We start from the raw sequence: 121,896 nt of genomic DNA on the forward strand, positions 1-121,896 counted from the left end.
TGACGTCATTTATGGACTTTTTAAGGTATTTTATGGATTTTTAGCGCTCTTTTTTGGATTAATTGAAGAAATTTATGAATTTTCACCGATTTTTAATGTAGTTTATGACGATTTTTAAAGATTTTTCACGAATTTTATGGATTTTTACCACTTTTTAATGTAGTTAATGACGATTTTTAATGATTTTTCACGAATTTTATGGATTTTTACCACTTTTTAATGCAGTTAATGACAATTTTTAATGATTTTTGAGTGTATTTTATGGATTTTTACCACTTTTTAATGTACTAATTGAGTATTTTTAATGATTTTTGAGGGTATTTTATGAAGGTAGTGATGTCATTTATGGACTTTTTAAGGAATTTTATGGATTTTTAGCGCTCTTTTGTGGATAAATTGAAGAAATTTATGAATTTTCACCGATTTTTTATGTAGTTAATGACGATTTTTAAAGATTTTTCACGAATTTTATTGATTTTTACCTCTTTTTAATGTAGTTAATGACGAGTTTTAATGATTTTTCACGAATTTTATGGATTTTTACCACTTTTTAATGTACTAATTGAGTATCTTTAATGATTTTTGAGGGTATTTTATGGAGGTAGTGACGTCATTTATGGTCTTTTTAAGGAATTTTATGGATTTTTAGCGCTCTTTTGTGGATTAATTGATGAAATTTATGAATTTTCACCGATTTTTAATGTAGTTAATGACGATTTTTAAAGATTTTTCACGAATTTTATGGATTTTTACCACTTTTTAATGTAGTTAATGACGATTTTTAATGATTTTTCACGAATTTTATGGATTTTTACCACTTTTAAATGTAGTTAATGACGATTTTTAATGATTTTTCACGAATTTTATGGATTTTTACCACTTTTTAATGTACTAATTGAGTATTTTTAATGATTTTTGAGGGTATTTTATGAAGGTAGTGACGTCATTTATGGACTTTTTAAGGTATTTTATGGATTTTTAGCGCTCTTTTGTGGATTAATTGAAGTAATTTATGAATTTTCACCGATTTTTAATGTAGTTTATGACGATTTTTAAAGATTTTTCACGAATTTTATGGATTTTTACCACTTTTTAATGTAGTTAATGACGATTTTTAATGATTTTTCACGAATATTATGGATTTTTACCACTTTTTAATGTACTAATTGAGTATTTTTAATGATTTTTGAGGGTATTTTATGAAGGTAGTGACGTCATTTATGGACTTTTTAAGGTATTTTATGGATTTTTAGCGCTCTTTTGTGGATTAATTGAAGTAATTTATGAATTTTCACCGATTTTTAATGTAGTTTATGACGATTTTTAAAGATTTTTCACGAATTTTATGGATTTTTACCACTTTTTAATGTAGTTAATGACGATTTTTAAAGATTTTTCACGAATTTTATGGATTTTTACCACTTTTTAATGTAGTTAATGACGATTTTTAATGATTTTTCACGAATTTTATGGATTTTTACCACTTTTTAATGCAGTTAATGACGATTTTTAATGATTTTTGAGGGTATTTTATGAAGGTAGTGACGTCATTTATGGACTTTTTAAGGTATTTTATGGATTTTTAGCGCTCTTTTGTAAATTAATTGAAGAAATTTATGAATTTTCACCGATTTTTAATGTAGTTAATGACGATTTTTAAAGATTTTTCACGAATTTTATGGATTTTTACCACTTTTTAATGTACTAATTGAGTATCTTTAATGATTTTTGAGGGTATTTTATGGAGGTAGTGACGTCATTTATGGACTTTTTAAGGAATTTTATGGATTTTTAACGCTCTTTTGTGGATTAATTGAAGAAATTTATGAATTTTCACCGATTTTTAATGTAGTTAATGACGATTTTTAATGATTTTTGAGTGAATTATATGGAGGTATCTAGGATATTTATGGATTTGTAACGAATTTTATGGTTTTTTAGCGCTTTTTCGTGGATTAATTGATGAAATTATGAATTTTCACCGATTTTGAATGTAGTTAATGACGATTTTTTAAGATTTTTGAGGGAATTTTATGGATTTTTAGTGGTTTATTGTGGATTAATTGATGAAATTTATGAATTTTCACTAATTTTAAATGTACTTATAATGACGATTTTTTAAGATTTATCACGAATTTTATGGATTTTTAACATTTTTTTCAGCACTTTTATGAATTTATGGAAGAATTATTAAGAATTTTAAAGATATGAACTGCTATTTAATGTAACAATTTGTCAAAAAGTTGTTATGCGTAAAAATTCCCGTTTTTCCGTTATTTTTTCATGGTTTTTCCCGAGGTTTTTGAAAACTATTGGAAATTTTTCACTTTTGACTTCCAAAAGTACCAACTAGATGAATTTTCCTTTTCAAAGAGGGGCTGAAGTCAAAAATTGAAGCATTATTTCTACTCTAAAAAGTGATGACAGGTACAAAAAAAAAAAAAAATTCACATCATTGTAAAATTAATACATTCATCACTCCGTTCAGAATCTAAAAATGACTTTTATAATAACATGTAATTATTACAAATATAATTAATTCATTTGTAAAGTATTAACACTAGTAACTATAGTATTGTGTATTGTATATATTTTAACGTCAATTCTAATGAATCAAAAATACTTACTATAATCGGTAAAGCACAACAGAAATATATTTAATTAAATGTATTACTTGTAATCATGTGCTATGAATTATGATTATAGTTTAATATTATTATTTCATTAAAATAATAGTCATTCCATAAATTTAAATTACAAATAGTTAATATTTTCTATCTAAAATTATTTTTTATTATTATTGTTTTATTTATTATGTGCAATAACGCCAATAACTAATATGACTTTAATATACCCATTATTGCTAACACACATATCCCTTAATGACGATGGAGCATAAGTAAATCCAATCAAAGTAAATATAAAATAAATTGCTAAAATATTAATATTTTTGGCCATATTTGTGAGTAGGAAGATACAATAATCGAGAATAACTTTAATTGAGTTGAATAATAAGTATTAAGTAATGTTTAGTAACAGTTTTTAAAAAGTGTAATTTTGTATACAGGAGCAACCGAATAAACGGTTTTGATCGATAGTAGTGAATAATTTTGTTTTGTTTAAGTTTGTACAGTACACTGCAGGTGTCAAATATTTTTTAAACTATAGGTATATTCCATAACTGTATCATTTACAGCAGCTGGCAGCTACTAACATTGACTATAAAGCAATTTATTCATTACTCTAAGCTATAAAGTGAACATATTTTGCGAAAATAGATACATATATGATACATTACGATTTAATTTATAACTACGATAATATAATTTTTTCTAGGCATAATAATAATTTTAGATTCTGAACGGAGTGATGAATGTATTGATTTTACAATGATGTGTTAGGAAATATCCTAAAAAAGTATAACGGAAAAACGGAAATTTTTAATCATATAATCAGTTTTTGACAAAATCGATTTTTTTATTTTACTGTAAATCAAAAACAAATCAATGTAAATACTTGAAATTTTCACCAAATGTTTATATTAGTGTTATCTATTTACTATTAAATTTTTAAAATATTTTGAACTTTTTTTAAGCTATTTGCAGACAATCGAAATTTTCAATTTTTCTAAATTTTTTTTTATCGAAATACCGATAAAAAAAATTTGACTATCTAAAAAATCTTTAAAATTTAATACAAAATGTATTATAAGTTGTACTTATCGTAGTAAAAAAAAAAATCAAAAATCGTTAATCACAATTTTTGTTTATAAGCATTTAAAGTTCATATGTTTACGAAATATGTCAAAATCACAAAATTAGCAATGAATTTTAAAGTTGAAAATTTATAAAGTTTTCGTGATTTTTTTGTAAGGTTACAAAACCTAATGTTTATTTGGCGAAATATATTTTCATATATTCAATAATTTTATTTTTTAACAACATAAAGTACTGGAACCTAATTAATTATCCTAGTACTGTTTAGATCTTATAAAACCAACACACACTGTACTCTAATCTGCTATGTATGCGTTTTTGTTCATTTATTTATTTATTAGCATAAATGCCCATGAGAGCTCAAATACAAACAGTAGTCCATAACGTCTGACATAAATTAAATAATGATAATTTAAATTGAAATATTTTTGTTTTTCTTCGATTTTGTACTTTAATAAATGGTAAAAATACAATTTCTTAAAAAAAAGCGTGATTGTTTGATAATAAATAACTTTAACGAATAAACAGTATTACACGTTGTAAAGAAAAATGAAAATTTCTACGTACGTAGAACGTGGCAGCACGTTTAAAATCTAGACATGTCAGACACGATTTTATCATCTCTTATAAGATCACATATTAAATGAAAATTGATTCCGTTCTGTTTATTCTGTGCTGATACTATCATTTTTATCAAACATATATGTAAATTTGAAAATAAAATACACGAATAAATAAAAGAAAAATCTTACGGTTTGTAAAAATTATATTCTAATATTAAATTGTTTGCCCCAATTATGCATTGTACGTCTAAGGTGGTAGAAAACATTAATAAAATTATTTGAGTTTACTCAAATATATGCACTGCATTAACAGTGTCTGAGAACTACCGAATACGTTCAGTGGTGTGTTTCCCGGTGGGGGGGGGGGGGTATATAGGACTTACATCCCATCTTGGTCTTTTTTTATTCATAGGTATAATAATTTCGTATCTATATTACAGGAATACACAACAAAGTTTATTATTGAAAATGCTACAATTATAAATAATGTTGAATATTGATATATTGAACATTTTGGAAATATTATGGTTGATGCCCGAAGTCCATACACTTAGTAGGTACTTACTCCTACATATGATTGAAAACAATTGGTATCGCAAATCATAAAATGTCGTTAATCTTCATTATTGTCAATAACCATTCGTCTATTTTACGCTTCTAATAAGAATCGTTTGATTGCTATCTCAAAACATTTCAAATTGTGTTCACTAATACAACTATGTTATTTTAATTATATTAAAGGCCCCTAAAATCATATTGCCCGAGCCCATATTTCCCAAGTTGGGCTCTGATCTATTCATTCTTCAGCCTTTGAGTACTTAATATTTTGAAAAAGTCTCCTAGTCGGAAGCTTTTGGTACTTAGACGTATCTTTTAGGGGAAGTTTCACTGTATTCGTTATATTATTCATTTGATAATTGATGAAAAAGATATCAACCATAATTAAAATTATATATTATTTATAATATTATAAAAAATAATTATATTATATAATGTACTAAGAATAAACTAAATATTTTATATAAGGTTTATTTATAATAATATCTTCAATAGCTTTTTATCTACCTATAAATTTAAAAAAATACAGCATATTATATTATTGTTACATTTTAACATTTCACAATTTTTAATATAGTATAAACAATAGGTATTATTCAGTTAAAACGAAAAATGAACATCCAAAACCAGCTGAGTAAACCATTTTAACAGTTAGTGCTTAGTAGTGAATAATGTTGTAAGGTTTCTGTAAGTACATTACACACCGGTGTCCCAAGGTTTGGTATAGACCACAACAATTTATGTAACGAACCAAACACTATATCTATAACACCGTGAATCACATATTGATTAAAGTATAATATACATATTATGAGTAAAAATTTGGCAAGAATGTATATATATATATATATATATATATAAATTATAATGTAATATATTTATGTTATCATGATCATAGATTTTTGTGGTCGTGTTTGCATACTATAATCTTTATTATATGTAACCCAATTTTTCGGACAAAAATCTAGTCTTGCTTAAACATGAACTTATTATTTCATAATTTTTTTTTAAGCATTTAAAGTTGAATTTAATTTAAAATGGAATTTATTAAACTCAGACGGAGAACAAATAAAAACGTCTAGATCATGCTATCATAATCAATCAATAAATAATGAACAATTAAATACCCTCCGAAAATTTGGATAGACATTATAGTGAATGAAATAAAATACATATTTATTTTTAAAACAATTTTAGGAGATATTGAGTAATTATATTATCTTAAATTATCATTTCACATCTTTTGAGATAATCAGACTAAACTTATTTCAAAAATTGAAAATATTCTTATATGATTTAAAATGCACTTAGTTTGGCATTCACTGAAAACGTAGGTATACACATTTATAATATACGTATATTATAATATTAATTGTATATTACACACGAGGAATAATGTATTAAATATTTATATCTCTGCAATTCAAATTGAAGATTTTATAACATATTTACTACAATTAACTTGTAATTTATAATTTTCGTGCTTTTGAAGAATTTTGTAAAAACTTAAAATTCATATAAAAAATAAAGTATGAATATAAATTGTGTACAGTTATAAGTTCAACTTATATGGAAATATCTTCTATTAAACCTCCAAGATTTTTTACCCATCAAATAATTTTTAATCGTTATTTATAATTAATTTTTTTTTAATAAAAGATTTCTCATGTTAATAATAGCTCAATAAATTGGGGCGAACATTTAATATATTAATCTATGAATGATATTGTTATAATAAGGTCAATGAGAATATATAATTGTTTTTCTTAATAACTTTTCTAATGAAGTTAAAATACGCGACTGTCACAATTTCGTTTGATTTAAAAACTGAATAAATATAAAAAAAGGAGTAGGTAACCATACAAACAAAAGAAAACAAAGTGGTTTTTATCGTAGATTGAAAACCAATATTGATAATATATTATATTTCTTGACATACATTTTGATATTGTTATATTGCTATTATATAGTAATTTATTTTACTATTAGTATCACAGTAGGTTGATTTTATTTTCACAAAAAACGCTGTATAAATTTTAATATTGATATTTAATAATTAATAAAATATAATTCAATATCCAATTCATATTTTTCTTATTGACTTTTGATTTACAACCACTTTATCATAAAACAATATAAATAGGCTCATAGTATAAATTAGTTAATAGCCTAAAACTAAAAAAATATTTTGAAAATGTCATTGTTTATATAAAATATAATACATTTTGTTAAATTTTCAAATCTCTACAAAAACTATATTTGAATTACAACAAATAACTAAAATAATTATTGTTATTTCTAATAATTAATTTACTACTATTAAAGAACATTATATTTAATTTTTAAATTTTAGCTGTAACAATTTCATTGGGCATGGACTAATTGCACTTAACACATAATTTTCGTTTAGTGTCAGTATATCAATTTCGCCCTTTAACCTAGGATGAGTATACCAATTGCGCTTGTATAACATATTAACATATTATACTAGAATGCTTGCAAATTAAAACTTATTTATTGGTCAATTTACTGGTTAGTGACTGGTTATTTACTATTTCATAACAGTATTGGGAAATTTATGAAACGAATTATAATGTATTGTAACTGGTATTTAATTTTGAATAATTGACGATCAATAATTAACTTGTCAAATGTGAAAAAAAAAATTATTTATTTATATTATTTTATGTATTAATACGAAAAAAATTGGGTTAGTGTTTTCATTTATTATATAATAATTCTTACTAATTAATACATTTTCTTTAGATATTGTAAAATTGTTTGATTGCAATTGGTATATAAGAAAGTAATTTTAGACGCAATTCATAAACTGTCATTTAATCATACAATTTTTTTTTTATTATTCTCCATCGTATTTTTTTTAATACATTTTTATTTTTTATATTTCAAGAATAATTATTAATAATTAAAACAACACCACTGTGAACATTATTTGAAATTTTATTGTTCAAAAGCTAATTATTTTCAGCAATACAATTAATTTGTTACTTTCTGGACTTTATTATGTACCCACGCTATACATCATAACGTATTTTAGATAAATTATTTTCATTGTCGATTTTGATATCATAACTAATATGTTTGTACGTTGTTTATTACTTATTACTACTAACTAAATAATAACCATGTTATAAACTTATAAATACAAATGAAAAATTAGTTCTCTATTTGATTTATCGAATCACGTTCTATGCCCAATTAGATTATTAGTTTTGTTTTCAAATCCTGAGAAATAATTGTTCGAATAGATAATTTTCAGATAACAGCATGACTGTTTGAAGACATTACCGTATAATAAGAATCCGAAAACTACAAATATATACAATATACATTTTATGACTATATGTTGCCTCAGGGGGCAAGAAAGCGTGTGATGCTTACATGATGATCTACATAACTAAAAAAAACGCTAGACTACTAAAATCTAGAAAAACATATGATCCAATTCGGTTTGTTTGTTGTGCATGAAAAAACACCATTGAAAATGAATTTAAATACAATACCGGCAAGTTGGAATTGATTTGTGTGGTATGGGTAATGCATAAATTGTATCAATTCCTTTTGGGAATATTTAGATTACCAAGCCCTTGCGTATCTGAACTCGTTGTAAAAGTCGAACCTACAAGTAGCCTGTTGGCATAATGTAGGTACCACAAGACTACGACTTTAAGGTTAAGTATCACACTCAATGTGTCACGTTAACATCTTATTCAGCGCCCTATTAGGTTTCGCTGGAATCTAACTTGTTGATACGAAGTTAAACGATTCGGGCGTCTGCGTGCTGCTAACTATTGAAGATAAAGGACAGTTGTGCTAAATTGTAGACTAAGCGGTGTAAATATTCGATATTAAAATAATGGAGAATGAATTGATCTACTCCAATGGAACTGAAAATAAATTTATATTGAAAAATAGACTAATTTATAGAAAAATTAATACAAATATCTTGTTTGAAATCCCTAGAACAATGCTAAAAGGGTTGGTGGTTGTGCGCATGTTTTGAAAGGGTATTCTACGGCAAACCACACCGTTGATAATTTAATGTATGGCTTCTAGTTGGTCAAGAGACGGACATATGTTGAACTTCACATCAAAATGTACATAGAGTGTTCTATGGTAAAAGGACCAAGAAGAAAGCGGATATTTCATATGATCCATGTTGAAAAGTGACCATTTTACTAGGTCCGTTGATAACCATTTCAAACGGTTTCAAGTACGGGTTGCCTTTTGTTGACAATTTTACTAAATATGTATATTTTTACTCTGTAACTAGTACAAGTACTAGTGAAACGCTGCATTGAGTCAAACATTTTACGAGTGCGTATGGATTATCTCTAAAACAGATTTCCGATAGAGAGACGTGTTTCGACGGTCATAGGTTTAAAGAATAATATAACAATCAAGGGTTAAGCATATTTTAACTTCCACATGCAACTTTCAAGCGAATGGACAGGTTAAATATACGCAACTGGCTGTTTGGGTGGATAGTCATTATTGCACTTGACTGTATTTTCTTTATCAGTTATTTAGCTTTGATGAGCGGAAAATTGCGATTTTATATAATATAATATAATTGAATATATATAATTCCATGTATGTGCGAATTACTGTTAGGTAACAAAAATTAAGTAAATAGCGAACGATTGGTTTTGCGTTATATTATTGTTAGTTCTGACATTGATTATCTTCTGACTTGTAAAAGTTAACACTGTCGAAAATTCTGATATAGTGCATAAAAAATCGACAGTCACAGAAAAAAATATCGACAATTTATCATGTCTAAAAATAGCTCAAACATTTCAAAATATTGTGAAAAATATACAATATGTAGAAAATATTAATACCGATTAACATTTTGTAAAGTATCTATGAATAATTGTTTTTAAGCCATTTAATATTCAGTACTATTGTGCCTGTCGCAATTTTTGTTTATCTATTCTCAAATATAGAAATAACATCCACACACAATAATATTAATAATATATAATATTCTAACACAGAATGCAGGCTGGTGCATTTTAGATTTAATATTCTTCGTAACAATAAAAAATAAATAATTTTTATTTCACACTCAACAATTTTCGTGATATTGGAATGTTTATAGTGACAACTTACATTTACTGATAAATATTTGTTTTTATAACTATAATAGCCTATGTGAAAAATCCGTTTTTATGTTTGAACAGGGGGAATGATCATTGTTGGCAACATAGCACTAAAAATTAACATAATATAAAAAATAAGTTGATAGAACCTAGAAAAATTTTTTTTTCATTGTAGTTATAATAACATTGTAATATATGTAATTTCGCAAAAAGTGTACACTTGTATAATCAATGTTTGGTTGATGACAGCTGTTGTAAAAAAACCTATAATATGGTTTTGGAACATAATTCTTAAGAAACTTTGACATAAGTGTTACAATATACACCTAAACAAAACAACAATATTTACTTCTGTCCGTCAAAATAGTTTACTTGGTTGTCCTGTAAACACAATTCCGCCCTTTAAAAATCATTGTCAAACATAATTTTGTACTATTCTTACATTATCTTATTCAACTCAGTTAAAGTTATTTACATTTATTATACTTACCTACTTACAAAAATGGTAAAAAATATTAATATTTTAACTTTTTTTTTTATATTTTATTTGATTGATGGTATGAATGCTGTCGGCTCCAGCGATGGTGAATATATTTTTGTCTTTTTAAATATGATAAATCACATCACAATATTTAATTTTTATCATATAAAATAAATTATGTATCAATCCATATTAAATTACCTAATAATCAAAAGTTAATAATATAATATTGTCGTATTAATTATTAAGATGATACCACATGCATATGTAACATGCTTGTCTTACAAACACAGACGCAATAGCCAATTTTAATTCTTATTTATAGATTTACAACTAAAAGAATTGTATATTTGTATTGACATCAGTAGATATTAGCTACAGCTATTAAAAATTATTTAAGTTATAAGAGATATAATAGGTAAAATACACGTGCGCGAATAAATGTATTTATTATTTAAAATATTAGTGAAACTGCTTGACATTATAAAATTTAATTAAACTAAAATATAGTCTTAAATGTAAATTGTGTATACCAAATTGTCTAACGAATAAACAATAACTTAAGTCAATTACATAATATAGTACTTCAAATTATAGTGTTGAAATACCCACTGGGGCAGACTTTCACCGCCCGGATAAAAAGGTCTTTACTTCGTTTGTGACAACTGACAAACTTGTAGTTGAATGTTGATAGAACATAGAAACAAAGTATATTAATACAATTATAATAACATTGTGATATATGTTATATATAATATCGCGAACTTGTGACCACTTTTTTAATTAATGATTGGTAGCCAATAGCTGTTGTAAAAGAATATAAAGAATATATTCGATTTCTGAACATATATATACAATTTCACTCTTTAAAAATCGTTGTTAAACATAATTTTGTATTATTCTTACTTTATCTTATATAACTCAGTTAAAAGTTATTCACCTGCCTACATTCAAACATGATCAAAAATATAAATATGTTAACTATGTTTTTTTATATTTTATTTTATTGTTATAAGATAAAACAGATATAGACAAAGGAAAAGGAGGTGAGTATATTATTTTCTTTTTAAACATAATAAACTACACCATAATATTTATTTTTAATCATGTACAATATTTTTTTTTTATTTTATTTAATTGAAGTTGATATTACTCAGGAGCACAGTGAGTATATTTTCGTCTTCCTATACATAATAAACGTTTCAATCCATATAAACAATTCGTAAGTATAAAGTTAAATTTAATATGTATTATATATTTCACAGGTACGGGTGAGTATTTTTGAATTTACGTATACATTTGCATTGATATTTTTTTTTTATTATTATTATCTAAGATTTTACTTAAATATAATGTTTATAGTTGCGATTATACGGAACAACATGCTACATCTATAACTTCCGGACCTTGTCATTTGCATATAGATGAAAGATCAATACACTGATTATCATTATTTACAATGAATTTAAAAAAATTAAAACACTCATCTATAACTATTTTCAATATGAATATATAGGTTTATGCCAGTTATAAAACTGTGTTCTTAGTTAGTATTTTCATAATAACACAATTCAAATAATAGTGATCAATATTGGAAATTCTCACATATATATAAATCAATTTTTTTTTATTATGTAAAATAAATTACATATCAATCCTTATAACAGATCACAAAATAATATAAAATTAAATATAATATTTTTTTTTTGTATTTTACAGCAGTTCAAGGTAAGTTATTTTGAATATATGTATACTTTGTATTGATGTATTTTTTTATTATTATTATTATCTAAGATTTTACTTAATATAATGTTTACACTGTTTAAAATTGAGATTACTTATATAGAACAATATGCTACATCTATAACTTCCGGGCTTTGTCATTTGCATACAGACGAAAAATCAATACCCGGATTAACATTATTTACAATGCGTTTAAAAAAAAATTAGAACACTCATCTATAACTATTCTCAATATGAATATTATAAATATTTATGACAGTTATAAAACTGTGTTCTTAGTTAGTACTTTAGTAGTTTCATAATAGCACAATTCAAATAATAGTGATCAATATTAGGAATTCTCACATTTAAATAAATCAAACTTTTTTTTTTATTATGTAAAATAAATTACATATCAATCCTTATAACAGATCACAAAATAATATAAAATTAAATATAATATTTTTTTTTTATTTTACAGTAGAGTATCGTGAGTATTTTCAAATATATTATGTATACATTTTGTATTGATGTATTTTTTTATTATTATTGTTATCTAAGATTTTACTTATTATAATGTTTACATTGTTTACAATTGAGATTATATAGAACAATATGTTACATCTATAACTTCCGGGCTTTGTCAGTTGCATACAGACGAAGAATCAATACCCGGATTAAAATTATTTACAATGCATTTAAAAAAAAAATTAAAACACTCATCTATAACTATTCTCAATATGAATATTATAAATATTTATGACAGTTATAAAACTGTGTTCTTAGTTAGTACTTTAGTAGTTTCATAATAACACAATTCAAATAATATTGATCAATATTGGGAATTCTCACATTTATATAAATTAAACTTTTTTTTTATTATGTAAAATAAACTACATAGGTATCAATCCTTATAACAGATCACAAAATAATATAAAATTAAATAGAATATTTTTTTTTATTTTACAGTAGAGTATCGTGAGTATTTTCAAATATAATTCAAGGCTAGGCAAGTTAATGATTTTTTTTAACTCAGTTAAGTTAATATGTATCAATAAGAAAAAGTTAAAAGTTAAAAAAATGTTTGGTTAACTCAGTTAAGTTAAAAGTTAATACACATCTTTTTAAACATTTTATGAAGTTAAAAATATTTATTTTTTTTTATTCGTTAGCGTACTTTATTTCTTATCAACACACAACTAAATTATAGACTATAATACTTATACTTCATACAACATACAGTATTTCTATATTTTCTAATATACAGGGTGTTCCTTTAGTGTACAGAGTGATTAGAAAAATAACATTTTTAACTAATAAATTCACAATAAAAATATTTTTTGACATGAAAACGACTGAAATAGTGAATGTAAAAAAAAAAATTAACTTAACTTAATTCTTAAAATGAAAAATAAATTCGTTAATTTTACGTTAATTAAAAAATAAATTTAGTAGGTTAATAGTTAAGTTAATGAAAATCCAAACGTAACTAGTTAAGTTAATAAGTTAAAATTAACCTAACTTTTAACTTATTAACTTGTTAATACCTAGCCTTGAATATATGTATACATTTTGTATTTTGTATTTTTTTAGTATTATTTTTATTTAAAATTTGACTTAATATAATTTTAAGAATAAAATTTAAATATTTAATGCACCTTCTTTATGAGAGTAATAAAATATTTGAAAGAATAAAACGTTAATAATGTTTTTGCATTAATTATGGTACTTTATCCACGTGTGAAATACTAATCTTACAAACATACACACGACGCAATAACTAATTCTAGACCAGTAGTAAAACTAATTTCTTCGTTACTCGCCCAATAGGCAATATTATTATTGATAAATAAATGTACGAAAAAGTTAATTGTTTACTATTGTATTTTAGATATTTTTGTAATATATACAGAAATTCTGTATGTCCATTGTTATTAAGGTTTTGATTACGCTTGTATATTTAATTTTTTTTCTTAATTATAGTACTAAACATTTTTGAAATAATTACACTTTAATAACGCCTTATTATTTATATTATAAGGATATCACATCCGAATGTGAAATGCTTGTTTGCAGTAACATAGATATAATAGCTAATTTGAATTCAACAGAACCAATTTTATTATTGTTAACCCTAAATTCTAATATTTGAATGTATGAAGAGCCTGTCAATTACGATATTATTATCTTGAAATTGTATAATCAATCAATTCTCTATAAAATTAAAAATACAAAAAGCTAGGCAAGTGGTTATAATTGTATTGTATATTTCATCTCGATTGGGTCAGTATTATGGATATTGTGTTATATTTTAACTCAGTGACATATTATGACATATATGACATAAGAAAAATGATTCTAAGCGCAAACAATCTATTAGCCTTAATCACTAAATATATTATTTTGTCGTATGATTTCTTGATATAGTTATTGAAAGTCTTTATTTTATTTTTAATATAAAATTGTTTCCAAAAATATTTCTCTCATTATATAATTTGTAATTAATTATTATAATAATATAAATTTATACCATTTTTATAATCTTAAATATCTCACTATTTAATTTCATCTACCTATCTATAAATATTTAAAAACAATACAAAATAAAATAATAATAAAAAATAGATAATATCTTGAAACAAATCAAAAATAATGTCATTGCGTTAATAAAATTAATAATAATATAATATAAATACAATTTTTAAGATCCAACGAATAATATTATTAAATTATATTTAAATAAATAATATATCGTATCTATAAATAATTTTGTCTAAATTTGTAGTTAAATACTTAAAAGAAATTATGGTTATTATATATTATTTATTAGATTATGGTTTAAATGGTATATTATATTATGGTAATAAACAACATTTTTGGACTTTTTGGACATTTCATTCATTCAATTTTAAAGAATTTTTACAAATAATTTGTTATTGACTTTTATAGAAAAAAAAACTAAAACCGAATTGAAAATTTGTCATGTATATATGTAAATAAGTAAATAAGTCGATATATTTTAAAAATTAAATTTAAACAATAGGTAAAAGTTTCGAGTATCTACGATTAATTGTTCAAAAGTTACAAAAAGCACAAAAGCACAAAAAAAACCAAATCGATTTTTTCAAAAGTTAGATTGAAGTAACATTTCTTGTTATCCATTTGATTCTATTCGTTTTTTCCAAATAAAAAAAAAATCGTTCAATTTTAATTTAGATTTTCTTAAAGTAAAATTTAGATCAAATATATATGCATTAAAAACTACCACCATTTTTGTAAATTAAAGCATTTTAATGACTACTTATTAGGTACACATACAATTAAAAAAGTAAAATACACATCATTGTAAAATCAACATATCCATCACTCTGCTCAGAATCTAATACGAAATTAGTTCTACTAAAGCCAAATTAAAATAATTTATATGTTTGTTATCGGATTTGATGTTCTCTAAAAGTTAACTATCTTACACTAATAATGTTTCTAAAATAACATAATTTTTACTAATTATTTGCTTTATTAGATTTACTTGAATATGATAGTTGTATTGGTAAGTTAATAAACTATATTTACAATTTATAAATTACTCGTGTAAACACAATGGTTCCGCTTAATGTTCAAACTTTTCAACTATATAATTATTATTCTTATAAAAATAAGTTAACGTTATTTTGGGCTATTTTTTATATTCCCATTGAGTTGTGAGTTTTATATTTTATTATCGGTATAAATAAAATATTCTCGTAGGCTGGTATATCATGGTCTTAATTATTTTTTTATTTTTTTTTATTTATTCTTCAAAAAGATAATAGGCCCCACTGAACATGTTCGTGTGGGAGCCCATGAGTTTACAATTTAAATAATTTCAGTATAAGAGTTGGCAATCATTAAATATTGCTCAACACAACAAGATTGAGACATAAAAATGTGAGAATTCACAAGCTTGCTATTTGCCGACAATTGTAATTGTAAATTCATATCATACAATGTGAAATGTTGTCATAGAATCTGTTTGTTCAAATGCCTATAATCGACGCAATTTTTGTATTTACTCGTGCCTTGCTTAAAAAATAGAACCCGATTGAGACATAGCGATTTAATTTTGAATACTAACTCACAGCGCCTCAAATAAATGTTAATCTTTTCTATTTCTATCCTATCAGTCACCATAGTTTTATGCAGCTTATACATCACGGGTTTGCTACTTGGCATTTCCGAAATATCCGTCATTGTTAATAAGGTATGCCTAAACCAGTAATGAAAAATGCTGATAGCCGATAGGTACTCGTTAATCAATTCACACAACTTCGCTTTTTCGACATCATTTGCGTCTTCTTTCACATACTTAAATTAAATTTGATCATGCAAAAAGTCTCCGCACTCACTACGTGCAAACAGTCGAATTCGCCATTCAATGTTATAACCCTGTTATACCATTTCTTATTCACAACGTTTGCTTCAGTGAGTACTAAATGCCTTCCAGGATATGCCATTTCAGGCGAGTTCAACCTATTCCACTATATGGTGGCATATGGTCTTTTGCATATTTTCAGTCATGCTTAGAGTTACTACTATTCATGTGTTGAAGTCATTAACAAAAATTTCGATGAGTGTATTATTATTTATATCGAGAACTTTAACGACTGTTATATCAACACTATATTAGGGTTTCAAAAATGGTCGAACATTCAGTTAAAATAAAATTACAACCATTGATTTTATGAAATGAATATTCATCGTGTTTAACGATCCAACAAATTTGCACCCACTAACGACCATAGCATTATAGTATGAATTATGCCCTGTTACGCATCTTCCGCTTATCAATAGCGTTGAATTGTTGTAAGTTCAAGTTATAGATCTTCACATGATCTGCAAAACCACAATTAAAAATAATATTTAAAAAAAATTGAGGAATAAGAAGGATCTTTCAAGTTTTCACTGGAACTGTTCCAAATAATATTAACAATACTTTAATATTTGGTTAAATTTTTTTTATGTTTAAAAATATTATATTCTTCGGAAATATATTATATAACTGCAAACTATAATAACTATATGTTAATTGAATATTAACTGTCAATACTCACTACTTATTATATAACCGACAAGCATAAAGCCGCAATTTATATTTCGCAAATTCTTTAATTAAAATTAATATTATTTTCTAATCTCAAATAATATTGTTTTGGTGTTATCAAGTTAATAATATCAACAATGGCGGGCGAAATGTTTCATTTTATTCCAAAACACATTTATATCAACAACTTTTGTGTCTAACATTTTTATCATTACATCTTGTTATTTTATCACTTATACTATAAGATCAATTATAATTATACAATAATTGAACAATAATATGTATACTATATATTTATATTATAAGGATTGTTGACTCCAAAAACCGTACACTTTTGATAAAATACAGGACAAAACCACACACTTATGATTTCGACCCCAAAAAGCTCGATAAACAAAAGTCGCATAATATGAAGTATACATATATTATGTATATCGTATATGTATAATTTATTGTTTAAAAGAAAATAGTTTATTCATTCAACAATTTACGATATTAATTTTAAAAAGTTAATTATACTTTTAGATCACGTATAATTATACAATGATTGAATGATAATATGTATATTGTTTATTATGTAGGGATATACTCATTTGTAATAAATAGTTACTATGTAAATTATTAAAATATATATATATAGATATAGATATGGTCATTGGGAGGGCATAGGCACTTGTTCTCCCCTTCCTAAATACGCTAATGCATACAAGATACAACTTTGAAACGATATTTCGTACGCACGGCAATAGGGACGGTCACAATTAAAATGCACTATATTCTTCAGTCGATACCTCACTTATTATATGTTAATTTTTGAATACGGTTGTATTAATCGTACAACTAATTAGCTGCAATTATTAACACTTAGGTAACGGTAAAGTGTGGTGTAATGACACGTGCGGTTGCATTTCATTTTTGGGTGAATTGTAACTCGTTCCACAAACGTTGTTCGTGACTAAAATGACTCAATTCTCCCCGATGCCACATAAACATTATATACTTTTACATATAATATAAATATTTGTTGTTAATTAAAGGCTAATCTTTTACAGAGAAGATGGTTGAATATAGTTTAATGAAAATTGAGATGGGTATGTTTTTAACTTCTAAGGTTGACCAATTTATTATAATCTAAAACTAAGTTTGCATTTAAAGACTCACTAATAATTTATTTGGAATCCAAGTTGAAAATCCATGATCTGCTATTTTTTTGATATTTTACTTACATAGCTTGTCTTATAAATAATTTAATTATTTTTATTTAATTTTTATATGATAATTAAATAAGTACACAACAGAATATTCATATTTAGTTAATTATATTATATATAAAAAAGATTTATACTAAAAGCTACGCATAATATAATGTTTAATTATTTATTACATAATATATAAATAGAGCCATACAGTAGGGGAAAGGGAGCCTGGGAAAATTTAAAGGAGAGCCAAAAAGTGCATTGCCTGTTGGAATGATTTAATAATAATATACAGCAATATCTTAACAAATAATCGCTAACGAAATATGGATTTTACTTCAAACATTTTTAGGTACAATAATAACAATCACAATCATTCTATTATTAGTATAGTACTCATATTTCTTTATCTTCATTCACCACGGTTAGGTGGTACATTGGTTATCGGTACCGACGATAAGCAATAGGTACTCATGGGCTACGACTAAACACTTTTCAGTATATTCTCGACGTCCGTGTTATGTCGTAATCCGAATTCAATATGTACAAATACTTGCCCCTGTTGACTATTATTTACTAAAAAAAACAATATAAAACAACTGAGCAGCGGTGGGAAAATCTTCCACTCACTGTCTCTCACAATATTCTAACGTTAATAGTATAATAATAATGGAGCTCTATGTCCAGAACGTGCCCTTAGGGCAAATATATTACACTTAACTAAGTATTTGCTTTATTTTCGGCCTACATAGTTCTTTCATCTGCTTCCTTTCTCGTGCGCCCCGTCGTTACGAATTTCGCCACAGCATCCCACTTGGACTTAGATTGGACCATCAGCTACAATGTTATTGGGAGAGATGCCCATACCCTGCCATTCGCTTATTTGTTTAAATATACTAGGAGACGCAAAAGTCACGTCAATTTGCGAGGCCTCACCGCCACACTCAAAAGTAGGGGCGATGTCTTAATTGATGATAATTAGTCCAAGTGAGCTTGCCATGTCTGTCAATGCGTCACATTTTGCACGGTGCTCGGAGAACCCTATCAGGGGGGATATAACTATTAATCTAGCCCAAACTAATCTTAATTCAGGTTTGAAATAAAATTCTTAAATCATTTCTTAGCTGATATCTTCAATTTATAAGCTACCTACTTACCAAATTCCAGTTTCATAAGTATAGTTTTATACTTTTGTTATATTACTTTTATAATTTTCGTGTTTAGTAAGTGGTGACCTTTAGTGGTTTTTATTCATATATTACGAGTATATACAATTTATAACTAAAGCAAGACTCTTGCATATTTTTCCTGTTTAATTTTATCGTATGGTTAGAAAGTACACAATACATTTCAGAAAGTTTGTGATCAAATACTCAGTTTTTACTGAATAATTTTTTATAAAAAATTACATTTTCGGGTTTATAGGACATATTTTTGATTATAAGAGCATATTTTAAGTTTTTAGTGCATGTTTTGATAGTTAATCGAACATTAATCACCTCAGAAAATATTTTTCATGAATCAATGTAAATAATTATATTAAATTGTAAATTTACCATAAGGACGATAGCGACTAATTTAAATCTTAATGGTGAGGAGGTAGATTAAGATCTGTATTATGTGAAATATCGTTTTTGTATACATAAAGATTAAAGGTACATATATTTTTTTTAAGCCATATTTAACTAATTTATTACCTTGATGTCCTTAATTAAGAATAATAGTATTAATAATAAAGGTATTTAATATATTTAGAGAAAAAATTAATTATTTTAGTATAATAATATAAGAGTGTAATTTTTATTTTTTTCATATTTAGCCACATATTTTTAATTTTTTGATGCATAAGTGCATACTTTTAAATGCGTATTTAATGATTTTTAGTGTCCAATACTTCTACAAAAAATAATGGTGAACCGAAAGGTAAGTATTAATTTATTGTTATTCATATTTATATACCTTTTGAAATCTTTTATTATATACACTATAAAAATGGAATAATAGAATATATTATGAAATATTACGCTTTAATATAATATAATCATTTATTTATTTATTATTAATTAATACCCGAAAGGGCAATTTTACAAATGTAGATTTACAAAAGAAACATACTTAATATTATTATTATTACAATATAGTTAATATATAATTGTTTACAAAATAATACACATAATATAATTTAGATTAACAGTTTTGGTGCTTTGGGTTAGCCAGAACTATCCTACAAAAAGGGGATGGACAGTGGACACATTTGCCAAACACATTAGACGTTCGATGGAGCATTGCGACTATAATTGGAAGTACGTAAAGGGACGCAAATGGAGCAGTGAAGCGAATGGAATGTCGGGGAACTCGAAATTGAACACAGAATAGGAGAAACGGCATCATAATTGCCATAAATATTTCTCTGGAGGAATGTTATATTTATATTAGCTTTCCTATCAGCTAAGGTATCTAAACATAGTGCATGTAAAACAGAAGTGTAGTCGTGTACCAGGTGAGAGATTTTGAGAACACTGCCTGCAAAGTATTGGAAGCATCTCTGAACATACTCCATAATTAAGGAGTCAGATGCAGTGTAGAGATCCCATAACACGGAAGCGTACTCTTATAATGGATGAAATAACGAGCAGTAGAGAATTTTTAGCGAGGAGGACAGTTTAAATTCGGATGAAATACGTCTTATAAATCCTAATATCTTATAGGCTTTACAACTAATTGCTTGGATATGAGGATGGTAATTTAGATTGTTGGTGAGAAGGATCCCTAAATCCCATTTAATAGTGACCGATTCCAACACAATTTCATTGATCGTATAGTTGTGAACGATAAGATTACTGCTGTGAGAGAAGAACATTGACTGACATTTGTTGACATTTATGTGGTGGCCTATCGTGGTGATCCATGTAACCAGGTTATCGAATTCTACCTGAAGTGCCTAACAGTCATCAATAGATTTAATTTGACTGAAAACATTAAGGTCATCAGCAATGGCGAGGAAATTACAATTGGGGTTGATTTTTTTTATGCCATTGATGAATAATGCAAAAAGAAAGGGAGTACCACCAAAGTGGCAGGAAGGACCTCAGACTTTTATCCATAGAATTTTACAAATTTAAACCTACCAGACAGATATGATTTGAACTAAGAGAGAAGAGGTTCACCAAACCCTAATTTATATAGAAACTCTGAAAAGAATTTGTGGTCAACTCGATCAAATGCTTTGGTAAAATCAGTAAAGATAACGTCAACCTGAGATTTATTGTCGAATGCCTCTAATACAAAGTTATTAAAAATAGTTAGATTCATAGTAGCTGAACGCCCGGATCTAAATCCATATTACTCATCGATTAGGATTGCGTTAAGAGATGGCTATATATTAAGTAGAATTAGTGATTCAAATAGTTTCGCTACATGATTAAGTATGGAAATAGGCCTGTAAATTCTAACGTTAGATTTTTCACCGGATTTGAAAATCGGATTTGAACTAATTTTCCAGATCGACGGGAAAATACCAACATCCAAATATCGTCTAAATATCAGCCATAGTGGTCCACAGAGAACAGACCTAAGGTGTATAGGAAAGTATCAAGTAGACCATCTAGTCCAGCGGTGCAACACGATTGCGGACTTTTTACCTTTCTACCTGAAAAAAACATAACACGATTACGGACTTTTTACCTTTTAATATTTGAGAAAAAACAACGATTGCACACCTTAAATATTTTTTCTTTGAGCAAACACAAATATTTAAATAAATTTACCAACATTAATAATAACTTAATACGTATAGTAAAAAAAAATCTTATAATATATCACAGTAATTACGCGTCAAAAAAAGGAATTATATGCCAATATTTATTTATAAAAATAAAGAATTAAGAAGTACTCATAACGATGACAATAATAATAATTAATAATATAATTCGTATAGTAAAAAAAAAAGTATATGTATATACATCACAGTAACTTATTATTATGCGTCAGAAAAAAAAATATACATATATTATATATATAATAAAAATCAAGTTCTTATAACTTTTTAGCACAAAAACGTGGTCCTAATATCAGCAAATAATCATTTAAAGATATTTCATTATTTTTATATTTTTCCCAAGTGTTAATTATAAACGCAATATTCTCTTCTTGCTCTTTACGAGGCTTATTAATATTTTGTAGTTTTATACTATATATTTTTAAATAAGTTTCACTTTGAATATCCAATAAAATATGTATAACTTGGTGAATAGATGATGAAACGTGAGAATGTGACCGACGGGCGACGACTATAACACTATAGATCTCTTTGACGTACAGTATTAGTTAATTATCAATAAAATAAAATCTGGTACAATAAATATTATTGGATGTGAATACTCGTACGTTGGAAAAGCACAGCCACTAACACTTATCAGTTATTATCGGTTATTATAGTAATAAAATATTATTAGACACCATATAATAGTATCCACTGACCGTAACAATTGTGTATACGTAAACTATACTATAGGTGTGTTTCTTAAACTATAACCATTTATTTAAAATTATTTAAATATTTGTGTTTGCTCAAAGAAAATATATTTAAGGTGCGCAATCCTGTTATTTTTTTCTCAAATATTAAAAGGTAAAAAGTCCGCAATCGTGTTACGCCCCTAGTCCAGTGGTTTTCACATTTTTTTATTTTTCAAGACCAGCATCGACGTCAGGCAGTGGCGAACCCAGGGGGGTGGACCCCGGGTCCGGACCCCCCCCCCCATTGGCTCATGCCATAGTATTTATTTTTATTTTATATTTTTAAAGTTACCCAGAAGTTTTCATCAAAATGTATTGATTATAATTATTATTAGAGTTGGTACCTATATTGTTAATAACACAAAGAATCTGATGTACCTATAGATAAAATCAACGATTGTCAATAACCTATTATATCATAATATACGTATATAGTTGCAACCACAGTGTAAGATAAAATATATGTACATCATATACGTGATACGTATGTCATATATCTTAATCCGTGGTTTTTCTATGAGTTTTACCGACTGACCAATAATATATAAATATCAGCGATAAAACGGGCGGTGTTGAGTGTAGTGATGTATAGTCTGTACAGTCTGCGATATTTGCTACTACAATATACGTACATTATAAAAAAAAAAAATAATTATAATTTTTTTCCATAAATGTTGTGTGTATAGTGGATACTTGTGCTTCACACTCAATTCAATCAGTTATACTCTGTGGTCGTCAGGGAATTACCTTAAGAGGCCACCAGGATTGTGGTCCATTAAAATTAACTGAACCAAGTGAAAATGATGGCAATTTTCGTGCTTTACTTCGATTTTATTTAAATGCAACTCAAGTTTCGGGAGATAATACTCATGTTGTATTGCGGGAAAATTGTAAAAAAAACGCGCAGTACATAAGTTGGAAGATACAGAACCAGATAGTCGATGCTTATAAATATAAATATAATATCTGAAGAAAACCGGCGCTTAGATTTTACACTATAGATAATAATAATAAATAATGACTTTACCATAATTAAATTGGCATGATAATAATAATTAATTGAAATACTTTCGTTGTAAATATAAATTTAAAAATGTAAATAATATGTGTATTAAATAATATAATTGTATTTATCAAGCAATGAAATGTATTTATAATGTATATAGTATATACTCAGGAAGAGAACAGAAAAACAATATATGTATAATAAATAAAAAATTTTCCTGGACCCCCCCCCCTTGAATAAATCCTGGTTGCGCCGTCAGGTAAACTGAAATTACAGATACTGGAAAAATCGTAGTAAAGAAAAAGAAATTTATCAGGATTAACAGGAGAAGGGGTAGTAAAAACAGAATTAAAATAGGATGTGAATAGATTTGAAATGGAAAGAGAATTTGAACTAAGGCATTCATCGAGGTATACGTTTTCTGAAGTATCATTGTTAGATTTATTGTTGCAAACAAAGTCCCAGAAAGATTGCGGTTTGTTCTTGAAGGTATTTTAAATGCGTGTAAGGAATGCTTTATAGCAATGTTTGGATTCAAATTTAAATTGAGCACAGAGGTTAGAGAAGCAAGCATAGTCAAGTGACTTATTAGAGGACCTAAAGAGTGCGTGTGATTTTTGTTTGGTGAAGACAATGGAGTTTGGCTATTTAGAACCAAAGTAGGAATTTATACTTTACATATCTATTCTTAGGAACAAAGTGAAGGATAGAAAAGTGAAGGGCATCGTATACTCGTATAGTGCATTGGTGGCCAAGTCAACGTCAATATGGTTTATGGTTTCAGGCCAATTAAAGGTGCTAAGAAACTTAAGTATTTCTGAGTACGAGGTTTTCCGGAAATTAAAGTAGGTATGGGACTTATCGATAGAAGAAATATCGGCTATAATTGGAAGAAAAATATCAGGCACGCATTAGAGGAGGATTTTTCAATATATATATATATATGCTGTTATTGTTAGAAAAGACAAGATCGTTTACGTTGATCATTAGGCACGTTATTTAATTGGAAAGGGTTTAGGTATGAGAATGATTCGGGAAGACAGTGATTTAGTGCAGAGGAGTACGTTAATCCTTCATCATTGGACCATGATATAGCTGATATGTTATAATCCCCACAAAAAACGAATGTACAGTTAGTGTTAGCTAAGGCTATAGTTTGAACGGATGATATGACGTGTGATTCGTATATGGTAGAGGGGCTATTAGGAGGAATATATACAGAGGAGATAATACAAGCTGATTTTCTGAGTAGATAATTTCACGAATAATTGCTCGAAATTTGTTGGGAGTGGGGTGATATAAGGAAAGAGGCTATATCTTTACGAACGGCAATCAGAGTACCACCACCTCTCTAGAGACTAGTAGATAGATTTTTGTCACATCTATAAATAATATAGTTAATAAGGCCATGTCCATTGTCACCAATACTCTCACATAACCACGTCTCAGAGAGACAGATGAAGACATAGTTAAACACGGTGACATTACATTTAAAAATATTTAGCTTTGATCTAAGACCTCTACAGTTTTGAAAGATACCAAAGGGTACTTGGACTTGACGGGAATTTTTGGCATATCTACAGATGTATACCTATGTTGTAATAAATTGGAGGTATTGTTGGTTTGGATTTTAAATGAACAAATGTAATTTTTATTTTTTTCATATTTAGCTACATAATTTTAATTTTTTGATGCATAAGTGCATACTTTTAAATGCTTATTTGATAATTTCAGAGATTAAAACTGATACAACTATTTTTAATTGGGAGGGAAATGCCAGCTTATTGAGTAAGTAATCATTGATGGTTATTCATATTTATATCCCTATTGAAATATTTTATTATATACACTGTACAAATGGAATAATAGAATATATTATGAAATATTACGCTTTAATCGTAAGATAATCATATAATCTAAATTTTTTTTAATATGATAATGGAGCCACCAATAGGTTTTTAGTGATAATTACGATTACTGATAGAAAGGTTACGTGAGGATTTATATAATACAATAGTAATCTACGGGCAAAAGTTTCTTATACCAGCAAGATTATTTATGATAATGGTATTACTGGCTAACAATCGAGGAAGCCCTATTTCTACTGTCGAATCTAGACTGTTTAATGGTTTCTGCCACATCTAATTATAGTTATATTACATTTAATGAGTACATTTTATCAATTCACAAAAAACAAAATGTTAAGTGTACGGTATGCAACCATTTAGTTGGTAAATATTTAAACTTTTATTGCGCAGACTACCACTACTTGGATTTTTTTATTAATTTAGCAAATAATATAAAAGCAAGAATTATCGGTTTAAGCTGCCAAACCATAAAACAAAAAAAATATCATAAAAACCTCAAAGTATTTTTAGGTACTGGATTTATAAGGAAACCAGGAAATACAAATTAAAAAAAAAAGGTGAACAAGTCGCTCTACTGTATAGTAGAGATAGAGAGTAGATCACTATAATGGATGTGTTAAATTTGAATGCAATGCAGGTATCATTGTATACGAAAAACGATTTTGAACGGAGATGATTTTTCAATCTAGGATAATTATTAGAATATATTTTATCATAACTTATATTTAAGTGTAACTTGTGTTGGGTTTTTTAACCTTAGATATAAATTACAAAAATTTTAAGAATTTTCAACTTCAAAATTCCTTACAAATTTTCGCGATTTTGACATATTTTGTAAACATTTAAACTTTTAATGCTTATAAACAAAAATTGTGACTAATGATTTTTGACTTTTTTTTACTACGATAAATTCAACTTATAATAAACCTTGTATTAAATTTTAAAGATTTTTTGGATAGCCAAATTTTTTTTATCGGCATTTCAAGAAAAACAATTTTAGAAAAATCAAAAATGTCAATTGCCTATAAATAGTTTAAAAAATTACTCAATATTTTGAAAGTTTAATCGTAAATATATAACGCTAACATAAACATTTGGTGAAAATTTCAAGTATTTACAATGATTCGTTTTTGAGTTACAGCAAAATATAAAAAAATCCATTTTGTCAAAAACCTATTATGCATAAAAATTCCCGTTTTCTGTCACTTTTTTAGGATTTTTCCTAACGCTTTTAAAAACTACTAGACATTTTTTACTTTTGATCCCTCAAAGTACCAACTAGATTAATTTTTCTTTTCAAAGAGGGACTGAAGTCAAAAATCAAAGCATTATTTCTACTCCAAATCTTGATGACAGATACAAAAAATAATTTAAAAAAACATACATCATTGTAAAATCTATACATTCCTCACTTCGTTCAGAATTAAAAAAAATTGTGACATAGATACCACAATAACTTAATATGGTCTCCCTCTGTTGCCACATAATTTACTTTTACATATTATCATAATATACATTTTTACTGTTAATATATTATAACGGCTTTTCTATTAGCAGTCATAATTGAAGGAAAATTAATTAATGTTATTATAGTTCAAAAAGCTGAAAAAAATTATATCCCCACAACTGGTAAGTACTTATTGATATTGTTATTTATAGTTATGCATTGAAATCGTTATTATTAATGATAGAATATATTATAGAAAAAACATAAGTAAAGTAATAGGTACTTAATATAAACACATATTAATCATATAATTTACAATTTGTTAATATTATGATACTAGAGCCAATAGTAGATTGTTTTTAGTGAAAATCACGGTTATTTATAGATTAATTACCGGATATCAGAGATGGGGAACTTAATACTACAAGAGGCCTAATTTTTGAAAAATCTAAAAGGCCAGAGAACATAGAAACCAAAACAAAAAATATTCAATAAAATTTACAACTAACATTTATAGTTCAATACTATATAATAATTCATACATATGTTTTATGACAACCTTCTCATTCTAAACAATAATTAAGAATGAAATAGTTCTAAACGGTCTTGGGTGTAATATCATAGAATGAAAAGGTACTGTTGTAATACGGTGAAACCACTGATACAATATTTAATAATACAAATTATTATTGTGCCATAATAAAATATCATTCCGGCAAGTAGGCATTTTTAGTTTTACCGCCTATTTTTATTTTGTTGGCGTGATAGACAATAAACAATATAGTATTATTGACATAATACTGTAAATTATAAGTATTATGCTGTTTTCATATACCTACCGCATTATCACGTATCTGTCTGTTTTATACGTATATCATTCAATTTTGACTTTATTAAATTGCTAAATAATTATAATTTATTATAATTTATAATTTACAACAACGCTAACTGCGGGCTGCATTCATGTCGTTATCAGTTATCCGAGGAATTATTATTGTTAGCATAAAAATATATTTGAAAGAATATTATAAAATAAACTTTGGGGAAATCTCCATTAAATCACAAATACATAAGGAAAAAAAAACATTTTACATAATTTTAAAGTTATAACTATGTTGGCTTAATAATAAAAAAAAATTCCATGAAAATTTATCGCCCCCAAGTTCCACCAGAAGGGGCAATGGCCAACTCTGGCCCCCTAAATATGGTACCGGGTATATTGCATAGGCACAATTTTTGTAATATTATGTGACGTAAGTATCTAACATAATTTACATTTACAAAATGGTATCAGTGAATAAAACAAATTATTTTAATTAGTATCAAAAAGTTCCAACTAAATCAATAATTTTTATTCTCAGAATGAAAAGTTCTACACGTAAAATCTTTTAATTCTAAAAACAATATCTTAGTTTTTTATTATTTACTTGATTAATAATTGTGGTAAAAACAAATTTTAAGTTAAGTCGTGTTCTTTGGAACTTTACTGATACTCCATCAAATTTTCGTAATTTAGTATTTAAGGTGAAAAGACGACGACTGTTATAAAAGCAGATTGGCGTTAATTAATTCATAAAATAAATAAGGTAATAATAATAACTTTGTACTTATCTGAATCAACAGAAGAAGTGGTTTATTACTGTTTAGTGGTCTCTGTTATCACCATTTATACTGTATTCAACGAAAAAATTTCATCATTTCATAAAGACAAAATTCTTGAGTGTACACTATGCAACAATTTAGTTGGTACATATTTACACATTTACCTATTGAGCAGGCTACTCTAAGCAAATCTTTTTAAAAAAACGTTTAGTTTCTTTATTATACACTAGATTGTAAGAATGATTCACCTTTCAAATACGAAAAAACTAATTATTATAATAAAGTATTTAGACAAAGTGTTTTATTTAAAGTTTAAAGGTTTATGTCAATTATTAAATATTAATATGATTATTAACTTTCATAGTTTAAAATAAATTATTTAATTCATGGTCGTGAAATAAATGCAAATATTAAATTTAAAATCATCTTTATTGCTATTAAGTTGAGATTTAATTGTCAATGACTGCTACTGCAATAAAATATACCTATGTTAAAAATGTACAATCGATTATCATTATTTCAATAAAGTTACTATAGATTTTATCGTTAGTTAATTATAAAGTAACAATAAATACAAAAGCACTTGAACGAAATTGAACTTAATTCTATTTTATTTCAGATGCAGCACTTCTTTTTATATATATACACAAATTTTACGCTGATCAACATGAATTTTTTAGTAACTACTTAATTGATTATAATAAATATAATATCTGACATGCAATATAAAATCTATTCTATGCTTATGTATACACTTAATTTTGTAAATCAGACTTGTAGTTAATTCAAAAAATAAAAAATAAACTATTATTTTTAATTTTTAGAAAGTGTCACTTCAGATCCAAATTCATTTTGTGTAGCTTTTGGATTTGAATCTACCAGGGAATGTTTAATGGATCCAAGTAACTACAAAACAATAGCAGAAGAAGACGTCTGAGGCAGTGAATATTATCTGCAGTAGTTTTGTTATATGTAAGTTTTTCATATGGTATTTATTCTATTTTCATTATAATTATTGCAATGTATACGACAATTTTTTATAAATATATAGGTATTATATAGCTATTTGTATTTATGTATTTATTATTTTTGCTTACAAACTGCATCAAATCACGGACAATGTGAGCGCATAGGTGAAAGAGTATATTTATTGAATATACAATATTATAATATAAATCGTGACACTCGAATATTATTAAAAGCAAATTGTAAGTTATTCTATTAATTTACAGAAATATAAACTATGTGCACGAAAATAATTTTGAAATAAAAAATATTTCGTGAAAAAACCGAAAAAAAAATGGGCGGCGGGGCCTGCCGAACTTGCCTGCATTACGTATCAAGGGATCATATGCCTAACATCTATCGACTACAGTTTGAGTTGTTAACATAAACCGAATCTCGAGCAATTAAGCCGTTTCGAAGCCACCAAGAATTCCGCGTTAAACATCGTTTTACAGTTTTACACAAATAAATCGTATAGTTCACAAATAACAAAACCCATAAAATCTCATTTCGTGTGTTTTTAACAAATTTCGTCTACAATAATAATTTTTATTAATTTCACGTACTACGTGTATGCGCACACAATTTAAACATTTAAGATATCAATACTATTCGTTACTGCACGACACACATAAACGTACACACGTCGTAATAATAGTATACCGTACAAACATATGCATGCGCAAAGGGCGAGCCGAGCATGCCCAGGCACGCCCTATGATTTTTTCATGGGCCGACGAGTCATATGCCTCAATCTATCTAAACAATTAAATTCATTTCACTTTAGATAATTTTTTAAAGCGAATTTAAAAAAAATTGAATAATTCATTATGATTTATTTGCCATACATACATGTTAAATATGAATATAACTCAAAATACTACAAAAATGTTGTTAAAATGTTCCAAGGTTTCAGAGGAAGATTTATTTACTAAACTGAAACTTTTAAAAAATTATCAAAATGTTATGCAACTAAATGTCTTAACATTATATTTGTTAGATAATTATACTTTATTTTAATTTACCTACTAGTAGGTACCTGTTTAGTATAAAGTATTTAAAATAATATACTTAAAATTATATTACGCTATGTAAGAAAAGCGGGTTATGAAATGTTTGATCAGACATCAGAAGGCCGATAATAAATATGAACACTAGTCCATAAAAAATCTGCGCACGCCTATGCGTTCCGATACATGTATAATTTGTTCTCTGATCGAGTAACTATAAAAACGATTTAAGCGTAATTTAAATAAATCCAACGGCAAAATGCATCGCGAGGGTTCCCAAAGCAATTATCTGTCGAACGTCAGTTTTACACTTGTATCGGTCGTAGATCACACACGTCGCGCGACGAGTACTGCGAAGCCATCAACGACAGAAAAACGTTGGTGAAAAACGACCGTAAAGACCGAAATAGGGCTCGGGGATGAAGGTTTTCAAAAAAGACCGATTTACGCTGCAGACTGAGCGACATAGCCACGACGAAGGTTTTCGATTGATCGCGCGCAGCACATTTTCAATGTCAGATATTGAATCACGCCCCCGGTGGATATCGATATTTAAGTTTTGTATAATAGAGTGAAGAGCGCTCTATTATACAAGAGATACTAGTATATCTATATCCGTGGTGAACAGTGAAGTGAAGTGATAACACATTAACACATTGTTTATGGTTGTTACATGTATACATTGTTACATGTTTATCATACAGATTTAAAAACTCCCAGATTTTTAGAATCATATGTTAAGTAGTTTGAGTGGAAAAAATAATCATGATGATTAGACCTTATCATCAGTACGTTAATTTTTTTATTTTTTCAAGAAAATAGTTAAAATATTACAATTATACTGAAATATTGATGAATATCATAAATTTTTTATAAATGGGCATATATTGAGAATAATATTTTATATCATTTGGATTGCTGTGATGAAAAGTTTATTTACAACAATTTTTTCGAAAGATGCCTATACCTATACAAGTAGGTTAGGACCGAAATATCAGTCAACAAGTAGATACATTTTCAATTAAATGTGAAATATTTATATAATTACTTCTAATATTCAGGATTATCTAGATGTTGAATTATTAATAAAAGTACCTAGTGGAAAATATATCTGCGCCAGTTTTTATGATTAAAGTGATAAAACTTTCGTATTAATTAAGTTACATTTTATATAATTTAATTAAATTGTGTATTTTTTTTTTTTTATTGCACATGTATGATAAATAACGAAATAATATTTATAGTGCAAATAGATAGCTTTAATTAAAAAATATATTATTAGAATAAAATATAAAATAAAACTATCTAGCGTACATAAAAATTTCAATCTTTAATAAATACCATTTTAATGATATTCCAAATTGATAAACCACAAGTATAAAACTAAATTGTGTACTTTCGTTGATTATTAAAAAAATTAATAATTACCAAACAGGTTACAATACATAAATCTTATACATAGATAATAGAATGCCTTTTATATAATACATTCATACATACAAAATCATTTAAGTAGATTGTATTCAACCCAAAATTTAATTTAATCTATTTTTTATTTTTTTATTTTTTAGAAGATGAAAAATAAGAACCTATGACTTCAATTGCATGCTGTACTTTATAACTTATATAAATGCAATACAATTATTTTGAAATAATACATTCACATATATGTTTTTTTAGTACATTACAATACATTAATATATCATGCACTAGTATAACTAAGAAATTTTAATGTGAAAAAATATTCTTTAATAAATAAGACGATGTAATAAGTTTCTAGATAAACTTATAACAAGATTTTATTTGATAAAGTATTTCTATACTATATACTGTAATTTTTGTTTAACTATAGCCACACATATAATAAACATTATTTTGTTTTCAATATTTTTAGTTTTTATTTCACAATTTATTTAATATTTATGAATAGGTATAACCACATTTTTCCTATATTGATTTATTGTGTATATCAGGGATGGGCAACTCAAAGTTACTTTTGGGCAAATTGTTAGAACTTTATAATCTAATGTACAGAGAGAAAATTAAGAAAAATAAAAAGATTAATACAATTTAAAATGTTCAAAATATTATTATATTTGTTTATTTATATGATATGTGGCATTTATTTATTAATGTGACAATTGAAGATTTTTGTTGTAGATGATAATTCAGCATAATCGACTTTTATTTCTCTAATTGAAACACGTAATAGATATTCTAAGATTTCTTGCCTTAAATTCTATAAGCCTTTATAGTTGGAAAATGTATATTATTCATATATGTAAATACAGTAGGGTCTCGATAATCCGAACATAGGCTAATCCGAAAGATGCGGTAATCCGAACGGCTTCGAGTATACATCGCCACCGTTCCTTTATTGTACTTATATATAGACCAATAAAATAATAATCATAACGATAATTACGACTGCATATCACATATGTGCGTCGTCGGATTCCCTACGTTGGTAACGATTATTAGTCGCGTGTCATACTTTATACTGACTGTTAGTTTATAGTGATTTCATTTTTTTTCGAAAAAAGTACATGAAAACGGCCCCATGTAAGCAAAGTCATAGATAATCCGAACAAATCGGTAATCTGGAAAACCTCTTTCTCCAATCTCGTTCGGATTATCGAGACCCTACTATAGTTCAAAATCTTTCGGAATCTCAGCAATAGATATTTTTTGACTTGTGATGTTTTTCAAAACGACACATAATCAATCTCTTTTGAAGATAAAAATGGATTTTTTCAACTCATATAGTTCTAATTGAAAAAAAAGTATCTTGCTTTTCAATGGCCATAGAAATATTAAATAAATTTATTTTAGGATACAAAAGTTATTTTTGTTGTCGTAGTGATTGTTGCACCAGTTGTGAGAATTCAACTATAGTATTTGAGAATGTCGAGATAAAGCAGTATTTATTACGTAGCATTATATAAAAAGGTTCTGTGTATAACTATTGTTAATTCGCTTGGCCAGGAGCCTTTGAAATCTATTGATCTAGCGTTTTTTTAGTTTTTTAGATCATCGTTTGAGCCGAATAGGTCACACACTTACCCACCATCTGAGTCTGTATTATGACCATATATTAGACACGTACATTTGTGACTTATTTGACGGTAATGTCTTAAAATAGTCATGTTGACGACTGATAATTATTTGTTCGAACGGTTATTTGTTAAAAATTTAAAATTTGAAAACAAAACTAAGTAATTGAGCCTAAAACATAATCTGATAACCCATATAGAAAACGGGATTTAATTTATATAATATGTAGGTATTTAACTTGGTTATTGTTTGGTTAGTATCGATAAGATTCTTATTAATGTAGTTTACTTGCACATATGACCTATATTTTCCCTTCTGTTATATTTTTGGATACGAAATTTATCAATTTGAAACATAATAGAGAACTGCTTGTATAGATATCTGGCCGGTAGAGCTTTAAAAGCTTTATAATTAGTAGTGGTCGAACCATATAATTCCTTTTTATTTAAACATATGCTTATGGCAAGATTCTGTTGTATCACGAGAGGCCTAATTGCATTATCAGTACAGCCACCCCCAAACTAATAAACCATACTGGAATATTGATTTGTATAGTGCATTAAATACAATACGCAAAATTTTTGTGGGCTAAAGTCTGTTCAGTTTAAAGAGTGAAAATAATAGATCTTAACTTCATAACCAAATTTTTGACATGTAATTTACTTATATTGATTTCTGTCTAAGTCTCGCCAGAAAAATAAAATTGCAAATCGAAAAAAAAAAATAGCAATATTATACAGCTAATTGAAAAACATTCCATATAGTCCTAACCTAGTAAAATATTTATTTTCACTGTGTCAGACGTTGGTTAATATAGCAACGTAGCAGTTTTTCATGTAACGATGGTAATTATGGTATATAAATCATACATTTTTTATTACTTATTAGTTATTATGTCTATTATGATATTATACACAGTGCACGGCTATAAAGCTATAAAACAGTTGGTGTATAGACTTAAATAATTATACAGTTATTATTTTCTAATATATTAAGAATATTATATAATATAATGTATATATTATTTAGCAGTGTATATACTATATTTTATATAACACACGTGTTATTTAGAGTACCTATATTGTTTTATTATCATATAATATTTTGTTCACGATTTTATTTTATATAAATTGCATAGGATAAATACCTTTTTAAATATCGTGTATTATTGCCATTATTGGCAGTACTGGTTCCGATTGTAGAGTTGATGGAATCTGCACTATTTTGTTCAATTTCATATAAATTATCTCTTTTCCTGTAAAAAAAAATGATTGAGATAAAAATTATTTTATAGATGTAAAATTATTTATTACCAGAAAATATTAATCCTAGAATACACTGAAGATCACATCTTGCCCGATCCACATCACCGAATTTTTATTTTTACATTCGCCTTTTCTTGGTGTACGACACCCTGTAGTGGTGAATTTATTGTACATACGCAAAAAACTAGTTGAAAATATAATTGTTTTCAGTAATTTTATTTATAATGTCTTGCAATTATATAAATAAAAAATACTCTCAAAAGATGCCTTTAACCCCCCCCCCCCCCAGTATTGGTTATTAACCTACTAGACCAGGCTTCAAAGTAAATAATACAGAAGGCAGACACTCAGCGGTCACCGATGCTACAAATATGTATCTATACTCTAAAGTACATTCATAATATATAATTAATAGTAGTCGTTTCTATGGAATTTCACAAATTACATAATAATATATATTAAACCCCTTGATGTCTGGTTAAATAAACAATACAAATAAAAAAGTTTAGTATAGGTATCCCATTTTGATAGTTATAATATATTATAATGTTAAAAAATATGTATAATTCCATTTTAGTATGATCTTATTTCTAGTACAGTAAAGTATATTAGTGGTGTAGCAGCGGTATGTATTATATTTATAATAATTAGTTATTAATAAATTCTTAAAACCAATAAGTAAGTCAATCTATAATTTATTAATATATTTTAATCTAAAACTAGATTTCCACATTTTATGGAGATCTAGAATCTTAAAAAGTACATTCAGTGCTATACTGCTATACATTTTTTAAATTATTAATATTGGAATTAATCATTATGGACGATAAACGATAATTTATCCTCCTAATAATATTTATTATCTTTGTGGTGATTAGTTTTTTTCTACTTAGGTATAACGGTTAATTACAATTTTGATCGTTATTATTTTGTTAACAATGAGAGTCATTTTATATATTACAAATTGTTATGCTGGACGAACGCCCCTTCACCCCCCCCCCCCACCTTGGGGACACGCCTTAACAGAACTTTAATTTTACAATAAAGTAGAATCCGCTTAATTTGGACCCATTGGGCGGTGGCCTATTTGTCCCCAATATCCGACTTTTCCGATTAACCAAATAACTAATAAATTGAGACATTCGTTCGGGACTATGCCAATCTGTCCCTATTTAGAGACAGCAATACCCGCATGTGTTGTCTCCGTCTTACAAGTACGTAACATACCAAATTTATGCTCAGCAGATCACGTTTAGCTCCTTTAGTTTAAAAATTAGAGTAAATCGACTTATTATGAAACTTGATGGTAAGAACATTATCTGTGTTTGTATGTTGGTTTTTTACGACTATTATAACTTTTAAGTGAGTTATGAGCATTTTTAATTTACGCTATGTTATAAACGCATAACATGCTAAAAAATTGAATTATCGTAAAAAAACCAACATACAAACACAGATAATTTTCTTACCATCAAGTTTCATAATAGGTCGATTCACTTTAATTTTTAAACTGGCGGAGCTAAACGTGATCTGCTGAGCGTGAATTTGCTGTTACGTACGTGTAAGACAAAGATAACACATGCGGGTGTGACACCCTCTTAAGCGGTTGTCCTCTTTATGTGGAGTCCCAAATAAGCGGATTCTACTGTATTATTTTTTGTAAATTTACCTAATTTCGATATTTTACTTATTAATATTAATTCCTTTATTGCTTCGAACAAGCAATAATTTTTTTTTCATGTTATAAATATTAAAATTAGGTAACTTTAGTTATTTACATTGGTAGGCAACTTTTAACTTTAAATGATGGTACTTAAATAAATATTTTAAATATGAAATAACTTTATGTATACCTATACTTATGAAATGACGTAGGATTGAACAAGACTCGAAAATTTTCAATATAACAGTAGGTATAATAATATTATTTAAATATAAAAATGTATGCTTTTATTGTTGATTTTTTATTTTTATTTTTTTGTTCAGTTAGTTTAATTGGTTAGAATAATAAAGTTTCAACACTAATAATATGCTAAACCACAAAAATCGACATTTAGAAATCCAAGATTTGGATATAACCAATCTATTAAACATTTTCATGCTAAACTATTTATCTTTTTACTAAATATATTTTCATTTTTAAAGTATACGATATACGTAAGTGTGATAATCATAGGTATTTATTTTTTCTAAAAGTTTAAAATTAAATACCTATTCTAAAATATTAATAATTTATAATATAATATACTCTATAATAATATAAACATTTTCTGTTTTGTTAGTCCAATTATCTATTGTGACTTATATTGCTATGGTTACTAAATATAATACTACATTGTCTACATTTGGTTGTATATAAATATTTTTTAATGATATTATTTGTTGACTTAGGTAATACCCTAGATGTATACTTATAAATTATAATGTTTCCTTTAAATTTAAATATTCTACCATTATTCCGTAGGTTTATAATATACAAAGTGTATTACTAGTAGCAATGCATAAATAATACACTTATCACGGTATTTTCGTTTGTAACTTATGATTATAAACAATATTAGTGATTAAATATAAAAAGAAATAAGTGGTACCCATTGGGTATCTTATAAAATGTTTGGTCCATTACTTCGCTATTTAACTTTTAGATTTTAATAAAAAAAAAATATTTAATATTCGATATTTAATCTGTCAATATTTTTGGAAATAATATCCTACTTCAGAAATTGAAAATGTGACTATTAATAAGGGTGAAAGGGACAATGTTAGAATTGCATACACGAGTATGTAACATTTTTCACAATTCCAAAAAGTTTAGACTTCAAATTACTCGTATAAAGAATTTTTACTGTTAAAATAAAATACACTGTAAAATACGTGAATTATAAATTACAATGTACAAGAATAAATACATTAATACTTAATAAATCACTAAATTAAGGTATTTCACTTATAAATTGTGGTTTTTCGTTTATTAATATAAAGTTTAACATATTAAGTGAATTTAAGAGTACAATAACACACATATTGACATTTTATCACTCAAATGCTACTTATAATTTATTTTTTAGTTTTCTAGTTTTAATTAATATATTATATAACTATAATAATCTGTTTTATTCATTATACATAAACTGAGCATTACATTCATTACAATTAAGAATTAAAATTAGTTTTTAAATTAAATAATGCAAATCTTTGAATTTAGTATGCAATATACATTACCATAAAAATTAAGTATACGTTATAATAATAACAATTATATTAATCACTGGTAAAAAAAACTTTATAATTCATCAATTCAATAATACAAAATATTATATTATATTATTTAGTATTGTTAAGATTGTATTTTAAATGGTATCTAATTTTCCCATATATAATTAATAATATTATATAGAACTCATATAAAATATATAAATTAAAATTGAACAAGCTTTTTTATCTCTTTACAGTTTTGAAGTGAATTATTTCTTTCACAAAAACCAATCACCGATATAACATAAAGTAGTAAACGTCTACTAGGTAACTAAAATAGTATACCAAATAAAATAATAATTATTTATTTAACGTGAAATATCACAGTAAGCTATAAGCTATATATTGAGTTTCAGTATAAGCCTTAAAAGGTTATCATTTTATTATTATTTTTTAATTTCAAAAGTCACGCTAACGATATACATAAAGAAATGTATAGATTAATACAAATGCATACATGCATGCATGTCACATACCATGCACATTGCAATACAAAGGGACTAATTCTTTGTTTTATACGTTTTTAAAATTTAATTCCAAACAAAGTTTGTAAGTTCTATTTTTATGATTAATATTAAAACATAACTTTAAAAATAAATTATTAACATTGATACCTACTTTTACTCGCACAAGTTTTCTGAAAAATAGAAATAATAAATGACAAGGTGGATTTAAAATAAATTAAAATATATAAATGTATAGTTTTAAAACAATTTTTATCACGCTCACTATATTTTAACGATGGACTGCATTTGTTATCAATAAGTCTGTTAGTATTATTTGAGATATATCTATTTGATGTTGCAGGTATGTATTTATTTCAGATACTTTTTAAAAGATAATTTGTATTGAACTATTTTAATGTTAGATTTTATAAAACAGTTTACTAACAGAATTTTCGTAGTTTAAACAAAGTATAAAAGTTAATGTAAATATTTCGAACGCACACAAAAAATATAATATTTTGCGAGGGATATATCAGAATTATTCGAAGCAAATTAATCATTTTTTTTTTTTATATAAATAGTATTTTATATAAGATACACATTTATATGTACTAAAATATTCGTAAAACACTTGATATATATGTCGAGTACCGAGTAGTAATAATAATTTCCGATAATGCAGTTTATCATGATCTTCGCAGCTGTCGTGGATATTATTGATTATCTGTCAAAAGCAGTCTAGTTTCGAAGTGATCACGGACAATATAGTAACTACAGAATATGCGACTCGTCGTCTGTGATGTCTTCTAATATACTAAAATGTATATTATATTGTTAATAGTTAAAACAATTTTCGACAAAATGAAATTATTTTTTTTTTTTTTTATAGGTAATTCAAAAAAAAATAACGATAAGAACTTAAACTTTCCACCAAGTGTTTAATCATTTTCTATAAAACTAACCATCCTTTTTTTGACAATTATTATTTTTAAATTTCTTCAAAAATGACAAGAAAACCTCTGAATTTACATTAAAAGATATAATATACCGTTAAAATTGTAAACTGAGTTTAAAAAATATAAAAATATAAAAATATGCAAAGATATGTCATAAAAAAAGTTTCATCTCTTCAATTTTTAAATCGTGAAACAAATATTGAGCTTAATAATTAACATCATATTAAAATGATAGATTATAACTATAATCAAACAGAAAAATAAAATATGCAATAGAATACAAATCCTCTCTATATTTATTAGTATTTCTCTTAAATATTGAAAGAATTATTCTGTTTTAATTTTTTTTCAGTTAATTGTTATACATTTTTTATTTTATTAAATTTCAGAAACGTCTTCGACTTCAGCGAATCATGAATACCACAGAGAAAAATTATGCGTTTGATTTAACGTTGTTCAAAATAATTGGTTATTACCAAATGATTGATCCAAATAGTAAAAAAATATTTGGTTATAATATATATAACGTAATCAACATGGCGATAGTTATATTTACAAGCATCGTGACTGTTATTGGATTATCGGGTTTTTTTTACAAACCCGATAACATAACATACGAGAAAATCAGTTTTAAAGATATACAAATATTATTTTATCTTGCATGTATTATGATTGGAAATTTAAAAATAGCTATAACAATTTATAATGCTAAAGCAATTTGGAAGTCATTTAATGTAGCACACGAATCGTTTTTGTCCAATAAATATTGGAAACAAAACAAACATAAGATCAACAATTGTGGAAAAAAATTTGCTAGAATTTTCCCTTGGTATTTTTTTATGTTTTTAATGACAGCATTTGCATGGTCAATAGTACCTATTGTTGTTAATAACCATGTCGCAAGTAAAGAAACACAAATTAATGAAAATATTTACATAACCAATATTGCAAATATGAGGTACCCTATTACTGCTAAAACATATAACAAATTTTATAAGATTTTTTACGTATCGGAATTCATAGTGGTGTGCTACTCTGCATATGGATTAGCAGTATTTGATCTTTTAATATTGGGATTACTTCAATTAATGGCTACTCATTACGAGATAATAGCATCCGCGTATGAAAACTTCATATGCAAGATTGAAAACGAAAATGGTAAGTATATTATTTTTTCTTTTACATAAATCTATAATTTAACATTATTTTGTTTGTTTGTACATTTTTGGAAAGTTAAAATTAAAACAAGTTTAGAACTAAAAATTTTTAGTAAAATTGAATACAAGATCCCACATTAGTTGTTCTTATATCTGTATAAAAATATTATGTAAAATATATGGATACAATTTTATTTTATTTGCATTTAAAGTTAAAATTTTTGACAAATCGCAAAAAAATTTTTCAAAACTATTTCGTAATCGGAAACTCAAAAAATTTTTTTTTGGTGACATTTTTGAAAATTTAGCATAATATTTCTACAGAAGTGGTTCATACCTGAACCATAAAATCTAATAAATATAAAAAAGGCAATTATTTTTTATAGACATTTTAAGTTCAAATTCAGATGAAATTACTTATCTAAAGATAAATAATGATGACTGATCTTATTTATTTTGTTAAAATATAAAAACATTATTCATTTTAAATTAAAACTTTGACATATAATATACTTGTATAAATATGAATTTTATTACAACGATATAGATTATTGAATTCAAATTTAACATATTCAATAGTCAATATAGTGACCCACTCGGCATTTAAAATTCAGCAGAGCGGTGCCCACTTGCCTACATATTTAATATAGAAAGTTTAGTGCTCATTTTTCGACATTTTTCCGTGGAGAAAATGATTACTGGTTTGATTGTGAGCATACTCAATATTTTTAGATTATTTTCTTGTAGTAGTTTTGACTTTCGGCAATACTTGAAGTTTTATTTTTAAATCTATTGAGTAAAATATGCTCAAGAATTGTAGCTCTTTATTTTAATTTATCATAAGTTAAGTCAAGAGAAACAAAATAAATTGATAATTCAGGATATAGAACAGAACATTTACAGGTGAATCCCAAACTTATGTATTAATGTATTACGTTTATAGTTTTCTGGTTGTACATTTTCTAGCAAATAACTAAAATGTAATCGAGTTTTAATAGAATGAGATTATTTAAATTTGTGTAAGAACTTAGAACATACAATTTAGAACCCCGTGATACTTGTGATAGTATGTATATGCAATTAAGCTATTGATAAAATATGTTCTTCAAGTTTCTGATATGTTGTGATTAGGATAGTATGTAATAGAAGATTAGGCATAGACACGCTAAGAGAGTTTTTGATATTTTAAACAGATCGTAATTTATTTATTTTTATATATTTAAGTTTAGTGTTTTTTTGAATGAACTTAATTGAAACCAAAACCAAAAAAATCATAAAGATTTCAAGTCCTGAAAGCCCTCACACACATTACAATCAAATATAATATTTTTAATTAATTGTTCTTAAAATAATTTGTACTTCATATTTTTTATAAAATGATACTCGTAATTAATTTAATTATCATCGTATAACAAATCTTTTAATTTATATGGATGCACATCATTTTTAGGGGGTTTAAATTTTCAGTGACAACATTGCAAAAAAAGTTTAGAATTTATATACCCTATCATTTTTTTGTTGATGTGAGAAGTTACATGTGTATTATTTTCCGTATAGGAACTTAAATATGCATACCCATGGATAATTTTTACCGGTTACATCTCGTGTAGAAACTTAAATTTGTCCAATAAAATATGAATTTTATTAACTATATCTAATATCTATAGGTAAAAAGCGATCATTTTAATTTTATTTTTGCCATTAATGGCTGATAAAATTTTTACTCTACACTTCAATGGTGCGCTATATCTTTTTTGATCCACGACCCCTAAAATTATTTACTCTGATAATACAACCCCCCCTCTTCCTACCAACTTTATGTAAGTGTATAATATATATTTATTTAATAGTCAAATAGTCATAGTATACATAGTATATAACTTTTTCATTTGGTGTAAAATTATTGGCGACCCCCTAATAAATTTTCGAGACCTCCTTAAGGGTCGCGACTCCCAGGTAAAACGGTTTGACGTTAACTTGATATAAATATTTGATATAATTTAGAAAACAAACCATATCTATACAAATATAAATACTCATATACCATGAGATTATATGCTAATTAACAAAATAAACAATATCCATATATATATATACAGAACATTGAATAATATTTTATAGCAATAAATAAAAAGTATATTTATAAATTATAAATGTTAATAAAATAATAATATAATACACTTGATTTACATAATTCAATTTCGTGTGTGTGCTGAATAGTATAACACGAGTGTCATGAGTTTTAGGGGAGACCGGGGCTAATTGACATACTTAATACAATTTTTTTTGTCCACGATCAGAATTTCCATTTTAAATACTCGAATTTGTTTGTATCCTTTCCTTAACATGTAAGCTATGAAATCGTACCTATACAATTATTTTAATAAAGTTATTATTTTCAGGTAAATTAAGCAATGAAGAAATTCAGAAGGAATTTGTATTAATTATTTTGGATTGTCAAACTGTTTATGAGTAAATATACTTAAAGTTAATAATGTAATTTAAAATTTCGTTATATAGTGGCAATTGTCATTATTTTACGGAACTCAAATCTAAAATTAAAACCAATATTTCTACAATATCAACCACTTTGCTCATTAAGTAACGCAATTAACTCTAATAAAAATAATTATATCATGAAATTCAACATGCAAATGCATACAGCATACCCTAAATATAGTAATATCACATACACGTACCTACTCAAATTGTATTTTACATGTATATTAAGATATTTATCCTTCCATTCTATTTAAAATTGTGTTTGATATAATTTATATTGTATTTTAATATATTACATAACCACTAAAAAGTATTTACATTGATGACAAATTGCAGGCAATTAGAAACAATATATGGCATTGCGCGTCCAATTGTTTTAATTTATATGGTAGGAGATTCAATAGGAATGATAACTATGCCTTTTTTAATTGTGATGGTGAGATAATTTGTCATAATATTTCTTATATTATTAAGTTATAAAGTTTAATTGAATTTAATGTCCAAAATTTATTTACTATTAAAGTGTTAAATATAATTTATGAAAAATATTAATAATATGTACAACTTTAGTTTTATATGCAAGACAAATCAATTTTCAATTCTAATGTTATTGCTTTTTCATGGACGCTGTTTGTTGTTGGAATTCAATTGTACATGTACTGTAGTTTACTTCAATACGTAAACGAACAAGTAAAATATAAAAATATTATTACTATGAATCATACAATTTTAATTGACTGATTAGATTTTTTATTTGTAGAAAGAAGATATAAATTTTGGATTATACAGTTGTGACTGGACATGGCTGGATATTGAAATAAAAAAACTAATATTGTTGGCAATGCGAATGAACAGTTCAAATAATTTAAAAATGAATGTAACATTCACAAAATTTATTGATCTACCTATGTTTGCAAATGTATGTATAAAAAAACAACATTAATTTATGCATTAATAATAAATTAATTGTATTATTTTTCAGATTATAAGATCTTCTTATAGCGTAACATCTGTTTTAATCAATTCAAATATTCATAAAATAAATAAATAATAATAATAATATATTTTCTGAATATTTTAATAAGTACATTATAACATACCTACATATAGTTCTGATATAAATTTTTATAAAATAGGTTGATAGGTACTTAATATTATTTATACCTAATGTTTTAAACATAATTTAAGTAAGTTTATAAAGTATCAATTGGCTTATTTATTATGCATTTAATTTGACAATCGTTTTTTAAACAATTTATGCTTATAATAATAAAATAGATTTTTATAATCATAAATTTGTATTTGCTAAATTTTTAGATATTAGATTAAATTATTCGTGTGTGATTCATTATTCATTGTTTGTTGGTAATAAAGGTACATAATAAGTGGCGTCATATTTGTCATTATTATTTGTCTGTTATAACGAATAAACATTGAATGTTAAAAACAAAAAGTTTAATAATCATTAAGACTTTATTGTGGCAAAAATCAAGTATACTAGACAGTTGCGTAGCCAAAGGGGGGGGGGGGGGCTAAAGGGGCTATAGCCTCCCCCCACCGATCGTTTGTTTTATATTGTTTGAAATATTTAAATTCAAATATGGAAATTGTCTTACAAATTTTAATTATTTAAAATAAGTAAATAGTAAATACGTTAACTGCAAAACAACATTAATATGTTTAATGTTTTCAGTATTTTTATTTTGTTGTTGTTTTTGATTTTCAATAACTTAGGTTAAAAGTATTTAGCCCCCCTCCCCATAAAAAAATCATGGTTACGCCACTGATACCAGAATTGAAAATTCAAAATATGTGACTAAAAAAATAAATAATGTCTATTCCGAATGTCACGAAGGTAGGTAACACAAAAAATATAAAATGTAGCCATTTACAAGTTATACAGTAATAATCATGGAATATAATACTATACCTACTTATAAAGTATAAGTTTATAAAACTTATAACTTATAGCTTAGTCCACGGCTATAATCTATATTATATTAACATTTAACACTTAAACTGCTAAAAACCCGCTATTTGCATCTTTTGTTTTGGCACCACAATTCGCTGAAATATATGATCACTAAATTACTTATAAGATAAGTAAAAATTTCCTAGTGCGACTTATAACACATAATAATATTATCTTACGTTTACGTTTACGTACAGTTTAAATGTATCTTAAACCGTAATCTTACGTACTATATTATCTACAATACATTTTATTATTTGATAACTAGATAGCGTAGGTTTGAAGTAACTTAAAAATTGAAAATATTTATCTAAGAGATGTCGCTAGTAGTCGGATATTTCAAAATAATTGTTATTATCAGGGAACGGATTTGAATGCAAATTACATTTCTTTCAGAATGTCTGAGAACATTGCTTTCAAAACACAAAGTTCATTTCATACATCAAAGAATTAAAAAATTTAACTTTTATTTTGCATTTTTTTGACATTTTTAGTGCATTTTAATGTTTTTAAGTCATTTTTATATACCTATAAAAATAGATAAAATTTAGGTAATAAAAATGTAGTTGAAATTAATTCTAAAAGAATAAAATTAAATATTATTTATTTTACCTGGTTGTACTTCTATTTGTATTATTTGTTATGTTTTTACTGACCAAATAAATATCAGGGTATAATAATAATTTTCAGTGTATAAAAAGAAAATAAGAAAAGACGAATAATAATATGATACATTTAATCAATAAAAATAAGAATTTATAATAACAAAACAAATTTTTTGATATTAAAAATAATTTTAGAGCATTTTTAGTGATTTTTTTCTCTTAAATGTTGTTATGAGTGCATTAGATCATATTTTTTAAGGCATTTTTCTTGTTTTTTGAACATTTAAATCCGTTACATAGTTATTACAGGCGTGGATCCAAGGGGGCAAGAGGCGATAGCTCCCCCCGTAAATATATTCTGGATCCGCACCTGAGTTACCTAATATTGTTATTTGTTAATAACACTATGTTTTTTTTTTAAATTGATCAATAAATGTTCAACTACTTATACAGTAGTTATATTGTATTCAATATTCATACTATCTACATGTAATATATAAATCTGATACTATAATTATTTTTGAGTGATTCACTGTTAAAATTAGTAATAGGTACCTACCTCTATCATAAGAAATCTGAAAACGTAATTCAATTAATGGTGAAATTTATCATGGCATAAATCATCTCACTTTTTCAAATGTCAACTTTTATCTTCTACTGTTAAATTTGATTTACAATGTAATACTTGAGACGTTTTTAATAGTGACTCTTCATAGACATAGAGCTAAAAAACAAACGTTTAACAAACATATTATTTTTCAACGATAGATTAATAACATGGGCAATTTTTTTCATACATAGAGTGATAATGCGATACGCCAAAAACGATTTTATCTCAACAATTACAAATACACGGACACACAGTATATTTTATAATAGGTATAGAGTAACTATTATAGTAGCTATATAGGTATATCCATAGAGTAATTAATAATTATTATTACTATATTTGTGTACCCGTGTATAAGTAGATCACGAAACAAGAATAGTAAAATTAATGTAATAATGAATAATGATTATTTATAAGTTATTAACATAATGAAAAATGGTATCTACTATAGAGTCAATATAGGTAATCAAAATAATTGGAAAATTATATGTTTTAGAATTATATAATAGATTAGGATGTGATTTGCAATACATAATCATGAATCAAATTCTACAATTTGAACGTCAAGTTTTATGCATTGTATACTATAGTGACTAATGATATTTGATAATATATTCATTGACATTTATTTATATAATATAAAAACTTAATATCACCCACCACTTCACAAGGATATTAATGAAGTACATGTAGTTCTAATAAATATGAAAATTGTGACTAACAAGAATGAACATGTTTGCTAATTATTTACAGGAAAACAAATATAATTTTATTTACATGTTTTCCAAATTTAAAATACTTATTTTCTATGAAAACAATTTTATGGATAGAACATTCCAGTTCTGTACTAAATATTTTTTTATCAGTGTTTTGTACTGATGCGTAGATTTTAAAATGGTATATATACATAGTTGCCATTTGGTATATTCATTACTTCTTAATAAAGGTCATCGACTTATGGACGAATAGTAACAAATGGACGTAGCCGTTTGAACGAGGCCATTTGAACGCGGGGACAATTGGAAGTAAAATAAAAAATATAAATAAAATAAATAATAATATAATAGATCATCATCAAAATATATTAAACTAAAAATTGTTCAAAATTATGGCACTAGAACTAAAATATCATTTTTACGCAGAATTGCTCAAATTTTCTCTGAATTAACATAAAATGTTGATTATTTTTTAATATTATTACATAAGATAGGTATTATAATTAATATAAATAACTATGTTTGACATTCAAAAACTTTTTAGATATTTTAAACAATAAATATTTTTTTTATATATTTTATACATAATACATTTTTACGTTCTATAATAAATATAATTAGCATAAAATATAAATAACTTTTTTTTGTATTGTATTTTAATTATTGGCGTACTATTATAATAAACAATTTGTTTTATATATATATATTTTTAATTTTAATATATTATATAATGAATAATTTGTATATTTAAATATTTTAAATACAATTTTTGACTTATTATAACAAATATAAATAACTTATTAATTGTATTAACTAATTAATATAATGTTTTTTTTTATGCCAAATTGTCCCCACGTCCAAACGATTAAGTCCATTTGTCCTGGATTGATTTATAAACATATTTTAATAAATTATATGATGCATGTTTGACTGACGAATTTGTACTTGAAACAAATATGTTTGTAATTTATTTTTTAATTGGAATACACGAAAATAAGTGGTACGCAGTATATGGCCAATCAGTATTACTCGAGGTTATAATTTTCCTTTCAGCCAAGCGTGGTTTATAAAATTGTAAAATTTGGGTCTATTTAATCATTCTAAACTTTATATTGAAAGAGACACAGGTGAAGGAAAATGTTTAAATTATATTTTTGGTCTTCCATTCTTTAAACCTAATGAAGTCAACGATTCTTTTGTTTTTAATTTGATTGCAAATGATATGCCATTTAATGAAAAAATAGTACAATACAATTTTGAAATTATTTAACAGAAAGTTATATGCAAGAAATATTCATTCTTTCTTTGTGGGCATCGAAATAAGAAGTTATAACAAATAATATGTGTGAATCTTTCTATTCAAAATTTAACGTATATTTTTGTCATCATCATTCATCATTGTATACTTAAAAGTGAAGAAAAAGGTCTAATACAATAGAGAAGTAAAGCAACAATGCAAAAATACAAATTCATTAACGAACAACGACCAATAAAAGAAGATGGACGTATTTCAAGATATGAATTTTTAAAAAAAGTATGTTTTAAGAATAAACAACAAAATTTTAAATAAATTAGATTAAACAATATTATTGTATTTATTATATCAATTTTTAATTTTTTTTTTTATCATACAATCATCACGATATATTAATATTAACCACGCGTAGCGCATATAATATAGGAGCATGTACAAGATAGCGTAAAAATGGTATCAATTGTGAAGGTGATTTAGGTAAGACACTGATAAAAAGCGTATAGCTGTATCATAAATTCATGACACATATGCCTAATTAAACAATAAATATTTATGTTATAGTATCAGTATGTATATGGTAGCCATAACATAAATCGCTGCAGTTTGTATAATGTTTTGTCACAAACTGCAGTATAATGTTAAATTTTTATTTGTCACAGTTTATTTAGAAATAGGGTAATTTTACCGCAGTTTACCAGCTCCTACAAAAATGTGGTCCTACATTTCGAACAATATTATTAAAATCAATTAACATATTAAAGACAAATCGGTTTTATTATTTATGGACCATTAATGAATCCTATAAAAATTAATGTAAAATATTAAATGATTAAAAATAAAATCAAAACTGCTGATTTAACATCTCAAGATAATCCACACAACATTTATCAAGAGTAAATACTTTGAATTAATTTTGTTGCCCTTAGCAAATTAGTAAAAATGCATCAAAACAACTTATTAAAATTCAGAGAAAATGGAAATTAACCATACTTTCTTTTATTGAACATTTTAACTCTTCTCTTAAATTAAGAAATATTTCTTTTTAAAATTTTTTAACTAGAGAAATATATTATGAAGAAAAAATAGAATCATTATTTTTATAGTTCTGAATTATTGTATTTAAGAGAATCAGAATTTTGGTTTGCAGATGGAAAATTTAATTTTGCCCTAGTTTCTTCAAGCAATTGTATACAATTTACAATTCATGGATCAATCAAGAGAGGAAAAGATCAAATATCTTTACTTCTAGTGCAAGCATGTCAAACATGTGGCCCCAGCCAAATTGTAAAATCGAATCAAATGTGGTTCAAATCAAAAATTTTGTTAAGTTTGATACTTAAAAAATGTGTAAACTATTTACTATGATAGCCATGATTAGTTATTTTTTTTTTGTCATTGTGTTAAATTATATGGTTATTAATTAAATAACTATAAAATATAAATATAAATTATAAATCCTATACTAAATAATAGGTACATAATAATATAATATTATCAATATAAATATATATAATATAAATTTTCATATTTTATATATATATTCATATACATATAGGTAGGTATTTATTACTTTATCGCAAGTAAACATAAAAACATCTTTTAAATATATTTAGGAAATTCAGACAATTCACTTATGATATTTTGTGAAAATAAGCCTAACTTGTGTAGATACAATAGTTTAATCAACCAAAAATATTTCACTATGACTTACTTCGTGTATAAGATACTATATATATATATATATAGTATATCTAATTATAAAATCAACTGAATTTAAATTTTCATTCAAAAACCTCTAAAAATGAAATAATTTTTAAATCAATTTTTATAAATTATAATTGATATACTATTTTCAGATTATGTATATATGAATGCATTATATTTATTATTTTTATGATTTATACTAAAGTTGTAATAATGAAAGATAACCCGTGCCAATACAAAATATTATTGAACATATTAAAACTTTAAATAGTTTTACTTTAGTTATATTAAAAATAACTTAACTATAGTCATTCAATTGTTAATAGGTATCCTATACGAATACAAATTACAAATTATTCGTTATAATTTACTATTTAGTTTGTATTTATTTTGAGTTTCTATTAAGTTATCAGCTGATCAAATATCGCTCACTAGTATAAATTGCTCAAATAGCTGTGTTTCACTTTAAAACGACAACGCGCCAATAATGTATTTTGTTACAAATATTGTTACTTGTTTTTATGACACGTGTCTATTCACGACAACCGATTTGCAAACCATTTATTGACACGTGGCACAGCATTATTGTCATTGAAAATAATTTTAATTTAATATTGATGGTAGACGGTAGTATTACTATTTATTAACGTGAATATGGTTTTAATCATCACACAAGGGTATATAATAATGTATTGACTTTCACATATGACTGTATGAGCATGAGCATACGTATGTATAATGTATTATAATATGTTAGCATATGTATTATAATGTTATAATAGGTTATTATAGTTCGATTTCCAATTAATATATATATAAATATATAATTAATAACAAATTAGTACATTTTAATTAGAGGTTCTAAGTAATTGAAAAATAATAATTAATAATTATTAATATTAATAAAAAATAATAATAATTTTTTCATAAATATTTTCCTAAGTTATTGAATTCTGTAAATATTAACAATAACCAAAAACATTATACATAGGAAAACATTATTCTATTTATATTTATATAGGTATATAATAAACTATATAGATATCTACGTTTTATAAACTTGAAAGTCAAAATAATTTTTGATTTATCGTAGAACAACGATTGATACTCTTAGAACGAGAATAAACAAAAATAAATTATAATACGTAATAATAATCTGTAGTAATAAATTAGCACTAATTCGCATTTTTAATGATAGAAAAATAATTATAATATTTTGAATTATTACAATTATTATTATATTATAAGTAATCACTATGTAACAGTGTCCATTGCAGGGTGATGTTGAAAAAATTACATCATGTATGTAGATAATATTGAGGTATAACGATATGCACAAATAATAATATAAATATTAATGCTACTTAAATACTATGTACAATTGATATGGTAGGGAGATACGAAAGTTATATCTTGTCGAGTAGATGGGTTGAGTAGTCGACTATGAAATTAATTAAGACGGAGATGTTTGGGAATTATAGGGTCAATTGTTATTATTGCGATACAATATACATACTACGTTTTACCATAATCGTTGATTAAATAATTAGTATAAAATGTATTAATTGTCAATTCATGTATATACATTTTATAAGAAATAATTTGTACATTTAGATAGGTTATAGGTATTTTGATTTTTCTTCTTTTTACGGATAATTATACGTATACCAAAATCTGGAGCAAAATTTCTTTTAAACATGACAGAAACTGCTTTTATCACTTAAAACATAATATTATTGTTTATTTTTAATTATGATGAACACATTTAAAACGATCGGATGAAGCACTGAACTAAGAATAATCAATAACAAATATCTAATCAATTAGATTCAATTTTTATTTACACACATAAAATGAATAATAACCTCGTAAGGGTACCTAACTAACTTTTTAAATTAAAAGTATAACGAAATAATAGTTTGCAAATTGATTAGTCATTTCCGTGTGCCTTTTAAACGCTTAAACCCATCATCGACACGTATATAGTTCTTTCTATACATTATTGTTTTTTCCTATTTTCACAGTTTTAACGTTTCATTATTTCAGAGGGTACTCGCCCTTAACCGGTAATGATCTAGCAAAAGTGAAACCACCCTTTTACTAAACCTGACTTGTTTTGCATTTTGGTGAAAGGAAGATAGTAAGTAATAAAACCTAAAGTAACAATAGTGTTTCCTGCTTTTAAAAACATTGCACAGTATTAAATATTAATGAAGTGTGATTCATTAACTTCATTCATCAACGTCTTAAGTCATAAGACACCTAAATCAAAATAACCATAATAATACCAGTTTTAAAATTATTTTTTTATAAACACTTCTGAAGCCATCAACGCTTGATAACCTCTAAAATACAATATTTTTGAAGAAAAATTGATTCAAATTACTTCTACTATACCTATTTATAAACATAATAATATAAATTAAAAATCATAAAAAGATGCCATTGTTATAATCGCAATTTCGCTTGAATAATACCTAAAATAAATTTAAAAATATTCTATGATTATTAAATCGGAATTAACACACACACACACACTCGAGCACAAATATACACATTCACATAGCAAACATTACCTAACTTGGTCAGTATTTACCCGTCGACCCCGGCTGTTCGAGGTATTACACCACTACACATCTAATTATATACTTAAATAGTTATATAAATTGAACTCCTAGATGTTGTAGTGCGGGTGGCACTGAGTAGTTTCAGGTGTCCAGCCGTGCATATTATCGCTATATATATAATATATATATATGCTTTTGGCTCGTACATTTATACAATAATTATAACTTACAAGAGCAAATTACAAGCTTAATGATTTAGATTTTGTACTTATTTGTTCTCGTATCACCTATCTACAAACATGCTATCAAAATTTGATTGTAAATGATTAACAACCACTAATTTATATAATTGAGTTTCATTTGTTTTTATTATGATTGGTTTTAACCAAGCTTTCAACTATGACCATTGACCATATTGTTTTTTGAAATCGATTATTTACCATAAAACATGTCTTTCAGAACGAGAAGTGAAACGAGTGCCTTAATTTGATTAATGTAGGTATCTTATTTTGTTTTTTTAATGTGTGTACCGTGCTACCAAAATAAAAAAGTTGCTTTGTTTTAACTGCAATTTTAAACGTAAAATGATTATATTAGTAATGTTTAAGGTATACAATCTAACAATATTGAAATTTAAAAATTAAATACACGAAAGCATCATATTTATTTTAATTTATAATATGATGTAGGTACTAGGTAGGTACCTATAGGGTATAAGTTATTATTTTGTTAGTTAAACGTTTTTGTTAATAAATAGAACTATGAATATAGGTTTTGTACAACAATAAATTATTATAATAATTATTACTCATACTCTACTTCGTATTTTCAAATTCCAACTTCACTGTTCTGTAAACAATAATACAAAATATTATACTCCTCTTTTCCACTTATGCTGTAGTATTATTATTTATTAATACTTTTATATATACATAGGTACCTACGTCATATACGATATTGTTATGAGTGGTTTTTTTTTATTACTTCTATTATTAAAAATTCCATTCCCGGGCACCGACCGAATATGTGCAACGTACGCTACTCGAAAGTCAAGTGTCAGTATACCTGCAGAAACTGTAGCAATACTAATAAACGAGACTTTGAGCATCAAACGAAAACGTCATTTTAATGTTTCAGGAATTTTTCCAGGGACTGAGAGTGCTGGAAGGGAGGGGGGCGAGATCTTTCAGCAAAAGCGCAAAGGGTAGGGTGAATGTGTGTGTGTTTGTGTGTGAGTGTATATAGAGTCGTTTAGGCCACGTGCCAGTGGCAGGCACGTGTTTCAGGTATAGCGTGTAATTTGATTTGACGTTCCGTTAATTAATGAACACAAAGGAGTTCGTAGGGAAAATGGTGGAGGATGAGTCTGGGATTTATTGATCTACATGGCCTGTGAAAACTAATAAAAATGAAATATTGATGTAACAATAACAATATTTAAATGTTCACAATAACTAAAAAATTATAAAATAAAACGCATTATTGATAAAAACAATATTAGTTGGCGTGTAGGAAATTATTAAAATATACTTTACTCAGGTTATATCTAATTATTAATAACAACAGATACCAGATAATATACCATTAAGTAATATATTAAGTATAGTATCTATATACCATATATTGATATATCTGTGATTGACGATCGTTATATTATGTCTAAATAAATTCGTTTACTATATGTATTATAATTTAAAAATAGTATAAATGCTTGATGTTGGTATCTGTATTAATATAAACAATGAGATAAATATATATATGAAAAAACAGTAAAAAAAAATAGAGTTTTGTTATTTTTTTTTTTTTTTTTTTTTTGTCATTTTGATATGTACTTATTTAAAATGTATTTTTTAAGAGTTTAATTATACTTTATTTTAATTATATTCATGTACTTGAAAAAGTATTGTTGCAGTTTATTAAAATCAATTACGTTTTATTCCAATAAAAACTATATTATATATTATAAAAATTAAAAATAATTGTTCAGATATTCCGTTCTAAATTCCACACAGAAAGGATATATATTGAAACAAAACTTACCTTTTTATGATTTTGTTAGACGTGTACACACTATTATACTGAATATTATAATATACATAGGAGGATGTCAATAAATCATACTGTATTGGAAAACCTATGTGGAATATAAGGTAGTTTTACATAGGTGTATTACTGTATTACAAATTTTAAGCAATTATGTATTTTATTTTACCTATAATCTTAATATTAGCGCATCCACAATTATTTTTCCATATGCATAATATTATTATAATACTATTATGTGCTTGCGTGAACTTAGGAAAATAGTATAACTTGTTATTTTTAATATTAATTCGATTTTGAATACAATTACATTTAACAAATTTACATGTATCAATGCGTATATTACTTATTAGTTAAATATTAATAAAAGGAAAAATTAAACCATCAATTTATATAAAATATTTTGAATATTTCAATTAGGTGTCTTTATTGAACGTTTGAAAATTACTGTATATTATAAAACGTGCATTGTATTAAAGTAGGTACCTACCTAGTTTTATTAATTTCAATAGATGTTGTGCCCCACCTTCAAATTATTATTTAATGAATTACATACAAATGATTAAAAAATGAGGTAGATGACATTTATGATAATATAATATATTGATAGGTATATGCTTAATTAAATAGTGATTACTGGTTTGTAATACGAGCTAAACAAAATATAAATATAACACTTAAATGATTTTTCATATGATATAATAATTTTTATGAAACGTGTAGTTAGCACAAATTATATAATAATTAATTAGTTATAAATATTTAAAGTTTAGTTGAGCCGAGTGAAGTGGCACAGAGGTACTCTGAAAAATGTTGGTCCATTACAACTCTGCTCATCTAAACTTTAAATACTTTAAAAGTTATAACTAATTAATTATTCTTTCGAAATTTGATTTTTATATATTGAAATTGAAATTCTCAGAAAAATATTCTGCTTTTGAATTTAATAGCAAATAAATATAATATATTCTAATGTATACTGTAAAATAGTGCTTAATAGTTAATTCTGCTCAAATAAATTAGTGTTTATAAACATTTAAAATTATCACTACTTGTACCTTTATAATATATATTATATACCTATAGACTTTACTTAGGTGTATAATTAATAAGTAGGGAACGGATTGTATTATAATAATAAAAAAATCAATATATATATATGTATCAATTTTTCTTAAAATATGGAATAAAAAATCTTAAATATGTAAATATTAAAAAAATGTATTTGTATTGAAAATTACAAAAAAATAAATATTAAATAAAAATACCAAATACAAATGATATAGGTACTAGGTATATAAAATTATGAATATTATTCCGGAACAAAGCAATGAGAAACAACATATTGTTGTAGGTTTACAAATAAAAAATTACGACGGTTTGGCCAGAAAACCAAACCTACTTTTTTATTGTCTAAAAAACTGTTTTACATCAATAGATGTGATAGGGACATAATTCTTATTCACTATATCAGAAGGAGTGTATTCAATTCCCAGAGATCCTTGTTGAATTGTTCCTATTAAAATAATATCTCTGTCAAAAATGACATATCTTGTTGTTTTAGACGAAGCAGATGATGTTAAACGTCGGCGAAAATCAATAAAAAAAAAATAAAAAATTACTAAAAATATGTACTTATTTACCAAATATATAAGAATATGTAAAATAAATTTGGGTTTATTTCAATTAGAATGATCTAAATCGTACATAATTTTTAATAAGTATTTATAAACAAAGCACTAAAATATAATACAATGAAACCTCTAAATACCAGGCATTCTTCGCCGTATTTTGGTCCGTTATTTAGTGGTCTTCGCTATTTAGAGTGTTCGGTATTTAGGAGATTTCCTGTATAAAAGTGTTGAAAATATCCCCATACCCATAAAAACGTCCGCTATTCGGAGGTGTCCACTAGCTACTTAGATGTGTCCATTAAGGGAGGTTTCGTTGTATATTATTCAAAACTAATTTTGAATTATGAAAATGAATAAAAATAAATTTTATTACAAATAAAAATATGTACAGATAAAATATTTTACATACATTTATATATATATATATATATATTACATTTGAGACACTTAGGTATTATTTTAAACATTTATTCGGCGACCCACTAAGAGTAGAACTTTAAGATAAAGTAGAATAATTATCTGATCGGTCTCTAGGGGAATTCCTTTTTAGTGCGAATCCTTGTAACATCGTTATTCATCATCACCATCACTGTCATCATCATTTGCCAACCCCCCCTACTCAACAAAAATTTGTCATAATAAAATTGTCGATAAAATTATATACACACTATATATACATGGATATATATTAAAACATTTGTTTGTTTTAGATTTTAGACGAAGTATTTAATTAAGTATTGATTTTACAATGATGTGTGTGTGTGTGTGTGTGTGTGTGTGTGTGTGTGTGTGTGAGTGTGTTTTTTGTGCATGTATGCTTATAATATAGACACACGATTTATAGTAGAAAAAATTATTCGATTTTCAACTTCAATACCTTTTTTTAAAATAAAAACAAATCTATTTGTTACTCTGAGGAGGCACCTATACATTTAATACGATTTTATCATAAGAAAAAAATATATTGATAATAAGTATAACTTAATATAAAATAAATGTAGTACTACCCACGTGGGTACTTTTAAGACTATAAACAGTATATAAACACTTAAAAAATCACAAATATTCGGAAAATATTGGAGTTATGACACAAAATATACATATATGATACAAATTTCTATGAAAATATTTTATAATTTACCTATTCATATTACTACTCAATATGTTATATTAGATGTTGGTGTATTATTTGTGTATGTATATTATTTTATTAAATATTAATTTATATTTCTATAAAGACTTGAGAAGTACCTATATGAAACCCATTGAATATTTTTTTGCCTGAAACCTTTACACTTAAATATAATATTAAATATCATTTACCTATTGGCAATGTTCTTATATATAAGTGATAATAGTTAATAATATCACACATGCACCGTTTTATTACATGTGAGTACCTCTTAATACCTATATAATATATATATATATATATATTGTATAGTATTTTCAGTCAATACATAAATAAACAATTATAGTACAAATTATTTATTACAGTACAAATAATATACATATAAATATATAATATGTTTAACGTTCATGTAACAATAACTAAGTACATATTTAAATATTTTTGATAATTTTGCCAAAATGTAAGTTATATAAATATGTTACGGGAAAAGTAGGAAGTAAAATCAATTATTATTATTATTACTTATAGATAAAAATTATTATTTTACGCATTTATGTTCACTGCAATTGACATTTAGAAATAAGTAATATATACATATATTACTGTGCGTGTAAATATCGGACGAATATGTCGTCTGCAGAGAAAAACGGTCACATCGAAGTCGGCGCCGCAGAAGCTGCAGGTATACCAATATTATATGTATATGTATGTAATAATAATATATTAATATGTGTACATAATATATATATTAAAAGTAGAATTCGCAGAGAGAATGCTTATACAATATTATGTTATTATTATCTACATTCCACAGTATAATATTATCATGTCGTTTCTGATTCTATCAATCTACCCGCGTGCAATAAATTCATATTGCGAATGCAGCCGCGTGCATATATGTACTATTATATAATATGTGTGTGGGCATGCACTTAATTTAATCGTACATCATATATATATATATATATATATATATTATATATTATATTAAGAATATATATGGGCAAAATGAAAACAAATAAACCGTATGACGACGGTAAAAATAAAACAAATAAATAAAAGAAAAATCGGGATATACCTACATATATATATATATACGCAGGACGAAAGAAATAAAAACCTGCTCCCTCGGCATAAACGCGCGGCACTTGACGTTATACCCACTCTAATCAATATTTCATTAGCCCGTCTGTAGGTATAATATTATATACCTGGGAATTCGGTAGAAATGAAAAAAAAAATAAAATACGAAAAACAGCGAGCGCTTTCCACTCGCTCCCCGCACGCCCGCAGAGCAAAGTTATTCACTTCACTCCACTATTCTTGCCACGACGCCGGTTTTTTTACACGTTCTCCGTCCACCGAGTCTCACTCGCTCGCTCGCCCGGGGAGAGTGGGGGGGGGCACTCTCTCTCTCTACAGTCGCGTTTAGGATTCATTCATTTTCAATTCGCATAACTATCTCATCTACTCGAGTGCCGCGGGCCACTAAGCGACGGAGGTGGCGGTGCCCACCGGCGGTGCGGTGGCGTCGGTCGGCGGGTGGACGGCGAGTGAACGGCCGCGAACGTGCGGCGTGCAGTGTCGACGGGGCTCCCGGGTCCGACGTTGACCACGCCCACGTCGGCCGCCGATTGGTCCAATCAGAGCGGCGGCCGGATGCTGCTGTTGGCGATGCCAACGCCTCTCGGCACGACGCGCGTCGCTGACGAGCGGCGGCCGCCGCCGGGGGCCGCAGCCGCGATATAGGTATATGCCGGCGCGGGCCATACAAACAGCCGCCGCCGCTGTGTCGCTGACGCGTTTTTCGAATGCAACACCCGCGCCGACGTGGTTACATCACACGCGCTAGTACTACGTATCGCATCACACCGTCGTCGATATATATCGCTCGCAGCGCGCGTGCAGATATCATATTTTATCGAGTACCTACTTAAATATAATAATATATAAGTCTTCGGTTCGTACATACTGTCGTCTCCGCGGCGTACCATTCGCGCCAGTGCGTGTAAGACACAACGAAAATAATATCAATAATAGTGACAGTCAGTGTCCGTTCGCGAGTTGACGTTATCCTCCGCGTCACTGTTTGTGCACCGTCCACTGCCGATCGGACACAAAGATTTTCACGCGCGATCAACGCGGCGTCTATGACGACCTCGGCCAACCGTCGGCCGTGCCCTCCTCGAGGGACGTCTGCCGCCGGTGGTTCGTTCGGCCGTTGCGGGTCAGACGTCGCCGCCACGCGATCGAAAACCGATAGTGTTTAGCGATTTTTCGTCTTACCGAATCCGTCCTCGTCGTGGTTCTGATAAAATCGCCTTGATACATTTTTTTGCGAACGCCGAGAACTAAAAATCGATCACAATTCTGTCATCGATACCGTTTAGGCCGGGGTTAAGGCCGAACATGCTAAACAACATCAGTATAATCGGCCCGAACAATGTCGGCGGTAAGCATAATATTTATAATGTACAATTATATTACAATATGGAGAAAATAAACGTATATTTATGATTTATAGTGTTCGCGCCCATAATTTTTTAAATATATTATACAAATATTATGATTATTAGGTAATTATATCGTTGAAACGTCAACCGTGTATTATAAATTAAATCGTTGAGTTAAAAATAAATTATAACTAATTTTTATTTTGAATACATAACTGTGATGGAGTTCCAATAATATGGTTGTAAATAGGTACGTATATAAATCACATTTAATACCTACCGGTTTAAATGTTATTAATGATCTTTAAGTGCTCTTCAAAAACCATGTAGATATAGGTAATGCAATTGTAAACAATGTAAACGATTCTAAATTAATTTTTTGTTTATACATACATACTATATAGCTATACTATGCAAAATACATAATAATATAATTTACATGTTGAAAAATGACATTAATCGCAACTATTACAATAATTAAAAAATAATAATTTAAATTTAAAACACATATAATTAATACATAAGATATATTATTATAATTGTAATACCATTGCCAATACGTACTGCAAACTACTTTCCTTTACTTTGCTGCAAAGTCTCTGCGTCTGTAGAATCAAAAGATTAATAAACATTAAAACATTATATATTATCTAATGCATTGCCTAAAATCTAGTACCTAAGAATAAATAAAATGTTGAAACAATTTTAAGTGCCATTATATTAACCCATTAAATTCATCAATAAACCATAATTATAATTGAATTTTGTAATATACTTTTAAGGCAATATATAAGTACGATTTCCCTGATATTTCATGATGTTTAAAATTAATAAATTATTTAATTGGCTTCGTTTAGAGTACAAACTTAATAAATAATAGACAAATTGCATTATCATTAAACATTTTTACTTGTTTGAACTATCATATTATATGTATTATTATCTATAGTAATATAGTTATATTATATCATCATCTATAATCAATATTATATAGATAATAAAAATAACCATTTATTATACGGAAATAGGTATTAATACAATATAATTATTAAATGTTATATCTATATAAACTATGTGTATTCATCACATAATATATTATCTTTACACTTTACACATAACTTAAATCCAACAATAAAATAAATATCCTAAAAGTTGATTATGGGTAATGATCACGTTATTATTTTGGCCTATAAGTTATATTCGTTGATATACAGTATTTGTTTAACATTCAACTGTTATTTGGTTGAATGCCGACTTAAAAAGAAACGACAAAATTAGTAAAATATACGATAGTGGCCATATGATGAAATGTGCCATGTTTTGTCAGTAGGTATTGTATTGACTGACATGGACATTGCATGAACTATGAACAGTAATAAATGTTCACTTAAATTTTTACGACCATATAATATAATATAACTATATGCATTACAACATTTCTATACTTTATATAGCTTATGATATACCCACCTTTGATTATATATATATATATATATAGGTACCTATATATTATAATGTATAGAAAACGAAATGGTATTTTAAATTACTTAAAATCAGTAAATGTGCTCTTATAATAAATATAAAGTTGAGCAGACGCGGGAAAGCTTAAAGATTTAAAAAATAAATAAAACAAAATGGTAATTTTTTCACACAAACATAATACTATATATTATTATAGGTATACTAGAACAATAAAAAAAAAACTGGTAGAATATAAAATAATACACGGATACTCTCCAGGTAATATAATATAGGTACCTATTTATTATTACGCATGCGTAGTATAATATGTACCAATATTTTAGTAGGTACCTATAGGTATATATATTTTACAGTTATTATATTACCTATATGTGTATATGTGTAAGCAGTGGCGTAAGGGGGAGGGACGATGGTGATGAGTTCTTCCCCCTCGTAAGGTGGACTGACTTACATAGTAATTGGTCGATTTTATAATTTATATTAAATTATTACTTGACATTTTTCAATAGTATTCTTTTTTTTTTTGTTTAATTGTGTATTTCAGACGTTTAGATTCGAAAAATGGTTCTAGTACATTCTGTATCTGAATTCCATGTAAATTAATATTAATTTTTTTATTATTTAACCCCCCTTTTCCCACACATCGCCAAGTCTCAAGACACCCCTATGTGTAAGTGTAATTTACTAATATATTAATTATATTATAATAATATAATATAGAAACCATATATATAAATTAAATTACAAATAATATTACTACATTTTTTTTAAGTTCCACGGGGAGCATGAAAATCGTTTTTGTTACAACCTCTTTATGTACCTATCTAATTGTTTTCTATATTCAAATGATTGCAAAATCATTAAAAAATGCATTTTTTAGTATCTATTTTCTATCTATATAAGTAACGCAAAGTGCAAACATAACTTTCCATAATTCACGTTTATATATATTTATATTATAAGAACCGGAAAATTTCAATATGTTGTCGTTTCAGATTGGTAATATTATGTCAATTATACACCTATAATCTATATATTATATTATATAATTATAATAATTAAAACAGTTGTCGATTTAGTTGTATCGCAGACCGAAATTATAATATGATATAAATTATATAATTGTATTTCATCTGAGGGCATAACGGTAACCGATTGAGAAAAATAGTAAGAGCTATAGTGAACTGAAATGATATATATAACCATTATTATAGAGCACGGGCGACGCGATGAATCCGCGTGGATAACGATGAGTACGCATGTCCATCATATCTCGCCTTCTGGACTATGCATACCCATGTACTTACATGTACGTACAGCCTAAACAGGGTAATTCCCCAAGCACGATTACTCTCTCTCTTACTTTTACTAATGAATTTGTTCGAATGACAAAAAATCACAAATTTTTGAATAAAAAATGGTAATTATTATAGGTACCTACCTATAGGTTATAGGTAAATCAGGCTTTTGAATAGCTACGCGTTATTGGAAAAAAAAGGGGGTGAGCACGATTGGTAAATCATCCTGTGTATGCGTGTGTGTGGGCGTATTTTACACATTATACACCTATATAGGTACATTATATTATTTAAATTATATATATGTGCAATATACCTGGTGCATAATACACACTACTACACTAGTAAAAGTTTATCGTTGTTATCGAGTGCACCTCGTCCCGTCACTCGCATACGTATTCCGTACAACGGCGTCAGTTGATTATATTGGAAAACTCGGGTTTTGATTGGACCGTCGGTGGGTTAAATTTAATTTGCGACGCCAAATTAGCCCCGTGACAATCGCATCATTACCGTGCGTGCTACCGCAACGTACGCGCGCTCGCTCGCATAACATCATCGCGCGTTGCCTTGCACTGGCGGCGGCGTCGTCATCATTCCTTTTAACATCCATTCAGTCTTCAGAGTTTAGTCCAGCCAAAAATAATATCGACGTCCTAACACACACACGCACTCACACATGCGTATTTATTATAGGTGACTGTTATATGTATATTTTCCTCGGCCGTTAATATATTAAGTCCTGTTGGTACATACGAACATTTTTATACGGTAAAATATATTATATTAATTTTGGTATTCAATACATTTTTATGGTATTAATATATTCATATTATGCATTGTAATTTTTTACATTTAATATACTCTCTCATCGTGTAAAATATATTGACGTGTTTTTTTTTTCTTTATCGTTGATGTCGTTTGCGCATCACAGGCCATAAGGACTTCGATGGTCTCAAACACCGATCGCTACACCAGTTACAGACCGGTGGTGGCGGAGGAGGCGTACACGACGTCGGCGGTGGTCACGGACTCGGCGGCGGCACAGGTAACGGTCATCTGCAGCAAGGCAACGGCCCATCACCGCCGCATCAGCTGTCCACCGGCGCCGGAAGTGGTGGTGGTGGCGGTGGCGGACCGTTCCGGTTATCGTGCGGCGGTTTCGACCTGTCAACCGCCGCCGGTCACGGGCTGGCTGCTGCCGCCGCTGTGGCCGCCGCCGGCGGTGGCGGCGGCGGCGGGCTCAACGGCGACGACGCCGGAAAGCCAAACAAGCAAAAGAGACATAGGACCCGGTTCACGCCGGCGCAACTCAACGAGCTGGAGCGGTGCTTCAGCAAGACCCACTATCCGGACATTTTCATGCGCGAGGAGATCGCCATGCGGATCGGTCTCACCGAGTCCCGAGTACAGGTAATATATTATAATAATATTTACTTTTTATTCAGCGCAAAGAATATAATATATTGTATGCGATATTCATCGGGTGGTCAACAGACCCAAAGCTGCATTCGGCTGGAATACTATTAGACCCATTTGGATTAGAGCCGGTTGGAGCTCCGTGTTTGACCGTATAACTAAAGAAAATAACAACTTTTCTAGATAAATGAATTGAGGGAAGGGGGCTAGTTTAGATCAAACAATATTACTGCGACTAATGCGACTTGTCCTTTGTTATATGTAATCGAACTCGAGCCTATATAAATTATAATTCTTCTAACTGTATTGACGGCGGTAATATTTCACTGTTAGGACATATTATCATGTATAATATATTGTTTTGAAAATTTTTATTTTGACTGCAGTACGATTTATTGTCATGAACCATATACATATGTACTGTGTTTTATATTTAATTAATATATAATTATATTAATAACATGTTATGTATTATGTTTATAATATGATAATCGGTATAAGTATATACCGTGTAGTTTTTGTATATTTAAAAAAATATTTTTCATTATCCAATATCAATTATCTATCGTACATTGTGGGCATTATTTTGGAGGCGTGTCCATACTATGATTACTAAGTTGATTGTACAAGCACACTTACGCAGTTACGCAGTAATTTTACCTTTGTGCCCAGACATCCTTTGATGTTCTTCTGAACACCAATGACATTCGGGTTGGCAGTAATATCAGACACAATTGAGCATATAATTATTATATATTACACCAAAATGCGTACATGTCACCAGCTATAAACGAACAATAATGCACATAATAATATAGGTATTAATACTCGATGTATTTATATTTTTACTAAAAATTTTCATGTATCATTTTACAAAAGTTATATAAATACAATAATATAATCACATACTTAGTATAAGTATATGAATAAATAAAGTCTATTTTCACAAAAAACTGAGTGCATGTAAATTCCACCGATTTACAGGTAGTTGATTTTAGGGTCGGATTTATAACTTATGAATTCCATCAGTAGGTTTTTGCATTGTAAAAAAAAATGTTAACTCCACTAGTAATAAGTAAATGTAAAACTATAAATCAAACGATATTATTAAAATAAAAACCATATATATTTCCAAATTTTTATATTATGAAAAAAAAAATTACCTATATTATAAATTTACTATTTAGCGTGTATATTTTCCAGCTATGACCTAACCTAACCTTGTTGAGTGATACAAAAATTTAATATACACGGTTAATACACTTAATCAAACTAGCACAGGCAATAAGATAACTATTAACTTTACAGTTATATTACTATATTATAATATAGTAGTTAAATACCGATTACATCATTTGCTATCTAGCTAATAGTATTTGTATTTATAATCATCACTTAAAATCAATATTTTAAAATTAACGAGATCGAAAAAACTATATTATACATATAGATATTTAAATTGACATGCAATATTTAAATTATATCTACATTTTAACATACAAATTAAAAACGATACTTCATGTTGTGGAATGCTAATTAATTACTATCATCAAACTAAAATATTTGGTCCGTGTACACGATAAATAATCGATAAAATCTTCCAATTTAAACTTTGAGATTAATTTAAAATTTTGGACAGAAAATTGGATCTAGATTTTACTTTATAAAGAGATCAAAATTAAATATTCCCTGTACTTTTTGTTATGATCGGGAAAAACAAATAAACAAACATTTTCATGCAAATAACAAACAAATTTGATATTATCATTAAAATAATTATTTAGATATAGTATTCGCTCGTAATCGTTTTTCATCATTTACAATGGGTTATTATTGAATTCAAATTTAACGAAATCCATTATAGTGATTATCTCAATAATAACAAATTGCACTCAACACCCAATGTACAGCAGAGCAGTACCCACTTGCCTACATTTTTTTTATACATTTTCTCGTTCTCTTACGACAATATTGTTGTTCTCATTTATCACTAACTGGTAAGTTTATCAGTTATTCATTCCAATTTGTAACACTAAAATAGCTTTGCCTTATTAAAAAATGTAGTTATATCGTATAGACTATAGAGTGATGGCTATTTTTATGCATTTGTTTGTGACGTGTGGTATTCCAGTTACGAAAATATAAAATGTTAAAACACTTAAAACTAGCGATTGAATGAGAAAAGTGACGCTTTTCCTCATACAAATTTGAAATTATAAAAAAAATGTTAACCTAACTTAACCTTTAAGTTAAAAAAAATGTGACAACCTTATAAACCATGCAAAAAGCTGTTAAGTACACAAAATTCATTCGGAGAAATAGAATTGATGATAACATTATAAATTTATAACATTTACCGCATACTGTTATGTACATAACGAATACTATTATTACTCCGGAAACGGACATGGCGAGTGTCGCGCGTATGCAATAAGTAATAACAATAACAATAATAATAATAATAATAACAACAATAATAATATTTATATTTTGTACTATTTACGATTGTCTGGCGCGTGCCGTCCGATTGCTTTTGTCGATCGCAGAAGTGTCTGTTTTTGAACGGCAGCGGCTCGAATAAAACCTAACCTAAAAGTTGTGCACGTCGTCGTTTCGGTGCGACTTTGGGCGAACGGCGCGTTGTATGCGATATTAACGCCGTACGCCCGCCCGACGCCGACCGAACGGGAGGCGTGTAGCGCGCCAAGCCCGTCCCCCGTCGTTGTCACCTTTTCGCCGCCGCCACGGCCTCCCATCGGCTCCCTCCGGCGGCGCAAATAACACCCACCGATCCCCTCGCTACAGCCTCCACTCTTCACCTACAGACCCACACGCCTCAACCCATCTCATCCTACAACCGTACAGCCATCTACCACCCCTCCTCCACACCAGGACCAGGACCAGGACGGCGCCGAGTTTTGCAGTTTTAACGGACCCTATATATTCTCCCCCATCCGTGCAGCAGCGCCTATACCTAATAAACAGTGATCAACCCAAATCCTCACGACTGTTTATCAAACGCGCAGATTGCTTTCCCCGCGCCGCGTACACTACCGTTTCGACGGTTCGCTTCCCCGCACAAACGCCACATAAAATAATACCTATATTATTATGTATATACGCATTTTTTTTTTCTTGCCGCACCTCCCAGTCACCGTTGCCGCCAAACCTTCGAGACCATGCCGTTTTGCGTTTTTCGGGAAACTCGTGGAAAACGATTTTTAATCAAATAAACTCGCGTCGTGTTCAAGTTTTCAAAACTTTTTTCGTGTACATAGCATACTATATAGTATACATATGTATAATATAAACTATGCATGCCTATATATATATATTATTATTAATATACGTATTATGTATACGGGAACAGCTATGTATATATTTTTTACGTATACCTACGACCCGTATACTACATTACAATATTATATATTATGTATAGTATGTATACCGATGAACGTATATATATATATATATATATAACATTAGGTATATTGTGTAGCGATGTGCTAGGTAGGTATATTTTGTAAACCGGGCCTTTGGTATACGATTTTAATAAACAATAAATATATAGCCATATCGTATATGTAGTTATATAAATTGTAATGTGCTGCAGTTGTGGGTGTAGTACGTATAGCATAATGTAATGTATAACCTGTCGTATACCGTGCGGCTAGCTATATACTGTAGTTCATAGTACATAGGTATGTAATATATCAATATACTAAATAGTTTTTTTTTCAGTCACTTTATTATATTTGCTATTTATTTTTTGAGAACTATCAACCTATCAACTATATATATATATACCTGAATACAATATATTGTATAAACTATAATGGTAAGATATTGTTATAAAATATATTGCAATTAAACATATTACGCTATTAGATAATAATTATGTCTTATAGGTATATAAGAACCGACCGAATGTATATGTATTAATTTTACAATGTGTATTGTTTTGTGTTTGTGTACACGATATAAGATAAGTAGTCGATAAAATGTTCCAACTTTGAGGGTGGTTTTGAATAGACAATCAAATCTATTTTGCACTTTAAAGAATTCAAAATTAAAAACTTCCAGTATTTTTTTTATAGTTAGAAAAAACAAACAAAAAATTAAGAAAAACTAAAACTTTTACACAAATCCAATATTATTATTAAATTAATTATTTTTCAATCATGGTTACCAACATTTAAACAGTCTTTGTTCAATAATTTTTCATTGTTTAAATGGATTATCATTGATTTCAAGTTTAACAAAATCGATTATAGTGATTTACTCAATAACGAGTTCCACTCGGTACCTAATGCATAACAAAAAAGTAACCATTTGCCAACCTTTTTTAAATTTATTTATTTTAATATATATATATATATATCATATATTTCCTCTACTATATTATCATTTTTTTTTATTGTAGGTACAACCAAAATGTCGTCCATTGCACTTAAATAAATATATATTTATTTATGTATATAGTATATAAATAATAAGAGATAATATAAAAACTCATAAGCCCTGAACTAGTTATATAAAATACTGAATAGATATTATTAAAGGTATATTATGTAAATATCATAATTTCTTACAACCATTATAGGTAGGTATATGTTATTTTTACTGATATTTAAAAGAATTCTTAAAAGTATTATTTTTATATCCACCTATATAATAGTTACGTATATTATAGTAAAGTGCCTATAATAGTAGCTTACTGTTAAAAGTAAATAATAAATTATTTTGCAACGTGTGTGACAGAGCATTATTTTTGACAAAACAAAGTGATAACTCGACATGTTAGTGTTGTGAACTAAAATACCAAATGTAACATATTATAATAGGTAGTAGATACACAATGTTTACTTATACATATAATTATACTCGAACAGTGTTAAACAGTAGATTAACTCTTTAGCTTATGCAATGTAATAATATATAAATCCAGTGAAATAATGTGATAGTACGTCATCAAAAAAAACACTGTATTTTGTAGATAGTTATTACTACTTACTGATGAGTACTTATATTGATACATCGCAAGCACTGCAGTATCATTACTAAAAAAAATTGCAATACATTATTTAGTTTTTTATGTAAACCATATAGTATACTAAAATAGTAATAATGTGTTTATTTTGCTCATACTCGTATATACACATATTTATTTATTGTGCAATACTGCAATATATATAAATATAAAACCTATATAATATCTAGTATATTATTATGTTTATTATACATTAATGATAAATCGTTGTGTTCTGTGTAGATAAAATCAACATTCAACCGAATTCTTAATTTTTAAAATCCCATAATATTATAAAAGCATATTAAAATAATAATAATAAAAAAAAAAAAAAAAAAACAAAAGCTTGTGATTTCAAGACATAATTAAATCTAAATAGATGTATATCTGGTATAATTCTCAAATTTACATTTATTTACAAAACATTTATATTATTTAATTATAAATTGAAAATTAAATATATTTTTTCATAAAATAGTTAAAAGCGATAAAAGAATAAATACTAAAATTAAAATATTTTAAGATTGCATATATTCTCACCTTTTTACTAGTGCAATTTATTAGTTATTAATTTTTTCATGTAATGAAAAACGTAGGTAGTCAATAACTTTAATACGAATATTATAGAAACCTACAAAGCTATTGCTATGTATATATTATACTCATATATAGGTACCCTATTTAACGATAGTTTCAGAATACGGAGTAACAGAGTACCTATATATATATATACTAATATTCTATAGTGTCGACTATATTCGTAAATATTGTGTGATATAAATTTAGAACTTAATTGTATCGCAGTTTTCCTTTGATTATAATTTATAACTATATTGTCACCTGATATTTAATCAAACTTGTAATTACAATTACTATTTAACAAGCCAAGCATAGTTAACATGTATAGTTAACTATGTTCAGATGTTCCATTAAATAAATATTAAACGCTATTTAAATTTCAAAATTCTGTATAACTAGATATAGGATTCCATAAAATTATTATTACCATTTTTAAGCTCGTTATTTTGATAGTTTACAATGGTTTATTAAACGCAAATCGCATTGTCGTTCTCATAGGGTTTATCCGTTTACACAGTAGTGCAGTACACTCTCAAGATTATTTATAAGATCATGGGTATATGCCGCGTATACTCTCGAATCTTAATGAATTTGCGAAAAAAAATAGTTATTGTTTCTGTAGTGAGCAATTTAATTCTTTATTGAAAATCCATTAAAATATATTTTAAGGTAACAAAAATTATTTTTTGCTAATGAAATATGTGCACTTTAATGGCGTTCGTTATTTTTCGTTTAATAGAATCGACAATAATATAACATATAATTATATAACTGATTATACCAATAATAATTATTATACAAATGCATAGCAAATGTTATGGTGACTACAGTGAGCTGAAAAAACCAAATCTATTTTTATCACAAAACTATTATAATTTTGTAAATTAAGTAATAAAATGGTACATTGAATCCTTTTTTACCACCCAAAGTTTTCAATTGAAGTTGTTAATATATGCTAAGTATACTCTTACAAATTTTAAAGAACATCACTACGCAAACGTAACTCATACGTATAAAATACAAGTTCGGCTGTGACATTCATATCAATACTGCAGAATTGTTAGCTGGACATATGTAACTTAATATACTACTTAATACTTATAGGTTTTAAGAATGCATAGTAAATAATAATAATTAAATTAATATAAAATAAATAGTAAGTATATTTACCGACATAATTTAAAAAAACTATCATTACTGTGAGTATGAAAATTATATAGATTATAGACTATGTAAAAGATGTTTAGATACCATATAGGTTATATACTATTCAACTATTTTCAAAAGAATACCGAGACTGCGACGTTATTCCATTTAGTCATCAATCAGTATTATGTATACTCGACACTCGTAACATAATTAAAACTCTCTATAACCATACACCAGTTTAGATACTGATGAAAATCTATTTTTGATTAAGTAAAAAAAAGCTTGAAATGTTTTATGTAACAAATTTGTATTGGATTATGGAAATCGAATATAAAAATAATAGTTTTTCTAATTTTCTAGATAAAATATTCTCCCATATTGTACATACTACATAGAATCTGTTAAGAACTGCTTTATTATTTTTGCCTCAAAATTTAAAAAAATAATCGTACACCAGTTATTTATATTATATCCGCATTATTTTGAACATCAATGTGTAACAAGAGAAGCTAATATTGATTATATAAATTTATAATGTTTATTTACTTGTCCACTTAAGTACTTTCAGTTCATTCTCTCGTTGCTAATGTTAAAATCATAAAACAATGGTTCTAAATGCAGTTATCAAAATAATGTCATCTGTTACTGCCGTTCTTTATTTCCTGTCCACTAAACTTATGTCCCGTAGGGAAAACACTATATTCATTTTTATATTGATATAATGGAACTGTGTTAGTGACAACACGCGTCACCCTATGTGCTCAGTTCTATCATATGGCACTTCCTCCACATTTGACTTTGATTGATTTCACAGAATATAAATGTATTAATAATTTAATGTAATAATAATATTTACGTATACGGTATGCCATCACGTCATTGGTGTGTGTGTGTGTGTATGTATACTATCTACATCCACTGCGGGTCAGTAGAGAAAATGATAACAGCGTTTAATCACGACTGTTAAAATTATGTTTTATTGAAAACATTTAATTAAATAATTTCACATTTAATTTGTGAAAGACTTTCATGTAAACTATTAAATAAATGGTTATTTAAAAATTATTAATTAGTTACTTTTAATATTAATTTTATATATTTTGTACACCGATTGGAATAATATGAAAATTACACCATCCATTATTTAAAATCCTAAAAATTTCTTTGCCAGTTAATTAAAAAACTTCCGAGGTACTAAACTCTTAAAATAACATAATTTATTATAACTCATTTCAAACAATGATTAATTCATTAAAATGTTAAAAGGATAATAAGATCAAAAGTCATAATAAATTCCTCAGAGAATATATTTATATAATTATTTTTCCAAAAACTATTTAAACTACTACCTAGCTATGAACTTTCTCGTAAAAATATTTAACAGAAAACTGTGATTGTATCAATAAATATTTTGAAAGTTTAGATTTGATTAATTCGAGCGTTAAAACTAATATTATATAATTTTGTATTGCTATAATGATATCTTTAATAATACTAAATCATTCATTGTCAATATATCTTTATTCATTAGTAAAATATATTAATTTACAACACTAGGTGATTTTCATAAGCTATGCGATAATTTCGATAAATATAGAGAATAGGTACATACTTAGAAGATGTTAACGTATAAGATCATTTAATATTTTTCATTTTTCTATAATTCGTTTTCAGTATAGCGGTATTAGTTTCTAAAATTAAAAAATAAATAAATACAGACGGTACAGTATACTACAGTGTAATCCCGAGTAAAATTGTCTGCTGCCTGCTTCGCTATAAAAAAAAAAAAAATCATCGCTAGCATATAATATCAAAATAAACGGCGGCGGACGTATATGTCACGATTTTCTATAGCCCACAACTCCCAAGAGAGTGTAGAGGGACGATATATATTAAACGAGATTTTATAAGGACGAAAAATCGAGATGGAACCGTTCTAAACTCGTCGATACTCGCCTCGTCAGTTTATAATTGATATAACGCATTGGACTTGGCAAAAAATCAAAAAAAAATCTCGTTTATAATATATAGGTGCAGTATACGCATGTAGGTATATACGTTATAAGCAATACATAATACGAGATGGGTCCGGGAAAAAAAATAATGTGTATCATATATATATATAAAGCGTGGGGAGGGGAAAGTTTTTACTTTTTAAAAGCAAATACTTGTCGCGCGCTCCGCTCTAAAGAAAAACGAAAGAATTCAGCGGCCGCGATGACGTGACGTCACAAGCACAACTCTCTCACTCTCTCTCACACACACACACACACAACATATATTAACACAGTAGACACACACACACACACAAAGCGTAGGACCGACTACGGCGAGGTGGCAAAGGCGGCGCGTGGGTGAGTTATAACGTCCCAGGAGAGGAGATCAACACTAGTTATCCATTGTGGTCGGCGGCTGCATGTCCTTTATATATATATATATGTATGTATTATATGCGCTCCACTCGCAGTCACCGACGCATCGCTACCGACGCACCACCCGCGCCGCCACCGATGTCGGTGGTAAATTATAAATACGCCATTAAACCCTGTCGCGCGCGTCTCTCGTCCTGCGACGGTGTATCCCTTGCGCGCGCCATACCGGCACATGATATGTGTCCCTGCGCCGTCGTCGTTCGTTGCCGGCGCGCAAATCCCGCGGGTGTGATGTGCGCCGGTACTATACTATAATACTACCACCGCCGCCACCGACTATAATACTACTACCGCCACTATATGTACATCATACACTATAATAATACAGTCGGCCGTGCTGTGTGCGGCGCTGCACGCTGCACCGCCGCCGACAGCGTATGATATTTAAACGCGCGCGCACACGACATATTGCGCTGGCCGCCGCCCGACCGATATGACGTGTGTGACAGTGGTTTTATTTATTCTCGTATATACAGCGCGTATAATAATAATATAATATGCATTAGCCGCTTACCCCGCGTCCCGTCAAAAAGGATCATTTTTGTTGTTCTCCTACCCGGCCGTCCCGCAACACTGTATAAGTCACGCTTTCCATTATTTTCGCGCACTCGCATTTTTGTAGTCGACGACGCACCCTCGTCGGCCGTCGCAATCCTGTCGCATCCTCGCGCGTATATTTGTTGTTGTTTTTTTCTTCATCACGCGATCATCATGACATCGTTTGTCGATATTATTATCAAAATCCTATGCACGCTGCACTGTACTACGGCTGTCGGCTTTGATTTCTTATATAATACGCATATGACATTTACTGTATTATTATATCATGAATACACGAGTGTACTATTATATTGTACATATAAATACGCATTATACGATACCGTTATCGTTAATAAAAATTATAATTTATGTACTCGACACCAAGATCAATTAAATATACATTCGGGCTGCTGCTGCTTCAAATGCAAGCTTCAACGTCCCCGTATTAATCATAGCGAAAACGTTTTGAAATCGCTCTTGCTAAAGAACAATATACTTACACGAAGAACCAGATTATGTATTAAAACATTTTTACATTTTATCGACATAAAACTTAAAATAATCGAAAATGTCGAGTGTATTTAGGTACCTATAGTTAAAATTAACTAAAATATTTTTAAATAATGCTAATATTATAAAGATTTGGTTAACATTTTAAGTACTTATTATTATATACTTGTATGTATAAATTGTATGTTTTGTAAATTTATTAATTTTAGAATTACGTGAAAAAAACAAAACTGATTTTATTAAAAACTGACGTGTTTCAAGAATATTCCCATTATTTTGTATTTTTTTTTAATTTTCCCGCTCCCAACACCCATAATACAAACTAGGTAGATCCAATTTTCAACTCAAAACCACTCTCGCAATATTAAAGTATTTTTTCTGGTATATTCAAATGCAGGTCACTGTAAAACCAATATATTTATCGCAACATTTAAAATTTAAAAGTATTTTACAAATATATAAATATCTTTAACACTTTTGATACGAGTATATTGTGCTCTGGACATTTTTGTTAAAAAAAATATTATCTTATCACCGCTAATTTTACTGGCACTTTAATTAAAATGTATACTGCATTAAGGATATTATTTAGGAGGATAGACTATATACTGCAGGTATTTTAGTTTCATCCAAGATTTTTATGGGCTGGTTAAATTTTTGGTGCCAGCCAATTTTAAAACGGCTGAAATGGTGGCACAGAGGTCATAATCGTAAATTGTTGTCACCATCGCAGCGAAAAAAATTATAAAACAAAACTTTAATAATTGACTGATATTTTTTTTTATACAGTCACAATTTACGTATATTTATTCTTAACTTATTTTTATTAGTATGAAAAAAAAAATATTAAATTTTATTTAAAAATAATAATAATATATGAGATCGTATCACATAAAAATCAAAACATCTTTAAAAAAAACCCAAAATGCAAACATAGATAATGCCCTAAGTTTATTTAAAACTATTTTAAGGTTATATTTTATTATAATATTAAAGCTAACAATACAAAATTAGTGCAGCTTAACAAAAATGTTCTATATATTTCACGTAAGTCAGAGAGAAAAAATAAATAATGTGCTAAGTGCTGACATTCTCTGTCATATTAACACGAAAAAAACGTTAGGTTTATAATAACTGCAAATAGTAAACTGTTTTTGTCTGTTTTATAAATAATATATTATTCACAATAAACGTATCGTATCATATTATAAAATATTATTAATTACTGAATTGTAAAATATATCTAATATAATTTATTGTAATATTCGGTATTTCTGTGTAAAATAAATTGTACAAGTATTGGGTACTAGATTATTATCATTGTTATTTATGCTTATAGATATATATAAAGCATTATAACTACTAACAATATAACTGATTAACAAAGTATAATAATAAAACATTTAAAACATCCAAGGTTATATAACTTAAATATTTATATTGGAGCATAATCTTTTCATTGCCAAAATATAATTATCAACATTTAAACCAATCACAGCATAATATAGGACTCAAAAAATAGATAGATACGTATCGGCTGCTGAAATAGCCACTTCCAAAATAAATGTCTGATACCTATATAAACATCATTAACAGTAAACATGATTGTAGATTAATGAGTAATGACATACAACAAATGTCGAACATTATATAGGAAAACTGTATTAATTAATTTTTTTAATACCCGATAACCTACTTATACCTTTTACACTGACTATAAAATAAATTCTTATTTAATTGAATCAGTATAAATCTTTGTAAAGGTTTATTAAAAATAATTATATAATACGTATATGAAACTATTATCAAATGTGTTTGATTTAAAACAAGAATGGTGTTTAAATTAATTATTTAAAAATAAAATAATACTGTTTATATGCAATTTACCATTATATAAGTTCATATAACAATTATTCCATAATAAAATACTATATTTTCATTACAGCAAACTTGTACAGTTGTGCCACGCCCGGTGAATATGTAGTTACATCAGCACACTTCCGTTTCTCTTTAAATATGTATAAGCTGTCAGTTAAAATAATGCATATGTATAAATAGAATCATGAGTTCTGACTTATACAATTGATAGTAAATATCTACTTATAATATATAAAATGCAAGGTCTGCGCACTTGCACACACAACCCATACATCAATATATAATACATTATAAATTTGCATTTTGAAGATGCTTCAGAAATCAAACATAATACGTATTCATAGTGTTTTTTCAAAAAAAGTAATTTAAATAACAAAATATTATATCGCCAATAACTATTTAACTCAAAATAATCGCACAATAATGAATTTTTTAAAGAACGAATTAAAAATCTATTATTTTTAAAAAATAAATCGAATTTCAATATAATATAGATAAATATTACTTATCAGTTATCATAATATAATTTATTCATTTATAACATTTAACTAATACAATTTCAAATTTCTTACACTATAGTACTATACATTACCTAATGTACAAATATATTTATTAGAAAATTGACATACAAATAAATAGGGGATCAATTTATTTTATGAGATCAGAGTTACATAATATATTATAAATTATAATACAATTGTATTTTAATATTATATAATATTACCATTTGTTATAAATCAATGATATCACGTATAACTGTACAAGCGGTATCTATGGAATGAGCATTGCATTTATTTATATGACACACCATTACAACAACCAGTTGTCTAGACGGAATATGGATTGCTCGTAACTATACAGTTTATATAATTTATATATATTATACAATATACATACATGTATATATATTGTTAAGGTATAACTTTTCAATCGCACAAGAACACGAAATGAGTTTTTTCGTCATGTGCCATACCGGAAGAGAGATCATTTATTAAACTCGGGGTTCCATTAGAGTCTATCTGTCACCCTCTCCTCGGGATGTCGGGATGCCGGGGTAGTCTACACGCAGTTAATGCGCAAACCTTGTCCGGGAACCTCATGCTATATTGATTCGGCGGGGTCTACGGGGCGGATTTAGCGCACTCGCCAAGCTTGCCGTGTTCTGGGACTTGCGCAAAACCCGGAAATATAAAAACAAATGGGAAACGCTTAAACTTGCAGCCCGCGCCAAACATTTTATTTATTTTTATTCGCTCTTTTTGATTCTCTATCTCTCTTTACCTATCTTTTTATTTTTTATGTTTTATTCTTTATTCCAAATCGGAAATGACAGTACGTTTTTCCTTTTTTCAATTATATCCTTATAAAAACCGCTGAAATTGAAATGTTAGGATTATGGCGCAGGTGCAACTTTTGATCACTCCTTTTAAATCCTGTTAAGACCCAGGCTTTAAGCTGAGAAAGTTTAACGGGACACCAACTTTACGGTTATATTTGTGTTCTGAATATTAATGAAATTGTAAGTAAATGGTTTAAACATAGTAACGTCTTGCATGTGAAAATAATAATAACAATTATAGTTCTGCGGAATCACGTTTTCAAACATTTGAAATTAAAATTAATTGTTTAACACTTTATAGTAATTCTATTACTTAGTTTTATAATTTAGGTACTTAACTTTTACTTTAAAAATGATTTAGCTTTACACCTTTAAATCAAATATATTTTATTGTTTTGCTTGACGCACCTATTATATTTGAGCGCGGCTAAGGGAAACCTTGAAACCTAAATATATTTTTTCATTTACAATGAATAATATTTCTTTTTAGAATTTGGGTAAAAATGAAATAAAGATAAAAGATCCATACGAGATCCCTTTTCCAGTGACTTCAATGACTCGATTTAAAATATTTTTTTAGCAAGAAGATTGTCTGGCTAATTTCTTTTAAGATGATTATTGATTAAATAGATTATCTTGTAATGTGTAGATAAATTAGAAATAAGAAGATTTAAGTTCCTTATAGAAAATATTTTATGGAATATCATATAATTTAATGTTAGAATGTTGAAGCCATAGTGTAATGTATAGTTGATATAACGTACCCAACTACCAAAGAGTGGCGTGTTACATTAATATAAAATGTATATATTGGAATAACTTTAAGTTAGATGTTTAAGTAAACCCACAAAATTTTCTATCTTAAGTCATCAAAGAACAAAACATTACAAATTAAATTAAAAAACAATCTTTTCTATTTTAAAGTTGTATATTATTACCTAAGTATCTTAATTCTTGATGTTCAACTTAAGCATTATTATAAATAAAAATTATAAAATGTAAATACATACATACATACATACATACATACATACATACATACATACATACATACATACATACATACATACATACATACATACATACATACATACATACATACATACATACATACATACATACATACATACATACATACATACATACATACATACATACATACATACATACATACATACATACATACATACATACGAATAAAGAATTTTGCACAAAACATTTAACTTTAAATAATAGTCAACAATTTTAAATTCCTTTCATTGGAATATTATAAATACCTATTGTAATTTGTAAAAGTATTTAAATAAAAAATAAAAAAAAATAATTAATAATAAAATTGTTCAATTAATAGAATTTTCATTAATAAACTTACCAGATTAACATTACTTTAAAATTAATAAATTTAAAATTAAATCAATTTTCTTTACCTTAAATTATTTATCTTAAAAAGTTAAAAGTTAATTTTATTTTAAATAGGTACCAACTAAATATGTACAACAACGTATACAACAACGTATACAACAATAAGTCTTATTATTAAATTTTAAATTGTAATTATCAAAATATTTTATCTATGTTTAAAAAACAATTATTTTAATTATTGCAGATTTGTATATAATGTTAACAAGTACAATATAATAATGTTATATACCTACGTCGTTAATATTTACATTTTGTTACTGTGTTAGTCATTTTGAGTTTTGATTACGATATTTTATATTGCGATATACGTGGTTTTAATGTAATTATATAGGTAACTATTGAAAAACACCTATCTAGTACCTACACAATATTATGTAGATATTTTTAGATTGATATGACATTATAATTCTATAAAATATATTCTAGTTAAGGTAAATAATACACTATACCTAACGCTATTATATTGCCTATACATTAATTTATTGCAATACATATGTATTGCCATAGTGGATGCATGATGGGAAAGGTGTGTGAACAGTATAAATTGTATACTATACATCACTCGACAAAGGATCATAGAACTATGTATTTAGACTAGGACTTTTGTAAATCCATTTAGTATGTGTCACAATATGTCACAGCATATTGATCTTGACTTCATTGATTTATAATGGTTTGGTACTTAGTAGTTTAACTAAACTTGGGTACCGATACAACTTTTTTTAACACTAAACTTAAAATAAATTTTAATATTAAGAAAATATTAAATCTAATTTATATTATAATATAAATATAATATTAGTTTATTACACTAAATTTAAAAGAAAAAAAATTATATTATTATTAGCTTAACTGATTTTATAACTTAAATTCTTATAAAATACAATAAAATATATTATAATACCCATAAAACTTCTATGTTTTAATATGCTATCAAAAAAAAAAAATATAAATATAAAAAATAAATAAAAAAAATACTAAAATATTATTTAAATATGTATTTAATATAATAGGTATTAAACAGGTACTGGTACTATGTAATTTTATAATGTTAGTTAACACTTTCACACCTTTCCTGTATTCCTGTACATAAGTAGTTCTTCTTACAAAACTGCAAGCTCCTAACATAATTTTAAAAGTTTTAATAGATAGTTAAATCATATTATAAAAATTAAAATTAACCTCTGTACATATCATGCACGTATACCTAATCTTGAAAATTTTACAAGACTATTTTAATAAATTACAATTTTTTTTAATTTCCTTATTTTAGATTTGGTCAATACAGATTATACAATTGTATAATATAATTTTATTTTGTGTATTATGAATAAATTATAAATACAATTTGTTAGGTAATAATCGTTAAAAAAATATTTATATTTGATATAAAATATTATAAATCTTTATAAAATAGTTTATGTAATGATTAAAATCATTTTTCTGATAAATATTATACTAATTTATTTCATCCAATTTATAAAGATATTAACAGATCATTTTATAGCTGTACACTTGTACCTAATTCAAAATACTCAGTCAATAAAATAATTTCATAAATTAAATTAATTAGATCAATTTGAGTATTGAATTCAAAAAATACTATACTCAAGTATAAAATACAATAATACAATATTCTTTTATTATTATTGAAATTCAAATAACAAAGTAAAGTTCATTTTAGTAATTTCGTCCATTTTTTTATGTATTAAATGTTCAAAAATTACCACGTGTAACTATTATAGTATTATACTAATTATTAATTACTAACTAATATGATTAAAATATAAAAGAATTGATATACCTCGTGCCTTGTGCAGGTTATATATAAATGTATACTTATAACTTACAATTTATATTTTAAATTGAATTTTATCTACTTTTATAATTACAAAATGCAAAACATGTATTTAAACGTAATTTTGTTAATATTATTTATAGCAATTACAACAAAGTATCGTAGTATATATTTTTATTAATTAATTAATAATTTCTTGATATTTTCTGCCAATATATAAACTATAACGTTGTTTTAACTTTGTACAGCAGTTTTAATAACAATAGTTGTAGGTACATGAAAATATTTCAAAATTATTTTTTTTAAATTTTAAAAACGCATATTTTAAGCTAATGATTACTAATCACATAAAAAATCATTATTGTTAATCTTATAAAAATAAAAAATATGAAATAAATATACATAAGTTTACACACTTTTTCAGTTGGATCAGATTTAGTATAGACCAGCGGTTCTCAAACTGTGGTACGCGAAAGACTACATGGTGGTACGCGGAGGGCTGTTTTTGGATAATAAACCCATTCAATTATTTAATTCATATCTTATTTTAAAAAAACTAATAAATAAAAAATAATTATACTGTAATTGTAGTATTTTATTGCCTTATTATTTAAAAAAAATGTATTTAACTGTACAATTTGGATTTTGGATCGTTCTATTTTTATTCATTAGTGGTACGCGACTAATTGATTATAGAGTATAAATTATAAGTCTGCGACTGCGAGGTGTAAACTGTATAACCATTAATATTAAGTATAAATCTATAATGATAATACGTATTAAGCATAATTTTTCTATTCAATATGACAATATGTAATAAACTCGATTATAAACTATTTCAATATGACTTATACAGACATAATAATTATAAACGGCAGATTTGGCTCTTAAAAAGTATGTTTCTAAAATAAAATTCACAACAATATTTACTTACAATATAATATTTGCTTTAATTATTAGTCATAAAATATTTAAGCAATACCATTAAAGAATGTATTGGCAAAAAAATGTAATTTTTTTTATATTCATAAATTGAAACGACAATAATAATTACAGTAATTTTGTAAAACAGTATTTAATTAGGTACATGGTTTTTTTTTTTTTTTTAATAAGTAGATAATAATTTTTAGATATCTTAGAATAAGTTTGCGAATTTACTTTATCATAAAACATTTAAATAATTTATATATATAAAACAATATCACATTGTTTGATAAGTGTTTATACTGTTTATAGCAGTGGTTTTTGTTATAAATACAAAATATAATATATAGCTTATAAATCAGCTAATACTACTACATTATATCATTATCATAACAGTAGTATAACCCCTTGTTCCGGTCATCATCCCTTTACATGTTTTACGATACCGCATGTGTTTTCATTTCGGATGAATGTTGATTTATGACTGGTAATATTATGTGCACGCTGGGTTAGTGCAGCGTTAATTAGACGACTCCGAGGTCAGAGAAGGGGTCGACCCCAAACCGACTAAACCCTTTACATTTTTCCTGACCTAAGCCGAATGAGGTTTTATCATATTATAAAAAATTCAAAAATCAAAATCCAATCATCAAATGTCAGCTGCCCAATAATATGAGTCATAAACACCTGACAGCAAGATAATTTACCACATGTATAATCACAAACAAATTTTATTATACCTAATGGCTATTGTCTATTGCGTATAATATACGGTTTTAATATTAGTAATTATATACATATTTGTTGTTTTTTTTTCAGTAATGATTACAAGACCTATAGACAGTGTAGGGGTTAAATGTTACTTATTTCACGGGTCATTCCTAACTATATATAACTATATGACTCTTTTTTGCCCCCTAGGGGAAATTTCCGTAATATCTATATAATATAACGTTGCAGTATCCCATAAATACTATATATGAGAAGTTTGCAACCCTTGTGTAAATCCCAAAATAATTCTGAGTATTATGTGACCGCTAAGCTATCCGGTGGCATGGAGAGAGGGTTCAATTTTGGACTTTTTTTTTGTTATTGTTGTGGACTTGTGGTCAATTTGTACAGAAAAAAACAGAAACCCGGCTATAAATCTATTGGTCGGCAAATCCCAGTTGTGTATGTTATGTTATGTGTTACGTGTGCAAGACCATGGGACAGAGGAAAAACCAACTAAAGCATTTCGTTTGGATTACTGAACAACAAAAAAAGATCTTTAAGAAAAAAAATACACATTTGTTTCTCGTCCCTTTGGTACGATTTTTTTAGTATTGTACATCCCGCTATATATCTAAGTTGTATATTATAAGCAAATCATTATACTCACTATATTTACATATGCGGTAAATAACTATATATAGTATTGTAAGCAAATATAACATATTATAATATGTGTGTATTAATATATAAAATACAAATATTTACCTATAGATACTGGTTTAATTTTCTATATCATATTTCTTAAGAATCTTTAATTAATAAAAATGGTACCTACTAACCAAATAAACTGTACCCGTATTACGCTCATAATTTTCAACATTTGAATATTTTTATCACAAATATTAAATAGAAAAAATAATATTCAAGTATCGCGAAACGCACTCTACTCGAGATATAAAAATATTTTAGGTAAATAGGTACGTCAAGTGGGACGAGTAGGTCACAGTAACGGATGTGTTGAATTTGAATAAAATAAAAAATCATTGTAAACAAAAAAATGAGTCGACGCCAAGGAGACAGGCGGGTCAACATTTATTTCTAAAGATATAGTTTATGTTATATTATTATCAGTATTTGGCTTAATTTCTACGATTGATATTTTTTAAATTACAAAAAAATACGTATGTCTTTTTGATATGAAAACAATTCATTAGACATATTCAAGTTTCTTGACAGAAAATCAAACATTTTTTATACCAACATAATTCAAAAGCAAAAATGTCAACTCGACCTTCTTATATAATATATACATAGAAAACTCATTAAGATTTACAATATTGTAAAATATTTAATAATAAATATAGATAATAATATAACAAATATCTGTTGAAAATTTCAAGCATTGCCTATTTTTTTTTTTGAATTACAAGAAAATAAAATCTTTTTTATCAATAATTATTGTAGAGTAAAAATGTCCGTTTTTTTGCAGTCACTAGATTGTTTTCCTCAAATATAGCAAAAACGTTTACGCATTTCACTTATTAGTTATTCTGATTACAATAATAATATTACATACCAAAATTAATATATTTCTGATTGCAAATTTGATAGAGCACATCATCAGTATTATTTAACACGTGTATACTTTAACTTTTTAAAATACAACATTTTTTAAATTGATATGGGAGAAATTGTTATTAACATTGCCAAAATTTAAATTTTGAACGTAAATTAAAAAAATTGTAAATATGAATACTGATATTTTTTTTTTATTTATATATACATATGAACAACTTATGATGAACGTTGAAATAAATTTTTAAAAATTAACTTTTTGACTTACAAACGAAAATTTGATCATATACATGAATCAGAAAAATTAAAAATTTCAAATGTCTATAAATAACACGAACAACACCAAAATATATTAAAAAAAGTAAATTAAATTATCTAGAAAAGGATAATATGTTAGTACAAATATTTGTTGAAACTTTAAAACCTCGACGACTATTTATTTTATAGAATTGCCACTATAAATTAAAATCAATTTTGTAAAAAAACCGGTTTTGCACAAATATTAGCATTCCCCCCCCCCCCCCCGATTATTTTATCAAGTACAGAGAGTTATTAAATATTATCAAACTAGTAACTACCAACCAAATATAATTTTTTACTAAAAACCACTCTAAAAGTCAATCATATGTATAATTTATAATCTAATTGAGATTTTTTGTATACCAAGAAACTATACCCTCCTCCTCCTACAAAAAAAATTAAAATAATATTAAAATAAAAATAAATTACATAGCCTTATTTTATATTAAATTTGTGAAAACTAAAAAAAAAATTTGATTTACACATAATAAATATTTAATATATATATTTGTCATTTTTCTATTGGGAGGAATCGATTAAATTTAATTTAACACAGATACAATAATACTAATAACTATGCTTTATTACTTTGATCATTAACTTATTTTATTATTTATAACTTTATAAGTAATAATATAGCCTGTGGATTTAATTCTGTTTACCCCGCAGCTGAGAGGAAATTGGAATTGATTGCCAATTATCACGTTAAACGCTGTACAGTTAAAATGTTCAAAATACATTTCAATAATTGCAATAAAAACTTTTACCGCAGTATAACTACAGTTGTTCGATTGTTTTAAAAGTAACGGGACTATACGAGTAGTGATGATTATATAGGACAGAACTAGTCGCTAGTGGAAAAATCAGCACATATAATGAAAGTTGTAACATTTAAGACGTTCCACTACATGTTATAACTAGTATAACTAAATCTGAATAGCGCACTCGTATTTGTAGATGGATAATAGTGTAGACAATAGACTACAGGTGAACGGAATAAACCACTGTAGCATATATAAATAGCATGCAATTTTCTATACCTATATATACTATAGAGTCATAATATATAGCCTATAAAATAACTGTGGTGTATATTGCAGAAGACTGCAGTAAAAAAAACATAAATAAACCACTTGAAAATTGACATCGATTGAAATGTAAAAACAAAAACGAATAAACAAAGTAAACAAACTGCGCGTCGCCTACACGAAACATAATATTATATAGTCAGTATACGTATATATATTATAGAATAATAATACCTATAAGCACACTTTGACACGTGTTTTTTTCGTACATATTACGACTACTATATAGTCATATAGATGTACGTGAGTGTGTAGGTATGTGTGTTTCACTGCACCGTGACGTTAGAATTTGCGTGGTAAAGTTTTTGGGAAAAAAAAGACGAAAATTTACAGCCGGCAATAACGGACTTTTTGTTTTTTTGTTTATTACTATTAACGTAACATATACACACGCATGACGATGAAACACGACGTACAAATATATATGGCATCGCACGTACAAATAAAATAAAACGAGAGAAAGAAAAGTCAATAAAAAAAAGCTTTGAGATTCCATTTGTCACCCCCGGCGGCCACGAATAATATGTATATAGCTAGGGGTTTGCGCGCGCGAGCGGATTTTACGAGCCGTGAAAAGACTGGTGTCGACAAGGCGGCGGCAGTGATTGAAGTCCGGCGGTCGGCGGCGGTGTTGGACTGCGGAGTTTATTGGTTTATGAATTTCGTATTTCGATGTGTATTGTGTGCAGTATACGGGAGTCCAACAAGTCGACGAGCAAAGAAGGAGCAAGAGAGAGTAGGACCCGAGCGGGCTTTCGTTCCTTTTGCCTATATAATAATAATATGTCTGTGTTGTGTGTTTGAGCGCGCGTGCGTGCGTTTTACGGCCTTCTCTGACACGAAACGAAACGGTATGATTTCACCATTAGCGGATTAATGGACACACACACACCGTCGACGGGTACCGACCGATTTATTATACCTCCTCCTGCTCATCTAACCCCCTCATGCGTGTACACCGCACGAGCACACCCTATTTCACACCAACACAACACATGACTACAGTATACGTAAATACGTATGTTTGTGTGTGCGCGCATATCCTCCCTCAGAGTCCGTCGGGCTTACGCCACGGGGTTAGAGTAAATTGAACGCTAAATCGTATATTATATATACATGAACAATGAACATTATAGCTGTAACCGCCGAGCAAGAAGCGCGTGATTTGCCGTCTCCGCGCAAAATACATCATGCACGTGCATATTATATTATAGTATGCCATGCACACGTACACTGCTGCAATGGTACAATCGCAAAGCGTAATTTTTTGTCGTTTTCTTCACCCATCATCTCCCAGCCAAAACTATGACTGTTTTATATGCAAAGCGCTTTTTATATTTATACATACATAAAAACATAATGTTATAGAGTAGTGTATATTACACGCTTTCGTTTAAAATCAAACTACCAAAGACCGCGAATGTTGTTGCAAACGTATGTATATTCAAATATTTATTATAGAAGTACCTCCGGTATAGGTACATATACTAATATAATGTATTAAATAATAATGTATGTATATAACATCTTGTATTTATCACTTTAGGACTTTAGAATGACATATTATATGTATATATACTCTAATACTCTATAGTCTATAATCCATGATAAAATCAAAATGCAACTACTACTGTTAAGATAATTGTAACCAATGTCTAACCTAACGGATCTTTATCATAATAATAATTTAAAAAAAAAATAGTAGTTTGGTAGGTATTGACGCAGTCCCAATTGAACCTATTGTGTAGTACGAATTTAAAAAGTATATTATGCTGCAACGAATGCATTTGAAATTAAAATTAAAAATTATTTATAATTTTTGTGCCCACTCAGTTATCATAAATTAAAATGTATTTATTAACACTTTTTTTTATAAGTTATAAGTACTTATAACCAACATTATTAATTAAAAACTAAATGTATCCAGTCTGCGTTCACAATATATTAAGGTACAAAGGTACAATAAGAAAATAAAATTATACAAAAAAGTTAAACAATGAAAGGAGTGTTTAGAAAATGATTCGAAACATACTAAAGTCCTTGCCTCTATATATACTATCACACTTACTATAAGGTAAACATCAGCTTGAGTTCTGCCACCTTTTAACCTCATTATTAACACCACCGTTAATGAATATAAATCTTGGATTCTTGTGTAAATAGTAAATCTACTCGAAGTAATAGTAACAATAATTGTTACTATTACTGCAATTATTACATAATATAATATGTACGACATACGTTGTAGTATTGCACCCAGTGGCGTATTATACATTTTTTTTAGTAGTGGGGGGTTATTTTTTGCTAAATCATCAATCCCTGGCGGTGGGAACCCCCCCCCCCTCATCTTGTAAATATGTCACTAATTGCTCCTACAATATATAGGGACTTATTTTGTGTATTAGACAAATGGACATGGATATCGGGGTGTACACAAACTGTTTAAAATTTAAATTATATTACTTTAAGAGTTTGTGATACATTATAAGGAAATGTAATTTCACCATTTTGCGCGAGTTTTAAACAGATTTTTTAATATTTAGTGAAATTAATCGAATACAAATACTCACGAAATAACGCAATTTATTAATATCGTTTGTACTATTATTTAAACAGATACCGAAACACTATACAATTCTTCTAAGGCCTATATAATATCAACAATATCATATTTGCATATCATATCAGTAGCCACTTATTCATCATGACAATGTGTATTCATCGTTTGATTGTAACAATTTAAATGCTAAGATATTTCATGTTTTACCCTTATACCTAATCGTACTACCTAATCGCAAGGAAGGGCGAAAAAATGAACTCCACCAATATCAGAAGGCATGAATAAATTGGTTTTCATTCAGTAATCCCTAGGTCAACGGGATTACAGGATTATTAGATACAACCCCTCTACTTTTATTACTTTTCACGTACCAAACATACGGGATAGGGGGTTCACGTCATTTGATAAATTATAGTACAAAATTATAACTCCCGAAAGCCCAGATATTGTACATTTTATTACTTACAAAATAAATTAGTATACCGACAGTATAAGCACTTTATTGCATTTCTTTTGTTCCGACTATGTGTAGACATAAAACTTTTGCGTTTTTTTCTGTCCCGCAGCTTAGGTATATAAAACGAATCGTTATCATTATATATATATATATTTATTAAACGCAGACATGCAACATATAAACCATATGAATACGCACGTTTTAATCGTATATAACATATTATTTAAAATATAATATATAATAAAATACATTAATTATTTAAAAATGTAAATAATTTGAGATTCAAACCAAAATAAATTGACTTTTAAAATTAATACATAGGTTTGGTTCCAAAACCGAAGAGCAAAATGGAAAAAACGAAAGAAATCAACAAACGTGTTCAGGAGCCCTGGTGCTCTGTTGCCGTCCCATGGACTACCACCGTTTGGGTCCATGTCCGACAGTATGTGTCCCACGTCAATGTTCAGCTCTCCCGACACCAGATGGGGTGTGACGAGCATGGCCACAGGTATAGTATATATTTACTACACTTGTATGATACATTTTACCTACATTATTATTACTACCTTATTCCTACATCCTACATATAAGGTACATTTATAACATATACTTACCTAAGTTGTAAAGATACAGTATCTCGCATAAGAAAGTGCAACTAGGTTTCTTTGTAAAAGTTTCTACTTGATGTAGCTAAACCAACTATATGATAAAAAATTACCATTGAATTAAAAAAAAAAATTCATTCTAAACATTCTTATACTAACATTTTACTAAAATATGTATTAAACACAAAATATGTAATCTGCGTTTATTACCAAAAATACCAGATTCCTGTATTAAATAATCATTTCACAAGCGTACGCCTAGCTACACATGTTATCTTTATATAGTGCTAGCTCAATTATATCATAGACGCAACTAAACGATAACTAAGTGCTAAGGTGCTTTAACATCCAAATATGTAATAAAACCATTTAAAGTTAAAATATGAATTAGGACTCAGTCAACTGGCCGGCGGTACAGTTACCATGAGCGGATACAACCATCAAAATTCATCACTCAGTTCCGTGCCTATCACGACGATGGCTACCAACGCTCAGAACATGTATCAAGCGCACTATGGTCTCAATTCACTAGGCAAGTAAACACATGCAAGTTAATCGTAGTTTTGCATAACAATAATTAACAAGTCGTAATTATACCTATATTATTTAAATAAATATATTTGAAAGTTTTTAAGGGTAAAAGTGGTAAAAATAGTTTCTACCAAAGAACTTCCTGTCATATAAGTATGAAAATATATAGCTTTAACCCACTTCCTTCCGAAAAAAAAATATTTTTTGTATATACGTCAGATTATAATAATTACCTATATAATATCTAAAAGAAAGAAAAATCTGGAACTCAAAATAACATACATGATGAATAATGATAGTACCTATAATCTATAATCACAAAATATGTTCGTTTCATTCATTATATACACACAATTATGATACAGTTTAAATCAAAACTCTCAAAGATGTTCTACATTATTCTTATATTTTATGTTTTTATCAGGAGATACTTTTATTTCATTATAACGGTTGACTGGATAGTTTTTTTTAAATTAATTATCCTGTATATTTACTGCAATATTATTAAGTCTTTTTTTTATAATAAATAGTAACTAATATAATAAAATATAATAATAAATAACTTGTGTCCATTAATAAATCATATGATTTTATAACACGCTTCTGTGTTAAGACTAACTTAAACAGCGTAGCAAAAACCACCTGGGGTGAAATAGGGCGACGCCCTGCCAAATAGGCTTTGTACAATACATTTAAGGGCCTTGCTAACTGAACTGTCTTGATTTGAGGATTGCAATAACTGTTGTACTGAACCGAAAACTCCTATAGTTGCGACATTGAACTCAGTTTTTACCTACGTATAATATTATATTACATAGCTAACTATATTAGTATTCTAATTACCTATTTCATATTTGTAATACAAATTTAAAATATTAACATTCTACAGTTACATTCTGTCTTATCTACTATTTTGATAATTTATACAAAATAAAAAAGTTGTTCACTGTGTAAAATATTTATATTTAATGAATTTAAAATTTAAATATGTACATACTTACATGGCAATATACGCCGTACTAATGAAAAACAAAAATAATGTATAGGTAAATCATTAATCATCCGACCAAGATATATCTTATAAGATTTGGTGGTATATTTACAACCACCAAAATCCACCAATTAAAGGTGTTCATTAAATAAATACCATTAAAAATACATACGATTATCAGAACTCTTAATATATAATTATGATCAATATGAAAAAAAAAATTATTCTATTTAATCGAGAATAAGCCAAAATCATGGACATATCTGACAACCAATTAATTTAGACTAAAGGATAAAAACATGCAAATCTATAAAATATAAGAAATCATAGCCCCCTATACATCAATAAAATGTGGTGTTTCATTCAAATTATTAAATATCTTTCATACAATGAAGTAATATAAATATAATATTATGATGACATCTGGGTACATATATTTTTACGTTATACGAGTTATATGGATAGTCTGTGGCCAGGACACCGCGCGCGTTACAATAGTGTCATTAAACGCAATTAATATGTAGGAAGGTAATAAAATGTGCATTTTCATTCACTGGATATACCTAAACTTTTATAGGTGTATAATATGTTATGTGTACACACTACACATAATACTTTATTATAACCACTACAACCTACAGAACAGCAAACCATATTATACATGTGTATTGTGTATACTGTTTTTCATATATATTATACGCCTAACCTAACTTCTATACACATTAAGTCATCTATGTACCATGCATTGTGTGGAATATTTTAACATGAAAGTGTGAAAAATAAGTAAATATAGCATTGATATAATACTACTTTACGTAATATTACATTCTTCTTGGCTCGAACACAAATAATTTTTAATAAACACATAATGGTAGTGTTATTTGTTTTTAAACTAAAATTATTATATACATATTATAACTGTGCGTATTTTTCACTTTAGATGAAAATAATTCTTTAAAAAATTACCTATGTATTTAGATAATTTAAAAATTCAAACTAAGATACAGAAACCTAGTTTTGTTTACATACCTCTACTCGGGAACCAAGATTGATGATATTTCTTTAAACATATTCGACAGCTGCCAGTAACTTACCAAACAAAGCTTCGTTCAGAATCTAAACAAATTTCCGAAATATAATACTTAAATATTTTAAACTTGTTATACATTGATGACGAATGATTCTGTTTTTAATCAATTTATATCTTGTAAAATACTATAATAATATATACATATATACATGTATATAGGTACCTAATACCTACATCAGTTTTCAATTATTTATAATTTAATTAATATTTAAAATTGAAATACAAATTTTTATATTATAGATTATAAGTTATAATAATATTATTAAAAATAATTTATCAACATTTAAAGAAAAATAATGTATACACATAACACATGTGAAATAAATACAATTACTATCTAACAAACATATAAAAAATTCTACATTCAGCTCTATAATATAAGATATATAGATTATCTTAATTATCTATTATTTATTAAATATTAAATTATTGAACCACTGGGATAAATTGTAAGAGGACGACAGTATATATTTTAAATAAACAAAATAAAATAATTGCACAAGCCACAATACATATTATATATTTATTAAAAAAAAAACTGTTCGGCACGTTGGTTGATCGATCGATGCCGGCGAACAATACTGACGGTTCATGGCCCGCGCACTATATTCCGATTACCCATATTAAATACGATCAATCGTTATCAATTAATCTTCATCATAATAATAATAACCAACACATAGGTAATGATTTTTTTTATACTAAGTAAAAAATATGGATTAATGGTAAAATCAATGTTTGTATTAATTATAGGCGATTCAAACAAATGGCGATTTTCCAAAGACCAATTCAAACCCTATCCAGCAGATTCTCAGTTATTTTGAGAATCAATGTGTACATTGACCATCATGATGTGCATCGTTGTGTTTTGTAAGTAAAATTGAATAAAAGATAAAAACCCGTATTTTGCGTATGCTAGGTAATATAAGATAATATAAATTAAACCTATTATTATATTACTGTCTGTATATAATTTTAAAAATATTTTCGGTAGATACTTATATCTATTTCAGATTATTGAACAAGTACCAAATGTCTAATTGGTACCTAAACTTGTCACGTTTCAAAATTGCATTGCATTAACATCAACATACAATATTTCCACTCTGCTTCCTTAAAACATATTTTTAAAGTGTAATAGTGAAACTACTGTTTGTTTCAGGTACAGTATTTTACTCGAGAGACAACGGCACAATCAACTCTATACAAATGCATACGAGGCGGAGCCAATTAACTGAATAATTTTTTTCTTCCAAATTATTATAATTAATATTAATTAGTGTCTGGTGATGCGTTCTTAAGATTAAGAATATTTTTTAAACTATTCATTAAAAATAATTATTGTAAATCTATAGCGGCAATAACGTTTATACCTACCTACTCGTGTATAAAAATCAAGTACCTATTCGTCTGTTACGGGCAATTTAAAATAAAAATGTTAACATAACTATTGTAAACAGTGCTCGGATTATATATACCTACTTCCAACGGTAACTGACAATGTGATACATTAATAACTAATAAAAATATATATTATAATAATTATATAAAACACATGGGCTATATATGCCTACATTATAATACGAAGCTAGGTTACATATCTACCTATTAAATAATAACAAATATGAAATAATAATAGGTAAAACTCAACAAGGTACCTACCTACTACATTTTAATATTAATATATCATTGGTCACAATACCTACACATCACTAAGATGCCAATATATCTGCAGCTTAGGTAATATATTATGTTAAGTTTGTCTAGTATCTACATTCTACATGATACATGTATGATTAGGACTTAATCAATTTTTTTGTTAATCTTATTACCATAAACTAAAGTAAAAATATTTTTTCTACATTTGCGCTGATGTAATTTATATAAAAAAAATCATTTTTGAAATTTTCCTTCCGTCAAAGTGTATTAATATCGCTTCCAAGTATTTTCCAGGCACTACTCCACTAGTCACTAGTGTATCACATTAAATATTTTCCAATTATACTATAGTAAACCATCTAGTCATCTAGGAACCTAAAATAACCTATAATTTATAGAATTAAATTCCCCACAAAAATAATACTTAACTGCATTTATGTTTAATCACGAAGTTATTCAAATCCATCATAAATACAATCTTAAATGTGTAGCTGGTGCCTCATATAAAAACAATTAAGTAGGTTTAGTCACCAATAAAATAAATACCTAGATATCTGTATAAAAAGGTACCTACACTAAACGAATACAATCATGAATTTTACTGCATTTAATTTGTTTATTAAGGAAAAAATTGTTGTGTTGAATTATAAAAATATATTTATAATTTTTTTCTCTATACAGTTTTTATTTTTTAATATGATTTGACAAAGATAAAGCAATTAAAAATGTAATTAAACATTTAGAAGTACTATGTAACAACAACTCAATAAGAACCTACATGAAGTTTAAATCTAAACTTATTTAAGGAATCTATTTATGTATTATTATCTTTTACATATTATAAAGTATCATTTATTGTTGGATATAATATTTTACCAACTGGGCACTGGTTACTAGGTCTATCACCTAATGGTTTGGGTACCTAATGTTATTTAATCTATCAAATAACCCGATGAAGTATTCAGATAATTTCCTGGGGGTTAAAAACTGTTCCCTCTAACATCAAAAAAACGACGTTAATATTTGTAATATCACATTTTTATAACCCCATACACAAACTTAAAATCAGACAACTGACGAATGCAAATCTTGTGTCTGATTAAAGATTGAAGTAGGTGAAGTAAAATCCAATAGACAAATATTTTGAGAAAAATGTAGGTAACAAATATTTCTAGGTCAGCAACTATAGAAAAAAATCATAAAATATACTACTGCCGCTACTGGGGTACTAATAAAATATGGATAGTGTTAAATATTAAACACAAAAAGAAATCGATAGGCATTCATTTCTGTGCATTCGTAATCTATATATGATTTAATGGCTAGATTTTATTTCTGATAATTTTAAAGTACAGTGACATCGCCAAAACTATTCACTGAAATCGCATTTGAATGTTGTACCTATACCAGAAATGTATAAAATTGCATACACATTTGAATTTATCTACAAAGTATACGTTTGTATGGCCGTATAGATAATTGTTAGAGATATTATAGTCGATATTATTCTAAAATATAATATTTGTATTTGTGTTGTAAATTTTTAATATTAGGTACCTACTAAAATTATAATAATTTATCTAAAATACATCATTTAAAATTGTAAACGTGTAAAATTGATCGTTTTAATTAAATCTATTGGGTTTTCGAAAAAAGCACCTCTATTATAATGATACTTTAAAGTATACTTTAACGATCATTATTCATTCAATTATTAACGTATCTTTTTTGTCTAAAATTGTATTAGACAAAAACTACTTTCTTATGTAATGTGATTTTGTCTCATAAATGTTTAACATTTTAAAATAATAATAACACGTAATGTGCGTAAGATTTATACATTTTGATAATTGAATACAATCATAGGCGGAAATCAGGGGAGGGCTTGAGAAGACTAAAGCCCCCCAGAAGTTTAAAGTACAGGTCTTCAGTCTTGGCATTATATAAGTTTAATGAGCATATATTGCTTAACGCCCCCCCCCCCAGTAATTTCACCAAATTTCCGCTTATGAATACAATACATATTTTAGTGTTACCTTTAAACTTAAAATACAACTTTTAACAGGTATTTCAGTTTTAAAACGTGTAGATATATTAAGTGTTTCACTGTATAAATATTTGTTTAAATTTTCTAACTTTTTCTTGAGGTTAACTTATAATATTATGTCATTTATACATTGGTAAGTAGGTAGTAGGTATAGATTTCTATTATGTAACCATGGTATATTATGGACTTGCCATGTCTATAAATATAAAATATAAATTCTAAAAATATTGTACCTTGCCATAATGTCAAATATTTTATATAGAATATAAAATAAAACAACAAAAGGCTAAAAGGCAGATACAATTATTATAGCATAGATTTTATTTTATTTTGAAAATATACATAGAAATATTCAAAATTAAAATTACTAAGGTCCAATAAATTGAGTTATTGAATCGATAAAAATTAAAATACATTACACAAAGCCATAATTATAATTATTGAATCAATAAGTTATCGACTATAGTAAGTCACTATTGATTCATTAATTTATAGGTCCGATTTTGGTCCAATAAGCTTTATCAGTTCAATAAAATAAAATTAATGAAAGTTTATCAACATAATAATGAAATATTTGTTTTTTATTATTTTTGAATAAAATGTCAATTTACAAATTACAATGCATATAATTTTATATTCACAAATATAATAAATATAATATAAACGATGATTTGTGCAACGATTTTTAATATTTATCCATCGATATATAACATTTTATCAAATCGATAAAACTTATGGAGCCAATAAATTATCAGATCAATAAAATAAATATTGGATGTTTTTGTGCAACCGGCCATAAATATAATAGCTTGAAACATTATTATGTAAATTTTAATTTATAATTAATAATACAAAACTTTATTCAAATCAACTCTACATTTAAGTATGATCTGGATTTTAATGTGCCTATACAAAATAATTTAATGTATACAAATAAATTACCAAGGAGGTAATGATCATCGATCACATCTCGAGTTGAGTCCTGATTGTCCTAAGATATTTTATTGCTTAAATTAAGCAGTATTGGGTCCAAGACCGTCCTCAGAGGGCGAATACCCCATTCATCAGTCGCCCACCCCGGAGCCTTTTTACCTTTTAAATTTTCGTCATTTACATCACTACCTAAAAATTATTTATACAATGTATGAAGTTCACCCCCTCTATAAAAGGAACGCCACTGGTTGGATCCGTGGTGTTATTTGATTATACTCGAATTAAACCTAAAATAATATTTTAATATTGTTGATTATAATGTACCGATATACCCGGAAAAGATGCTTTGATTTACTAGTGGAGAATTGAACTAGTTAAGTTTTGTGAAAAATATATCTTTTAGACTTCTTTCTTAATACAAGTTTTATTATAAAAATCAATACCTAATTAATGTATTAAGTATTGTAAATTTTTTGAAAAAAAATAATAAAAATAATAATATTTTAACTATAGCATACATCAGAGTAAAATAAAAAAAAATATGAGAATTTCTAAACAACCTTTACGTGGTGTCTACTGGTAACCGCTTATAGGCTGGACTAACCCGGCTTAAGTTTACCTACAATAAATATGCCGTGACGCCGGGACCCAACTCGTGCACTCAATGAAATACATTAGGACTCAATTCATGACGTTTTTGAAATTTGGGATCCAACTCAAAGTTTTCCATAATCAACACTTGGGTACCTATAAGTTAGGAAAGTACAAAATTATTGATATTATTGCCTTTTGGTTACTGTAATACTGTTTGGTATCTACATATACTACCTACCTAACCAATCTTTTATCTAAGTAGAAATTATTTTAATTTGACACTTGGGAGCTTAACTATTCTCTCTGGCACGGCTAACAACACACGTGTAGTACAAGATCTAAGTACTTACCTAATGACTAATTCAGTCCAAATAAAATAGTTAAAATTATAACAATGCTTTTAATAATTAACTACTTACCTACATTATTATTTATGACCAAATAATATCAATTTGTTTTCTTTTATGATTTACAAGTATGTTGTTATAAACATGTTAATATGTACAATTCGTTTTATTTAGTGTTTAAATTGAGTATTTTATTCTGTATCTCTATTATTAACATGTATACTTAGGTAGGTACCTACTTAATTCTAAACTCTATGTCTCTATTGTAGGTAAGTTAATATATTTTTATAGCATTATACACCTACCTCACATGAATCGCATGTATTACACTTGCCAGACCGAAAGTATCTATACTACAGGTATCTGTAACTGTATAATATAGTGTAGTTACAGACCTAACCATATAAGTTAATATGTTATTATATAATAATACTATACAGTATGTAGATATTGTTCAATTTGTCTTAGTATACGATTTCATTTATATAATAATAATTCTAAAATAATGTTTTTCAAATCATTACGCAACCTATTTTATATATAACTATATAAATATAATGATACTTATTTTATATTATTTATTTTACTTACCTTATATTTTATTGAATTTTGCATTTATTTTTAAATTACACGGTTATAAAAGTATTTACAAAAAAATAATTATTTATTTTTTATAGATCTGTCAACCAATCATAATTATTACCTATACTAGGTTTGTAGTAATAGTTTATTATAGTACCTAGGTAGATAATTGTATATTTTTATCTACCAATAGTACCTACTACCATAGTATTTTAAGCTCCATATCATTGATAGCTATGAAATCTAAATAAACTTATTATAATTACCTAATAGTAAATATACATGTACATTTTGTAAAATATATTATATATTTAAGTTAATTTAATTTAATTTAGAAAATTATACTGGGTACAGTTCTAATAACCAGAACTTGAACCTGGATTTTGTATATTGTAAATTATATAAAAACCAAAGAAAAATAAATTTTTGTGTATCTTGAAACTTTTTGTTTTGTATCAAAATAAATCAAATTTTTCTTCAAAAATAGCAATAAAGTATTAGATAGAATTCAAAAAAATAAACAGTATATTTCAATTGCATAGTTATTCTAAAATCAGCAATAGTATAAATATTTATCCAACTGATTTTATTGTTTCTATGCTTGTATAATATCACTTTAGTTACTGTTTTTACTAGAATGGCTATAACTTTCTTTTCAAACTAGAAATTTATATTATACTTAAATAGTGAATATTTTTGCTCTTTTTATACTATTCAGTAGGACGTAGGTACCTACTCATAATGTAATATTATTTTAAATGTTAATCTTTATTTATTGTTTTTTCAATTTATGACATATTTATGTAGGTACGATAGAATTTTTGTTTTGGTTTAAAAAAACAATTTAATATAAGGTTCCTCATCATGAGTGATTAGTAATTCATATGAAAATTATTAAAATATCGAAATACGTAGTCACAATATTATTTTGTAAGTGTATAAATTTAAAATTTTTATGAAATGTAATTTGTACAATTTTTAAATTTATAACTTGGAAATTTAACAGTAGTTGGTTTCTGATAAGTAATTTTTACTGAAAAATCTATAAATTTCAATACTATATTGTTTTGTACATTTTTTAAAATGAAATTAAATATTTAAACGAAGTATAACTATTTTAGTTATTGTGTTATGTTTCAAAAATATTATTCGCAAAGATTATTATTATATTGAAATATCACTAAATAAAGAATAGTGAAATATTTATACTAACCTATTAACTAATTATACTACAAGCCCAAACCATTCTATCTTTTATGGTGATAAGTCCGTATTTACTCAAGAGTAAATATCAATGATACATAGTACATACAGCCCACCATACAGGATATGAATGTTGTAATGTACCTATTACCTACGTCTTACACAATAATATAATAATTAATAAAATAAAATAAATGCAATGTTTTCGGCAAACACTAATTTAACTTACGTATTACTTCTATCAAAATAAATATATTATAAAAATATCCTTATAAATATAGGCCGATTACTGACAGATGGTCTACACTTAAAATCACTTTTCATTTACAAGTAATTATTTTTCCAATTTAATATTTAACACATTCATTACAATAACCTACTTAATGAGGTACATTAAAAATTTACTGTACAGTAGTACCTAATACATACTTCCACACCTTAATTTTTTTAGTTGTTCAGGAAAATCAAGGAATATATTGTTTTTATTTTAAATATTTTTTGTAAACACTTTATGGGGTAGAATTTAATAGGACTGTATAAGGGTTTAAACTCTAGTCTTAAAAATTAAGGATTTCTACAAATATTATTCATAAGTAAGACACAAATTAAGTACCTATAAATGGTACAGAAGTATATTACTTTTAAGTAGGCATTTTTTTATTTGATTTTATAATAGTTAAAAACTAATCCATAGAAATTAATAAAAATAAATTGATTTAATACAATTAAATAAGAAATCAATAATAATTTAAATAAATATATTTGTTTAATATAATATAATATAATTTAACATTTATAATATTTAACAAGCAATTATGAAAACATGTAATACAATTTAATTGTATAACCAAGTCCAATTGCACAGCTAGTCAATAATAGCCATGTGCTGTGCACAAATCAGGCATTGAGGTTCTTTCAACGTGAATGGAGTATATTATGTAGATTCATAAAAAAAGATTTTCTAGACTTTCAAATTATCCGGGCTCCCTTAAATACTTATATTCAATCCCTATATTTGTGCATTAAAAAATTATCATTTGAAAAGAAAACATCTGGGTTTTGTTATATTAACATAATTATTAACTTAACATAAAGCATAAGCTTATCAAAAATTTAAATATAAAAAATAATTCATTATTATATAGTATTTCTATCAATATAAAAAGGTTAATTTAAGTAGTATAATAAAATTATTATATGTTATAACATTTTAAGTGTTTCAAAATAAATTCAATTATTAAGTAGATACAATTTATATAAAAGTTAAAAATGCTAGCAAGATAAAATAGTTAAAAGTCTTTATAAATATAATATAAATTTTACTTTTAAATCAGTATGAAAGATCCATATACTTTATAGTCTATTCCACCCGAGAATAACCACTTTTTGAGCATTTCAACTGACAGCTTCGGTGATGCTGAGCCTTTATTTACCTCCCCAATCGTGCTATGCAATACCAAACTCTTTGCCAACATCACTGTTTTAACGCGGTCCTAAAATAGGGTGGCATGTGTAAACGCTGACAAAAATTGGTTCTGATTATTCTCTTGTGGAACACACTAGTTATATAAACTTAATCGTGTTGCGCAATTATAGTATAAATTTTGACAGAAACAAAAAACATAGCACCAATAGTTTTAGAAAAGAAAAAATTTGATTTAAAGCTGCTCAAATTTAATTAGTTCATTGAATTTTTAAATTTTCAATCTCTGGTGTTGTGGTTTGAGATGCTCTCCTTTTAGGCACAATACCATTTATTTTCATATAGTCCATAAATTGTTTTGGTACTTCGGCCAATACATCTTTTGCTAAATGTAAATTAGCAACACTAGGGTCAAGATTATGATAATTGTTAAACGCAACAAATTGTACAATGTCTCTCGCTGCTTTAATTCCGTTCATCTTTAGTCCTCCTTTATCAGCATCTAATTCTTCCATTGCGTCAAATTCTGCATTACCAATACCCACAATAATAATAGAAATTGGTAATGAAGATGCAGTAATAATAGCCTGAGAAATAAAAAGATAATAATAAATAAATAATATATTTTTAATAGTTTGATTATTAGATAGTTATAAATTAAAATTAAAATGATATGAGGAAAGTGCAGAAACTGAGTCTTTATAAAATATTATTACTAATTTAAAAGCATAAGCTTTGTTTAAATTAATATAACTATATTAAATGTTATACAAATTTTAAATATTAATAAACAATTATTCTTAATCACTAATTACAAGATTTAAAAAAAATTTAAAAAAATAAAAAAAAGATAATTTTACATTGTTACCATAGTATATTTTACTTTTATAATATCATGCTTGAAAATATTAATTTAATATTAGGGACAAATATATTACATATAATTAAAATATTAATTTAATTTAATTAACAAATAACAATACCTGAATGGTATCTGGCATGTCAGTAATAACTCCATCAGTCAATATAAGTAAAATAAAATATCCACTTCCATCTCTGTTATTTTGAGCTATTTTAGCTACATGATTGATAACAGGTGCAAAATTTGTAGGTCCGTATAACTGCACTTGATTAATACAGTTACGATATGAGTCTAATACACCTAAACATAATATAATTATAGATATTAATATAAATTTAAGAAAATTGTTAATAATTAATTTTTTCTTAAGACATTTACCTCTTACACCAAAACAATGGGGATTTTGAGGATTCATGTTAACAAAAAATTCATGTGAGACTTTTCCATTGGGAGGAATTTTAGCTCCAAAACCCAAAACAGGGAATTGTTTATCAGAATCATAGTCTTCAATTATAGATACAACACTCCATATTGCTTGTTCATAACTATTCATACTTGCGTTATTGATAAAATGTAAAGATGATGGATTTGATGGACTACCATTCGAAGCTAAAAAATAAAATAATATTTTTTATACAAATTACATTAAGTGCAGTAGACTCTACAGCCGTGCAATAATCCAGTATGTCCAGTAATGCAGCTATATTTTATTTTTATTTTCATTATTTTTGCTTAAATGACTATAAGAAAAATGACTTATAAGCATCATTTCAAACAAAAAAAAATAATAATTTATTTAGACCTTTCTCTTCAAAACATTAATTCAATACAGTAATAAATTAGTATATAATATGTATGTATCATTTATATGTTTTAATAAAATAAATTAAAGTTTTTTAATAATTAAAACTGCATTTTTTGTGAACCTTCATTAATTCTGGCATTTTTGTTAATCCAACAGTTCTCTGGTTTGATATCTGTCGGATTACTGAGAATCTACTGTACTAAATATCAGTGACAAGGGGTAAATTTTTAGGTTAGGAAGGTATTGAAAACAATTCAAATTCGCCATAATGACAACACACTCATAATTATTTTAAATAATATCATACCATAAATGAACAAACAAAAAATTAAAATTTCACTATAAAAATAAGTTAGTGGTGATTGATTATAAAACATTGAATATTGAATTAATAACAGTTTCTTAAAAATAAAATAAAACAAAAATTTGAATAGTGACATATGACATTCCATAAAAATCCCACCCTTTTTTTAATTCCCTATGCACATTTTGACTAACAGAATAAGACAAATTTGATATTGTCTTATATTTATTTTTATACTGTATTTTAATGTTTAATGGATGACCTGCTACACCAGGCACTACCAGTTCATGAGAGTTTCTACAAATTTAAACTAAGAATAAAACAACAAAACATTTTGGAAAATATACTTTTAATATAGTATTAACTATTAACTATATAAGGGTAGAATTTTCTACTATTCTTCCATGAAGCTCCACAGCAAATTATAACTCATTATTTTCAAATTTTTAAGTAATTCAATACATTTCAGACCAATAAATCATGAAAAATAAGCAACATGCCAATATTAAATTTTGTTAGAACATTTTTATAGAAAATATTAATTTATTTTACCAGTAAAATCAATAGCCACAGTACAAAACATCTCTGTTCCTCCTTGGACATAATCTAAGAATGTATAGGTTGATTGTATTTTTATGTAATCTACGCGTATTTCACCTGAATCTTGGTAATCTTTTTTTTTTTCCTGGAAATATTTGTCAATAAATCAAGCAATATATACTATAAAAAATTAAATATGATAACAATAAGAATAAATAGAAAACTATTACTTACTTTTTTTTTCCCATTAATGCATTTAAAAATAGCATTAGGATTCGAGAGACCTTTTAGAGTGGTATGAAATTCACCAATTAAGCTATGGTCACCACTTGAATTCCAATCAAAACAAATAATTTTTAAATCCCGTTCATAATCTCCATTACAAAATGATCGGACAGGAATATTAAATTTTTTCCAGCGAGGGTTTAATGTATCCTTGATAACCTTTTGAAAAATATTTAGTAGAATATTTTATAGAACAATATAATTATTATTTATTGTCAATATATTAAAAATTGTACTTACATCAGTTTTATAAACTAATGTGTAATTTCCAGTATCAGTAAGCTTATAGATTTCCAAAAATGGATCAGATTTACCAAAAAAATCTTTTTTGTCTAATTTAAATCCACTCATTTCTAATATTACTTCATCTCTATCCATACCCAATTCTTCTGCAGTTATAACTAAATAACTACTTTTCAAATTACCATCACGATCTGTTAATTGTAATTTGTTCTAAACACAATAAAAAAAAACAATTATTTATCATAAACAGATTACTTATAGTAAAGTTATAGTTTAGTGTAGATTATATTACACGTTTATTAGCAACAAGTTGTCCTAAAGAAATTGTTACAGTTCCAAGAAAATCGTGTGCTGTCAAATCTTTATCTTTTGAATCAGTATCATATATTTCAAACAACAGTGGCTGTTTTTCTTCAAATCTAAAGCTTATCAATACTTTTGAAACAAAATTTGGATCCTGATTATTTTTAACAGTTTCAGTTCGGTGAAACTCTATCCATTTATTTTGGCCAAATGGTTGTACATATGTTACACACATTGGGTCAGATTTTGATAAAACATCTGTACCAGACAGTCCCCTATAAATAATACAGGTAAAATAATTTTTTCAATAAAACATAGGTATAATAGATTAAATTTTGTGTTTATCCGTCATACTTTGATCTAAGTTTAAATTTTTATATCAATACTTATTATTTAATTTATTAAAATATATATTTTAAATAAGATTCTTTGTTAAAAGTAACCTATAGAGTATTATATTTTATTGAAAAATAATATTTTTAATAGTAACTTTGTAGTAAACATATATTTTTTAAACTAGCTTATCATAATTTTAATCTAAACATGTAGATATACATTTTTTAAGCTATAATTATAAAAATATACAAATCATTAATACACTTCTCTGCTACCAAAAAAATGTTGATCATTTTTAAAAGTAAAAAGTATTATTGCATTTTTAGTTATTGTTTGGAGCATTTTTTCAAAATGTTTAGTGAACTTAAATTCGGGTCTTAGCCATGATAATTAATACATATTTAAAAATATTATTTTCATTAGGTATGTTTGAAAATTAAATTAAGTATATCACATAAATACAATAATCTTTGACTGATAGCACAAGTACTTGAAAAAAAAAATCAAATTTGAATTTAAGCGGTAATGGAATATTGTAATTTGGAATGTATAATTATTTTTAAATCACTGCATTTACCTGCATGACAAAGATAACTCAATATCGGCAGACGGAGAAACGGCTGATCCTGGAGTAAAAGCCATAATATAAAATAGTTAATTTATAGTTATGATTCAGAATTTTAAATTAATTTAAACGATGTATAAGTTATAGCCTTATAGGTAACTGTTGTAACTATTATTTAATTAAGAGCGTACACAAAATCAAATAAGAAAATAATGAAAATATTTTGAATATTTAACTTTTTAATTGTTATCTATCAAAAATTAAACGTCACCACGTCAGTCAAATCAGTCAATATTATACTTGGTGTACTAACAAGTAACAAACTAACAAATAAAATCTAGTAGAAATTAAAATATTAAATGATAAAAAAAGAAAAAGTAAATAATATGTATAATAATAATTTCAAGACACCTACAGTTGTCAGTTGTGTCGTTATCACAGCCAACAGAACACGAAGAGATAAACCTTATCTGTACCTTAAAAATTAAGACCACGCACCTTAGGGCTTAGATCTTAGATCATATACATCATATGATCTAATGCCCGGTTGCTTAAAAGTCATTTGTTTAATATCTAACAAATCATTAGCTAACGGTCCGGTCAAGATGGATATATATATCCACCATGGATCCGGTACATACTCTATATAGTCTCTAATTCTAATACATGACAAAATTATTGTTTCTTATTTCTGTTATCTTTGAGGCCCACATATGACCAAGAGCACACCTATACAGAGTGATTCTTTTATCGTGAACCACTCATTATTTCAAAAAGTATTCATGTTTTTGAAAACATTTTTTAAAAACAACGTTTTTATTAAGAAATTGTATTTTTAAATATTTTTTATCCTTATATTTTTTTTAAGTTTTTTACTTTTTTAAATGACAACATAGTTTTAATTTTATATTCCAAAATAAAGCTTTAACTGATAAATAAAATATGTACCTAGGTATTGTTAATAGCTGAGTATATCTAAGTTACTAAAATGGATATGTTAAACTTGAATTTCAATAATAAATCATTGTATACAAAAAAATGAATCTGAGAAGACTGTGAGCAGATTAATTTTCTGAGTATTTTGATACATAAAAATCGAATTTAGGCCAAGTAGTTTATGAGTTATAGTTAAAGTTTAGACGAGTGGAGTGGTACGGGGTTACCCCGCAAAATGTTTGTCAACTACTTCGCTTGTCCAAACTTTAAATACATAAAACTCATAAACTACTCGCCCTAGGTTAGGTTAGGTTTTATGTATCAAAATACTCAGAAAATTATTCTGTTTTGGAATATGAAATTAAAACTATGTTGTCATTCAAAAAAGTAAAAAACTTAAAAAAATATAAGGATAAAAAATATTTAAAAATACAATTTTTTAATAAAAATGTTATGTATTTTTAAAAAAAATAATAATATTATTTTAAATAATGTAAGTAATGAACTAATGTTAAAATTATATGGTTCACAGCCCAGTTCCACACTTTTCCCACAGAATAAAATAATTTTTAGTTTTTTTTTGTACAAACACTACAAACATATTTTAAGAACATAATTTAGAAATGTTATTAGTTATCAATCTTTTAAATTGTATTGATCTTATTAATTTTATTATGAAAATTTAATTTTTGAATTTTTATAATGCAATTATACAATTTTATTGAGATTATATGTTTTTAATTGCCTTTATATTTATTTTATTTAGTCTTCAGTTTTGATTGAAGACTAGATAAAAAATAACAAAAATTAAACATATTTTTAAATCCTTGATAATAAAGAGGAAAATAAGTCTTTATAACCGTAAATTCATTATATTGTACGTAGGCAACATAGACTTTTACAAACTTTTCTTTAGTCATCCTTATTTGTGTTATTACTTAAGTAAAAAAAATTATAACAAACACGATGAGACACTTTTTAATACTTTCTTAAGATGTATATAAATAGGCCATAGGAATTAAATAGAATTTTAATAATTTACTCGTAGTTAGAAATAGTAAAAATTAAGACGTATATTAAGTTACTGTGAATTTACATTCATATATTTTTAATAGATAATTCTGAATAGCTAATTTAAATCAATTTTACACATCTTTCAAGTAGACATTTAAATAATTTAAAATTGAGTATAAACCAATTTTAAAAATTAATTAATATTATATTAGTTATATGTCATATAACGTGGAGTAGAAGAGAATTTGGCATATGATTTGATGACCTTATTTACAGCTTCTAGGAAATCTTTTTCAGTAGCAACTTTTCGGCGAGCTCTTATTGCAAACATACCAGCTTCAGTACATACGGATCTTATCTCAGCTCCTAAAATTATAATAAAACATTTTAATTATTTACATTTAATTATGTAATTACTGCCAAATCATTGAACAAAATCCAATATTAATATTATCCATACCAATATGTTTTGTCATTTTTTTTTAACTGACAGCCAACTTTAGTCAGTTCTATATTAATTTAATGTCAACAAACTTTAAATTTTATGAGAATATGCAATAGTTGGTTTTATTAATTTAGTTAAAAAGATGCCAGCGTAGTATTTGTTATCTCTCTCTGACCCACGCACAACATAGCAAATTTTATGTTCACAATATTGACAATAACCATATTAATTTCTCAAATTAGAGTGAAATGATCTCTTTTAAAATTAAGAACATTATCTAGGGCATCTCATAAGCGTTTTATTATATTTTTATTTTAAAACCAGTTATGATTATTTTAAAATTGTAAATTGTTTATACATCTTAAAAAACTCATAACTCGCTTATAACACTTATGAGATAATGTTCTTAATTTTAAAAGAGGTCATTTTACTCTAATTTGAGAAATTAATATGGTTATAGTCATTATTGTGAACATAAAATTAACTATGTAGCACATGGGCCAGAGAGAGAAAACAAATAGTGCGCTGACATCCTATTAAACACACAATAAGTTTATTTTATATCTAGTAGTTGTATACAGTATAATCTTATTTATATTAGACTAATCAAGACACTTAAAAATGTGTGTATGATTAGATCATTATTACAAGAAAGCAGATTTTTAAAAGTTTAAAATATAATACTAATATGCTCTGAGAATTATTATTTAGTATTTATATTCTCCAATAATCCATTAATATGCTTTATTATTTTTTGGATAAAATTACTTTTATTTAATTATGCAAGACGTATATTATATTACATTGCTATATTTGTAATACTATATAGTTATATTATTTTTGATTTGAACTCGAAATAGTATATAAATAAAAAAAAAAATTGATCAAATAGTATAGTATATCACAGTATAGAATAACTAAGACTACCAATTGAATTACAATCACAAAGATAAATAATAAATATTAATGTTTTAAATAAGTTTTTAAAAGATTTAAATAATTTTTTTTATATTATAAATTTATAAAATAAATCCCCACTCGATAACTAAACAGTTATAGATGTTTAATAGACAACAATACAATATATTCTAAAACATGAAAATAGGCTAAAAATTCACTAAATTCCAAAATATGTTCAACTTGCGAAATAAAATAATTTTTATAAATTTTGCAATCAAATTAACAGATTGTTCAAATATTTTTTCTCATTAAATTTATGTAAAAACCTAAAAATCTGCTCTTTACTATTAATTTTTATTTTACATAAAAAATTGGATTATTAGATAATTGAACTAATGTATAACCATATAAAAAAACATTATTCAGTAAAACCTCAATAAGATGGAATCGCTTGGGACCATACAATTTTTCCTTGTTAACAGGATTTTCGTTTTGACAGGGTTCAAAACAATGAAATTTGAAAAAAAGTACAAAAGAAATTTTCTGTATTACCAGGGTTTCTGTTTTACCGAAGTTCCATCTTATCGAACTTTTACTATATACATATATGTATATATAAATGTAGACATTACCAGTGCTATTGGGACAAAGTCTAGCCAACAATTCAAAACGAATATCTCGTTCAACACTCATAGCTCTAGCATGTATATTGAAAATATGAGTTCGCCCTTCTAAATCAGGCAAACCAAATTCAACTTTTCTATCAAGACGTCCAGGACGCATCAATGCTGGGTCTAATGTATCTGGTCTATTAGTTGCCATTAAAACTTTAATGTTTCCTCTAGGATCAAATCCATCCAACTGATTAATAAGTTCCAACATAGTTCTTTGTACTTCGTTATCGCCACCAGCACCATCATCAAAACGTGCACCACCAATTGCATCAATTTCGTCAAAGAATATCAAGCAAGCTTTCTTACTGCGTGCCATTTCAAATAATTCACGAACCATACGTGCTCCCTAAAATTGCACAAATATTTTGATAAGTATAACTGAAATTATTGGACAACTATTGTAAAATAAATTTTAATTTCACCTCTCCAACATATTTTTGAACAAGCTCAGAGCCAATTACTCGAATGAAACAAGCATCTGTACGATTAGCAACTGCTCTAGCACATAAAGTTTTACCAGTTCCAGGTGGTCCAAATAACAACACACCTTTTGGTGGTTCAATTCCCAAGTTTACAAATTTTTCCGGCTATAAATGCATATAATTTCAATTTATTAAATTAATAAAAAATAAAAATAGTTAAAAAAATATTAAAAATACCAACATGCAATAATGGAGTTTCAACAACTTCTCGTAATTTATCTATCTGTTCTTTACATCCACCAACATCTGAGTATGTAACATCTGGCTTTTCTTCCACTTGCATCAAAGTAACAGTAGGGTCAATTTTAGGTGGCAGCGGAATATGAATTTGATACTTATTACGGTCAACACTATATTAAAATTAAATTAAATAAATAGCACACACAAACTTGAATTTTATAGAAACAAATTTATTATTTACCCAACACGCATTCCTTCCTCAATATCAGTTGGTGCTACAGAATCTGCGAGATCCACAACAAACTTGGCAAATTGTTTGACATTAATTATATATTTAGGATCATCTGAATCAGCATTAATAATTTTTGTACATCTGGCAACCTATTAAAATTAATAGTTTAATGTTTAAATTGTTCATAGTTGACAATGATGGAACTATATTAGATTTTACCTGTAATGGTTGTTCATTTTGAAGAGTCTGTTTATCAGCAGTTAAATCCCAAAATGCAGGAGGAGCTAATCCTGTATCTGATTCTTTAATTCCTGTTAATTCATTAATACGTTTAATGATACCTTGGATATCGTCTTCTACTGCTTTTACATTAATTGTCCATTGACCTTGGCCCTAAAAATATAATATTCAGTTTACTTGGTTCATTTTAATAAAACATTTTCAACTACTTACATATGTTTTAAGTAATGCTATGTCCTCTTCATCCAAAGCTAAAAATTACATTAAAAATGAAAAATCTTTAATTTATTTAAACTAGGTATAATATCTAATTAAATATTTTTAGTAATACATCGATCAGAATTATATACACATTAAAATAAATAATTGTAATACAAATGACTGTAATATTAAATTTAATTCTTTTTTTCTTTTCTTTGCTCCAATTATATGGGGTCGGCCTATACCTGAAGCTTTTCTTCACTTACACCAACTACTTTCATATTATTCTTTAATCTATCTATCCATTTCTTCTTCTGGTTTTCACTCACTTTGTTTTTTCTATCACTACCACTTAAGCAGTAAAAATATACAAATTAAATAACACGAGGCATTTCAAAATTATAATTAGTTGAGAAAATCAATTTAAAAATTAAAGGAAAACATATTTGTATTAAAAGGTAACTTATACGTTACTTAAATTGTACTACTGTACAATCACTTAGGTATATTGATTATGTAAAAAAAATTGTAAATGCCACCAAACTTTAAAATAAAATCACAATTTAAACTTGAAGGTACTTTTTAAATCTAACCCAATTATAAAACATTTTCAAAATATATTTGATAAAAACTTAAAAAATAAAATATATCAGAAATGATCTGAAATAATTAAATAACTTAATTTCTAAAAAAAAACCAACATCTCGAGTTGATGTGTAGATCTGATAATAATATTTTCATAAGATCTTTTAATAAAAATGTAATTATCTATTACTTCATTCAGGAGAAATGGTTTATGAATTTTAATACTTCAGTAATAAATTGAAGGTAAATGTAAAATATAGGTGAATATATACAAAATTAAGGATTGTTTTTTATATGTACAAGATAATATTATAAAAAGATTCTAATTACATTTGATTTCTTTTTCTTTTTCATCTTTTTCAGGCTCATCTTTCTTCACTTTTCTCATTTCATCGCCCAAATAGTCAGGCATCTTGAATAATTAGTTTTACCAAAAGAAAAACGAAGAAGATATAAAACAATTAACACTTATTAATTAATTATTAATCTAAAATCTAAATATTTTTTAGTTGAAAGACAGAACTTGGAACCAAAATGTTATAAATAATGATTTGTATAATATTCAGATAATGATAAAGCTGTTTTTCTTTAAAAATGAAACAAATAATATTTTTAGGTTAACAATGACTTCTCAACTTAAACTACACGAGCGCTCTCTTTAAAATCATTTAAGAACTACACTCAAAATTTGATTATTATGTTTTATTTATTTTCTAAGAGATAATGCAAATGCTTGATGTTTGGCTAAACAATAATTTGTTTATTACTATATAGTTTTACACCATTAGCACTCGTTTAGTCGTTTACATTTTTCTTCTTCGACTCCACCCTTAGATTGATTATAATTTACAACTAGTCAGACAATCGAGTCGTAGAAATTGTTTATTAATTCGTTCCTTTGTGTCTTTAATCCAGTGCTCTTCAATTCGTTACTTTTATTGTATTTTTGTTTTTTTTTTTCATTATTTTGCAATCACATAATAACGGTACCTCACCTGTCCAGCTTAGTGGGGCTTGTTTGGGTGAACACAAACACAGCCTGATAGGTACGTAAGTTTAAGCGCATAGATAAGTATAAGCGTGCGTAAATGTAATAACTACTTGCGTTTTTATATTCATGAGTGATTCAATTATGTCATTCATTGTTTATTATACCCTAATACTATCATATTCAGTATAATTTTGTAAATAAATCGAATTATCATGTGTGATTTTTTATTTACAGTATAAATATCATGTTTCTAATTTCGTGACATTGTCCCTTTGCTCGCGGTCGCAATGCTTCGGTTTTTGAGTAGAAAACGGGGTCGGAACGATCCAAAAGCTCGAAACATCAAAGCTGGGGCCGAACGTTTAAATCCTCCAAACAAGCATTGTATGCAATGTAGGGTTATGCTTTTAGATGGTACAGACCTATGCATTGAACTATCAGTAAGTACACGTAAAATAATATAATGTTGTTACATTGTCAGTGTTTCTTTTTCTTAGTTTTATAATAATAAATAAAAAAAAGTAAACTAAAGTTTTAAAAAGTTAATTCCAATCAACATGAATTTATTCATTAATTAATTGTAAAATATTTGTGTAAATAAAATTAAATGCCTAACTTTTTAAACACCTATTGATTTTATTATTCCTATGTTTATTACCTATTATAATTTTCAATTTATAATTATATTATTTAAATAATTGTACAAATATAATTATTATTAGGTAATTGCTGGATATACCCAAAACAATATCATAGTTTAAATAAAACAATCTACTAATGTAAGGTTATCATAAGTATTCCTAATTACAACCCAAAAATCTAGAAAATGTATAGGCATAATATATTTTAGACATTTTAGGTATGATATTTTCAAAATATTAAAATTTAATATTAACCTCTTGCCTTTTTATAGCATTAACCTATTCATACATTCATTAGTACGTCAATAACAACTCAATAGTTAATAACAATAGTATATATTTTAAATATACTATATACTATTATAGTAAATACAATGTTTTTGACAAAAACTAATTTAATCTAATGTATTATTAATAGTAAAGCTATATAAATGTATAATAAAATAGGTACTTCCATGTTATTTCGACTACTTTAGGTGCACAACCGTGTTATCTTAACTACCGTGAAAATAGGTTTTAATATCCATTAAAATTTTGTTAAATGGTGTCTCGTTTGCAAGATTTTGTCGCCAAAAAAATTTGGTCAGGTATGAATCCAAATGACGGCGAGCTGTTCCCCTATGTTTTTTATTTCGCTACTTTGCCGATCCCCAAAGGCATTCAATCGCTTGAGTGAATTAAAATAATTACATATTGACTAGACATAGAATAATATGGAATATGGATAGTAGGACTTAAACCAATTGGTTTGTAGTAAATTGTACATTGAAAACAAAATTAAATTGTACATTACGATGATATGGAGGTAGTCTTGAAAATATTTTGGTAGTCGAGATAACACGGAAGTACCATAAAATATACTATGTAATGTTGGCTGACAGATAAAATTGTTTTTTGTGCGCAATGATTTACCATTGAATTTAAATTTAATTCATCCATTACACCATTACATTGACCCACACAATAACAGGATACATTCGACACCTACTATACTATAGAAGTTCCTGAATTTGTTACCCAATTTGTATTCTTAATTTTCTCAAGAGGATTTAGTTGTCTTTGTGTTACTAATGTACATCATTACAAATTTGTGTTCAATAGAACATATTTTTTGTTAGCTTTAATATTGGAGTCAATTTACCTGTTATCAAACTTAAAGGTAAAAAATTATCTATGACATGATAATTTGCTTTTATTCATATTATCATTTTAAAGTTAGTTATAACTATGTAAAATATTACAACTATAAAATGTTCTCAACTCACTTTAAAATGATAATATCAATAAAAGCATATAATATGTTCTAGATAACATTCTTACCTTTAAGTTTAATAATAAAAAATAGTAAGACAGGGACAATACATATGGGTATAATACTATAATGCCCTCTTAATATTTTTTTTCTGGTGTAATAACTGTTATCTTGATTTGATCTCACTCTATTGGATTGGATTTTTGGACTGTTATGGATTATAATTTATAAGGTTTTTGCTATGCAGTGATTTCCTATTGCCTTCTGCACAATAGAAGTGGCAGTGTCTTACTCCCTAGACTGTCGCCTGTCTGTGCCTGATGTATCAAACTGGCAGAAATACCACCTTATTCTGCTAATCTACGCCATCTCCTATTTATAAATACTTTCAATTATTATATAATAATAAATAAGAAACTTTTTTTTAGATTTCTGAGTATTTTTGGAAGTACAGATTTAATAATTTTTTACTCTTCTATTCTTTGTTAAAATGTCAGATTAATTTTAAAATAATTTTTTTTTTATAGAAAAAGGCTGTTGGTAGTGATTTATATGAACAAGTATTTTATTCATTGGATTTGATTGAAAAAGATTACTTTGGTTTACAATTTACTGATGCTAATCATGTCCAGGTAAATAAATACATATTTATATTAACTTGCTATTTTAGTATTTATATATATATATTAAATCTCATAATTAAAAATCATTAACTGTGTCTGTCTGCTCAAAAACTAAATTGTTTTATTTGAGAACTAAATATTTAATATATATATCATTTTATAGAATATTCTCTTTTCTGAATTTAAATTTTTTTGGTATGTATAATGTATATAATACACATTTCTTATCCATAGAATTAAGATTATGTAATTATTAAATATTTTATCAATTAAAATATCATTTACAATAATATATACGGGGTGATTCTTTTATCATAAGACACTCATTATTTCAAAAATTATTCATGTTTTTGAAAATATTTTTTTATATAGTTTCAAGTTGTTAAAATCAATGTTTTTACTAAAAAATTATTTTTTAAAATATTTTTTTAAGTTTTTTACTTTTTTGAATGACAACATATAGTTTTAATTTCATACTCCAAAGCAGAATAATTTTCTGAGTATTTTGATACATAATATTCAAATTTAGGGCAAGTAGATTATGAGTTATACTTATTTAAAGTTTAGACAAGTGATTAGTGGACAAACATTTAGCGGGGTAACCCTGTACCACTCCACTCCGCGCATCTAAACTTTAAATACTTTTAACTCATAAACTACTTGCCCTAAATTCGAATTTTATGTATCAAAATACTTAGAAAATTATTCTGCTCACAGTCTTCTCAGATTCATTTTTTTGTATACAATGATTTATTATTGAAATTCAAGTTTAACATATCCATTTTAGTAACTTAGATATACTCAGCTATTAACAATACCTAGGTACATATTTTATTTATCAGTTAAAGCTTTATTGGATATTGAGATATTGAGGATAATGTATACTTATGCTTATTTTTAATTTTTCATCAACTTATGTTAATTAATAACTGATTATTTTGTTTAGCATTGGCTCGATCCTACAAAAGCAATAAAAAAACAAGTTAGAAGTAAGTAATATATTTCTATTATTTTTATTATATTTATAATTATTATTATTATTATTTTGCTTTTTTTTAGTTGGACCACCATATACATTTCGACTACGTGTTAAATTCTATTCTTCAGAACCAAATATGCTTCGAGAAGAGTTAACTCGTTATCAGTTTTTTCTTCAACTTAAATTAGATATCCATGAAGGTCGGCTTGAATGTCCACAAAATACTTGCATTGAATTAGCAGCCTTAGCTTTACAATGTATGTATTTTTATTATATAATATATATATATATATATAATACTTTTATAATATGCATTTACTATTTATATTTATAGCTGAACTCGGTGATTATGATGAAACATGTCATACTCCTGCTGTTATTTCTGAATTTAGATTTGTACCAAATCAAACTGAAGATATGGAAATACAAATTGTAGAAGAATTCAAAAAATGTAAAGGTTTAACTCCAGCTCAAGCAGAAACTAGTTATTTAAATAAAGTGAAATGGTTGGAAATGTATGGAGTTGATAATCATACTGTTTTAGTAAGTAAAGAAATTTGATTTTATGTTCTCGTACGTATTACTTGAAAATTTAAATTTTCTTAGTAATTATTAAAGTATTTCAATATTAAACTTTTTTTATTATACATTGTTTATAATAAAAGTATATGTATTTAGGGTAAAGATGGATGTGAATATGCTCTTGGTTTAACACCGACAGGCATTTTAGTTTTTGAAGGCCTTCAAAAAATTGGACTCTTTTTCTGGTATGGTTATAATATATATTTTATATTATTATAAATAGTGACACTTCAATAAATTGATGGGACCCTAATTTATATTTACATAGTTTATATTATTAAAAGTATACAATTGTTTTAATTTTATCTATTATGATATAACATTGATCTATTTTTTGCCTTTTGATTTCCTAATGTTATAAAGTACTTAAAACATTTCTCTCAATTTAAAACTGGGATAGTAGTTATATTGAACAAACTCCCAATTGACTAACATTCTTCAAAGCAATCTTCTCTTATTCCTTAGTAATAATTAGTAGAGTGGATCCTAATTTATTTCACTTACCTTACTAATACTCCTTTTATTCAAATTACAATTCATTTTTATACATTAAAATGTTAAGGTAATTTTTAAGTTGTTTCATTGTTATTAAATATTTTTTTACTAAAATAAAAATATTAAGAAACTCCTAGTCCAATTATAATTATCCTTTATTTATAAATATATACATTATTTAATGATTAACTAATGTAAAATAAAATTACTTTTAATGTTTATTAGGCCAAAGATTGGGAAATTGGATTTTAAGAAGAAAAAACTGACTTTGGTAGTCGTAGAAGATGATGATCAAGGACGTGAACAAGAACATACATTTGTATTTCGATTACATAATGAAAAAGCCTGTAAACATTTATGGAAATGTGCTGTTGAACATCATGCTTTCTTTAGGCTTCGTGCTCCTGTTAAAGGTCCTTCTGCTAGACAAAATTTTTTCAGAATGGGTTCACGGTTTAGATACAGGTAAATATTAAAATATTTTTAAAATATTTATTTTTAGTTAAAAATTTAATGTTATTAATTATTTAATTAAGTGGAAAAACTGAGTTTCAAACAACTCAATTAAATAGAGCAAGAAGAACTGTTCAATTTGAAAGAAGACCAAGTCAACGATATGCAAGAAGACAGTCGCATGTTTTAAGAGAACGACAAAAGTAAAATAACCCTATAGATTATAATGATTGGATAGAACTTCTATACTAAATAGGCAGAACATTTGTTCTATGTAGTTTTGGTATTTGATATCACAGTTATCATTATAATTTAAAAATTAAATCAAAAATCTTGCTCCGAATTTAAGACTGCTTATGTAAAAATAATATCCTATCCATTCTTTATTATCTATGATTAATACTAATAGCTTTACCTATATTTATTATTTGTTTCATAATATTTGTATTATAAAATACTTTCAGGGACAAAACAGAAAAACCAAAAGTAGAAAATGAAAATGAGAAAATGGAAAAAATTAATATTATGGATAAACCTCCAACTCCTATTTTAGATTCCAAAGACATTCATCTTGAACCAACTTCCTCATTGACCTCAAACGCTTCTGGTAATTAAATTTATTAAATCAGAATAATATTTTCTTATTTAAATAGATTGATTAATACAATTATATGTTACAGATATTGCTGAAGATAGGTTAGACTCATTGTTAAAATGTTTAAATAAAGACACTCCTTTGATAAACAGCAAAGTAAATGAATCAAATTCAGTTGATATAAATAATAAAACTGATGGTACTGTATTTTATGGAGCATATTTATTCAAAATTAATAATTGTTTATTTTTTATTAGATTTTGGCAAAGATCAAAATCAGTCCTCATCTCCATTACCAAACAATCGAAACATTTCATTTAATACTACTCCAAGACCAATTCCTAAAGAACATTTGAAATGCAACATTCTAAAAGGTAATAATATATCAATTATAAATATTCCTTATCGATTAAAAAGATTTTGAAAACGGTTCCTTGGAAATTTAAATTTCATTTAATGATATGGACATTTAAGTATCTGAGTATAGTTTTTACATATTTATTAGTTTTGTATTAACTCATTCTTAGACATCATCAATATTTTTATATTTTTTCTAGCTAAAGTTGAAGAAGAAATGAAGAAATCTCCTTTATCCTTGTTTGATCCATTATCTAAAGTGACCAACTTGCAAGATAATAATTTACTACATAATGGGTAACTATTTTATTTTATAAACTAATTTTTCAATTTAAATATTACAATAGGTTTATTCTATTTTAGAGAATGTAACATTAATTCTAAATCAAATTCTTTTGGCAAAGAACAAGCAACATTTGTATCTGTTGTAAGTATATACTTGACTAAAATATCATTTATTTTGTGGTGTTCCTTATTTTACAAATAAGGATTAGTTTATTTAGTTTTTTTGTATTGCTACTGTTGTTGTTTAGTGTTGTTTATTTGTTTGGTTTTTGTTTTTGGCTTATTTCTTGGTATTTAAAAAAGGGTGGAGACAAACTGACATTGTCCCTTAATGGTGGCATTGCAGCACCTGAAGAATCTAAACAACCATTGGATGAACAACCTATTTCTGAAACATCTGTGTCTAAAGATGACCGTAAAAGATGTGCCACTCCAGTAACAGTAACACATTTCTCTTTTGGTGAATGTGGGAAATTAGAACAAAGGGTGGTTTCTCCTGAAAGAAGTCCTACAGAAAGTATGTCAAGCATTTTGTCCTTACCATTCAATGCCACATCTCCTACTAGCCCTCGTAATCCATTTTCGGCAAATCCGTTTATTGGTGATTCACAAACAGCAATAACTAATCCATTCTTATCATCATCTTCAAATCCATTTGCTGATAATGGTATAAAAAAAGATTCTACTAATGATGTCGAAGTTGCTGTTGAATCAAGTACTGGCATAAATGGTGTAACAAATTCTAATACTAAGGTAGCCCAAAAACATCAGGTATGTAATCTTCTTAATATTTACTTGTATAAAATAAATATAGAGTATTTTGATTACAAATTTGTAATGTGTCATGTGTGATATCTTATACACAAAATGAACTAGTTTATTCAAATACTAATATCTATGTTCATTAAATTTAAGTGTTTTAAAAATATTTCTATTTTATTTTAGTTAAATTTTAATAAATGTATAAAAAAATAATAAAATTTAATAGTTATTTAAAAAAAAACTTAAGGTAAATTACTTTTTTCACTTTTACATTTTTTTAATTACCTATATATATATTTACTATTAACCAATAAAAATATTAATGGATACTAAGAACCAAAATGTGTAAGTGAGGCAACCTTCAGTGCCTATAGGTAATATTTGCATTGACAGCATTAAATATAAATAAATATATATATATATATTATATATAATTACCTTACTAGTTCTGGAAATCCTACCTGTAAAATGTAATATTTATTTCCTATGGCATACCAATAAATCGGATAATAAAACTAGTTCATGTTGTATTTTAATTTATATTGATTGATTGCATAACCACTGCTAACTTGCTTATTTATTGTAGTATCGTAATATAAAATTTAACAGTTGAAAAAAATGTTTCAACAATTATTTTCCAATTAAAAATTCACTAAATTATATATTACATTTTTATATTATAAACAATTTTACTGAATCTTAGTATTTGTCTTAAAACTTGAATAATTTTAGTATATTTGGGATATTCACGTTTTTATGAATCTTTACTCAAATCTCAATTTTTTTAATTTTTAAAAATGATTTTTAAACTGTATATTATTATTTTATAGGAACCTACTAAGATGAAGCCTTTAAATCAAATTTCTCCATGGCTAATTAGTAGTGGTGCTGAGACTTCATCAGGGCCCAAAATAATAACCAGGAAGTCTGTAATCACAACACAACTTTAAAAATGGTATGTTGAAACCTTATACTGGTCACTGTTATATCAGAAATGTTTGAAATGCTATTAAAAATTTAATAATGTGTTATTACTTATACATATATATTCAAAATAAATTTGTGATAGAAATACAAAACATCTGAATAGAAAAATAGTTAGCTATCGCAAATTTTAATATTAGGCATCACAAATTTTTTCCTTGAATGAAATATTTTAACATTCTTAATGAAATTGATCTCTTTATTCTTTTATGAATTAAAAGAAAATTATAATTGGAATTTAAATTTTTTTAAAAAAATTAATAATACTTCAAATTGAAATATTTTGTGTTATTTTTAGTCACTATTTTTGTATAATACTTTAAAGTATTTAATTTTACTACAAGCAATACAAAACATGAAAAAGTATATTTATCTTTGATTTATATAATATATTTAAAATTATTTATTTTATTATAAGTAATAACTTATATTTAGAACAAATATAAACCAATGAGCTTATTAATTTATTTTTATAACTATTCAATTGTAATACTATTTGATTCAGACTGAAAATCGTGTTATTAATGTATGATATATATATTTTTAATATGGTATTTAAAACATTTAATTATTTTATCATCCAAAACTTATGTTTTTAACATACATTAATTTGCCTGTATTTTCATCAGGGCTCAAAATCATTTTTGTTTTTTAGAAATAAGAATATATTAATTATTAATTATTTTAAAATCATTAAATCATACTCTTGATTCATATTGAATATTATGAACAAAACTAAATGAATTTAGGAAGTGCCTTTTATCATTACAATCGTTACACTTAATGTTTGCATAGAATTGTTGCTCTCTCTCTTTCCTATTATTCCATAACAATGAATATTTGTAAAAATTGTTAAGTAATATATAATATAATACATATTTTCATCTGAATGCTACAGAAATGTAAAATAAATTGTAAATTGTATTTATAATTCTTAACAAAATATTTTAATTGAAAAGAAAATTATTAATTTATTGTTGCTCTATGGCATATTAATATAATATATACCTATGTGACTATGTCTAATTAATTCAATAAAATGTTAAATTATTATATATTTTTAAAACTGTTAAAAAAAACTGTGTGTTTTTGTTTACTTAATGTTGCACAGTGTGTGTTGAACAAATTGCCGTTACTTGTGATAATTATAATGCAGTATTAATTTGTTATTATTATTTTTATTTTTTTTACTGCAGTTATAACAAAAGTTAATTAAAACTCTTAAGTTATACATTTTGTTTTAAATGAATGTATGCCGTCCTCATTTATTTTGTATTCATATATTAATTTAAGTATTTAATAATTGTACCTTGTAAGTTTTATACCAGTTGTGCCATAGTTTGTAGGTGTTGTATAGAACAACAGTTAAGGTTATTTAAAATTGTATACGTTCTAATATGGCATTCGTGTGCTGTATATGTGTAGTACTTAATCATGTAAGTAAAAATGGAAAAATAACTATTAATTTTCACAAAATAAGATTATTTAATAATACTTTACATCATAGTTTTTTTGAGAATTTAATTTATAATTTCTGTGTATACCCATTATTTTTAATAACGATATATATTACAAATGCCATTTTAGAACTAATAAACAAAATATTTGAAATAGAAAAGAATTTGTAATATTGTGTAGACATTACATTTAGTTGTTAAGTCTAATAAATTAAAAAACTTAAACAGATTTTAAAATCCGTCCTTTAATATTAAAAACATATATGTGATTAGTAATAAATTGTTTATTGAAAGTATTTGTTTATTTTTATTTTATATTAAAATTTTTCTATTAAATTCAGTGTGGTCCAAACATAGACATAACTGATAACCAATATACTTGGGCAAAATGAAAAGATTACAAATGCTTAAATATTTTAATCCTAACTATTATTATAATATAATAGTGGTTGTAAAAAATTGTATCTATTTTAAATCAAAAATTTCAAAAATATGAACCATAATTTATAAGATAATCTCTATATCTATTGTATTATGATGAAATCATAGAATTAATGCATTTAATTCATTTTATAATTTGTTTTAAAAA

At 26.5% G+C, this 121,896-nt stretch overlaps 6 protein-coding genes and 1 long non-coding RNA gene across 7 annotated transcripts in view; 5 read left to right on the plus strand and 2 right to left on the minus strand.

The window, feature by feature from the left end:
* Positions 1–32,782, plus strand: part of LOC132929481 (uncharacterized) — a 204,876-nt gene extending 172,094 nt beyond the window's left edge. The window contains exons 2-9 of the mRNA XM_060994860.1: positions 15,690–15,716; positions 18,299–18,337; positions 20,327–20,365; positions 25,698–25,751; positions 27,425–27,460; positions 29,500–29,559; positions 29,705–29,852; positions 32,467–32,782. Coding sequence (XP_060850843.1) covers positions 18,304–18,337; positions 20,327–20,365; positions 25,698–25,751; positions 27,425–27,460; positions 29,500–29,559; positions 29,705–29,817 — 336 coding nt within the window. The 5' untranslated portion in view covers positions 15,690–15,716; positions 18,299–18,303 and the 3' untranslated portion in view covers positions 29,818–29,852; positions 32,467–32,782. The remainder of the gene's footprint in view (positions 1–15,689; positions 15,717–18,298; positions 18,338–20,326; positions 20,366–25,697; positions 25,752–27,424; positions 27,461–29,499; positions 29,560–29,704; positions 29,853–32,466) is intronic.
* Positions 1–44,859, plus strand: part of LOC132928672 (odorant receptor 67a-like) — a 115,425-nt gene extending 70,566 nt beyond the window's left edge. Inside the window, exons 3-8 of the mRNA XM_060993497.1 lie at positions 40,261–41,029; positions 43,431–43,500; positions 43,867–43,966; positions 44,101–44,220; positions 44,291–44,449; positions 44,848–44,859. Coding sequence (XP_060849480.1) covers positions 40,285–41,029; positions 43,431–43,500; positions 43,867–43,966; positions 44,101–44,220; positions 44,291–44,449; positions 44,848–44,859 — 1,206 coding nt within the window. The 5' untranslated portion in view covers positions 40,261–40,284. The remainder of the gene's footprint in view (positions 1–40,260; positions 41,030–43,430; positions 43,501–43,866; positions 43,967–44,100; positions 44,221–44,290; positions 44,450–44,847) is intronic.
* On the plus strand, positions 10,372–11,611 carry LOC132929914 (uncharacterized). Its single transcript, XR_009662175.1, has 3 exons — positions 10,372–10,547; positions 11,470–11,490; positions 11,588–11,611. It is a non-coding gene; the product is annotated as an uncharacterized LOC132929914 (long non-coding RNA).
* Positions 44,860–59,472: 14,613 nt separating the features above from the next.
* Positions 59,473–94,773, plus strand: LOC132929480 (homeobox protein orthopedia). The gene is made up of 6 exons (XM_060994859.1): positions 59,473–60,220; positions 63,936–64,414; positions 89,036–89,222; positions 89,711–89,851; positions 92,685–92,801; positions 93,094–94,773. Exons 1-5 carry the CDS (start codon positions 60,178–60,180, stop codon positions 92,753–92,755), a joined length of 921 nt encoding a protein of 306 aa, XP_060850842.1. The 5' UTR covers positions 59,473–60,177; the 3' UTR covers positions 92,756–92,801; positions 93,094–94,773.
* A 5,264-nt stretch (positions 94,774–100,037) lies between these two features.
* On the minus strand, positions 100,038–105,320 carry LOC132929744 (copine-8-like). The gene is made up of 8 exons (XM_060995303.1): positions 104,975–105,320; positions 104,051–104,336; positions 103,756–103,968; positions 103,465–103,674; positions 103,243–103,375; positions 101,960–102,190; positions 101,703–101,881; positions 100,038–101,306 (listed from the first exon to the last, which is right to left on the minus strand). The coding sequence occupies exons 1-8, from the start codon at positions 105,037–105,039 to the stop codon at positions 100,980–100,982; spliced, it is 1,644 nt and encodes a 547-aa protein (XP_060851286.1). The 5' UTR covers positions 105,040–105,320; the 3' UTR covers positions 100,038–100,979.
* A 1,626-nt stretch (positions 105,321–106,946) lies between these two features.
* LOC132929810 (26S proteasome regulatory subunit 7) lies at positions 106,947–111,429 on the minus strand. The gene is made up of 8 exons (XM_060995389.1): positions 111,182–111,429; positions 110,279–110,316; positions 110,045–110,218; positions 109,835–109,974; positions 109,595–109,763; positions 109,354–109,518; positions 108,890–109,277; positions 106,947–107,278 (listed from the first exon to the last, which is right to left on the minus strand). The coding sequence occupies exons 1-8, from the start codon at positions 111,261–111,263 to the stop codon at positions 107,121–107,123; spliced, it is 1,314 nt and encodes a 437-aa protein (XP_060851372.1). The 5' UTR covers positions 111,264–111,429; the 3' UTR covers positions 106,947–107,120.
* Positions 111,430–111,559: 130 nt separating this feature from the next.
* On the plus strand, positions 111,560–121,603 carry LOC132929809 (band 4.1-like protein 5). Its single transcript, XM_060995388.1, has 16 exons — positions 111,560–111,897; positions 112,077–112,282; positions 114,263–114,367; positions 115,305–115,347; positions 115,418–115,594; positions 115,672–115,880; positions 116,016–116,104; positions 116,640–116,879; positions 116,951–117,070; positions 117,332–117,474; positions 117,548–117,661; positions 117,720–117,836; positions 118,020–118,116; positions 118,183–118,246; positions 118,408–118,875; positions 119,697–121,603. Exons 2-16 carry the CDS (start codon positions 112,130–112,132, stop codon positions 119,814–119,816), a joined length of 2,259 nt encoding a protein of 752 aa, XP_060851371.1. The 5' UTR covers positions 111,560–111,897; positions 112,077–112,129; the 3' UTR covers positions 119,817–121,603.
* Positions 121,604–121,896: the final 293 nt, after the last annotated feature.

The sequence above is a fragment of the Rhopalosiphum padi genome, chromosome 4, assembly GCF_020882245.1.
Source record: "Rhopalosiphum padi isolate XX-2018 chromosome 4, ASM2088224v1, whole genome shotgun sequence".
Classification (NCBI taxonomy): Eukaryota; Metazoa; Arthropoda; class Insecta; order Hemiptera; family Aphididae; genus Rhopalosiphum; species Rhopalosiphum padi.

What these genes read in the sequence shown, in the direction of transcription:
- LOC132929810 (XM_060995389.1), bottom strand. Translation starts at nt 111,263, where the DNA reads ATGCCTGACTATTTGGGCGATGAAATGAGAAAAGTGAAGAAAGATGAG. An exon ending in TAGCATTACTTAAAACATAT is followed by an intron (nt 110,219 to 110,278) that starts GTAAGTAGTTGA and finishes TTATATTTTTAG; the next exon opens with GGCCAAGGTCAATGGACAAT. An exon ending in TTCAAAAATATGTTGGAGAG is followed by an intron (nt 109,278 to 109,353) that starts GTGAAATTAAAA and finishes GTGCAATTTTAG; the next exon opens with GGAGCACGTATGGTTCGTGA.
- LOC132929809 (XM_060995388.1), top strand. Translation starts at nt 112,130, where the DNA reads ATGCTTCGGTTTTTGAGTAGAAAACGGGGTCGGAACGATCCAAAAGCT. An exon ending in AATAAAAAAACAAGTTAGAA is followed by an intron (nt 115,348 to 115,417) that starts GTAAGTAATATA and finishes GCTTTTTTTTAG; the next exon opens with TTGGACCACCATATACATTT. An exon ending in GGTTCACGGTTTAGATACAG is followed by an intron (nt 116,880 to 116,950) that starts GTAAATATTAAA and finishes TATTTAATTAAG; the next exon opens with TGGAAAAACTGAGTTTCAAA.
- LOC132929480 (XM_060994859.1), top strand. Translation starts at nt 60,178, where the DNA reads ATGCTAAACAACATCAGTATAATCGGCCCGAACAATGTCGGCG. An exon ending in TGTGACGAGCATGGCCACAG is followed by an intron (nt 89,223 to 89,710) that starts GTATAGTATATA and finishes AATATGAATTAG; the next exon opens with GACTCAGTCAACTGGCCGGC. An exon ending in CTATGGTCTCAATTCACTAG is followed by an intron (nt 89,852 to 92,684) that starts GCAAGTAAACAC and finishes TATTAATTATAG; the next exon opens with GCGATTCAAACAAATGGCGA.
- LOC132929744 (XM_060995303.1), bottom strand. Translation starts at nt 105,039, where the DNA reads ATGGCTTTTACTCCAGGATCAGCCGTTTCTCCGTCTGCCGATATTGAG. An exon ending in GAGTTATCTTTGTCATGCAG is followed by an intron (nt 104,337 to 104,974) that starts GTAAATGCAGTG and finishes TATTATTTATAG; the next exon opens with GGGACTGTCTGGTACAGATG. An exon ending in AACTTGTTGCTAATAAACGT is followed by an intron (nt 103,969 to 104,050) that starts GTAATATAATCT and finishes TATTGTGTTTAG; the next exon opens with AACAAATTACAATTAACAGA.